The sequence below is a fragment of the Apis cerana genome, linkage group LG7 (assembly GCF_029169275.1).
Source record: "Apis cerana isolate GH-2021 linkage group LG7, AcerK_1.0, whole genome shotgun sequence".
In the NCBI taxonomy this organism is placed as follows: Eukaryota; Metazoa; Arthropoda; class Insecta; order Hymenoptera; family Apidae; genus Apis; species Apis cerana.
The window spans coordinates 1,029,819-1,142,075 of NC_083858.1; the positions used below are offsets into that span (position 1 = coordinate 1,029,819).

The 112,257-nt window shown below is 45.4% G+C and overlaps 1 protein-coding gene across 3 annotated transcripts; it reads right to left on the reverse strand.

Annotated features, from left to right (window-relative positions):
• Window positions 1–16,454: 16,454 nt before the first annotated feature.
• LOC108002492 (optomotor-blind protein) lies at window positions 16,455–108,858 on the reverse strand. Of its 3 annotated transcripts, none has more exons than XM_062077517.1 (7): window positions 105,882–108,858; window positions 92,364–92,688; window positions 71,062–71,175; window positions 67,751–67,904; window positions 28,851–28,997; window positions 27,645–27,721; window positions 16,455–20,439 (listed from the first exon to the last, which is right to left on the reverse strand). In XM_062077517.1, exons 1-7 carry the CDS (start codon window positions 106,600–106,602, stop codon window positions 19,626–19,628), a joined length of 2,352 nt encoding a protein of 783 aa, XP_061933501.1. In that variant the 5' UTR covers window positions 106,603–108,858; the 3' UTR covers window positions 16,455–19,625. The 3 variants fall into 3 exon arrangements, with proteins under 3 accessions (XP_061933501.1, XP_061933499.1, XP_061933500.1); XM_062077515.1 differs by having other exon boundaries at window positions 16,517–20,439; window positions 67,742–67,904; window positions 105,882–108,855; XM_062077516.1 differs by having other exon boundaries at window positions 16,517–20,436; window positions 67,742–67,904; window positions 105,882–108,853.
• Window positions 108,859–112,257: the final 3,399 nt, after the last annotated feature.

Consider the following 112,257-nt stretch of genomic DNA (forward strand, 5'->3'; position numbering starts at 1 on the left):
ACAGTTGGCGAGTTGGATTATTTCGCGCATCGTTTGCGAAATAGCAAGTGTTCCTCGAGCGAAAATCGGCGAAAGCCGAATGGTTCGAGTGCCCCCTCCTCCTCCATCGAACGAGATTGTTTCGAACAGGTCGAATCCTTTAACTGGCCGGCGAGATTTCTCTCGAACGCGGCCCGCTCTCGAGGACGTTTTGTTGGGAATCGGGAATTAAGTGCTTCGAGGAACCTGTTGTTCCGCCCTTCGTGGAACTTTTACGAGTATTCGCGATGAAAGCGCGTTATCGATGTTCGCTGCCGCGGCCAAGGCGTTCGGATATTTGTGTAATACACCGCCCCAAGTGTTCCATGTATAAATTTCGACCACATCTCTCTTTTTTCCCTTTTCTTCCTTTTTCACGTATTTATTTATCGCCCCTCCGGGATCCAGGCTCGATGAATTAAGAGAATATTTTACAGTTCTGTGGGTCAAGTATTCGGAACACATCCTCGAGAAATAAATTTTTCACCGATATTCCATATTTTTGACCGTAGAATTGTACCAAGAAATAGATGGAGGATCGTAAAATGTACGATCGTTTCGTCATCGAATTCATCGGTCGAGTGTAAAAACCGACAGAATATAACTAGTAGCCAGCAGTTAACGTTAAAATCGCCCAATGGACGCGAAATCGCGAAAATAATTCGAGAGGGCGTGTTCGAGTATCCGTGCTAGCGCAAAAGGGACAAAACGTAGAAGCACGGCTCGCGAGGGCCATCGCTCACAAGATCCCCATTCCGAATTTCCCTTTGCCCATGCGTCAGGATCCAAGGCAGCGCTTCCAACCGCGACTCCACGACTCGTTTCACTCGGACTATTTGTCGCGGCGAATCACGCCGACCCGTAAAGAAAAAAGCCGACCCGTGCAGCGAGTCTCACAGTCGAAACTGTTAACTTCCAAGCCTAATCTACTTCCTTTTCCATTCTCCTCTCACTCGCTTACCCTTTCTTCGATTGTCAAACGGCTCTCCCCCAACCATATTTTCCGATACACTTCTCTTTCTTAGTACTTGGACTCTCCTCCCTCCCCATTGTTCTTCCTCCTCAATCGCTCATTCACCGTTCCCCCCTCTCCCCCCACTTTCCTTATTTCCCGCTCCCATCCATTCCTCTCTCTCTCTCTCGAGCAACGCGTCCAAGTACCCTCTCTCTCGCTCCCCCTGTTTCCATGCTGCCTTCGGCCTTCGGCTCTCGACAGCAGGCTCGGCAATAAATTTTCGCGCGCCGACACCGAGCAATATTTCCTTGCCGTTTGTACGCGCCAGTTCCTCTTTTTGCCGGGGGCCCCCGGTACACGCGGATAAACGCGCTGCGTATTACGGTTAAACGGCGAGAAAAAAACCCGCCGCCCCGTTCCATTTCAATTTGCGAAATGGCGCTCGCCGCCGGCCCCCGCCAACCATCCCTTTCGTTTCTCGCTTTCTCCGTCGATCGACAAAATTCGACAACTGCCACGGGGATCGAGGAGCGACGAGCTCTCGGCTCGAGGTCGTTTGGCAGAGCGTTTTAAACGATAGGAAGCGAGAGGAAGATAATATGAGTGTGCGTAGTTTTGTCGTTGCAAAAAGACCAGAGTCTTCTTTGATAAAAGTATGTTACGAGCGTATTCGAAGTGTAAGGCGACGATCGGCGAACTTTCTCCCCTTCTAATTGACGATACATCTCCATTTGAAATCATAAATAATAGAATAATATAGTGAAAATTTGGATTACTACGATTATAATCTGGCAAGTTCGAAATCGTCGTGCAAAATCCGATATCGTATTCCTATCGATACTTTAATCCACAGGAATCGAGGACTTGTTTCCTGTGCGCATCAATGAGGAATTTCCTCCTTTCGTTTCTTCTCTTAATGGGGGACGAGTTTTTGCCAAAGTTGGATTTTAATGGCTCGTTGATGGCGTTTACCAGCTGTTTTGCCACGATGGAAGCTTGATAGCTTCGTAGTGTATAAGGATTAGGATTGCCAGCCATTCTCGTTTTATTCGGTAATTTATCTATCGGGAAGAGTCTCGTCGAGGATAAGTAACGTGTTTTCTTAATCCGTTTCTTTCCTCGTTTCTTCCTTTACGTGCGATATATATATATATTCTTTCGTTATATTCTGGTCAAATACGTCAAATAATTTTAAGTAATATCATACTATAATATTGTTCCTTCATCGACGATCGCCAATGTAACAAGTATTAATTTATTTATCCTTAGAAGGATGATAGCTGAATTACTTCTTATCATTCGTAAATTTTACCGATTTAAATATACAAATCCGTCGATTTCCAAGTAAATTTTTATTCCAAAAAATATCCGGGCAAAATCTTAATGGCGTAACGAGCTCTCGTCTTTTTCCATCCATCCAAAGATGAGAATAATTTCCTATTTCCTATCGTTATAAATTTTATCGATTTAAATATATAAATCCATCGATTTCCAAATAAATTTTTATTCCGAAGAATGGCGTAACGAGCTTTTGTCTTTTTCCATCCATCCAAAGATGAGAATAATTTCCTATCGTAAATTTTATCGATTTAAATATATAAATCCATCGATTTCCAAGTAAATTTTTATTCCGAAGAATGGCGTAACGAGCTTTCGTCTTTTTCCATCCATCCAAAGACGAGAATAATTTCCTATTTTCTATCGTTCGTAAATTTTATCGATTTAAATATATAAATCCATCGATTTCCAAGTAAATTTTTATTCCAAAAATATCCAGGCAAAATCTTAATGGCGTAACGAGCTTTCGTCTTTTTCCATCCATCCAAAGATGAGAATAATTTCCTATCGTTCGTAAATTTTATCGATTTAAATATATAAATCCATCGATTTCCAAGTAAATTTTTATTCCGAAGAATGGCGTAACGAGCTTTCGTCTTTTTCCATCCATCCAAAGATGAGAATAATTTCCTATCGTTCGTAAATTTTATCGATTTAAATATATAAATCCATCGATTTCCAAATAAATTTTTAGAAAATCCGGGCAAAATCTTAATGGCGTAACGAGCTCTCGTCTTTTTCCATCCATCCAAAGATGAGAATAAGGTTTCCTATTGGAATCCGGTATCAGGAAACTCGTGTTTCCCAGTGTACCAAGTCTAATCCAAGGTCCATTGTGAATACGAAGCCATAAATCGCCACGATCGAAAGCTTTTTTTCTCCCGAGTTTTTCCCGATGATTCTCATGATAATTATTATTTACGAGGTCTCGTGGATATGGAACGGTTGGTTGCGTTATCCTCTCGGATTATTTTTTTTTTTTCACCGCGTCTTTCTTTATGCGTCCTCTTTACACGCGCGCCTCTCCTTCTCTCATCCCGGCTTCCTGCTTCGCGCAACACGCTTGTTCCCATTTTCGTTAATACACCCTTTGTTGTTACCTTTCCCATAATTGTCCAACACACGTTTTCTTACCAATAAGCGATGCCTTTTTATCGCTTTTCGCAATCGTCCACGTCATTTCTACCTTTTGCTTCGTCCTCCTTTTATTCCCCCCCTCCTTTTCGCTATTCCAAGTATTATTATTTCTCGATTCCAAGTTTCCAGTAGCCTCATTCCTCCGATTCCTCCGCATTTTTTCCGAATTCTATTCACGGAACAAGGGGGTGCGTGACTATTAACCCCGAAACGCAGGAATCTGAATTGAATACATTCAATTTGTGACAACGAGGCATTAATTTTGAAATAACACCTCAAAAAATTTTATTACACTCTTCTCTCCTTTCCTTCTAAAAACGTTCCAATGTCTGAAGTATCGAGTGATGATCCAGAAAAAAAGAAGTCATAACGTGTACACATCATTACGTATGTATGTCCATTATATATCCCACGTAGATGGGATTCAATAATAATTTTAAAACAAAACTGGATTCTCGATTTACGATCGAATAACTGGCGCGGTTGCGTTATCAATTTGTTGAAATTGGAGACTGTGAAAATTAGAGGAGCGAAACAGCTGGATTACACGAATACGTCCGATTCATTGCGAGCAGGATACACATTCATTCCTTCTTTCCTTATCGTATTTTCAACCGCGGCCTAATTACCGCCTCTTCTTATCTTTTTCTATACCGTTATTAAAATTAATAAAGACAGACCGCGAGAATGTGTGCAGCTGACCTGCGTCGGATCCACGTCCCGAACGTCTGATTTCACGTAAATTATTGCCTTTATGCGTGGCGTGAAACCGCGATAACAGTTCCAACACTGGATACCATTCTATGGCGGAATTAGTTCATCGATTAATTTAAAACGAAAGAGAGAAAAAAAAAAAAATATATCCGCTTACCGCGTATATAATTTGCATTGCTAATTTTCGTTAAAGAAAGAAGAGAAAAAAAGAAAGATATACTCCTCAATCATTATATAATTCATTTAAGAGATTAAAGTAAAGAGAGAAAGTGCAAGCGACAATGAAAAAAAAAAAATTCACTTTTAAATATCTACCTTTAGATCTTGATCGGTCGACGAATGAATCGATATGAATTTATAATCTATACTTGTACGTCCTTTCCAACCATTCCACTTCCAAAAAGCTGCCTAGATATAACAATAAAAAATATCACTTACTATTAAAAAAAGAAAAAGAAGAGTTTCACTCGTCTCGTCTCTGTTCCGTTCGAATAAAATCGAAGTCCGTCCCTAGGATTCACGGGGCGACACTGAGAAAATGAATCGAGGGAAGAGATCGGCGAGACGACGGCACAGAGAAAAAGAGAGAGAGAGAAGAATCGGCGCGACGCGGCGCCCTGCGCCGTAAATCCTGTTACTCGGTGCCGGCGAGGAGAGGTGCGCGCAGGTGTTGGCGAGGTATCCTCGTTATTTATTGATTTACTTAATTCGGCCAAGCGAGGACCGTGGGCCCCTCGAGCCGTTTGAAGAGAGCCGGCTCATTTCGTGATTAAAAGACGTTACGGACGCCTCTCGACGCAGCATGTGTGTGGCGGCAGTCGGCCCCTCCCCCCGTACACACCGTTCCGCACGTCGTTTGCACCCCTCCGTGCCGGTGTCCGTCCATATTTTTCTGCTCAACGGCTCTCGCCTTTCTCGGTTTATTGCGATTAGACGAACCGCGAGGGTCTAACCTCCATCGAACGAATCCCCCGTGGCTGCCATCTTGCAAGGCTCAGGGAAAAGTTGAGCCACTTTTTTCTCTCTCTCCTTTCCGCGAGTTCAAAGGGAAATGGAATAGTTTCCAACGCCCCTTTTGATCAATTATACTCTCGGCAACGAGAAATCTAATAATTGTTCTCACTATCCGTTGGAAGTCGAAAAAGGATAATAATAATAATAACAATAACAATAATAATTAGAATAATAATAGGATAGGAGGAGGATAGGATCAAATTCGAAAATCATCCGTGTCTTTTCTCGTCCAAGGAGGAGGGGAGGCTCCCCTATTAATGCCCATTTCGCGTCTAATCTAGCACTCTGATCTCTCGCGGAGCGCGGTTGGCCGGCGACCGAGCGACGGGCGCAGATAGAGCGCGAAAAGTGATGGGAAGCGTGGCGATAAGGGGCAGCGGAGAAGGGAAGGGAGGGGGCAAGGACGAGGGAAACACGGGCGGTGGTGGGGGCATCGGGCCCCGTAGCGAGCGGGTCCGCGCCGCGGGGGGCCTCACACGCACGAGCCAACACACCGAGTCGAAAAACCAACATCGGCGCCGACAAATAACTACCCATATTATCCGATCTTGTATGCTACCATCTCACCACGAGCCCTTTGTGAGGGGGGCCAGCGTTATGTATAGCGGGCCCCGTGGAACCGAGACGGTGAAATACAACCGTCCGTCCCCCCTCCCCTGTCCTCTTCGTTCCTCGTTTATTTCCACTCTTGAAATTTTGCCGTACCGTGTACGCGGCAGAGCGCGTCCTGTTTCTTCTAATATTAACCCCGAGATTAGCCTTTTTTAGTATCTGTTTTCGTTCCGATAAACAATCCTTCTTAATAAAGCGTCACGTTGATACTTTCCTCAACGTTAGATCGAACCGCTGTAATTGTAACTCTGCGTTCACGTTTCTTCCAAGAGCTTCTTTCGACAGCTTAGCCTCGATTTCAATCCCACCGCGTTCGATCTCTGTTGAACGGAGGCGAGGTTCGATCGGTGGCGAAACGGTTCGGCGAGCAAATAATAAAGTAATTAAAAGAGTGTCGTTGCCGACCCGGACGGCGTGGAGGAACCAGTCTGCCGGCCGCCTTATCTCGCCGTCACCGCTCGGCAAAATTTATATTTCCTGCCATTATTTTTGCCGCGATTCCGGCGGGCCTGGAAACAAATAAAACCCGCGCTAGAACCAGAAACGATACCGTTACACCGCAAAACCCGTCGCCTCTTTCTAATAAAGCCTGCTATCTAGGTGTGAAAAACGAAGCCACGACTAACGAACTATCGCCGATCGATAAAATGATGGGGGGATTGATCGAACGTTGGAAATATTTTAACGAGTTCTCGGTATCTTCATGCCTCGTAATCGAATAATTTCCTTTTCACTTTGATTCAGGTGTCCGATATTTTCCACATCCTCGACTTGGATCCGAGTTATTAAAAATCTTGGGATATATTGTTTTGTAGAACGAGGCGAATGCTATTTAAATGGGGAATGTAGGAGTATCGAGGTATTAATTAACGCGACATCAACGCGATTAACGAATGCGGGAAATTAATTAGTCAAGCGTGGATTTGACGGGACGGTGGTTAATGAAGTGTAGAATTGTCGGAGTTTTATTTAATTACTCTGCCAGGATCGAGTCGAGGACGCTCGTTAAAAAATTATAACGTCGTTAAAATTTTAACGAGACTGGATGTTCAGGATTTTCGAAATGCCCTGTCATCGGCGGCAATCGGGAAACTTTTTAATTAATTAACCATAGATCAAGCGCAGAATTTCGATGAATTTGTTATGACGCCATTAAAACGGTGATCAATTATTTACAAACCTGTCAATAATATAATAGCTCCATCATTTTCAAATCGTGCTATTGTATTTTTCCCCGAGATTTTAATCTGATAATTTCCTCTTTTTTACACATGCACATACCTCGTACCTTAAGCGTAACGAATGCATTTTATCGATAAAAAAAAAAAAGAAAAGGAAAAGAAAGGGAATCGTACTTAGCATTGAAGATAACAACAATTTCCTCGAACACGACGGCAAATCCGTCATATTTTTACGACATCTTGCGATAACCTCTTTTTTCCCTTTTCCAGTGTCCCGAGACGAACAACTAGCGCCATCGGGGCAGGTACTCCCTCCGAAAAAGCGCCACAAAAGCGTTGGACGAGGAAGGCCGCAGGACGTTTACAAGGCGTCCGATTAATTTCTCGTCGGTCGAGATGAATCTTTCGGTCCGCAGGAGGGGCGTAAGGGCCGGTGTTCCGGCCTTTCATGGCCGGAGGACGGCGAAGGCACCGCGGCACCGAGGGCACCGATTGTAAATTAGGGCAAATTGATCGCAAATCAGCCAAGCTGGACGAGAGTCACTCCCACACGATCCGTCCGGGAAAGGGGAAGAGACGCGCAACATGCCCGGCCCAGGACTTTGTACGCCTTTGTGGGGCCTTGAACGACGATGAGAGAGAAAAGTAATGCCCGAACGCTCCTCGCTTTATTGGCCATCCTCCTTTCCTACGCGAATGTAAATCCTCCGAACGGCTAACGTTTCGCTTAGGCTTTGCTCGACTTGTTCCACGAATCGAGTCGCGCATCCTTCTTTTAATTTCATTTCAAGCGTATTTTCTCCACTTGCGCGTAACGATTAAAACTCGAATTAGAACCTGTCTTATTCTTTCTCATCGAGCTATACTCGATTGTAATCGGCACATTAAAATATATCCAAATATGAAAACGCAAACGTCAACGTTTAGAATTCTCTAGGATAAATGCGCATCTCGTTTCCGTCTTCGAGAAATATTTCCATTTCGAAATCAGTTTTCTAGCGAAAGTCACACGGAGAATTCTCGCGTCGGTACCCCATTTGCACCTGGTAGCCCTAAAACGGTTGCCTCGGTTCCACGACCAAGAAAGCGGCATCGGTTTGGGAAAGGGTTGGCGAAACGGAGGCTTTCTACTAGCGGGACAACGTTTGTCGGCGCTGTTTGAGAGCGGCGATGCCGCCGCCTCGAGGTTGCTTAAAGGAACCGAAACGTTACATTGGTACAGTTCTCTCGCCCTCGAAGGATTCTCACTGCCTCTCTTCTGCCGTCCAGGTGGTTGAATTCTGGAGATGTTTCGGGGACAGGGACAAAGAATCGGTTTGAAAAGAATCGTTATCAAGGGAACATACCTTCCTCACTCTCATACAAATCTCTCTTTCCCCAGCGTTTTATCTTCGTTATATTCGAAACGATCTATAAACCTTCGATCGATCTTGATCCCTTGAACTCTCCTCGAAGCAAGCACGCGATGCGCAAACACCGCATCGCACAAAGATCGACGGTGTCGATTACCATCCCCCTGCCGGCCCAATTAATTAACTCCATAAGCAAAGGAAGAAAAAGAAAGCCGGCGACAAGCATCAATCTCGCGCCGGCATAAATCCGCTCACCGGTCCCCATTATTCCTCCCTCTCTCCTCTCTCGAGAGCGGTGTCAAAGCCACGGATATCTATAGCCCACGGGCGAGGAGAGAGGTGGCTCTACACGGCTAGAGAGGATGGCTCCCGGTCTCGGTGGATGGACACGGACAGGTCCGCATTGTATTCTGCGGCCAGTAAATCCTGGTGCTCGTAGTGTAAATGAGAGGGCCGGGGAGGGGAGGGGGACGGTGGCCGTCGCTAGGCTTGGACCAGAAAGGGACTGCTCCGCGACTCCTCCGGCTTCCAACTAACGCGCGCCGATGCGTGGTGGGACAGAGACGGAAAGATTTATCTGCGCGCCGCAGGCCACGCACAAGGCCCTTTGTCGCTGCCCGCGGTGAGAAGTTCGCATTTTTCGCCATTTTTTTCCTTTCCGCGTCTCCGATCCACGCAACCAGCGTCCTTTCGTCCAGCATTTTTTCCTTCCCCGTGCCTCTCCGCGCTCGAAAGGGAGGAGAGAGGCTCCGATCGTGGAACCTGGGCTTGTCGGAGGGACACTTTCGACGTATCGAGGTATTGCCGGATCGATCGAAGACTGGGGTGGTCGGAGAACACCAGCCTGCTTATTAGTTTTAGAATTTAAAGTGAAATTTTATTAAATTTTTGTTATTGGTTTCGTCATTCAATGTGCCAGCAATGCCATCAGTTCATAGTTGGCGCCTCTTTGTTTCGTAAACAGACACGCGTATAATCGAAAATATATTCCTTCGGCAAAACTTTATGCGTTCGTAATTATTTATTGTTTTCACTGTCGAGAAAATATATATATATTTTATTATTTTAGATTTTGCAGTTCGATGGACCTAGACACTTTTATCCATCTGCATATATATATATACAATAGAATCTTTTCCGCTCCGTCTAGTTTTCACATTCACTGTCGAGAAAGTTGGCCGTTGGGATCGCTCAAAAGCACGCTGCCAACATCCTTCATCACTCGGCCGCGTACCTGATACCGGGAAGGGACGCAGAAGTCCGTTTCCCCCAAGAGTGACAGCCCCGGCCAGACGTCGGGGACAGATCGATCGATCAGGCTGGAAACGCGTGCAGCCTTAATTTCTCCTTGGCTTGGACGGACGGAGGGGGCGAAAAGCCGGCCGCCGCCGCCACTTTGCATAGTTTAGCGCTGCGACACCTCCCGGGTGTCAATTAAATCCTCGCCGCTATCGAGCGCTTCGAGTGGGCCCCGAGGCCTCCTTCCAAACGGCTGCCTTCCCTCCTCCCCCCCTTCCTTCCCCGCCTGAACGAGTTTCGATCAAAGGCCACCGAGCATTCCGATTGCTTCCTAATCTTCGACCGAGTGCTTCTTACGTCTCTGGCCTTTATCGGTTATGGCTTTTTGATTGATCTGTGCGCCTCGCCCTTTCTCTTCCACGCGTCCCCTTACATCGATCTTTCGTTCGGCCGCTATTAAGCCTTGATCCGAGTTATAATGGGTCGATAAAATTATGGATAAGTATCGAGGAGCAGGTTCGAAGAGAGCATCTTCGAAATCCGTCCCTCTGCCTCGATAACAACATTGTTCTCCGAACATTTTTCCATTCCTAATTTTAAAAGCTACGTATTTATACGTAATACATCGAAATTCATCTCTTGTTCCGTCACTTTCCATTTCGAGATCCATTTGAAAAGGATCGGTGGTCGATTGGAATCGAAGGAAACGCGAGGTCCTCGCCGAACCAATTTGTATGCTGATGGCTATCTCCGTGGAATAATTTATAAACGATATTAAACCGCGCTCTTTGGCCCGAGCACGCTACACGCTTGGTACCGGCCAACCCCTGAGGCCCACCCTCCGCCAAAGGGGTGGCCTCGAATTTATCGTCGGGAATGCGATCTGTCATCGCGTATCTGCCGCGAATTCTCCGACTATTAAATGTAAATTTCCATCCACGGGAACGAGTCAATTCCGATCCCAGCCAGAACAGCGATTGGCATGGAGAGCGAGCCGAGCAAGTCAAAAATGGAATGTATGACGAAGGAGTGATCTTTCTTTTAAAGAGGAGAAATTCTCGAGCGAAACTACGTCGTAGATAAGGTTTTCGAAATTGAGAAAAACGGAAGACTGGATTTCGCGGGCGCAATTTCCTCATAAACGTTTTTCTACGGACGAACTTTTTATAAGAAACCGCTAATCCGAGCTCGAGGGGTGGCGGCGGCCTATGCTAATATCGATAGCAGGCTCGGGTTCGGGGGACAACGAAAAGACGAGCAGGTTTCGTGATCGAATCGATTACCGCGAAACTGGCTGGCTGCTCGGCAAGCGCGCGGAATAAAATCGAAAAACGAGCCGCATAAAAGTCAACCGATAGGTATCTTGGATCCCTTCCCCCCGACTCTCGTGATGGTTAAGTGATCGCGTTTCACGTGCCTCGATTCGAATCCTCGATTATTGCTTTCGACGAGTTTCAAAGGGCGGGACATTGATTTCTTATCGAGCCCGGGCAAATTACTTCTGTTTATCTTCCTCCTGCGTTGTTCGAATGGGAGGAATGGAAGAAAATTAATCCCCTTTCGCTGCTGCTATTCGAGGGAGAAAAAGGAGAAGATAATCTGCGTGCGATATAAAAATTCCAAATTCGTCTAATTATAGGTATAACTTTTGGACTAACTAGTTAAGATTTCCTATTGTTTCCGATACGATGTCTTTGAATAACATCGAAAAAGAAATCGAAATTTCTTACTATTGAAGAATTAATTGATAGATACGTTCGATTCGGTTCAGATTAACTCGAGGACAATTCATTTTCATGAAGATAAATTAAATCCCACGCTATCCGCGATATTTATCGTGCGTTTCAAAGGCAAGTCTAAACATCGATGGAAATAATCCAGTTAATAGTTAACACTAATGACAGCCTTGCTCCCAGAGTTTCCTGCAATTAGCGCGAAGAACTTTAATCTTGTTGACTGACTGTCGTATTTCACACCTGCAAGCACCCGTTCCCTATCTCGTTACATTGAGATACATCGAGATACACTTTGTGACTCAAACTCGTCTCAACCGCCAATTAGCGACAAGAAGAATTCCATAAAATCGCGAGATTCTAGAGTAAATTACTTATCCATGCGAGCGGCGTGATTAACGTCCAATGAACACCTTTATCGTCAATGCCGATACATCTTTCTTCGACGTTTATCGTTTTTTAAATGATACACTTTGAAAGAGGATAATAAAATTCCAATTTCGCCTCAAAACTGTCGAAATCCGGAACGCTCGTCTTTTATCTTCTTTTCTTCCAAACGATATTTATAATATGAGAATATCGTTTTCAGGATTCGTTGATCGAGAGTACACGTCGCGGATGTGAAGAGAAACGAAAGCGTGAAAGAAGTAAAAATTTGGTTGGAATTATTTCCAAGTCGGAAATAAAGAGGAGGCCGTGACCTAGTCCAACCGCAAAACGCTCAACCTGGCCACATTTCCTGCCAGTTAATATTTCCTTAGACCAGTTCTGAAGGTTCTTTCTTCAATTCCATCTCGTTCCCTCCGAGACTTTTCACGACTTAATAGAGCGCGACTTGCACGCACATCGACCATAATTGTGCGACGTTCGCCGATGTAATTGTTTCTCTCGTGGCCGACGTGGATTTGGTGGAACATTTATCGGCACGAACGGCTTGTTTACCTTTCCACTCTAATACAGACCATCTTGGCTAATAATAACGCTCAACTTGACACGAACGCTCTTTGTTTTCATTTCGACTAATACGACGTATTTGTATTACGTATATATCCTATACGCTCGTTACGTATATATACATGACCTCGACTTTACCATAATGATTTTGATACAATATTTTTGCGATAGTGAAATTTGATGAATATTTGGAGAAAAAAGTATGATCGTTATTGGTAAAAATTGTACTACATTGTAAAATTTTATACACGTTTAAAAAAGAAAAAAAGAACGAGAGGATAATGATTGGATGAAGAAGGAGAAAGAATATTGGAAGAGAGAATATTAAGGAATTTTCGATATGAAAAGAGAAAACGAGGGAAATTTTAAAAAGAGAATGGAAAAAAGTAGACAAAGAAAGAAACAAAGAAGAGAGGATAGAAAAAGAGATAGAAAGGTCAGATGATTTTGAAGATAAAATTAATGGAAGAGACTTCTTTGTAAATCGAAAGGCGCACGGATATATGCAGATTTATCTATATGCATATTCATCTATAAATATATTTTACATAAATTAAAATTCTTTTCCAAACTTTCGCAATTTTTTAATTTGTAATTCGATTATTTTTCTACCAATTTAAAATATACACAGCGAATATGTAAAGTTATTTTTCAACGTATATGTAGAATATTATAACCCAATTCCACTGCTACTTCCAAATAATAAAAGATCGGAATTTAATCAAAAGTTTTAATCGTGGGAACTTTGACTGATCTAGATGTATCGAAATTTAAATTTCCATTAACCTAATGGAATTTTAATTTAACACCTTGTAAGCCGACAGGGATTTGAGTTATATAAAACGCGAAATTATTACCGAAAAATGTAAATGAAACTCTAAACGAAATCTTTCACCTTCTTTAATTGCTGTTCAACTATAAGAATCCATTTTAATACGAAACAAAAGAAAAAGAAACAATAAAAATTGCCTATATAAATAAAAAAAAAAAAACCTAAAACAATTTCATTCGTGACAACGAAAGTATAATAATCGCATAAACGTGATAATATAATTATTTTGAAAAATATTTTTCAACATTATTTATCCCATTACTTCATTATTTGTAAATTTATTTTAAATAAACGAAATAAAAAAATTATTATTATCTGTCCCTTACCTTAATAAATTCATCCCTGAGAAGTTAATTTATAATTTAATTTAATTTAATCGAATTTAATCTAAATCGAGTTCTAACTAATCAAGACCAACGTCTATAATCAACGTCTAAACTACGAGAAATGAAATATTATTTATCGATAGTAGAATAACGTCCAAGTAATCTCATTTTTGCTCCGAACGTTGGTTAATTAATTCTGTTTAGTTGGAAATAGGCACGGCAAACAACTTGGACGAGCAATTAACGCCTGACCGTGGTAAAAAATCAGCGGGAGACACGAGTGAAAGGATCGGTGTCAGCGGCGGCGATGGATCGATTGCGTTGCATTAATTGACCATGAAAATGGAATGTCACGGCTCGTAGATTTTCCAGATTAGGCATTGCCGTGACTACCGCTCGTTTCTGTCCACGAGATTATTCCCATATTCTCACCGACGTGCCCAACAGTCGATGCATTTTTTAATCGTTGCGACACTAACGTGGAAAATCTGTTCGATCGCGCATTACTTTTATCCGATATTTAAATTTCACGCGAACGTGCATTTTATTCTTTTCACCTTCTCCTCCCTTCGATACAACAATTATTTTTCATACCTTTCATCTCTTTCAATTTCGCTCACCTTTTCTTTTTCAAACTCATGACAGTTTTGTCATCGTTGAAGATTTCTGAATTTTTATATTTTATATTTGTATCTTCTACTCTAAAAATTTCCGCGTATTTGTTGCAAAACGAATTTTTGGAATTTTTATTATCCCATATTAAATAATTTTTTTATTTTTTTGTAATGACAATTGAATCCCGAACGCGGCGTAAATTCACGCGCATGAAACATTCATCGCGCTCGAGGATAATCGAAGGAGGTTAAGCATGCGACGAATTCGCCCCGGCAAGCGTTTCAAACATTTATGGATTAACATTTTCATCACGCGACGCGTAGTTCGTGCAAGGAGAGCGGAAAAATTTATTCCATCGAGTCAAGACATGGTTGCTGTAAATTTTTTACAGAGTAATCGTAAAAAACCTTCACCGCTGTGAAATAGATTCCTTTTATTTTTATTCACCGTTATTTTTATTCGAGTCAATAGAATATCTTCGAGGCGAAAGGAAATATTCGTATAGAGAATATTTGCGATATTTCGATACATCTTGAATTATCATGGCCCCGAAGAAAGAACGAGGAAGCCATTAAAAAATTTCAACATCGATTATAGTGGTCGTTCGTTTCGCAAAAATTGCAAAATTAATGGAGAACACCCAGACGGACCAGTCGATGTTCCGGAGATTTCGCGATTACGTTTAACAGTTACATGTTGCCGTTGAAAAAAAAAGTTCGTAATTATAACTCGTGGCGATAAAGCCTCGTTTTTTTCATCTTTCTCACGAATGGAAGTCTGATTCAAGACGATGCACTTCGTGAAAGACGCAAAGAGAGATAATTCATCAATCGTTTCAAAGTTATCGATAACCGGACTGTTGTACGTTCGATCGATTATCAAGAAATTTAAAATATATCCGTACCTCTTTATAAAGATATTAATATTCCTGTAAATTATAGGTTATAACGGGTTGGATGTCTGTATTGGTTAGATCTTTGCTATCGCTATTGTCGAATTCGATATAAATCGAATATAGGTTGTAACCAACTTAACCTAACATTGTTCGTCGGATAATAACGACGATGATTCGCAATAGTTAATCCGCACGTACAAATATCTGTGACGATGCAATATGCAAATGCTCCTAATCGAATTTGCGCAAAATTAGCAAGCAATCCGAAATTTTCACGGAAATGATCCCAATAACAATTTCCCTGTTATTGCATCGTTCACACTCACATCAACGTACTATACACGAAATTCATCGCAGAGCATTTTATTCTTTTTCGCGAATTCGCAAACGGGAATGATTTTGTCTTTCTTTCTCCAGCGAGTTCATACGCGCGCGTGCATGAATTATTTATACTCACGTAGGCAGCTTGTTTACAACGTGGTCGCGATATTTCGTAGGTAGAAAGAAAAGGGGAACCGTGGAGCCGCACGTTTCCGACAAAAATGCCTGCTTACACGATCCCGGCCGGTTCTAATTATACAATCACGCAATTTGTACGTTCACGTGCGATTAAGTCGTTAACTTTTATGGTGGGCAACGGAAAAATTAAGAGACTTACCCTCTTCCCCGAGGTACTGATTTTTAATAGGCCGATTTTCTTTATTTTATCGCCGTATTTTACACAGACCGAACAACCGTATCCACAACGTGACAACGATTACTACGCTATTTATTATATCCAAGATCAGTCACGTGATTGACATTGATTATTAGATTCGACACCAGATGGTTCGACTTTCGCGTTGCGTCATTCGTTTGCGCGCGTACGAATAAAGTGAATCTTCTCTGGTTCTTTAGTGGTTCTTATTTAGGTCAACTTTACCAATGGATTTCCGATACTGTGGATTACCATCTTGTTCCTTTTGCCGAGACATCGATCGCTTGCCTGGAACATAACCCGATGAAAGTAGCCGGTTCATCGACTCTGATGTATCAAGTGATTTCCCGTTACGGAACGAAGCATGGAGCAGCTTCTTCGGTAAGTCAATGCTCTCGATCTTGTCAAATCTCACTTTTCCACGTCTTGATTATCTTGCATTTATATATATATATATATGTGTGTATTCGATCAAAAATTAACAAAAGTTACGAAGAAAAATGAAAATTACGAAACTTGGAAATCGATTAATATCAAAATTTCATAATAATAACGAAACTTTGCGTTGATCTTGCTTGATGTATTACTTTTTAAAATATTTCTCATCTTATCGCATCTATTTAAAATTAATATTTTTCGTGCAAAATAAGATCTGTATTCACGATACGGGGAGAAAAATTACAGAGAAAAAAGTCAATTTTATATTTTTAAATTAATTATATGTATATATATATATATACATATAATTCTTAGTCACGTGGATCATAGAGGGCGTTTCTGGCAGATAGGAGCGAAGGAGGGAGGCAGATTGAATGGGTGTACAATACACAATGCAAGCCACGGAATATCACGGATTCTCGTGTTAGTTTAGATCGTTTCGATTCTCCTCGAGTTACACTTGTTCTTTTTTTTTTTTTTTTTTTTTCATTTATTTTATTGCTTTTCTCTCGACAACGTGTTTTCCTATTTCTCTTCCTCTCTTTCTCTCTCTCTCTCTCTCTCTCATTCTCTCTTTCTCGCATTCTCTCTAAACACACACAGAACCGCGCACACACGCAACGCGCTTCGAGAAATAACCGCAATAAAGATACGGAGAGAAACAAAACGGGATCGATGGTTGAGCAAGATTCTCATGGAACTTCAATGGAAAGATCGCAATTTGTCGCAGGGCCCCGTTACTCGACGATACGGCCCTGACCCGCGCCCCGATTACCGCGCAATTGTATCATTCTCCAACTTTCTCGTCTATCTTCGAATTTTATCGGTTTCGTTTCGCGATTTTCTCATTCAACGAATATTTTCTGGCTCTTCGAGACGAGGAAGCGACATTTTCACTTAAATAAAATTTCCTGTGCGATTTCGTTTTTTCGTTTCGATCGAGAAAAGTGGTCGTTTTCCTCGAATCATCTCTATTTTTTGTACAATTTCGAATTCTTCTTCGCATTTACATCGGGACAATAATACGATTACGAGCATCTTAAGCAACGGAGGAGTTGAGGAAAACGAGTTTCCGTCACGGAAATGAAACTCGATCGGTCGACTCTGGTGGAGTTCAACGCTGTTAACCCTTTGATCTCGATACTTTTTTGTTCCGTACACTTTGAATAAGATACTTTTTAATTTCAAAATTTTTAATATCATTTTTTAACAGGCTTGTAAATTTTCTCGATGATTTTTTTTTTTCTTTCTTATGCGTTTAGGCATCGAGGGGGAGGAACGTTGGAATATTTCCTTTCTTCTTGGAATTTGCGATTCGTACTGTAAAAGAACAGAATAAATGGAATATGAGGAAAGCGATTAAAGAAGAAGAAAAAAAAAAAAGAATGGAAAAACATTTAACTCATTTATTTAAAATTTTAAATAGGAAAAAGAAATATTTTAAAAGTTATCATAGTGACAGTTTGTAACTGGCAAAATAGCATCGATTGATTAAAAAAAAAAAAAAAAAAAAAAAGAAATAGGAACAGATATATAAGTATTCACATTATCATACAATAAACACGACGGAGGTATCACGAGTTTGTTTCAAGATAATAATTAAACGAAAAGAATCCATCGAAGAATAATTATATAGCTTTAGATTCGTCAATCTAACTACGGTTCATCGTCTCGTACAATCGGAACATTACATGGTACACATTTACATTAGAAGTAATATTTCGATTACGATCCACGATCGTTCGCAATTAATTATTCGCGTCAACCGCTAACATTTATCAGCTCGATCGAAACTAATTACAACTTCGCATCTTTACACGGCAACATAAGTAACAAAAAAAATTTCACAATTTATACTACAATCCGTCCCGTTTCTATGTATAAAATAAAATAAAAAAAAAAAAAAAAAAACGAAATATCAAATCAAAGAGGGAGCCCATGAATAGAACTTGCTCTCTTGTTCTCTTCACCGCGAAGAAAGATAATTTTTACATTTTTACGTATTCGTACATTACGAAAAAAACGCAATTGCACTCTCTCACCCCTGATGAAACGCTCAGTGATCCATTCTTCGTTCAATCATCGAATTAGATTTGATCGAGAATCCTCGATCAAAGGGTCAACCGAATCGCGGGATCCATCCTCGGGTTTCGAAAACGGCACAGGTCTCGAGTCACTTTCTCTTCACGATTCTTCACGCCCTCTCTCTCTCTCTCTCTCTCTCTCGAGTTACCGTGAAACTCGATGTTCTACGACGACGATTCCCGCGAGTAATCTACATCGATCGTTTATACAAACAGGAGGGACGCAAGGGGGTGGGAAGGGCGAGCGGTGTTCCATTTTTCGAAGCAACGACGTCGAGAAGAGATGGATGAAAGCCCCGAGAGAGATTTTTCGACGTGTCGTTCCGATTCAATTTTCGAAACGTTCGTGAACGAGGCTGCCCATTGTGGCGCGAATCGAGGAACGACGCTCGATTTTTCCTTTCCTTTCCCTTTTCATTTCGAATCACGCGCGACGAAACGATTCTCGCGACGAAAGTTCTATCAGGATCGAATGTAACTTCGTTCTCGTTCGTTTCACAACCTTTTCCTTCTCTCTCTCTCTCTCTCTCTCTCTCATCGTCTCCATTATTTATCCCCTCTTTTCTTTTCACTAGTTTCCAGGGCATCGACGCGCGATCGGGCAGCGTGCGTTTATGCGTCGTTTACGTCTCTCTAATAATTAATATAATATTATATTTAATAATTAATACAGAGAGTAGTTATTTATATTTATATATATATATATATAATATAATATAATATCACTAGGGTACATATGTACAGGGGCTGCAAATGTATAGGAGCTGCTCTCGTATTGCAATGTCTCCCTCATTAAAACTCTCCGCTTGTATCGTTCGTTCTCAACTCTTTCGCTCCTCGTTTACCACTTTCACGACTTCCTCCCGATTACTTTTCGAATCACTTCGAGCGTGGCGTGGCTCTCCAAAGAAATAATCCCAACGATGATCGAATCGATCGATTATCGGTCGTTAAAGGTCTCGAAATATCCCTCTTCCTCGCTTCGACCGTGCCCACGCGAGCTCTCCCAGCCCCGTCCTCCAGCCACGCTCGCCCCCCCACCCCTTTCCGTGCCCCGCAAACAAAAATGTACACCAGCATCGCGCGCAGTCCACCTCGTGCAGCGTCCACAGGCCGGGCCCCGCGTCCATCCATCCCGGCCATTTTTATGTACACACTCGCAGGGAAGCGATGCCACGACGGCGGCGGCGTGGCCCGAGGGATCGGCCCCCGCGACGACGAAAACGCGACCCCCGGGCTGAAATTGCACTTCGTTATCTCGAGCGTCCCTCGTCCGGTCCCCCCTCGGCGCGGACCCGTCCCGTCCCGACCGATCGGGGCACGGATGGCGGCGGAGCCGCGGACCGACGACCCTCTTCTCCCCCGCTACGACGGCTCGGAGGTTGAGTCCGGCTCCCTCTCGTCGCCGGATAGCTGCTCGGGCTCGCAGGGTTCGATCAGCTGCTCGTTCGCGGGGTCATCGTTCGTGCTGGTCACGGGCTCGTTCTCCTGTCACGGACTCCCCCCTCCAGCGTCCGCGTCCCCCCTGTGCCCGCCGGGTGTCAGGCTCGGGCTGCGCCTCCTCTTCTCCTGCAGCCCGTTCACCATGTTCTCGATCGACTTCAATTCACCCGCGGAGCTGCCCCCCGACGCGAGGCCGGCCGGGGTCGGTGTCGGCGAGCCGGTCGGGGGCCTGGGCGGCGGGGACCTCGGGCTGAGCGTCCTGCTACCAGGCGTCACGGTCTCGAAAGCGGAGCCGTGGGACGGCGCGGGCAGGGTGTACGGGGCGAAGCGGTGGCCCTTGAGCTGGTGGAGGGGGCTGGCGAGGGGGTGAGGGTAGTGGGCGAAGAGGGCCGGGTGCTGGGACGCGGCCAGGGCCAGTTGCGCGTTGAACAGCATGCCAGGGGTCACTCCGCCGTGCATGCCGAGGGGGCTGGGCGGTATCAGGGGGCCCGGGCCCGGGTACAGGCCGGGCACCGGGGGGTAGAGGTACGGTAGCAGGGGCGGATGAAGCGGCGGACCGACCGAGACGTCCGGTCTGGGCCCCTCCGAGCCCGTCGGGCCCGCTCCACCCCCGCTCTCCGACCCCGACGACTCGCTCCCCTCGCCCCTCTCGCTCGTTCGGTCCTCCCGCTCGCGGGAGTGCTCCCGCTCCCGCTGGTGGTGGGCCGGGTGCGGCGTGTCGGGCCCGACCACGTCCAGCAGTTTGTCCTCGTCGTCCAGTAGGTCGTTGACGGAGTTGGACGAGCGACGCTTCTCGGGGGACGCTGGCCCACCTGTCGTCAGACGGGAACCGCCACCTGACACCGTCAACAGCGCCTGCCTTCTGCAACAACGACGCGGAGTTAGCAATCTTTCGAGGCTCCCTTTCCGATGCACACACGCATGGGCTCGGCACATTGCGTACGGGAAATCTGCCCTCGTGCAAAGTATGCTTAAGTCTCGATAGACTTTTTCACGTTTTGAAATTTCCATCGATTATTATTCGCCTCGATTAACTGTAACGAGTGACGCTTGAGAGGAATATACGCATTCTTCTTCGTGCAATGATATTCCACGTTATTGAGTGTTTTTAATTCCTCGAGTAAAAACATTTAAACGAGAGACGTATCTCCGTACGCAATGCGTTCATTGTATTATATTTAACAGGTTTTTGAAAAGTGTAGGGTGATTATATGCGTATGGTTTCGTTTTATTAATTTTGAAAGTTAGTTTTCCGCGCTCCAAAGGGGAAGAATTGTAAGTATTTTGAAAATTGGGTACAGGGTGTTACATTGTCGGGGGATCCTTTGAGATTCAGCTTTTAATCAAATTGTTTCGCACCTCTGACAAATTACAGGCATTTTAATTGCGCGTGAGCACAGGGACACCGCGCATTATCGTTAGTAAATGTGTGTTGGTAAAATAGGGTATTGATTACGCGTGAGAGGATCGATTCTAGCAGAACGAAACAAATGTTGATGTAGAAAATTGTGTGATAAAGTAATGTTTATATAACGTTTCGAGGATTGATTATTTAAAAGTATCCTACGAAAATTAAATAACAAAAGCTTCGACTTTCTTTCTTTCGAATCTCATTTTCAATTTACGTTAAGAAATTTCAAAATGAAAATGAAAAAATTAGCAATTGAAAACTATCGTTACTTTCGACGATGATCAAAATTAAAATAGTCGAATTCGAAGGTATCGATATTTCTCGATTCACCGAACAACTCGAAAACGTAGAGCATTGGACGTTTCAGAATTTTATGAAAGCTTTCCACATCTTGAAATTTTGACCGAATCTTTTTACTTTTTTCTTGTCGACGGATAACAACTTGCTTATTTTTCAATAAAAACCAACTATTTCTAATCGATCGCATTTTAACACGATGGAAAAAAAAAAAGTTCACGACGCTTGAAACTCTTATTTGTTAGATCAAACGAAACCAAACCCTCGTTTGCACAAATATTCGTCCCATTTTAACATCGATCACGAAAATTATTATTTTTCTCCCGTGGCTCGTTCCCAAAAATCCCCACCAATCACAAATGTGACGACGATCGCGAGCTCGTCACGCACGTTGAGCGGAGCAAAATTCAGAAAAACGTGGAAAAATTATGGGGAGGAAGAAGAAAAAAAGAGATTAAAATTGATGACCGAGGCCCAAAAGGAATCCAACTTGTAATTCCAGCTTCGCCACTTAAAATAACTACAACCACGATGATAAAGCCTTCACGAACGATCAGGATGCAAATCAGCGTATTTCAACGAATAATCTAAGCAAAGGTAAGTATCGTGTAAATCTGGACTACAGCCGCTCGAAAGCCGGATGTAACGAGGAGCTTACCGATACCTTAATACCGTATAATGCGATCAATGCACTGACACAAACGCGGCAAAACGACGAGCGGGCGAAACAGAGACCCCGCGCTCGTAGCCAACGATGGGCGGGAGAAGGAGGGACGATTCACGATGACATATATACACATTGTCGGTGTACGGATGAACCCATGAGCTTGGAAAGGGTGTTACTTACGCTCTACGGTTCTCCGGTTTCCGACATGCTTAAATACGTTAAAATCAATAATTTACGTGGACGATATGGGATTCGGTGAGCCAATTCTTTTCCAACTTATGGAGATAACTTTTGCCGGGGCGCAATTTTTATACAACGTTTGGAAAACAGAAGTAACAGCTTTTTTTTATTTCGAAGAAAGTATTCGAAGATTGGACTAATGCTCTTGTTTCTCCATCCATTTCGCTCTTTATTCTACTCGATTTCGACCTTTGCCAGACAATAACGTTTTCGTTGTGTAATTTTATTATTAAAAACAAGATTTTCGCTCGGAGAAATGGAATAACAATACGCGAGTTGCTTGGGAGAAAAAAGAGGGAGAAAAAGAGAAACGCTAAACGGGATATTCGAATAATAATCCCATCCCTTTCGTACCTTTTTCCCGCGATCCCCCTCGTTACGGAAATTTTCATAAATCCGAGGTAAAGTTTAAATTTACTCTATCGAAATTTTTAAATTAAAAATCCGGCGAGAACACGCTCTCCGATTATTTTTCTTTTTTCGTTTCCCGTTCGTTTAAACATCTCGATCACGGAACGAGATACCCGATGCAAACGCAAATCGCATGATTATCCGTGAAACGTATCTCGTCGGCCGATCCCGCTATTTGCACTTACACGCGAGCAGGATGAAGCGGGTAATTGGATTCACTAGGTGTGCTTCTGTCGCGTACGCGACCGTTCCAGTTTTCCAACTGGTTCACGCCACTTGCTCGCGATTTCAACATCCTTATCATTCTAAATGCCCTCCATTATCTCTACAACCGTAATCTCGGCGTGCAGCGTAAAAGAAACAACGATTTAATCCGCGTTTTATCTTACGAAACGACGCGTGCAATATTAATCGTCATCTCGTTCAAAAATTCGCCTTTCTTCCGGACATGCGTCGTTATCAACCGCTTCGTTTTACATTTCAACGTGTGCGCTTGAATCGAGTCGAGAGAAACGAAATCAACATCCATTTCTTTCGTTCGATAATTATTTAAAATTACGAACAATCACGTTATTCTCTTCGATCTAGAAACCAGGTACCAGGTTAGACAAAGCGTTGGACACAGATCGGTGAATCGGTTTCTCTCCGGAATAATCGATTCGACCGACATCTGCCGCCCATTTTGCCGAATTATGCTTGCTTCTCAAGTGTCCATTGATAATTATGCAGGAAATTGATCGCATTGTAAATTGAAAATTGTATGAAATTGTATTTCTTTCTATTTTTATCGTCACAATTTCCAACGTTCGCAGAAAATTTGAGAATTTATAGAATTTTGTGAGGCAACGAGTATTGGCTCTGAAAAAAAAACATTAATAGATAAATTGATATCCCAGAAAATAGCTCTTCGGTTCTTTCAATTGGTCCAATTGATTTTATCGAAAATTGACAAGACGATATCGAGAAATGCCATAATTCTAATCGCTCCTGATTGATTGGAAATCATACTTTATACATTCTGCCCCGTAACTCTCTTATTCCAATTTTACCAATCTGACTATCCAGCCTGCTTAATATATCTGGCTTGTTGGCCAACAACTCCACACGATTTGAATTTCTTAGAAAATTTTTGTATTTTAATATCTCACGTAATTTCTCGAATATTAAAGTCTAAATCGTTGTTTCTTTCTCTCAATCTCTTAACGAAATAAGAAATAATCGTTTAATACCAAAAAAATCAAACTCATCTTCGCTCGAACCTTTGAAAATAATATTTCCATCTCCACGACCGTCGAGCTCCACTTTGAGAAAATAAAGAATATCTAACCACACTTGACATATAAAGAGTTTAGGAATCCATTCGTGGATAAATATCGAATCCAAGTTCCACGAGAGGTGCAAAGGGCTAAAAAAAAAAAAAAAATTCGATCTTAGCCGCCTAAACCACTTCCATCCCATCCCGCACAATTCCCTCGATCAAAATCCCGATCCACCCCACAACATCCATCCATCCACCCTTTCCTCGTCTCCTTAAACAACCCGACGCAGGGGGTTGTGACGTTGACTTCGTTAGAGAAAAAGAGCGGGTCAAAGGTCCCGGCATAATTCCCTCGTAATTACCTAGCTAGGTAGCCAACCACCGATCGAGCCCCCTCCCCCTCCTCCTCCTCTGATGCGTCTGATCGAAACGTTCACACACGTAATAATGAAAAAAACCACCCCAACTCCTCTGCCCCCTTTGACGCGATCGGCGAGGATCCATAATCACCCTCGAATCACCCGGCTCCTCCTCGTCCTGTCCTCCAATCCCCCTCTCATCCTCCTGGCCGCGCTTTTTCGCGCACACCTCGCGATATTCCCCGTCATCAAATATTCCCTGTCAACGATATTCACGGTGAACCGTCTTGATGGATCGTCGACGGTGTCGAACCCGTCTTTCTGACGGTGGTCGGATATGCGTGTGTGTGTGTGTGTGTGTGATCGAATGGGAAGAAGGGGGATGAAAAGGATGCACGATGACTCGTTGGATGGGCGAGGGACGGGGTGATTATTATTTTCTATCTCTCGAAAACGCACGAGCGAGGGATTCGAGTGGTTTTCGACTTGACGATGATCGTTCTGAATGCTAGGTGACGTGTCGCGGAATTTAGCATGGAAAAGGTTTGCGTTGGGGTGGGATATCCATTGGGATTTTCGATTGATCGGGCGAATAATAAGTTTTTAAAAAACTTATGCGTTTGTTCCTTTTGATTTGAATTATGATTGATATATCTTTTGAATAGAGGAACGAATTATCATCGATTTCGAAATGTATCTGTTATTAATCCAAATTTACTGGCTTTACATCGTTCAAGTTGAATCGAGGAGTCGTTCGTTAAATTGTCGAAAGAGACGACGATCGATTCGAGAGATAAAAAGTTTCACGAATATCTCCATCTAACTTTCGATTTATATGCCGATACAGAAGGTCAACTGTTTTTCCTCTCTTCTTTTCTTTTTTCCTTACTTTTCGAAAACTTCGTCAAAGAAACCTTCGACTTCCTCGTGAAAGTAAAAAATTATGATCGATTGGACGAGCCCACTTCGGGATGGAAGAGACGATACGATCGTTATAAAATCGTCCGATAAATGGGGAGCATCAAAAAGAAGTAAAAACTTTTAAATATTTATTCCGATATTTCCAGTTAAACTTTCGAACGTGACGAAATCTTTCTCGCGAAAAGAAGCTCGAGCATATCGATATCCCATATCTACTCGCGTTATTGACGATCGTATCAATTACCCGACCAATTACCGATCAAAATTTCGTATATCCTCGACGATTTATCTTTATTTAAATCGCGGACACGATTTATTGTCGCGTATTAACATACTCGTGATCACTGCCCCCTCCCTCCCTAAATTTGTCCATTTCGAGTCACGAATCCATACCGGAACACGAAGGACTCGATAATGTCGCGTAAACGGAACAAATGGCGAGGCGTGGCGATTAATAACGCGAAACCAGCGTGGAAATCTCGGACAGATTGATTCTTCGCGCGGCACGATACGATCGTTCCGGCGCGCGCCTTGATAAATGACGTGACAACGAGCCGTGCCGGGGCCCAGTTGTACCCTTTTTATCTTCTCCCCTCCCTCCCCATTTTACCCGAGAAAAATATTACTCTTTTTTCCTTTTCTCTCTTTTTCTTCTTTCCTTTTTTCTCTTTTTTTTCTTTAACCACCACGGCATGACGAATCGACTGGCCACGCTCCAACGGCGTTTGCCCGGTTAAAAACTTAATGAAATAAGCCGCGTCGAATCTTTGTTGTTGTCAGGAACTCGTTGACTCATCCTTTCGCGACTCGAGAAGATCGAGTCGAATCGGAACGTGAGAATAATTTAGCGTTACTGTTTTGTATTCGATTCGATTATACGGTAAATTATTAATTACGATGTATCGCTGATTTTTATCTCTATTTTCCACGATTTAATTCCTTCCTTTTCTCGAACGGTGACTCGGAACCATTTCTCTTAATTTTTTGAACGCATCTCTCCATCATTTCGAACGACGATCAATTTTAATCCCATTTCATCCCACCGAGAGAAAGAAAGGTATCGTCTATCGATGCGAGAAAGGTGGCCGTGCGAAGGAGAGAAAAGGGAATAGCGAGAGAGAAGAGGCCTGGCACGCCGGAAGTGGTCCGCCCCACCACGAAAACCAGAGCCTTTATACGCCGGTTACTGGCTGTAACGGCGATATAAAATTCAAAGCCGCCACCGAGTGGCACCCTCCACGCTAACGACAGCGCCGCCCCTGAGCATCAGTATGCTAATCCGATGATTGGCTATGTTCCAACCCCGTTCGCTCTCCTCCTCTCCTTCTCTCTCTCTCTCTCTCTCGCCGCCACGACTCCATCTCCTGGCTCTCTGCGGCTTCCTGATGGGATCCGGCCACCCTTAACCGAAACCATAAGCCAAAACTAACCCTTATTCTAATTAGGCGGCGCCACGACGCGCCCCCTGCTTTGCATATTTTCTCGATTAACCTCGCCCTTTCTTTATCCGGACGGCGTGTCGGGCGTCGCTTCAATTTCCGCGGAATTTCCTCGCCCCCTCCCTCTGCTTTTTCCATCACCGAGCATTTATCCAAGGAACCGCGCCCCTTCTCTCGGACCAGCTTCGAGCAAATTTCACCGCGGTTGGGAAATAAAGAAAGGATTAAACGGTAAGATTCTTTGAAAAGTTTCACAACAAATTTTCCTCGTAATCACCTCCATATATTCATCTCGCCTAATTAGCTCCTCGAATTTCGCGTCATCGCGACTCTTTCACCCCTTTGACGATCGTTGACGAGCAAGGAAGGCGCGGAATTAGCGAGGCTTAACGCAGGCTTTCGCTCGGCGTCGTACACACGGCGAGGTTAACAAAGTCGACACGAGGCTTATACGCGTTACAGGCCGACTTAACGTCATCAGGATGCGCTTGAGGGCGGGGAACCTCCCCCCTTTGCCTGGATGAAATTGAAACGGGGCCCGACCAGCCCTCGCCAGCGTAAGCTCGTAAAGCAGCGATACATTGAATACAAATGGACGGAGCGGGGTGCAAATGAGGCCGGGTGAAAGAGAGCCCCGGCCCTGGGGGCTGACCCCGAGCCCTGAATCCGTTCAACCTAATAGCCGGGATCGAGGGGCGAACATGAAAAGCTCGGCCGATCAATTAGGTCCATCTAGAAGACGGGAATTGCATTTAGAAATCGAATGGGATTCGAGGAAAGGGGTTATCGATGACCTTGCGTTCGATCCAGCTTGCTCTTTTCTTTTTTTTTTTTTTCCGTTTTACTTCGTTTTACTCGATATTTTGGGATGATTTCAGGCTAATTCGTTAAATTTGTGAGCGAAAAAGTTACGGTGTTCTATCGTGCAGGCAGCAGAATACAATATGAATGGAATCGAACAGAATAATTATAATTGAAAAAATTGTCTAAGAAGAAAGATGAATTCTTCTGTGATCGGAAATAAATATAATACGTTTCGATGAAATTTTGAAAGCGATACTCACTTTTTCTCGCGCTTCCCTGCCCCCGTGTCCCGGAATCCCTTCGCAAACGGGTTGTTGTCGATCTTCAATTGGGTGATCTGCAACAAAAGAAGAATAATTTACCAAAATACATCGATTTCCATTTCCAACGGAATATTAATTGTTACAATTGCAATAAAAAAAATGAAGGAGAACAGGTTCCAAAAAGGTGGCCCGATTATATTTCCCCGCAATTCTTTCTTCTTCTCAATCCTCGAATCCCGAAACGATCGCGTCTTACGAGGAATCGGCGATCCCACGAAACAACGAGCCGGACGGGTTTCGAGAAAGGCGGAGGGGCTCGAAAAGATCCACAAAGCCGATATATTTCTTGTTTCAGCAACGCAAGATACCGGGAAGCAGCGGAGATAACGGTAAAGAGAGAAATCGCGTGACGAAAAATCCGGACAAGGGCTCCATTTTGCGCGAGCGCCACCTCGAGAATACCGGGAACCGCCGATACTTCCGCGAATACCATCGCCGTTCGTACCAGAAACGATCCTAATTAATCGGCCAAAGAATCGTTTTTCCCCCTTTTCGCTTTCTCCGATTAATTCTCGATCCAACAGTTTCTTCTCTTTGCTCGGGGATGATTCGGATTCGACTCGCAAAATACCCTTCCATTTTATCTACACGCGTAACGGTATGCAATTCGCAGTATCCGGAATATTCTTTCTGATAACAATATCCCTCCAATTATCTGTTGGCTGCCTTCGAGAGAACAAATCGCATTAACATTTTCCTCGATCAATTCGTGTAATTACACGCATAATCTCTAAAAAGTTGGACAATGAGAGATGAACGGATAAACGCTTCGTCGCGAAACGACAAATTGGATATTAATTAATCCTATGCGTATCGATCCATCGAGAAACAGGAGGAGGGACATTCCTCCCCTCGCGGATTCCAGGGAAAAAATTCTCTATAAAATCCGAGAAAGTCTCCAGACGACGATTTCCACCTCGAAACTTTTCTATCTTCCGCGGGTAAAAAAAAAAAAAAGAACAGGAGTCGATTATTCCCATTCGAGCGAAACTTCCCTCCCGAACGACAAAAGGCCACAGTTCGATCGAGAGTCTCTGGCCAAACTGTCGAGCCAGACTGACGAGTTTCTCTCTCTAACGGATCCACCCTTCCCCCCTCTCCTGCCAGGAAGAGAATCCCGGAAGCAAGATAGCAGAGACTCACCTTCTCGTTCTGATAGGCGGTCACCGCGATGAATTCCGTCTCCTTGAAAACGTAACTCCTAAACGTGGAGTAGGGAAGCTTCAAGATGTCGTTGGCCCGCACCAGGTGAAACCTTGGCTGATACTTGTGCATCGAGTTCAATATCGTCTGGAAAAAAATCATCGGACCGTACATTGGGACAGACTGTTTCAGCGCAGAGCCCGTGCTCGCAATAGTCTCTCGCTCTCGCACACTCTCTCTTTCTCTCTCGAGTTCTCTCGTGTTCGTTTCGAGGAATCGAACTGGCTGCAATTTTTCAGTTGTCATCAAAAAAGATCAATCTTAACGTCTTAACGTTTGCCTGCAGGAGGAAACGATTTGTAAATAAAGTAACATGGAAAGTCGCGGGGATGATCGAATCGAGTCGAAAAGAAATAGACAGTGCTGTTATCGACCGGACGATTCCTTTTCGAATTTCTTTCCCCGCGAAACGAATCAAATTACATCGTTATATATATTCAGAGGGGACGGGAAGGGGAGAAAGGGGAGAAAGAAAGAGAGAGAGAGGCGGTGGATGGAAGAGGTATTTCGCAAAGCGGCATAATCGTTGCTCGAGTTGCGTCATGCAGCGGCAAAACTCGTAAACTCGTTCCAAAGCTCGTCCTTCTTTCATTCGAAGAACCGGCGTCCACGACGACGACCATCATTTCCTACACCGATCATCTCGATTTCTCTATTTTACATCACCGACATTATCTTAGTTAGCCTTCAATTTCCTCCACGATTCAAATTATTCACGTAACCTAACGATCCTTCGTTATCGACTTGTCTCGAATCGACGAGGAGGGGGGAGCGAAGGAAAAAGAGGGATCCATCCTAGAGGCAAGGATAATCCAATCTCTTCCTCGATTCCAACCTTCCTCGATCCCGAATAAGGGGGCCTCGATAAAAATTAAGCTCCATGTATTTCAGCTACGAAACAAACCCAAAATTCGAGGACGCTTTCCGTCGATTCGATGCTTCGAAACGCGGATCGAGCCTGTTTTTAAAAGGAAAAGGGAGAAACGAACGCAATCTACGTTTTTTAAACGGCGGACGGCTTTAAGGCGATTCGAGGGGAGAAATAAAACAACGATCGGCCCCGCTTTTAGTCGCGTCTTGTTGCGCCGACGATGCAAATGGCGCGGTAGCGGGTAACAAGATTGCGCGGGACATTCCATCGTGGAAGAGGTTCGCTCCACGTCTCGATAAATCTACGTTCCATCCTGGAATCGCGGTAATTACGCGGCGGAATTTTCGTAATGGAGAACAGGCCAGTCACTATTTTATAAGCGGTCACTATTTCGCAGGGAGTAAAAAACCTTGATACCAATTTCGATCCTCGGCAATCTCCACTTGTCCGCCACTTTAATCAATCCTGTTTTCTTTCTTATTATCCGCGAGAGAAATGCATTCCAAGATTCCGAGATAGGGAATAGTTTTTTTTAACTTTGAAACGAGAGTTTATTCCTATTCGAAATCTTTTGGCGATAATTGTCAGACACTTTTAATTCCTTTCTTGCTTGATACAGGTAATATAACTATATATTTAAATTCGTTCGTCTAGACGGGTAAAGAAGATGGAATAATCGGTGGTTATAACGAAGCTGTATCTATGACGAGACATAGGATGGAGAGAAATTATGGTAATTTCGAGTGGTATGGTTCGAGTCTTCTTTCTTTCTTTAAATCGAATTTCTTCGATCGATACGCTATTATCTTCGCTCTCGTTCAACCTCGTACGGACGCCGAGCATCAAGCATCGTTTAAATAAATAAAGAAGAATTGTATAAATCCAATTATACAGATAGAAACAATAACTAACAGACCCATCGACATTAGAGGACAGTTCCCAATAATTTTAATATCTCCCTTTCTCGAAAGATTTCCCCTATATTCGGAAACGCAAAACTTTGTGTACTCGTTTCTCGAGTCTTTTCGGAATCACGTACACGGAGGAAAGGAGAGAAACGTCGAACGAAGTTGATCCACAGGGGAGAGCGAGTCGAAGGACGCAACGAATGAAACGTTGGGAAGAGAAGTCCGCCATTATGCGCGGCACGGCCACAAAGGGGGAAATAATTAGCGCTGCACCGTTGATAAGCCGGCCAATCTAGGCGTTTGTCATTAGCCTATCAAACCCGAATACCAAGCTCGCTCAGCGTGCTTTCGCTCGCCTTAACCCAACGTTCTTCCTATATCTGTTCGATCCTCTTCTCCTGCCCCTCCTCCCGTGGAAAATATGCAATTAGTATCTTCCCCGGCTCCTTTCTCTCTCCCTCTCTCTCCAATTGTCCCAGCTTTTGACGAAGAGAATCTCTCGGATTTCTTTCCTTCTTGGAAACGGAACGATACCACCTGTCACTTAATTAAAGAATGAAACTTTTATTTTTATATATATTCGAAATGGAGAATCATCATCCCCAAAATCGAAAGGGAAGGGTGGTCTCGTCTCACCAGCGACCACACCTCCCCAATAACGATACTCCACCGACAGAGCCTCGAGGAGAAGCGAGGAGAAGAGAGGAGAAGGGCGACTGGAGGAACTGGACGAGGGGGGCGGAGGGGGTTGGATGGAGGTGAGGCTCGACGAGACGACTGGGCCGACTTACATACGTACGTATCGTGCCGCGTGAATTGACCGGCGAGATAAAGAGGGGGAGAGGGAGAGGAAAGTGAGAGAATACCCCGGCCGACACAGAAGCCGACGCTGCTAATGACTCTGTCCGCGGTAATCTCCTGGTGTTATCTGTCCTGGCTACCTGGGGGCCCACCTACTTCGAATCACGAACCTGCACACGCTTCCACAGCCTCGTTTCTCGTCTGCCCGCTCCAATCCCCCACCGTTGCTTTTATTCTATTCAATTCGATCGTTCTTCCTTTCCTTCCGTCCAAGCGAACGTCTCGCCGATCGAAAAGACCCTACCGACGAACGGACGTCAAATTAAAAAGAGAAAAGATGGAAAGGTATATAAGAGAATCTTCGAATGCCAGAGGATAGTAAAACGGGAGGGAAAGAAGAGGAGGAGAAAGAGACCCTCCCTCTCCCCCTCAGAAATCCGTGTGCACCGCAAACTAACCGCGCACAGTTGCCTTATGTACGGAGTCTAAGTAATCCTCGAGCCATCAGCCAACTTCTTAACCCTCAAAGCGAAAAGGGCCGCCTCGAGAGGAGGAGGAGGGCTCCCTCTTTGTCTCCCGCGCGAGTTTCCGCGCGGAGAGGAGCCGTGGACGACGTGGAACCAGGCCGGCAAACCCTTTCGTCGCCCGAGAGAGAGACTTGTTTGCCCTTCTGTAAGATCGGTTGACCAAACAACGCGGCCAGGGCCTCAACGCGTGTCCACCGTGGAATCCCTCTTACGGTATCTGTACCCTTTGTTGGCTTAGGAAGTCGAGTAGGAAGCTGGCCGGCTGGCAGGCCTCGCGCGGTCCCCGGAGCGGGAGGATTAAAGCTTGCTCTCGAGTGTTTGATATCGCTTCGGATTTCAAATGTCCTCGATTGTCCGTGGGAAAACGACTTTTCGACTTTTGCCTTCTTTTGTATCTATCGCGCGGATAGATTCGAAGAATTTTCGAAGAAAGAAAGAAGGGATGGATGATAATTACCTTAATCCCATGATACGAGGTTACATTTCGAAAATTCGACGTTCCTTTAAAAAGAAGAGCGAAATAATCGGCGGGCACAGCTCGAGAAATCCCGAAAACAAACAAGATCCGATCCTTGCGTCTAAATCCGGCAATTAAATCTCATTCGGGAAGCCTTTTCTTGCCAATCGAAAGGATTAACGGTGGAAAAAAGAAAGAGGGAAGAGAAAAAAGAGAAAGCCAGGAGGAAGAAAGGCAAATAACAAATCCTTGGGGCGGGAGGGAGGGAGAAAAGACGTTAAGCCGCACGCGTGGGTCGGGTTGGGGGTGTTCGGCGGTGGCGCCACCTCGGCAGGAAGCGGCAGAGAAGCGAGGCGTGTGCGGAGAGGGTGTCCTCCGTGTGTCGGGGGGAGGGCGTAAGAAAGAAAAGGCGAGGCGACGGGGGAGGGAGATGGAACGCGGAAGAGGAGAGAAGGAAGGAGGTGGTCGTCCTGGTATCGACCGGCTGAAAAAGGGGTGGATTTTTCTACCCCTGGGCGGAGGACCAGCAGCGTTAGAGGGACGTGTTCCGGACTCGATTACGACTAAGCCCACCTCTGATCTCCGAAACCGCTCGACCGAGGACCTCCTCTCTTTATTTTTTCCCTCTTTCCTCGGGGGATTCTTCCTCCACTCCCTTTCTTCCTTTTCTTTCCTCTTTCTATCCCCTTCTTTTCGGGGAGCGATTTCGGCAGAGTTTGGGGATGATCGAACACGAAATTCACGGTGGAATCGTTGTTATATTCTCCAAATAACCAAACGATAATTTTCAGCCGCTTGTTATCCCTTTTCGCGGTGGGAATATCGACATTCGATTCCGCGCCGAATTTTTCATACCGAATATCGGTATATCGGTTATTGCCTACTTAATTATTCCGGAATTATTCCGAGGGGAAATCGATGGACGCAATTAATTACGTTGTTGAACCAACTTTTCCCGAAGATTCCAAGATTTTTCTGAACGTTACTCTCGATCGAGTATTCTCCAAAGTCACGACCGATTCGTCGAAATTCGCTCGAATCGAAAATCCAAACGAACGCCTCTTGAAAGAAAGGCCTCTCGGAATAAAGAATCAACAAGCCAACAGCCTCCTTGAGTAACGCAACAGTAATTCCGGTCGGAAAGAGCAATCGGTGAGTTTCTAAAGCGAAAATCACTCGCCCGTTCCGTGTCCCACGCGGCCTTCTGAATAGGAAACGGAGTTAATCGTGGCGGGCAAACTTGGACACTGTCTCGGTTCCCCGGAATCCAATTAATCCCCGGATCGGATCTAAGTTCGGGGAAGCGGCGCGTGGGAGCGCTCGCGTCCCCTTTCTTGGAACAAATTAGAATATAACGCTTACTGCGACTGTCACTTTCAATGGTCCTTGTTCGAAACAAATATAATTTTAACTTCACCTTGTACAGCTTGCACTGTGAGCTCACGTAACGTAATATAAATCAACAGGTTTTCCAATTCGATGGAAAAAATTTTAATGAATTTTGGGGAAAAACCGGCTTACACGTTACATCGTTGTTTCGTTTTACTACCAAATCAATTTTTATTATCATCTCATCCCCAGCTTCGGAACCAAATCAATAAAGTTTTCAAATTTGCTTTCGAAAAGAATAATCTCGCGTTCGAAGAAATAAATCGGCAGGAGAAATGCATCTTCGTGCTAGAAAGGAGGCAAGGAGGGAAAAGAAAGATGGATCCTCCCGGGCTTTCTCCGCCACTTTGCCCGGCCGGAAGCTAATTGGCCCGAATCGAGGGTGGCTTTTCCATCATCCGGTTCACGGCATTATGGCCGACTCGCACGTGAGCCGCCCGGCCAATGGGAACGCGAGTCGATCCACTCGGGGAACGGGTCCCGCCGATGTTCCTCGCTCCTTCTTCCTTCCTCCGCTTCCTTCCTTCGCCCTGATTCCGCCCGATCGGACGCGATAAAACGCGATCCTCCGCTCGATAAACGTGTCCTGTTATCGCGGGAGAGGGTTGCTTTCCCTCCATTTTGTAATAATCCTCTTAGGGGAAGGGACGGTGTTGGTTAATAAGCGGTTAGAGAATCAACGAATTAGGGAATTAGAGGTTGCACGAGAGAGAGAATGCAAGAGTTTGGAGGGAGGGGGATTTTTTCCAACACAAAAATTTCGACCAAACGGAAGTTTGCTTCTCTTGTCAACCGTGTCAATACTCGAATAAAATTTCCAACGAATCGTGCATGTAGAATCCGATATCGAAAAACGTGGGAAATATATATTAAAAGGAAAAATCGCAAAAGTGATCTCATTTACCTTCAATTTCATTTTACTCGTCTGTCCTCCGTCTAAAAAGGAAAAGGAAAAGGAAATAGAGGAATAAACGAACGATAAATAACGAGCAATGGAAAAATCGAACCAACGAGATCTAGAGATCTACTATACGCACAGGATGACACGAGAGACGAATGGAATATTTTCGTAGAACGAGCAGCGTTCTCGTTCTCGAGAGAGTATATCATCTATCGGTCTCCACGGTTAATAATCGTAAATTAGCGGGGGAGAAGAGGGGTGTCGAGTCACGAGCGGGTCACGATAGTCACCTATTTACTTTCATTCAATGATCAAAGAACCGCGTTGGGCCGATAACGCTTATCTGGCTGCGGACAGTGGGCCCCATTCAGTCTTTTCGATTCCTCCTCGCGAGTGATCGCGTGAATTTCCCTCGTTCGGATTCACCCGCTCGCCGAAATCGGGGCCGACAATTAATCCGACTGGGTTTTTAATTGAATCGAAATCGAGGTATCGGGGGGATATCAACGATCGCCGTGATCTCTGTTTTTTGAAATGAAATCTTTCCCATTTTTCTCGTCCTCTTTTTCGGGATGAAAACATGAAATTCGACGTGACTGGATATACATGATGTTGGTTTTAGAGAGAGAGAGGGGGGGAGAAGGTATTAAATATTGTTTACTCTACGAGCACGTCAGCCCCCTACTACGAGTGCCAAGGTGGCTGAATAAGTTGATTAGCGAATCGATTGAGGAAATTGACAATAATGAGGATGTGAAACGAGTGATTCCACTCCTCTGCCTCTCCTTTCCACGTTAAAAATCGATCCTATCTTATCGATATCACCTTAATCTCCTTTATCGATAATTACATCCTCGTCCAACCTCGTCTTATCCTTAAATCGTACGCAACGATAATCCCTCTCCTACGTAGAACTTTTCCTCCAAGCTGATAGTCCTTAAAAAAAAAAAAAGGAGAGGAAAGTGCTCGCGAAATATTTGACATTTCACCCTTCGTCTCTGCTCGACTATTTCCACCGCGAGGGAGGAGCAAGAAACGAAAGAAAAGAGGGAAGGAAGGAGAGGCGAAGAAAAGAAAAGAAAGAAGAGATGGTGGAGGAAAAAAAGAAAAAAGGCAACATTCGAAGGATAATATCGAAGGGAGGGGAGGAGGAAACGCGGAAACGCGGCGATCGAGGATCCTTTTGAGGAAACAACCCCCTCGAGGAGGGAGGGGTGCCTTTGGGAGGGAAAAAAATCCGGCGGTGGAGAACGTTAAACGGAAATCAGCCGTCCGCTCACAAAGAGCCGACGTTTCTGGCCGGGGGTGGCGGAGGGGAAGAAAAACTCTTTGATGGTTGGGGAGGGAAACGCTCGAAAAGATGGAAAACGGCCGCTGGTGCACGGCGGAGGGAGGAGTGTGAAATTGCCACCAAAGGAATTTCTCTCGCCGATGGACGTGGCCGGTTGATGACATCGATGGTGGAGGAATTTTTTCCTCCCAAGTTTTTCAAAATCGTAGCAGAATTTTCAAAGATTTCTCGAGGAATTGCGAGAAGGAGAAGGGATTATTAAACCTGGAAAATGTGAGTGGCTTGGTTAGTTGGGAATCGAATTGCGAGATTCTAAAGAGTAAAGAATTAAAGTGAAATAAAAAATTTTACGCGCTTCTCGAAATAAAACGCGATTTCGATCCTATTATACCTCCAGCTACTTGATTGGAAAATTGTGACACGTAGGAACGAAACGCGTCGCAGAACACAGCAATCCGTTTTTTTCTCGGCGAATATGTTTAGAAAAAAAGGAAAAAAGTGCTCGATTATATGCGTTGGTATTGTGCACGCGATAAAACCTCGTTAAAACGTCGTTGCTCGTTAACCGATCAATTACAAATTTATCCTGTATCGAGGCGAATAATAAACCACGAAACCTCGAAATGTCGCGCAAAAAGTAAAGGAGCTTCGTTATCTGGTGACTCGCGACAAACAAGATAAAACGGTCGCGATCGTTACGAAACCAACTCATACTTTTACCAATTTTGTCCTCGTTAAAGAGGCGATTAAAAGCGAAAGAAACTCCGGTTTTTCTATCCTCCTTTAAATCCTCGTAAAGCGACAAGTGTCGAGAGAAATAATTGATATAAAATTCCGTTCAATTTCGTGAATTAATTATCGCAGGCGAAGAGAAAGATATTCCAATTTCAAAACGATCGATGATTAAATGTTGCAACAATGATTAAAGTCTCGTAAATGGAATAACAATGATACATATATATTTTTTTTTATAACATTCCGTTTAATTTCCGTCTATTGACTCGAATCTTGAGAAATTTTGAAATAAACGAGTAACCATCGACTAATTCTTCGATCAATTTTCAACATCTGTCACAAATATTTAATTGTCGAATATTCTTGAATAGAAATAAAAATTCCAATTTCTAGAAAAACGTATCAACGTTCAATTACTAAAAACAATTGCCCAACGAGAAAACTTACAATTTTCATCCCCAAATTTCACGGGAGAAAATCCGCCCGGTGTGTTCCCTAATCGCGCACCATTTCCATAACGATTTCCCTGGCCAGCCTCTCGTCGAAAACACCGGCGGCCAAGCCTGCTTCCAACCCCATTTTCAATCGAGGATCACGGCGATCGACAATGGTGCTGATTGAAACCAATTATCGGACCTTTCTTCCTCCTACTTTTTAACTTACCGCCGCCGCGGTCACACACCCTTGTCGTTCGCTTCCGCTCGAGATACCGCCAACCCTGTGATTTTTCTACTACTTGGGGTGACGGGGTCAAACGTGGTGAAAAAGTAAAAAAAAAAAAAAAAAAAAAGAGGAAGAAAAGAGAAAGGAGAAGAAAGGGGGAAAGGAACAAGGGAGGAAACGGAGGAGCACGGTGAATACACGGTGCCACCCCCCTTTTCGTTTTCGGCCCGCGTCTTTGACCAACCCCGCTAATCAAGCCTTGCTTTTTTCGAATACAAACGAGCCCTCTGGATGGGGGGAGGGGATATTTTTCTTAAGCTCGACGGAAACCGGCGCTGACCATCGTCGATTCTTCTGGCGCAGCGTGAATTCGAGGGTGTGTAATTTGCGGAGAATGAATGACGTTAAATCCGGGATGGATTTAGGAAAGGGAAAGGGAATATTATTATTTATCGTTATTCCATGATTTTAACGTCTGATTTATCGTTTCTTCTCCCCTCCCCTCCCTTTTTTTTATCAGCTATACTCGTTTTAAAAATAAATTGTCCCGTTTTATTCTCCATTCTCCCGTTCTTCGCGATTTGCGTGGAAAAGAGAAACGGTGGAAAGAGAAATTTTCGAAAAAAATTTCGATCCGATTCGAATATTGAGAAACTTATTCGTTGCCATTCTAAACGGATGCGAGACAGATTCTTTAGAAAAAAAGGGAAAAAAAAAAATACGGCCAATAAAATATATAATTCTAAAAATAAGCGTTGCAAATGTCAACGGGATATTGAAATAAAGATCGAAAACGAAATCCGGGAATCGGATTTTTACTTTCCGAATAATTAAGAAATTATTCACCGCAATAAATTCATTAAAAAGGCAGACAACCGCGTCAGGAGATCAATGACGATTAGGAAAGGAAAGAGAGCCGTTCCAAGAGCCTTTCGCCACTTTTTTTCCCCTCCCCTTCCCAACATCCATCAACTAACTATTTTATTCTTTCTCGTGGCAATAAAACTAGGCGGCGATGTTAAAGAGGCAACGGAACCTAACGATAAACCTAACGATTAACCTTCCCCCCCTCCCCAGAAACCTACTACCGGTCTACTACCGACAAATTTCCATCGAAAGAAGGAGAAGGAAAGGGGAAAAAAAGGAAAAGAATAAGAGAAGACGATTCCGCGTATAAGAGAAAAAGCCCCGTTCGCGATAATTTATGTCGCTCGATCAAACACACTCGTGGCACGTAGTTGGAGACGAGAATCACGAAATGGAGGGAAAAAAGATCGATAATTAAAGCCGTTCCTCTCCAAGATGACGAGTTTCGAGAAGGAAAAAAAATGGGCGATTACTCGTGGAAAGAAGATAAATAGGAGGGTTAAGAAGAGTTTGTACGTACGTGGAAACGCGAACGTGCGTCTCTCTTTTCCCTGATATATTAAACTAGAAAAGAAAGAAAGAAAGAAAGAAAAAAAAAGAGGAAAAAAGACTTCAAAGCTGAACAGTCGGATTTCATGGAGCGGAATTTATCGGAAGAATTATCCGTGACCCCGAAGAGAGGGACGGATAACCTCTCTAGGTTCGGGACTGGGCCTCTCTCTATCGCAATCTCGTCTCAATAACTCGTCGCAGCGAGATGTTGGTATAATTGACGGTTTGTCGGCTTATTTCTCTCTCCCCCTCTCTCTCTCTCTCTGTTCGAATTTTCGGCTGTAGAGGTAAATTAGATAAAAGAGTTATTTATAGTTCGAGGATTTTGAGAATAGATATTGCGAAATTTGATACGCGTTTCGCGAAATATTCAAATATTCGACGAATCGCGCATTTTCCAATCGACCGTACACATATTGGAAAGAATCGACGATAACACACGTCCGGTCATTCGCCCAAACTGGTTATTCGGCCAAAAGGAGTCGCGAGAAACGAGAGAGAGAGAGGACTTCGACGGAGAATCAATCGGGAAACGAACGGTTATCGACGGTGGTGGTGTGTAATTAGACGTATTTGCAGAGTGGCGTCGAGGGAGTGGCGCAAAAGGTGTCCGCGGGCCCCAGGAAGCGCGAGAGAGGGGGGCGGGACGGGGGGAGAGGCCGTGCAAACACGCAGGGTCGTCTCCCACGGAGGCAGTAAGCGAGAGTCGGAGGTCCTAAAACATTCAAACGACAAACAACAAGGAGTCGCCTTTCCGAGCGGCTGTCGTTCGAGCGTCCGCTAATGGAGTTTGCGCGGCGGCCCCTCTGATGTCCGATCGACGAACATCCGTGTCCCCTGGGCCCTCCACCCGGGTAACAGGCGCCGCGAGTTGCCCGCGCAAACACCGCATCTCGAAATCCTCCTCTGGCTTCCGTTCGAGAATTTCAACCGACCTCCTCGCTTCAACAGTTTCCACGATCGTGAATTTTAAATATAAATCGCGCTATTCCTCGTAAAAATTTCCTTCCTCCAAGCGAAGAAAAGAAAATTTCGAAAGTCCCCGAAATACCATCCGGATGACGGCTGCAATGGTTATAGGAGGGGCGTTAATTGAAAAGTGGCGCGGCTTTTAATGAAGGGCAGGACGGAACTTCAAACGGCGGTTCGACGAATCGGCTGCCAGTTCTTCGCGAAATCTAATTATCACCCGAGGTGATAAGATTCTCCAGAGCCTTTTTTACAGGCGCCTCTAATTCGGAACAGCTGCGCCGCCGACCACGATCCACTTTTACCGATCCACCGATTTAATCTGATTCAACTCGCTTTATAGTTTCCTTCCTTCCTTCTTCTTTTTTTCTTCTTCGTCTTTATGCTTCGATTTCGAGTCGAAAAAAGAAGAGATGGAAAGGAAAGAACCGGCGGTCGGCTTTTTCCAAAGCCGAAATCATTTTTCGAGGGCGTTCGATAATCTTTTATCCTCTCCACTATTGAATCTATATATTTATCCAGCAAGATTTATTTCGAATCGCGATCTTTCGTTACTTTCGAAAATTTCCAACCAATTACGAAGTCTGCATTAAATTTCCCAATCGCGTTATTGAAAAAAAAAAACACCGAAGATTTACTCCGAAAGAGTCGGAAACAGGTATTACGGCCTTGATGCGTTTCGAAGAAACGGAGGCGCCGATCGGTCAGAAATTTTCTTCGGGATCCTTCGAATTCCACGCGCGGCCGTCATTCCATTGCTCGCGGTTACCATCCTCGGCCATTAGCCGACACACTATAATGGAGCCAGAATTTTCTTCTCCGCTATCGTGAACAACCGTTTCCACTTGCGTCACCCACCACCGATATAATTTCTCGAAAGCGCGAAAACCAAGAAACGAACTCTCTCCAGAGTTTCGAAATCCGAATCGAAAACAACTTGACGAAACTTGGCGAGAGAAACGTCCCTCTCTGTTCCCTCGAGACGCGATTTCGTCCGAATTTCGGGCCGATCAAGGGGAAGGCAGATGCGCGGAAGGCAGAAGCCGGAAATCCACGAATCGGCGGATTTCCTCGTAGCTGGGTGGCGCCATTCAACATCTCCCCCCCTCTCTCTCTCTCCCGTTGAATCTTTGCCGAGGCCAGACGTCTATATCGCGCGGGAAAAGGGACGGTGGAAGAGGCGCTCATTATGTTTCGGTAATTGGCCGAATCCAGCCATGTTTTCAATTTGCTCAAAGGCGCCGCTTGTGCAACAGCCAAAAACGGGCCGACGTTCTCTTCGAGGGGACCAACAACTGTTCGTGGTTCCACAAAGTTGGAGGTTTTTGCGCGAGAACCGCAACGAGAAATTTATTAAGGGACGATGTCATCGATGATCGCGATAACGTCCATTTCGAAGTCGAGAATTATCCAAATGTCGCGATTTCAACGTTTTTAACACGACGTGGAATACGATCGATATGCGAGAAAGGGACATTTCCGTTCCGATGCGTTGAATAATTGAGCCCAACTTAAATATATCCGAGAGATGAAATAGAAATAGGAATTGTTTCATTTATTCAGGGGGGAGGAAAAAAAGAAAGAAAGGAGAAAAGTTGTTATAACCCTGGGAAACGATGATAGCGGCGGTAAGTTCAATTTCCGGGTGGACATTCGCGAGAAATATATAAAAAGGGGGACTATTTTATCCTTCTTTACGTTCGACACATATTGCCAGTTTCTATAAATAACTGGTATGCTCTATAGACGTTCGTGACGACGAATCTGAACACTCCATTGACCAAACTTTGAATAGTTTTTAGCCTCAAATAGGAGAGACATTTGATATTTTTATTAAACTCTTTCTTTCTTTTTTCTCTTAAATGCATAAATGCTTCCAGGTTTTGGCATTAGTCGGATGAAAACGTTAAACGTTTCTCGATGATAGACGCAAAATATTTTAAACTGGGAATTACGATTGAGAAGGGAAGAAAAAGAGGGAGAGAGAGGAGGTTTTTTCGGCACGATATACTTAAACATCGTAGCGAGGGACTTACTTTTATCGAATGGCGTGTTTCTCTCATCGCGTGTCGAAAAGTTTCGTACGAAGCTCGAGTCTTTATTTGACTTGTTTCCACGCTCGAGTAATATTTACCCTATCTTCTAATACGCCTCTTGTTGGGTTGCTCCTTCACGCATTGGCTCCGGCTGTTTGCGTTAGGAAGTGGCTTCGAATCGTTGTTTTTCCCCTTTTTTTTCTACTGTTTTGCATTGTTAATCTCAAGTGAAAGGAAACCGATGTAAGATCGCGAAAGAGATTCTCAAGAATCGATGTTCTATCAGCGTTCCATCTTTTCTAAAAAAACGCGTTCACCCATTCATGATCGAAAACCTAATCGACACTTTTCCTCATGTACATATATCTTTAAAAAAATCTGGTATTTTCTCAATCCTGTTCCCCTCCTCCACTCCGTGAAAGATGCGAAAACGAAAGAAGAAGAAAGGAAAAATGAGTAAGGCTGGGTGGAAAGAAAAGCGCGCGACGACGGTTCGGTCGGGCGGCCATATTGAAAAATTGAGTTGAAATGATAAAACGCGATCTGGCGGGCAGAGGAGGAAAGGGGAGGGCGTTTAATGGGTCCGCTTCGTCGGGACGGCTTCCTGCTTAACGCCGAGCCACTCGGCCACGTCCGCTCGTTCCCCAATTCGCTCCTTCCCTTTCTCCCTCCTCCCTGTCTCGCTGCCCCGACCATCGGCCCGCCAATCATAATTTCTATCAGAGCCACCTCCGGGTGACGATAGCCGACAATTCACGTGATTGCCCGGACGCCTTTTGTCTCCGCTGCCCCCGTCGCTTCGGCCAATCTTGCCACGCGTTCCGATGCCTCTCCTCTCGCCTCCTCTCTCTCCCTCTTCCTCGCCGGACAGCGATTCTTATTCCGCGCCAGTTTCATTTCATCCGATGAGAATGAGTTTCGGTTCGCTTCTCTTTCAACGTGCGTTTCAAAGAGTAACGAAGGAAAAGGATTAGAGAAGATTAGAGTCTTTATATAAATCTACTTGGAATCGTACTCGAATCTTTCACCCGATTTAAGGAAACTCTAAAGCGAGTAAATGACAAGAACTATGCTTTCCTTTTCCCATAAGAAAGAGAAGGGTATCGAGCTACCCTCCGCGACAATCCCGATCCTCTTCCATCCGCGGAATCGCGGCCAACCAGTTCGCCGCCACCAGTTTCAGAAAAGCGCGCGCTGTAGAGGATCTCGCGGCGTGGAAAAGAAGAGTAGGTGCAGAGAGAGAGAGAGAAAAGGAAGGAAAAAAAAGAAAAACAGGGTTAGAGTCGGAGGGTGGTTTCCGGGAGGCGAGCGCGTCAAAGAAGCGGCGGCTCTGTCGCTCGCACACCTTTTCCCAGCCGCGATTGTGCGAGGAATCCGCGTAATTAAGCGGCTGTTGCTCGACCCGCAGCCACTCCCAGGGACCAGGGCAAGAAACGCGAAGAAGAAGTGGCCCCGGCCTCGGTTTAGACGCGCTCGAGGATTCACTCGAGGGGGAGGCGAGGAGTTGTTCGTGCTTGCTTTCACACTCGAAAACTTCATCATCGTTACCATCGCATATTGAAATTATCGTCCGATCCAACGTTTAAAACTTTGCCACGCGAAATCCGCGGTTTCTTCCCCCTTTCGACTCTCGACTTTCGATCGAAACAAGTCCTCGACCAGGGGACTTTTCTCCTGCGAGGAACGTCAGTTCGGGTCGACGGCGTGCCACGTAGCTCGCTCGTCCTGCAGGCCACGGTTCGCTGCCTGCCGACCTTCTTCTCGCTCTCCTCGTCACCTTCCCCTCTCCTTCTCCCCTCACCGCTGTCTGCGAGCCGAGCCATCCGGGGAAGATGATGGACCCAGCCGGGGGCAGGAGGGGGAGAGGGGGATGAATGGTTACCTTGGTAGGCAGATATAATGCAGCCAGCTGTAGGCAGTCGGTAATCACATGTTTGTTTAACCTCCGAAACCCCTCATCTACGGGGTCCCTGCCCCTCGAGCGCCCCGGCCACCCCGGCTTCGAACAAAGATGTCGTTTCTCCTTGCTCCTTTTTTCTCTCTCCCTCGCCGCCCCCCTTATTCTCCTCCACGATTCTCTCCTCGATCGTGTTTGTCGAGGAGGAGGAGGAGGAGGATCCTCGTGCGGGCGCCACAGTCGATCCTCTCTCCTCTCCTCTCGGTGGCCAAGTGATGGATGACCTCGGTCCACGGCGCGTATTAATGGAGCAGAGATTTCACGCGTCTCGGACCCTCGTAAAGCACGGATTAGCCGCGTTTTTCACGCATCGGCCGGAGCGCGAGCTCGCTCCAGCTTAGACCGATTGATTTATCGCCGTCTGGTTTTACGTGTTTGGGGGATAATTCTTTTTCTTCTTTCAGGTAAGGAGGATACGCAACGATTGATAATCTCGCGATTTATTTCCAGATTGCACCATTATTTTTTTAAATCATCCCTGCGTCTATGTAGTTTCGATTGTGAATCTTTTCAACTCAATCGAGCTCCTATCCCAACATCCACGTTCCCGAACAAATCACCAAGATATCCCGCAACCGACGAACGAAACCGAGCCCAATCCGCTGGAAATATCTCGCGAGAAAAGCCAGTGGCCGGCTCTCCTCTCGCAATTATGCACGATGATAAGGCAACTTCCGTTGGCGAGGATCGGCCCCGATAACCGGTGGTGATTCCTGTTGCAGGCCGATCCGCACGGCATAATGTAGTCATAATGTACCCGCAACGAATCTGCGAGCCGACCTTCGCCTCGTAAATGTTCGGTTAAATCCTCGTCGAGGATTAATCGGTTTCGATTCCTCGAATCTTGAGAGGAGGAGAGGTGAACATGCGCGATCACCAGGGGATCTTGCAAATCGATCCGATCCGGGGTTTAACGGATCTAATTGTCGGCGGATGAAGACCGGCGCAAAATTTTCGTTGCTTGGAAGATGTTCTCAATTCTTCGAAAGAAATCGAAGGAAGAAAATAATCGATAAAAAGTAAAGGATGATCTCCCCTCCCTCCTCTCGCGACGAAAATCCCTGGACCACGCGCTCGAGCTTTCACGAGCCCACTCCATCAAATTCCTATCGACGCAACGGTCGGTGCAACGTAGGCCGAGGTGTATCCTTTGGTGGTCGCACGACGTCGTTCCACGGCGTGCAGAAGGGGGCAGAAGGAAGGCGGAGCACCGTGGCGCCATGTCGCGGGGGGTCCACGGCACCCACACGCAAACACCTCCGTATTCCTCGTATTCGTGGCTCCAAGGAACACGAGGACGCTCTCTCCAACCACCACGTCGAAAGGGAGGCGCACACCGACGCGCCGCCACGGTTATTAAACCGTGCACTCTCTCTCTCTCTCTATCGCTGGAGGTGTGCTGATGGAGGCTGAGATTTGTGATTTAGATGAGCTCACCTCCGGACAACGGCGTGCCTCCCTCCACTCCTCCGCCTCCCTCAACCGCTGCCGCCTCGAGGGCTTTGTTTTAACTGTTCAAAGTTTCAGCTGCGGCAGGCCCTTAACTAGTCGCGGCCAGGTATACAAACCGGGGACCCCCTCCGTGGAAAGGGGGATAGGGGAGGTTGATAGAGGCTCGCGTTGGGGGTTCCAGGATCTTGGAGGGACGACCGACTCGGCTCCGCTCCGGCAATTTGAATATGGGGCCGGGGAGGGAGAGGTTTCCGTTGGTTTTTCTCCCTTTTTCTCCGATTCGTTTCTTTCGGTTTTTCGCCTCTTTCTTTTTTTTTTCTTTCTGCAACGATGGCCTTCGTAACGATGAATCAGCTGGGATTAGGTAATTTCGATAATCTTCGTTGAAATTTGATACATTTGGAAGGGAATGGATGGGACAAATAACAGCGTTTAATGGCGAGAGAGAGCCATTGCATCTCATTTCTGTTTTTCCTTTTCCATTATTTCGTTCCTCGAATAAAAAAAAGTATCGCCTCCCTCCGGTGCTTGTCACCGCGACAAACGTGTGTTTCGCGTTTATTCGCGCCGATCCTGATCGCGAATCGTATAAATTTTCATGATCTGGTGCGTGACGTCAACGCTCGAATGACGAACGATGAATACTGCATCTCGGCCGACCACCTTCCACGTTACGAAACGAATATATTTCTGCGATATCGTTTCCCCCTTCTTTTTCCCTCGTCGCGTGATTTTCAGAACGCGCAACTCTACATTTTCTCGATTAGTTTCGAGCTTGGCCAGCGCACGAGTCGTAACCTAACCTCTTCGTTTAACCATTTACCTCCTCGGCTTCGAGTTATCATTAATGAAATTGAGTAACGAGACGGAATAATAGCAAGGTATCAACTTACTTGAACGATTACAACGATTACACCTACACAGAGCGCAACACAGACGGAGCAATCGTTTTCTCGAGCCAGATAGAGATCACCTCGATCGCGATCAACGACGGAACGGACAGGCGCAGAGTTTCACGGAGTTTAGCGCGCCGGCAGCGCCACCACGTCAAAAATTCATAAAGCAGGCCGTGTCATCGCGTTCGCGAGATTGATGATATCGCGGCCAGGCGCGAAACCGCCTTTTTCTTTTCTTCATTTTTAATGAGGCCGCTATAGCAGGCCGAGGTGACGCGATAATACACTAGCTGTCAGGGAAACGGGTGCCAAGCATTATGAAATAATAATTCCTCTACTACCGGCAACTACCGACCAGTTGAGCGGAGGAAGGAATTTATTCGCAACTGCATAGACTGCTTTTTCTCTGCCCTCCTCTCCCCCTTCCTCCCCGTCTTCCAGCGTCGAGCCGCGCGTTTAAATTGAGACGCGAGTCGTGACGCGAAGAAACGTGACTTTTCACGTTTACGAATAGTTTCGCTCGTTCGCTTTTGTTCGAGCACAGGTGTTCCGGGCACACGGATCCCCCCCGTGATCATCGTGATTCATTTTAACGTGATTTCTTTTCGCGGATATAGGCGAGACCAACATGGAACTCCCTTCCAATAGAGGCATCGATCGACGTCGTAGGCGGTTAGAAAAGAGACTGCGCTCTCTAAATGGTTAAAGAAATTTCCTTGGATGGATCTATGAAAACGTACCGCTAGCACTAGGCACTTGTCTATGTATAATAATTCCTCGGAAATCTCCATTCTCGGCGGATTAGTCAGCATCGGATTCCAATCATGGAAATTCTAGAAATTTCGTGGATACTGTTTAAAAATTCACCACGCGTACGATTGCTCGAAATATTCGATTTCCTCGAAGCGAGGCGCACTCAATTTTCGAAAAATCGCGAAATTATTCGGCAAAAACGAATTTTCTCCCGCTCTCGGTTTTTGCTATCCGTTTCCAGGATTGCAGGGGGGAGGAGGAGGGGTTTCTGCCGTCCTTCCAGGAAGATGGAAACGGGATCCGGGGACGCGCGTCGATTTAATCGGTAGCCGGGAAAGGGGTCGCATAAATAAGATCTATCTCGCGTGGAACACGGGAATCCTTTACCGCGTAGATAAAAGCCATGGACACCCCGTAGATAAGGCGCCGCCTTTCATCGCGCCGACCCGATAAACCGTCCTACCCGTACGAGCCGGTTCACGTTCCTTAAATCCCACCGGGTACACGACGCTGGCTACCGACTCCCTCCCCTCTCTGCTCCTTTCCACGAGCGTTTCTCGCCTCGACCGTTACCTGCAGATCTAATCTCGATACTTTGCTCGCCGAGTGGCGAGCGTGATATTGAATTTTAATGCCGGGACACTTTGTGCCGGCCGACTTCGATTAACTCTTCGAAGCCGCGGGGGTGGCTCCTCCCGTTCTCATACGCGTTCGCGGAAATTCTCAGTGAGTAGATATTAGGATGGTAAATAATCGGAATCGAAAATTAAATCGATCAAATCGTTGTAACGAGAATTACAATCGGACGATCCATACGATCCATACAACGATTCGTCGGGGATAATGGAGCGGTCTGGAGTGGAAGATAGGAAAACGTTGGAGACCCGTCGTTCGCATCGTTACGAAGGTCGGGCAACACCTTCTCCCAAAACGATGCACGCGACCATCCACCGCCAACGTTCCGGTTTCCCACGTTGCTCGCGTGAGATTTATATTTCCAACCCGTGCCATATTGCTCCACGGTTAAATAGAGTTTGCACGATGGCTCGTTATCAGTATGCTCGACGGCGGGCTGCGCGCCGCGTCCAACACGGCGAACCGCCTTTATTGGCAACGGAGCTGCCAATTGAGGCACCGGGCATTAACATTAATGCCAGTCCCCATTGTGCCCGTTGCGTCCTCCGAGCGAAGGTGAAATCGCAGGCCTCTCCTGTCACGCTTCCCCTAAAATCCAAAATAGCGTCTCCCTCTCCCCTCGATTTATCCTTACTTCGAAAATCTATCCCCCCCGATCGCTCGTCCAACGATGTTCGAATAGAAAGTGTCGGATGATCGAGCCACGAACGCTTGGCATTTCTTCCGAACTAGGAACAGCAAGCCTGGAATTTAGCGCGTCCATCCTACGAATGTAATTTTTTAAACGAGTTGGCCGAGATACCAGGGGGCTCGTTCGTTCCCCTTTCCGCCTGGAATTTTCTAGCCGGTAGGTGGCCATCATCCCCATTACACGGGCTCATTATGCTCCGACGTATTTCCATAACAACTCGTTAGCCACGACGAGGGAAGGGAGCAGCGTACCTTCGACCAGCCGCGTACCTACCTGGACGAGCGCCCCGCCGTGGGTGGCGCCCCCCGTGGGAAACCGATCCTCGTTTCTTCTTCCCTCTCTCCTCTTATCCCGTCATTTTCTCTCCCCGTTTATATATTTATTCCGAATAATTTCTTCGAGACGAGTCTCTCTCTCTCTCGGTTTCCGCGAGTTGAATGAATTAATTAGACTGCGCGAGTTTGTGGTTTAATTGGGGGCGGGGGGACGCGTCGATCGTTCACCTCGTTACGGATCTTGTTAACCAAACTCTTGGAAATCCCGTGGAAACGGGTTTTGCTCGACTTTTTGGATCGTTGAGGATAATTTACGCGATAATCGGATGTGGGAAAAGTGGAAGCAAAATCGAAAATCCCCTATCTCGAGACGGGTTCGTCCACCACAACCTGTCCACTCGTTCACGGTCTTCTCTGCCACACCTCCAAAAATGAATCAATCAACGCGAGGCCGGAGAGCTTAGAAACCCGACCCAGTAGCCGTCCCTCCTGCCCCTTTCCAAAAGTTGTGTTCGAGCAACAAAGGATCCCACCATCCTTCTCTGAAAGATATCTGCCGAACGATCTTCGAACCTCTCTCTCCCCCCCTCCCCGCGAACGTAAGAAGGCTCTCTCGGTCCGTCGAGCGCCATAAACGTCGCGAGGAAGCAGAAGAAGAGGCCTCGCGACGAAAAAACGGGCGAGGAAGAGATCTGTCTCCCCGAGGCAGCCTCCGGATGGAAGGAGAGGAAGGAAACCGCGGAGTTTCCCGGCGAATCCTAACATGGGAATAATATGCGGCGCGGACAACTTTTATGGTCGCGATCGGCCGACGCGATCCACCGCGCTCTCGGACGCTCGCGGACAGGTAATTTACAGGGACCTTCCTTGCCGATTGAGACGTCTGGCGGATCGCGTGGAGGCACGCAACCTCCCTTTTTCTCTCTCGCGCCTTCGACGTGTGCTCGGAACAGAGAGAGAGAGAGAGATTCAAGGTTTAACAATTAGATCGTCCAACACAGTTTCCCTTCCCTTTTTCTTCTTTTCTTTCCCCCCCGAATTGACGATAAATTTAAATTCTCCGGTGAGCGTTATTACGAGTCGATGCGAATACTTTCGCGCGAGTACAGCATTAGGAAGCGAATTTCCCCGCGCAGCTGCGGGCCCTGCATCTGCATATGGCCGAGTTGCACGAGCGCATTCGCGATATCGAGCTATATCGGGGGCGACCGGAATGCGTTCGGAGCTGACTACCATTAGATCCCATAGGAGACTTTCCCTTTTAGGTTGCCTCGAGATTGCGGAGCCTCCATCTCGCCTTCTCTCTCTCTCGCGCCAGAGGAGAGGCCTCGAAGTGGTATCTCGACGTGGAAGAAATAACGCCTCGCGTATTAACTCCTCGCCGTTGAAACGCCTCGTTCGTTTACCACGATCATCGTCCAAATTTGTAATTCCAATTGCTCGAGGGGGGATGACAAAATTCGTTTCAAGAACCCATCCGCTTCCACTTGCACAAAGTTTCCAGAAGAAGAAGAAGAAGAAAAGATAGACTTCTGCTGCTCCTCGATCCGAGCGACTGGTTCTGGAGTCCGGTTCGGTCAACTCGAGGCAACGAACACGGGGAGTGTTGATTTATAACGAGGCCCGATTAATACGAACAGAGCCCGGAGAGTTGATTAAAATATCAAGCGGCGCGAAGTTTCTCTCGCCGGCCTCCCCCTCCTCTTAATCTTTCGCGCAATCTGCATTCTGCTAAGTCGCGCCGCTCGACTTGTACCGCGTAACTCAGCTGTATATGCAGATGGGACAGGACGCAGCTGCGCACTCGTTAGCACGGAGGAGAATTCCTCCGGCTGTCCGCTCGCTGCTTTACAAATCACGTGAATGTAACGTTCCAAGCGGCCCGTCGTGCCGATCCTGAACCACGTTAGGGCCGATCGATCCCTCGAGCTGGAATTTTCCCCGCCAAAAATTTCGCGCAACGGCGTGTTAACCTGTCAGCCGTGCGCGCCATGTTCCTGACGGCGGGGACAGCTCGCGGGGACAACGTTCCTCCTCTTCGTGCCTCGAAGGAGGGGAGCAGCTAGTTTCACCTTTCGAACGGATCCGCCGGCTGACGAAAATTGGAGCCAATTTTCGGCAATTCCGGATAATTCATGGTCCGTGGCGGCGTCTCCCAGAGGAGGGGGCAGGGATAAATAATACGGAAAGGGCAGCGTACGCACGAAGGAGAGGACGAGCGACATATGGCTACGCTGCGTACGCGCCGCCGATCGCCGAAGTCGATAAAAAGGGGCGCTCCTTCCTTCTCTCTTACGGTGGCTTTATATAAGGGTTCCGGGATTACGGTCCACCGCAGCAACCTCCGGGGATCATAGATCCTCGACACGATACGTCAACAGGGTATATTAACCGTCCCCTCCCGATCTTCCGATTTCCAACCGTTTGTCTATCGGGGAACAACGAATCGATCTTGCCTGGACTCCTCTCCAAATTTGCGAAACAATTCTCCCATCCAGAGAACACGTGACGAGACTCTTTCAGGCGCCGTATCCTTCCAAGTGGACTCAACACAGAGATGTCATCGGATTCGTGGAGGATGATTAGCGGATCGAAGTCGGTTCTTTCTCTCTTTTGAATGTTTCCAATTGGAAGGGTCTAGAATCCGCGACGTAAACGCAATGATGCGAAGACTCGAGTTTCGCGGGATAAATAAATATTTGACGATAGACAAAGTGAATGTGATGATTCGATAAAATGTCGTCGTTCTTTAATTACGCTGTTCGTTTAGATTCTCTATTTAAAATATTGGCGAAATATATAATTTCTTCTTTTATTTGTGAAAAAAAAGGGAGAGAGGAATTCGATAGTTTTATTTCGGAATAGATGGTAGAATTATCAGAGGGATAGCAACGAAGATTGAATTTTTTTGCAACCGGTTGGTTAGAATCGATCTAAATGAAAACCATCGACGCAATTTTCGCGCTCCAGATATGCATAAAGCTCGAATTTTTCCGTGAAACTGGCTAAATTTTGGACCGTTTAACGGACGGGGTAAAAAAATTCTTTTCTTTTTCTTTGGGAATCCTTCCCCCTCCCCCCTTTTTCCCGCATCGAGTGAATCAAAATGGAACAAATGGAAAGTATGTTTCAAGAATATACTTTTTAATGGAATTTAATTGTTTACAAAGTTAATCGCACGAGAAACGCTTTTTCGTTTCTTTTGCGAAGAATAAAAATGAATAAACAATATCAAATTCAAATTTTTTAAAAATTAAACGAACGTACCTTCGAGATTTGAGTTTTCCTTTGTTTCCTTTGTCGATACGATGAATTAAAATTGTTAACGAAAGATCAGGCACTCATTTTTTACGCAAAAATAAATAGACTCGCGAAATTTGCACGAAATTTAAACGAAATGTCTTGGAGAGAACGTCTTAAATATTTTTAACGAGAAACAAAAAGACTCGAAAGTAGTGTAACTACAAAGAAGTGCAAGAATATCCAGTTAAAACATTGTAAACGGTTATTTTCAATAAGAAAGAGTTTAAAAACCAATTTTTCTTTCTTCCCCCGATTTCAAATAATAAAAATGCAACGAAACTTTTCGCGACAGAGCAAGGAAAACGATTCTACGCTTCTCCAAATTGATCTACGAGTCTGCCTTTCCTCCTAAATACGATCCCTGCCTATAACGAAATGCCTGTAGAATACACCTTCGTTGCAAAAATTTCCAACGTCGAGGCAAAGAAAAAAAAAAAAGAAGAAGAAGAAGAAAGAATCGAAAACAGTGGCAACGTTTCCCCCAATATTTTCAAGAACCAAACTCCCCCTTGAATGTTTCTCCCCCAGCTTCCACAACTCGGCAAGGTGCAAGCGAATCGACGAGATAAAGCAGCGCGATTTTCGATTGAAGTTTCAAAGGGATCCGCGCTGGCTTTGTTGTCCCGCAGACGCAGCTTTTTTCCGCGAGAAGGGGGTAACGATAATCGAAGATTAAAAGTACCTCGTTCCTGAATTTCCTCCGCGCTTTTCCTCCCCCCCTTCCTCCTCTCTGCCCTTTCGAACCTAAGTAATTCGTCGAGAGCACCACGGGGATAACATCGTTTCGCGTCCAACAGAAATTCGTTCGAAATTTTTTTTCCTCTCCGCGAGAGGATCGAAAGTTTGATCCAAGGATTGGACAAAGTTCGAATCGAAAGCCATATAAAAATGGGTGTAAAATTTTATTAGAAAATTCGTTGCTGTTCCTGTACGGGAATTTTATACGCGTTATGCATATTGTTATCGCGAAACATGCATCGTATTTTGCACCGATGCGGGAACCGTATGAAATTCAAGTCCCCGATCGAACTTGGAACCGGATGCGATAGAGGGTTAATTCGTTGAAACGACACGTGCGTTCACAGAAAGATACATTTTGAATAATTTATGAACTCTTCGCCCGCTATATGTTTGGAAAATTGGAAAAAAATTGTTATCGACGATTAAAAATCCTGCGAGGAGCTTTCGTTTAAAAAGTTACCCCGTCTTGTTAATATTATTAATATTATTATTATTATTATTATAATCGAAAGAAACGAAGAGAGGTTCGATCGACTCGAATATCCCCGCGATTCAGAGAAGGGAGAAGGGGGGGAGGAAAAAAAGAGGAACGCTTCCGACGAGAGAGGTTCAAAGTTAAACACACAAATGGGGTGGAATCTTCGGGAGGCCCTTTGTGCCTCGAGCCTTCTCCGCAAGAAAGCCGCTCGAGCGCTCCAAGAGGCCTCATAATTCAGCTGTTTGCGTGAATTTTAAATTCGATCAAGCTTCACCGCCCTCTATAAGCCTCCTTCTCGCACAGCCGGCCCCCTCTCCCCTCCTTCCCTCCCCGTACCGCCAAAAAGCTGTATTATTAATATTTATCGAGACGTTTCGACGACACGTTCCAAGGGTGCTTTCATCTTCGTTCGAATTCGAACGGAAAAGTGGAAGAGGCAGAGCCCTCCCTCTCCCGATTTTAGTTTGGAGAGATATTCGTTACTCGATGAAGATTCCTTGAAACATAACAAATCTACCTAGAAAATATAAAATAAAAATAACAAAATGGAAGGAATGGACGACGTCTATTAGTTATTCGGCTCGAAATCGTTTGAAATAATTTAAAATCCAAGCTCCTCCGGAACTTGATCAAAAACTCGAGCGTTATTCGACGAGTGGCGCAAGGCGAAAGGATTATTTATTTAAACGAGAGACAGAGAGAGAGTGAATGGACGTTGGAGCGAGGTAGGTATCCAATCGTAGTCAGGGAGAATGAAAAGGGAGAATAAGGCGAATTACACGTGACGCGACCCCTTCGGGAAAACAAAGTGCGGTAACGGTTTTCTCTATCCGCAAATGGAAGGAAAAACCCGTGGCGGGGATGAGTCACGCAAATACGTCTCGTACGTTTGCGGGGGGGAAGAAAAGAAAAGGAAAGGGAAGGAAAAAATGACAAAGGAGAAAGTTCAATGGCTTAATAAGGCTCGACTCCAAAGTCCTCGCCTCCTTTCCTTTTCCCTCCCTCCTCCTTCCTTCTTCCCCCTCTCACCACGTTGCATCCACGCTCGCTCGGAATTCGAAATCGTGAAATATTCCTTTTCGAAGAGAAAAATTCCAATTGCTGGGGAAGGAAGGGAGCGTAGCTGGATCCTCGAGGGGAGCAGGTCTTGAGAACGATATTATTAACGAACCGATTGAATCGATCTAATTTCACTTGGGCGATAAATATCGTGCGTATGAATATACGAGATGATAAAACGTGAGCGGAGTAAGTTGGCAGAAACGAACACGCAAGTGTAAGCAAAATGAATTGCATCCCCTTTTGCGTTTTCTCTCGTATCGCTCGGAATATCTCGCGGATCGGATCGATGATCGCGCCATCCGTCGTTAAGAAAATCGTAAGTGATAAATTTACCCGAGATTAAGAAAAACTTGCAATAGCTCGAGATGCCAACCGATAGACCTAGGATCTAAATCGATGTGCCCAGGGGCGCAGCGTAGATTCGTGTTACGGATAAAATTATTCAACGCGATCTCATCATTCCCAGCGTTAAACACGTTCTTCCTCCTCCAAGCCAACCTAATAAAAGTATTTTTATATACCCGGCCACTCGAGTTCACCCGAGTCGCCATCTTCTCTTTTTCCATTCCCGACAACAAATTATCCTATCCTCGCGAGAGAAACACGAGATACCCTTTCCTCGACAAGGATCACGGCGGTATCATCATCATCCTTGGAGCATGATTTCTGCCGCGTCAGAGGAAAAAAAAAAGGAGAGAGAAAGGCGAGCGCTCGTTCGACGGTGGTCCAGGATCGGTCCACGAAGCGTGCCATTAAAGGATAACCACCGGTAATCGGGACTTCCTGGCCGCTGGCTCGTTCCGTGGCCGTGACAAAAACCGGTAAAAGTCTGTTCAAGGGCCTCGTAAAACGAGATGTTAATGGAGGGAAAAGCGCGAGAACGAACGTCGCCCCGAGGTGCGCGCCAACGATTACGGCTTTTCTAGGGATTTTAGATCGGGGGGCTTCTTTTTTACCGACGGAGTTCCATCATTAACTGGTGGAGGAACTTTGAGATTTTCAGCAAGTTATTACGCATATATATATATGACAAAGATTGCGAACTTTGAGAACTGTTTATATGGGTTTGAAAATATATCCCACTCTTAGATGTGCAAGTAATATTTAACGATGGAAATGGATTGAGATTTTACAACAATTTTCGAAAATAACATCGAACAATTCCGAAATTCTTCGGAATTACGCAACGAGGATGGAGAAATGACGACGGTTGTCCATTGGGAGGGCAAGCCACTTGGCAAGCGGGTCAAGCAGAAGGAAATACCCTGATCGAAAACCGAGTCATCTGGTCGAAACTCGTTTTAGCTCTTTTTCTTTTTTTTTTTTTACAGCTTCGTGTTATTTCCCTGCCTGACCGATGGCTACCACCAGCTCGATAGAATGTCCCTTTCCTTCATTTATCTCGGGTAATTATCATCGGCTACCGTCGGGAAAAACAGTTTCTGGCACGATACTAATCGTTCCGACCTATCAGAAACCTTCAAACCATTCGGGGATACTTTATCGCTCCCCTTTTTTCTAATTTTTACCTTACTTTTCCTATCCTCTCCACGAATAACGTACCTCTTCGTTCCTCAAAATACGATTTTACGTTACGGTTTATAGGTCAGAAGTAATTGACAAGGCGAACGAATCGCAAATTACGATGAGCAACGATTTTCTAATATTCCACACGCGAGAGAGATCACTTGTTTAAGAAAAAGGGGCAACTGCGGTATCCAGGTGTGGCACAAGAACGAAAAAACGCCGCATTCCACGCGTCGTACTTGTTATTCCTCCGTTAATTATTATTCTATTTCTTTTCCCGTTCCGTTTCGTTTCGTTGCCGTTGGCCGGAAGCGTTCCAAAAGCCACGTGATTACGCAGTTGGTGCGAAACGCCCTCTACGTTCCTACGGAACAATTTCCTAATTCCCGTCGTTACATTTCCTCTCTCAATTTTTAAACTCCTTCTCCGTTTTTCTATTCTTCTTCCAAACTTCTCTTGCACGATAAACAGCTTGAAACCCCGTCGAAAAATAAAAATGTTCCTCGATCGAGTCTCGAAGATCGATCAGCCTGTACGGGAATGAACTAGAGAAGTAATTGCACGAGAGAGCGGATGGTGGCGCGCGAGCAGCGAAATTCCCTAGGTGGTCGGCGTATTGCGTAACGCGAAACGTTACCAGAGGAGTACCAGAGAACGTGGCAAGACGATGAAAGGCCCAAAGGCCGTGTCGTGGTTTTCGAGATGTCGCGCCGGCTTAGCCGCTACAAACGGGGACGAAGAGCCGTGGACTTGTCCGCCTCACGCTTCGATGGTGAGAGACAGAAAACTGCTTCTCCTCCCGCTCGTCAACCCTCTTTGCTTTTCACCGCTGTTCCCTCCGATTTTTTCCTCTTTTTTTCCCCCCTCCCCCTCTTTACTTCCCTCATCGTCCGTCATCGAGCAGGCCGATATCCTCCGTCCAATCCTTGCTCCTTATTCGCTCGACTCTGTCCTTCTTGATGGAAGGGACCTTTTCTCCCTCTCTCACTCTTTCCACGATAGAAAGAGTTCTTGTTGCATCCTCTTTACGAAATACAGAGATACGCGAGAACCGCGATATTTATTATTATTATTATTGAACAAATTGGAGAATATCCTCGACTTCGAGCCAAAAGAAAAAGGATACCAACTTATTCACTTTTTTCCTCAAGCGGATAGGAGAAGTCGCATTGCGGAAACAACGTGACGGTATAGCTCGTTCTAAACGGTTCGGGCGAATTGCTCGAAATTACCGATAGGCAAAGGGAGATCGATACCGAGCGTGAAATATTTCGACGGGGGAACGGCCTCGAGTACGGAGGAGAGAGAGAGAGAGGGAGAGAGGGCCTCGTTTAATTATTCGGGAAAGCCAAAATCCCGGAAGGTGTGACTGGCGCCGGGCGAAAATGTGTTTATTCGGGTTAACGCCGTTCCGAGGAACGCCGGTGTGTAAACGGGGCCGAAAGCGGCGCACAACGAAATGAACACAGAGGCACGCTAATTAATATTTACCCTCCGACAACATCACGCCGCCATCGCATTACCTTGCCCTCACGAAAACCAACTCTCTCTCTCTCTCTCTCTCTTGGAGAAATAGTACCGAACGAACAAAGCAAAATTTTCCTTGTAATTTTCCTCTTTTTCTCTTTCAGGGGCTCCTCGCCTCTTTCTTTGGTTTCCGTTGCTCTGTGCTTCCGTTCAAATCAGACTGGTTTAAAATGTTACGCGCGATATACGCGTGGAAATTAAGGAGAGGGACGACACGGATGTTACTCGACAATCTTCCTGGCCAAGAACACGTGAGACAGAGGGAAAGAAGAAGTTTAACGACACAACCTCAAAAATGTTCCCTGTTACCCACCCTCCGCGAGTCGTTTCACGAAACGAAAGTGAAACGAGGGGATCGAGGAACAATAAAATTTCGAGGCGGAATATTCGAAAAGGTCCGGGCTCCCCGCCCCCCTCCTCGAAATATATTCGAGTCTATTTCACTTTGGTGGCGCCATGCGTGAGCCAGGCGGAGGGGCGAGCTCGCCGAAAGAATTCCAAGAATTTTCGTCTCCCCGAACCGAGGGGAATTCTTCGCGCGGCCTGGACCACTTTGTGCTACGATCCTTTTATTTTCCTTTCCTCCTCCTCGTTTTTTCTGCGGCCTCGCGCGCCCGACACGCGCGGAATCACCGGCCGGAAACTCGGTCATCTCGTGGAAAATTCTCGAGGGGGTTGAACCGCGAGCCTCGAATTCTAGCGTTATATGAGAACGAGCAGTTTTTCCCTCTTCTTCTCCTTCTTCTTTTTCCCAAGGAACGTCTCTCCTTTCTTATTTGCCGGGCAACGTGCCCCATCCATTGAAACGCACCAATTCTTTTTTTTTGAACTATTCGGTTTTAATTTAACAACTTGGATTCGAATCGACAGGATACAATCGCTCCAAGTTGCATCGATTAGGGTCCTCCAAACACGAAGAAATCTTGGTTACCTAACTAATATATGCCTAATCTTCTCGAAAAACGCGATCCATCCCTTAAAAATTGCCTCGACCCCGTCAGAGAATTCGGCGAAAAAAATATATCCACGTACGCGCGATATCAATGCGAATCAACCCTCCCCCCGAGGATGATGATCTCGCCCCCTCCACCGTTGCAAGAGGGGAAAAGGAGGAAGGAAAGAAAGAAAGAAAGAAAGGAAAAAAGGAGCAAGGGGAGAGACAAGTCTCTCGGTGGAAGGGACCTCGGTTCGCCCTTCTCCAGGATACACACCGCGCGTTTCCTGTCTCGCTCACCCTCCCCCACCCCCGGCAGGCTCTCGGCCACGTGGTGGGGGGTGGCGACCGCCTACAGAAACGCCCTTCTTGCCTCCCCTCACGCATATGCCGCGACGTACGTGCAATATGTGCACGCGCATGCACGTTTACCCGTCGAGGGGGACCGGTTTCTCTGTGTGTGTGTGCGTGCGCGCGAGACAACGAGGAGGTGGGGTGGTTACGCTCTTTGTCGTCCTCTCCGCTCTTTGTTAACGCGCTTTGCAAATCGTTCTCTATCGTCCTTTCCCTCTTATTCTTATTCTCGTTCCTCCTCGTCCTCTATCTCTCGCAATTTTCTTCCATTTCCTTTCCTTGGGAGGGGAGGGTGGACGCCGAACGTTCGAGAAATTTATCGACTGGACGTTTCGTGGATATTCGTCGAAGAGGAATTTTTCTTTCCTTTCTCTCAGGGTTTCTTTATTTTTCTTCGTCCAGAGGGCGAAGAAAATGACGGGAAAGTCGTTTTTTCGGTGGTCCCGTTTCGTAATTTCGAGGACAATAAATATTTATGGACGTGAATTATAATAGATCACGTCGTTGGAAATTTTCGACGGACAGTTTTTTTAACGAAAGCTCGAAAGCTTTGAGTTACGCTGAGTGGCGCACAATTAATTTTCGCGAGAAGGAGTTAACAAGGTTAACGATTATTTAAAGAAATCCTCTGCTCTCAAAGTTTACAAGAAACTTTTCCGCCGTGTTCACCTGGATAAAAGCGGCCGCGGCTTCCTTCACAGAAATCTTTTTTCGACGCTGTTCGCCGCGTTTAGAATTATTCCAGGCGAAGCGGCCGAGACTTTAGCGTCAGTTGTTTGCGAAAACATCGTCAAGGGTGGTAAATTACCTTCTTGCGCGCAGAGAGAGAGAGAACGAGAGAAGCCTCTTTCAAAAAACATCTTCTTACCACCACCCGGCCAGCAACCAGACAAGAATTATTTACCTTCTTAGATACTAGACCTCGTTGGGAACAACCTTAGAAACAATTTATAATTTTCTCACCCTTTGACCAACGAAGCTCCTCGTCCCACCGCCAAACGAACAATCTCTTCTTTGTACGAGGAACGAGAATCTCTCTTGTCCCTGCAATTTTCTCTGCGTTTAAAGTAAAGAGAACTCGCGAAGAAGGATTTTTCACGCAGCAATTTCATCAAGTGTCAAACTTTCGACTTTTTCTCCCGATTATTTATTCTCCGTTACGTGGCATCCAGCGTCGATTCGAGTATAATTTCAGTTTTCCATTTTTTTATCCTTGATTCTCGATCGGAGAAACGACGCAGGGATCGGCTGGAAAACGAAGAATCGGTCGATTTTCCTCTCCGTCGGAAGCCGGGCTCGGGTGAAAAGCGGCGGAGAAAATTTCCGCCTTTGAGCTCCGTCCCTTTTCAATCCACCCCTTTTTCCACGATTTTTTTCTCTCCTCGAACGAAACAAACGGAACCGAATTCGAAAACTCTTCTCTCCCTCGGTCAACCTCGCCAAGGAGCGCGCGTTTCTTTCTCCCTAATTAGCTCCTTTTCTTTGCCCCACCCCTTTCTCCTCCTTCTTTCGAACAAATTCGATTATTCAAGTAAAAAAGTATATATATATATATATATCGTAAAATCAAAATATTGGACCAAGGACTCGGATTATTCGATAAAATTCAAAGAAAAATACACCAGTAACATTTCGCGTCTTTCCTCTGCAACATTTTCCATCCTCTCCAATTATCATTACCCTTAGCCGTTAAAAAGAAGAAAAAGAAGCTACCTCCAATCTCGCCCGACTACTAAATTCCACTTTCCTCCAACCCCAAAACAGGCAACCCCCTTCTTCTCACCCCCTAACACGTGTAACGCGCCAAGGAAGGCGGGCGAAGAGGACGAGGATGAGCGAAACATCGCGACAAGATCCATCAACTCTTGGCTGCGGCCGTTAACAACGCGCCAGGGGTTGTTTGGTTCCGGGGAAGGAGGTCGTGTTTCGATTGGCGGGTCGGTTGTCGTGGTGGTGGAAGGAGGCAGGAAGACAGATCGGCCGGGATCGGCTTACCGCCCGTTCGATTCTATTAAAAACGACTGTCCTATCCGACGGGGGTTGCACGTCCGCCCCTTTATCGGCCACGGATTATTCTCTCTTTCTTTCTTCTTCTTCTTCTTCGAAGAGGAATCGTTCCAAGATCGAGGGATCCGAGGATGGACCTCCTCGCAGTGTGGTGGAGGGGGTGGTTTCTCTGGGGAAGGGTTATCAATGGATCGGATTTTCGAGGTTTGGAAAAGCGTTGGAGGAGGGGGAGGCTTGATCTTTCGAAAGAAGAGAACCGTGATTATTTTGAATATTCAAACTTTCCCTGAGAAATTGCTCCTTCGAACCTACCCTCCACACGTGTCTCCTTGGAAAAAGAGAAACGACAGTCAGCAAGCGTGCGAGTCGCTTCGAAGATTTTAAGAAGCTGACCCAAATTCCTGCCGCGAAATTGCTTCGTGGCTTCTTCCCCAGCCTCTGATTCTTCGACGAATGACCGACGGCTGTCACACACTCCTTTCCGATCCGAATTTTCGAAGCGAACCGAAGCGTTTCGGGGCGGAGACCGCGACAGATGTTCGTCTTCTCCTCCTGGAAGTAAGTTGGACGCGACAGGTGACACGCGCCGCTATAAATCGTGAATCGGAATGTCAGCTGGCGCTATCGACCGATGGACGGGAAGAAGGAAGAAGGAAACGGTCTTTTCGACGAGACGAAGAAAAACGACCCTCGTTACGTACATACTATATGAAAAATCGTCGTATTATTAATTACAGCTGAATCTATTCGAGTCTCCTCGAGCTCTCTCAGAAGCAACACTAGTTTCTCGACCGTAATAATTGGCTGAAATCTTCGATCGAAACGGTGGAACGACGCCTTAAGAATACTCGAGGGAAATGGAAAAAGCGATCCACCCTCCGTGATCGATGATACGGCTCGCTATCTCGGAGCTGCGTGCTGCAACGGCCCTCCGTTAATCAGCGCCCGCATACGCGCGTCCTTCCTCTTTTCCTCTTTCCCTCCGCCATCCCCTCCCTTCGTCCCCCGTGTCGATGGTGAGCGCGGCTGGCTGCAGTTCACGAATAACCGCCTTTCGCCTTGTTCGGCTGTTATTGCAGCGCAGGTGCCACGCATTAGCATTCGACACGTGCGATTCGCCGTGGTGGGTATTCGTTTTTCCAGAAACCGCGCTCCCTACGGAGGCGCATCTCGATCCCTCTCGAGGCGAGCTTCGAAAAATTTCTTGTCTCGTTCCGCGACTCGTGGCTTAAATCGAAAATATCTCTCGGAAGACTGCACCTTTCTTTCTTTCTTTCCGTTTCTCTCCGTCCATTCCAATGCGCCAACTTAAACTCAGACCGTGTTTCATTGTTATCATTGTGAAACAATTTCATTTAGACGAAATATACGACAAATGTGCGAGCAGACGAATGGCAAAGTCAAAGGTGCCGATTGTAATCGCAATTGGTGGTTATCAGCGGCGATAATTGCGCGACATCGGCGTGTTTGACGCCGGCTAATGAAGTACGACACGCGCTATAAAGATTGCGATCGATCATCGCAGGGAAGGGTTATTAGGAGAGGAGTATTAAACGACAGATAACGAAACGGACGAGCCAATTCGATGCGTTCTTTCTTCTCCCCTTTTTCACCGCGATAACGAGCCTCCTTGGTTGTTGGAAAGAAATTTTCGATAAGATATAGAAACGTCGAAGAGTCCTTTTGTCGATTTAAGTGTAATAAAAATTCGAGGATGGAAAAATTCTGAGAGTATCGATCCAAGCATATCGAGCGAGGAAAGAACGTCAGAGGGGAGAGCGATTTCCTGGTGGACGAAGGGAAACGGCGAGAGAACGCGAATAATTATTCCTCGCGTGGCCTGCACCGTTACGTCATTATCCCATTTATTACAACGATCGGCAACCACCACGCCCGCAAATTTCACCGACGACATTCGACCAATTCTTCTCTCGCGAACCGCCTTGGAAGAAATCTATTCCACCCTGATAATTGTTACGCCTCCGTTTAAAAATCCTCTGCAACACGAGAATTAACTTTTCTGTCGGAGAGAAAGCGAGCACGAAAGAAGGGGCGAGGAAGATGGAGGTTTTTTCGAAATTTCATCGATAGCGTCGGAGGGTGGGACGCCCTCTCTCGGTTTCCCGCGGCCACATTCGACACGCACTCCTGCAGATTTCCCTCGGGGACGCCTCCTCTCTCTTCTCGAATTCTGCGCCAGATTCTACCCGGGGGTGGGTTTCAAGCAAGGGCTCGCTCTCCGCCTCCGCTCAATTTTACTCTGATCATTCCGAAACGAACCAATTTTCCCTCGCCTCCTCCCTTTTATCCTCGAGAATCCATTTAGATTAGATCTCGCGGATTAAAATTGTGGGAAAAATCGTGCCGCTGAACGCGTGTGACTGAGATTCAGATTGTTGTTTCGCGAGGAAATGAGAAAAGAGGTCGAGTGATATTATCTATACGGAAATTCAGAGATTGCAATTCGGATAGTTTAAATAGTTTAAATAGTTTCTCCGTTGGCTAGTCTCTACGAGAATTCCATTAGGCCTTTGTAATTAAAAGGATCTCCACGCGATAAACGCGTACGGAGGATAAATATTAGTTATCAAAGAGTTTCGTTGCACGATAGCCTTCTCTGCCATTACCTAATCACCCAAATCCCCGAACGGGATTATTGCCGAAAGAGAGGGAAATTTGCATTCAATGAACTGGCTCGAGTCACACAACGCTTTTAATCCCTTAATAACGAAGAAAAAACAGTTGCTTCTTCGTTTAATCCAAAAGTGTTCGACTCGAGAAAAAGTGACGTCTCGATCCATCGCGGCCTCCTTTCTCGTATTCGAAAAGGAAGGAAACGCGTCGTCATCGAGCCGATATTCGTCTTGGTTGACATGGAAAAACAGCGGAGCGAGAAATCGAGCAACGAAGCGAATCGGTTCGGTCGCACGGCAAAATGGCCCCCGAAGTTCACAAGCAAGCACGCGATATCGTAATGAGGCGCGTGCTTGGCCGCGTGGGTGCGTGCACGCAACGCGTGGGACGAGAAGAGGAAGAGAGAGAGAAAAAATATCAGGTCTCGTTGGACGAAAAGTAATTCCTTGTTCCTTCCCTTTCTTTTTTTCCCTTTTTTAGCTCGTAAACAATGTTCGTATCGGGGATGTTGCGATGGGGGAGTGAAGTTGGATTATCCTCGAGGAAGAATGGGGGGGTTGTTGGCGGGAATTTTTGTTCAATTAATTCGCGTGTGTGCTCTTTTGTCGCGATGAGAGAGAAAAGTTTGAAAGAAAGGGTCGTTGATTCGTGCTTCTTTTTAGCGGGGGAGGAGGAAGAGAGGAGAAGGGAAGCCCTTTTTTCAGTCACGTTTTTCCTCTAACATTCTTTCCCGTTTGTTGAAACGGAGATCATAAACAATTTATGATTCTAAATGTTTTTTAACGAACCTTGATCACTCTTTAATTCGTTCTTCTTTTATTACGGGGAAAATTTAAAAATCCACCCTAATAAACTTTTGCTATCGTACAAAACTCATCCTCCGATATAATCCAAAGACGAGGTTCGAGAGAGAGGGAGGAAAAAATTGTCCAATTTCGAGTCGAGGGATCCAAAAAAAGAAGAAAAATATTCCAAAATGCCCGGAACATCCCATCCAGAAAAATTCGCTCGAAACTCCACGAGCTCCGACAAGCTCCTATCGGCCAATGAAATCGGCCAATTTTCTCCATCCTCCACCGCTCGAAACAATTTCCATATGGAGGGAAAACGGGGCGAGGGTGAGGAGGAGGAGGAAAAATCAAGCGTGGGCGGATGAGGGGGTAATGGAACGCTAAGCGACACGTCCGAGGGGAGGAGGGGGCGCCAGGTGTGCAGGTGCACACTAAGCAAACCACGTTTCCGGGGAGCGTGCAATTTTCCGCGTGCACTTCCTCCTACTCTTCCTCCTGCTGCAGGTTGGACGCGCTGGATAATTAAAGCTGCGAGGCACGTTTGATCCAGTTTCGCTCGATTCGTTTCGTCCAACGGCTGATTGTTTCCCGTTTTAATTTTCAGGATATTGGAAAAAGGATCTCTCGGGAAACATTAAAACTGATTTTCCAGGCCAAACTCCTATTCGGACTTCTTTTATTCTCTATCCGGATGATTTTTGCCCCCCTCTCTTTTTAGAGATTCTCGAAATTTTTCGCCCAACGTATCTGCCAATTTTTATTCTTATTAATTTAATTTAACAATATAGCGTCTGTCTTCATCTCTCCACGAGATTCTTCTCGTAGGATATTTCCGACCAGTTCCCTCCCTTTAATCTTACATTACGAAATTTTGGATTCCTCAGATTCGTCCGATCAGAAAGAAAGATTCGAAAGATCAACGAGGAGGAAAATGGAGAGAGGAGAGATGCGCTTTTGTCGAAGCACTCGAGAAGGAGTCGGTGAGGATCCGGGGGCTGGAAGGACGACGGATGCCTGCTCGTAGCGCGGATTAAACGCGGAGATCAAGTATTCTTGATAAAGGCAGAGGGTCAAGTGGCGCGGAGAACGACTAAATCGAGGGAAAATTCGCGACACCGGCCGAGTTCCCTCCTCTTCCTTCCTCTTTTTCCGCGCTTTATTCCCCGGAGAAAGAGCAAGAAAATCCCTGTTTCTTCATCTCGATCGAGCGTGACACGATCGTAAATGTTGTTGTTAATTCAATTTTAAACGAGAGAAGAGAAAAAGAGAAAAATCTTGCGCTATTACTATTGCTGATTTTCATAAGATAACTTGACTTCGAATAAGATATACACGATTGACTGTATTTAATTATTAATATCGCGAAACTAAAATTAAATGCCGGGACAAATTGCATTAAAGAATTAAAAGATTTTCTTCTTACTTAAACGACATTCCCTTCTTTTCTTTCTCTCTCTCCAACGAGGCAAACAACCCACTACTTCTTCAAAAAACAAACTATTCTATTCGCGAAACATTTTCCACCCTCCCGAAAGAAGGGAAAAAAAGGGGGACACCCTCGACCGACAAAGAGAGATGAGCCGGAATCGGGACGAACTTCATCGCGTTTTCCACGTCGAATTGAGCAAATCCGGAATCCATTAGCCTCCGATGGTTATAAATACCTGGTCGAAAAATCGGACGGAGCGCCATTCCCACGCGTCTCCAACTCGCAGTGCTCGTGAAGAGGAGAAGAGGAAGAAAGGGGAGAAAGAAGAAGAAAACGGGAGCAACGGGAGCCAGCCAGGACGGCCGTTTTTCCCGCTGTTTGCTAACGCTCCGTGGCCCTTTTTTAACGTCGAGCTGTTGTGCGTGCGTGTTTGCTCGTGTGCCAAACGGGGAGGAGGAGGGGGACGCTCTCGAGGAAAGCATCTCGAAGGCCGAGCCGAGTCGAGTGTCTCATTTTTGTTCGCCGCCACGGGATTTTCCCGACAAAGAGGCCGCCGCCGAGCAGGGGATTACCGATTCCACCGTCCCCTGTCCGCGCTAATTTCCCCGCTTTCCACACAGAGGATTCCTCCGCGGCCGAGGGAAATTAGGGAGACGCGACAGGACGGCAGTCAACTCGACAGTTTCGGACTGGGGACACCTGGAATTTCTGTTTTCTTGGGACTTTTGTTTGACCACCTCTTAAGCGGTTTGCGAGGCAGGCAATTCGTCGGAAATTCGCGTTAAAAGGGGTAAAGCTTTTAGCGTTTCGGCCTTAATTAACCTTCCCATTATTCCCTTTTCCTTCGTGTCTCGTACGAACGGATATTCCCCTCGCCGATAACAAAAACGAGATGAAGTTACTTACGAAAAGCTACATTTTCAACGAAGAAGGAAAATTTTCCAATTCTTCTCGTAGAATTCAGTATATAGCAAAAAACAAAATAACAAATACCATATACTTTATAAGAACCGCGTAAGATAAAGATCGTCGCAGCTGACGATCGGGATCGAAAAGCGCATCTTCCGCCCCACATCCCCCGAAAAGAAGCCGAATCTCTGGAAATCTCGCCCGAATCCGGAAAGGGTTGTTGGGAAAGAAGAAATCTCTCCTTCGAAACCCCGTTTTATATTTTTTCTGGGCTCGTGCACAGGGATTCAGAGGACGAGGCAGGTGAACCGTGGCTGAAACGATGCTTGTCCCCCCGTTCAACCCCTTCTTTTGCCCTCTCCCCTGCGAGAGCAACCACGAAGAAGAAGAAGAAGAAGAAGAAGAAGAAAAAGGAGCAAGAAAGACGAAGATAGACAGAGAGAGCATGGTGGCGTACCGCACGATTGGCACGCGGTGTTCCAGCGGGAAGGAAGAGGGCGAAGGAAGGAGGAGAAGACAAGGTGGACGAGGAGGAAGGAAGAGAGAGTGGTGGTCCGTAACAAAGGTCGGGCTGTGCGAGCGCAGCCATTGACATCGCTCTCGGGTCCCCGGGCTGGAGGACTAGATTTCACGAGCCAGCGATGCAGGATCCTTCAAAGGGCGCCGACACGGACTGCCGCAAAAAGGATTCGCAAGAAAAAAAAAGGAGAACGGTGCAGCAGCGTCCAGGGGAGGGCGGAGGGGGGAGGGAAGGAAGAAGGGGACGGGGGAGGAGGTTGTGGCCGCTGAAAGAACCGGGCTTCTTCTCCTCTTTGCCTCGAAGCTGGCTTCCGCAGGACCCCGTTTCGTCGCCCCCCGCCTCTCGTCCTCTTCTCACAGAAAACGACGGCGGGGAGGCCGGTGTATGCGCGAGGACAGAGGGGGGGTGAGGCTAATAGAGAGGAGAGGGCCCACCGCAGGGGCTGCAGGCTGCTGCAGCAGCCTGCTGCAACTACTTGACGCCGAAATCCATCGCGATAACTTAATCCCGTACGGGATTATGGATTCCTCGGGGAGCGGTTGATAGCGATAGTTTTTATTTTCCATTATCTCCAGGGTGGATTATACGGATTTTCTTCTTTTCGAGGGTTGTCGGGGCGATAAATATCTCAATGTTGCAAGTTCGGATGTAATTATTGGAACAATAATCGCGTATGTTTCGTTGCAAGAGTCGGTTCGACTTCATCCGAGTTTTAAGGAGTAAATTTAGACGAAGATTCGAAAACGGCGCGTGGATATACAGGAATTTTAGAAACATCAAATCCATCCATTCACGATTTTCGTTCGTTCTCGAATAAATTCCGGGGAAAAATTCGCGGGACAAGCACACCAAGCGGTCATCGTCGTGCACGCGGCCCTTTAATCGAGGCGATCGTGAGGTCGTCAAAACGTTAGCGAATTAATTGCGAGACTCGGAGCTCCAACTTAGAGGCTAGTAAGTAAGTAATTGTTTGGTTGGCGTTACGTACAGTACTTACAAAGCCGTGCTTGTCGCTGATGTTGTTAGTGAGTTTGAGCTTGTGGAAGCTCACGACCTTCTGCATCCACTGCTCACCGCTGCTCGGCGAATCCGGGTGGATGTACATCCTCTTCGGCATCTCCGGGTCGGCCTTCCCCGCCACCATCCACCTGCTGCTCGACAAACGGATCAACGGATCGATTAGAGAATCTCTTCGTATTCTTGTCTACATAAATTCGTGTCATCGGGATTATCTAAAACCACGCGCATTATTCAATGCACCTCCTCTCGAGTGGACACGCGATACTCCTTGGAGAGACGAAGTAAGTTAAAAGTACTGAAAGGTGCCGATCGTTAAGGGAGAAAAAGCGTTTTCACAAATTTCTTTACAACGGTCGTTTAATTTGTTTTCGCGTGATTTTAATCTACTTAAAATTCACTATTACGCGATATACGTTCGCGGAGCAAAGAGAAACACGTCCGTCCCGTACCGTGGCCGGAAACCGACTCGGTCGAATCGATATTTCGATAACATTCGAGTGTTGTCGTTTCTTGCGCCGCATTTGTTATTACGTTCGTTTCGTATTCGACGAGCGTAACGCAAGGAAAATAAAGATGCGAATGCGGTAATTTTTGGTGAATAACGGTAAAAAGAATTAATCCGTAAAGTTGACCATAAATATTGCCGGATTAAAAAGTTCAAGAGTCGAACACGTTGGTTCGTACGAACGAAAAAAATAGTTGAATATTGAAAGAAATAGATAAATAAAAAATATCGAACAAACTAGCAGGAGAAATGGAAGGAAGAGAGAAAGAAAAAAGCGGTAAAATGCGATTCTCGAGTGACGAGAACACGGCGGATGGGAAGCGGACGGAAAGGTGTCGATCGTTGGAGTTTCTCGGTTGATTTCTCTAAGTACCGGCTACCGCGATTGTTGTCTTTTAAGGGAGGCGTGTCTGCCAGTTCGGATCCGTCGTCGCAGGTGGGTCAAAACGAGCGAGCGAAGAAGAAACTCGTTCGACGGGTTCCAAAGTGGCTGCGGTCGCCAGCGTGATGTAATCGTTCATTGTGGTCTGCCTTTCGATTGGCCGTCCACGTTTCTCGTTCCTTCGTTCCCGTTTCCTTCTCCTCCGGCCAATTGTCCCTCTTGTCTCTACCCGTGCATAAACGGACGACACTTCCAACCCGACTCTCCGGAACGGGAAATTTCAACTTTGAAAATATTCTCGAGAACGAGTTTGTACGAATATTCCCCGCCCGTCTTGAAAGAAAAACAAACGAATCGAACGGAAGATTTAAATAGCATTCTGAAAATTCACGATCAAACGAAGGGAGGAAACGAGTTAAGATTCTTCGAATCGAGAGAAATCGGATTGGAAAAAAAAGAGATGTTTTAGATTCGTGAGAACGGGAGCGCGGGTTCGAGGATCGCCATTCACGCGGCGAGGAATCGCTGGAGAGCGCGCACTTTCGAATTGAATCGAATTTCCCCGATTAACGTTCAACACCGTTTGCGAAAAAGCTTTGGAACGAGGGGGATCTCTCGGCCGTGAGAACGCGTGTCTGCACGTTTCTAGGAAAAAGTTAACGGCCGGCTAATTAAACGGGTGTCTAGTGGAAACGCGACTCCAACGTCATCTCTTTAGGAGATTTAAGTAAAAACTTTATAATCGCGACAAGTTTTCTTACCTCTTTGCGTACCATGAACTTGGCAATTTCTCAATTCGATCAGGGATTCTACAAGCGAAAAACAAAAAGGAAAAATTTCTATGCTTTTAAAACATTCCTATTCCCAAATATTGAACCCAATTCGTGTACAATCTCAATCTCGGATAAAAGACAACAACAACAAGGAGATATAAGATTACGAAAATGATCGTGTAGCGATAATTCGTCCCGATTGGAAATTCGATTGGAAATCGTGGACACGTGGAAGAAAGTTAAGTTATAAATCGATAACGATCGGGCTTCGATTCGATCCCGGGTGGCGATTTTGCGGAAGGCGCCAAACCGCGGAGAGAGGCGGTTGTCCCCGCGCGATCGAGCCGAGTTTGGTACGTGATAATTTCGGGGTTATAAATCTCTTTGGTGGGGAAAGTGCCGGTTCAAATTGCACGTTGTACACTATCGGCGGGTAAACGGGTTATTTTTGGTAACTCGTCATTTCGGGGCATAAACTTCTCTCGTCCAAAGAAAATTAGACGGTGTGCGCGAAACTTTTCGAAAAGAAACAAGAAACAAATAAAGCGACGGGGGAATGTAACGATCCTCGAGGATTAAATTAACGAAACGTAAAGCAATGTGAAATGTAGCTTTTACGATATCAAATCCTTTAAAAATCCCTCGAAACGAAAATAGATAGACAGATAAATAAATAAATAAACGATATAAAAAAATAGAGAATAATTATATCCTTATCAGCAAGTGATGTAAAAAATCCGATATCAAATCGCAAAAATCCTTTAAAAATCCCCCAATGAACCGATAAACGAAAATAGATAGATAGATAAATAAATAAACAATACAGAGATATAAAAAAAAGAAAAGAATAATTATATCGTGATATTATGAGCAAGTGGAAACCTATATAAGTATAGTACAAAAAATGAACAAATCGCAAAAATCCTTTAAAAATCCCCCAATGAACGAAAATAGATAGATAAATAAATAAGTGGAAACATATACTACATTGATAAACGAAAATAAATAAATAAACAATATAGAGATATAAAAAAAGAGGAGAATAATTATAACGTGAGATTATGAGCAAGTGGAAACCTATATAAGTATAGTACAAAAAATGGACAAATCGCAAAAATCCTTCAAAAATCCCCAATGAACGAAAATAGATAGATAGATAGATAAATAAATAAATAAATAAACAATACAGAGATATAAAAAAAAGAGAAGAATAATTATAACGTGAGATTATGAGCAAGTGAGCAAGTGGAAACCTATACAAGTATAGTGCAAAAAATGGACAAATCGCAAAAATCCTTCAAAAATCCCCCAATGAGCCGATAAACGAAAATGGACAGACAGATAGATAGCTAAACGAAAATAAATAAATAAGCAAATAAACAATACAGAGACATAAAAAAAAAGAGGAGAATAATTATATCGTTATCAGCAAGCGGGAACAAGTAGAAATATATACGTATATAGTAATCTGCGATTGCATTAATTTCCGCGTTCGTGTACGTCACGAAAGGTTGGATGCAACAGCTTGTTCGTGATCGCGATTCGTGGAACTATTCGAATCGTTGGAATTGGTCGTACGCGACGATCGCGTTCCTTAGAAGTTTAACAAGGCCCCCCCTCCCCCTTACCTGTTGTGGAACTTGTATCTGTAGTCATCCGCGGCGACGATGTCCAGCAGGAGGATATACTTGGCCTTCGCGTCCAATCCGGAAACTCGGAACTTCATTTGAGGGAACATCTGCCTGGAACCGGTCAACGGATACAGATTCGATTAGATTGGGACGAAATTAATAATGGATAATTTCTCCTTTAACGCCAAGGACTAAAGAAGCTAAAATAAAGTGTCATTTTATTTTACTCGGATCGCGTGACAACGAATAGACAATTTTTTAAAAAGGTATATTTTCGAATTGTTACGAAACGCGCGAATTAAAAGTGGATACTCTTCGTTTCTTCTCCGAGTCATTGTGTAAAAATTCATTGGTTAATCCTCGGTTGTTATGTAATATCGTGAACGTTCTAAGAATCGACGATACTTTCTAAGACGGCCACTTCTGGACTCGATCGAAGCGTCAACCACGGACATCATACCCAATCCCGTACCTACCCCATTCGACCCATGCGCAGAACGACCCATAGGCGTTCACCACCCTTATCAAACACCCCTAACACGCATCGATATACTTGCTACGAGTTACGTGAGCCAATCTTAAAACTTGGAAGCATTCGCCATTCCATTTAAAATAAAATCTCGCTCTTCGGAGAGATTCGATATTTCTTCGAAATTTGGTGGAATTTTTCGGAAAGGAAGAAAAGAAAATAATTCCTTCCTCGCTTTTGCTTTAGCAATGAATATAAATTTCACGAGGGAATAATCGATACGAACGCTTATATTCCTCTCGTATCGCAAATGAAATTACCGTAATCGAGTCTGTCTCGTCTCGCTTTTTCCCTAAACAACGATAAAGTATCGTTCAGAGGTGGAAGAGAGAAAGAGAGAGAAAAACACGAGATCAATATTCTTCGTCTATTTCACTCTCCGTCATTAAATTCTAAAATTTAAAATAGATAGCCACGAATCGATGAATCGCGATAATAAAAGAAGAAAAAGAAAAAGTACCAACATCACCCTTTTCCTATTTTCGACCCTGAACATCCTGAGAACAATCCTGAGAAGATGGAACAGAAACGTTCATTTCAAACTCTCCGCCACTAAATTCTAGTAAATCGTTGATCACAAAAAGAAAAGAAAAATTCTCGTCGCTCCTTTCCTCTTTTCGATCCTGAAAATGGTATCCAAATTCCTGAGAATCCTGAGAAGATGGAATAGAAACGTTCATTTCAAAGGGGTCAAACTCTCCGCCATTAAATTCTAGTAAATCATTGATAACAAAAAAAAAAAAAGAAAAGAAAATTGTGACATCCTGAAATTAATCCTCGTCGCACCTTTCCTCTTTTCGATCCTGAAAATGGTATCCAAATTCCTGAGAATCCTGAAGATTCAGAAGATGGAATAGAAAGCGGAACTGGACATCCTGAAATCAATCCTCCTTTCCTCTTTTCGACCCTGAAAATGGTATCCAAACTCTTCGAAAGGACGGAATAAAACCGCGTACTTGGTTCACGCGCGACGATATCCAAAGCGTTTCTCCGCCATTAAACTCTGGGATTAAAAATAGATGGGAGAACGAATCGATAAGTCGTAATAATAAAAGAAGAAAAAGAAAAAGGAAACTACGAACGCTATAACCTTCGTCACCCCTTTCCTCTTTTCAACCCTGAAAATGGTATCCAAACTCATTGGAGAGTTGGGTGCAATTCTCATAGGAATGCCGAGAGGGCGGAATAGAAACGTGCACGAGTCAATCGTGGCCGCTGTCACGAGTGGCGTGGATAAAAAGCGGCGTGGATCTCGTGGCGAGGGAGAGAGGCCTCCACGAGTCGAAAGAGGAGGCCGTGCTATCATCATCTCACCCGGGGGAAGAAAAGAGGGCGCCCCGGAGACCAGCCTCGGCTCGACCAGGCATTTCGGCGTGTTTTCACTTTTTCGCGGATCCCGGGTCCGTCGTGGAATGCCGCCACTTTGCGAAAATACCGGAGGAGAGAGAGATTGAAATCGTTCCACCTTGACTTTCGAACGCGTTCTTGCCGCCTTCCGCAGCTGGCTTTCGTCAAAGCCAAGGAAACGCGGAGGGGATTCCACTCGCGCGAGATGAGACGATATCGTAAAGTTTGGTTCAACGATATTGATCTAAGGTTAAGGTGACAATTGTCGCTTTTAAAGACTTTACGTTTGGAACGATATCGAGAGCCAGGTGGTTGGAAGCGAGGTTGAATTCGAATTTGAAGCGCTTCGCGAGGATATTTCGTTCGTTTTGAAAGGACAATAGGGATAAGAGAGAGGGGGAAATTAGGCTAACTCGTGGATGGATCTTCGAGTTAAGAGTGCTTCGCGTAGCCAAGAAGAAGATATACTTCCAAGGAAAACGAGATCTTAAAAGAGGAGAGTATATATTCTTGCCATGATAAAAAGAGAAAATATCAAAAACTCAAGTTCAACAACGCTTCGTTATTCGATATTTCGCTTAAAAGTAGGCGTCAAAGTTAGAAATTCCGAAGAAAATTGCAGATCGAACGGTGTCGGAAAGAAAGTAGGTGGCGTCTTCGTCCAGCGTGGAGAAACCTAAGATAAGCCTTGTCGATTAATATAATCCCCCCGATTTCGACGTTGATTTCGAATAATCTTGCTCGACAACTCAGCATTCCCATTCCTTCATCCCCGTTCCGAGGAGCTTCGCTTTATCAGGCGAAACAATCGAGGATCGTTTAAGTAATTTAGTTTTTCCACGCAGTGAAATTATGAAAGAAACGAGATTTCTCTCTTTTTCTTTTAGAAGAGAAAAGAAGAATCGAGCGTCTTTTTCAAGTTTGGACAAATGCGAGTTGAACCCGTTCTTCGAACCAAATTTTTCTACGTGGATACATAAAAGAAGAAAGAGGAAGGCAACGCCAAAAAGTGTTCACCTTCTCTCCTTCTCGGCCGAAAATTCAATAAAGGAGGCGAGGAAGAGGAGGGCAAAATAAAAGGCAGAGTATACTCGAGGGAGGGAGGGGGGAAGGAAATTAAAATTCCACCGCATCGGAGAGCTATAATCGGAACGTTCCAATTTACACTGTTCCCTCGACTCGTCCCCCCCTCGTTCTTTCTTCGCGGCGTGCGTGCCTCTTCCTTCCACAGCCGCGAAAAGATGGCAAAAAAAGAGTAGGTTCGAGAGCGCACGTTCGTACGAGAAACGCTTCGTACGCCATTATGGAAGCTGCGACTGCCTTAAGAGAAATCGCCGCGGCTCGCCCCCTTCGAATTATTGTACTTTTGTATGCTAACGGCGCGAGTATCCTTAAACGTCGTCGTTATAACGGCCGGGCCAATTACGGTAATTAGCCGCCATAAACGAATAGCGTCTGCTGAGAAACCTCTCCCCTCCTTTTCCTCCCGGCACGAACAATACGAGACAGCCTCGCCTCGCCTCTCCCCCCTTCCTCTCGCCTCGCCTCGCCCCCGATAAATATAAGTCAGGATGTCGCGGTGTGGACATCCGCCTCACGGATTTCCATTGTTTCGGGCCCTAGAACGTCTGATAATCAATTAGGGATCGTAACGCGCGAGCAACGAATTCGATTCGATCGGGGAGAATCGTGTTTCTCTTGGGGATAATCGGATTGTACACGTTTTGGAATGCATTTTTGATCGAATTATTTCTTTCTTATTTCTATTTCTTCTTTACCGCTCCTTATCTTTATTCATTTAAGCTTATTTATGAATTGCCTTATCTTGCCATAAATAAACGGTATATGCAAATGACTAGTAGAGAGAAGTGTATTTAGAGGTGAAGGATAAAAATTGGATACGATACATTATTACTATACGCTGTCGAAAAGTTGTGACGAGACGTACGTCGAATGTTGAAAAGACAAATAACAACCTGTCTTTAAAAGATGCGGAAAAGAAAAAAGAAAGAAAGGAATAAAATACGAAACATTCAGATTTTGGACGGTTCACCGTCCAAGATTTACGGAGCGAGCATTTTTCACGACGGGCGAAAGAAGGGGTCGATGGAAAATCGGTCGATCGGGCGACTTTAAAGCCCGTTCGGGGATTTTTGGTAGCATCTGCCTACTGTCCCGAATTTCGTGACGAAGGGAGGATCGATCCTCATTCACGTGGAGCACGCACAAGGACTCTAAGCCGGATTATCCTTGCGACGCGAGGCAAAATATCCATCCCGCGGGTGGATGCTGACGACGAGCAAACCAAGGGCCAGATCCTCGTGAAAAACTTTGAGCACAACCGACCACGATCCTTCTTTTTACGGTTAAACGTTCCCCCTCTCTCTCTCTCTCTCTCTCTCTCGTTTGTTTTCCGAGCAATAATAATAAATCAACACGGGCATGCTTTGCATCTTCTGCTTGGACTTCGTACGAAATAGAGAAGGAAGAAAAATCGTATCAGCACATTCGTTAATTTTTTCCCCTGTTAGAATTGATCGTAATTGAAAATAAATAAATCCCTCGCGAAAAGTTTCTTTTGTTTTTCTAAAGAAAAGTTATCCTCGATTCCGACTAAATTCAAAAACAATTTGAATAAATAGATACCTTCATGAGAGAGAATATTCATCTTCCTTCTTTACCCAATGAAGATACAAGAAAAACTACTTATTCCCCTGCATATTATTTTCAATCCGTCCCATTCTCCGAAAAAACAAAAATAAATAATTCACTTTTGTCGAAAAGATAGTAAGCTGTGAAAATCCGCCTGCACCTCCTCCGTTCACAGCTTTTCACCCTCGAGGAAAACTCGTGAAACAACTATCCTTTAAAATCGTTGGAGAGGGAAGAAGGTTTCGTGGACGGTCGTTAACGAGCACCAAGAAATCGGGGGCCGTTTCGGCCGAGAAACGAGAAAGGGCGTAACCCCGTGACATTCCTTTCGAAGGCGTCCGCCGGTTTAATGGGCCCCCCTCCCCCTCCAGATTACGGGAAAAGAAATTCGGTTGATGCGCCGTTCCTCCTCGGACACGTGTTCGGCCTTATGATTTTATAAGAGGGAGGGAGAGAGAGAGGGAGAGAGGTTCCAGGAACGTTGGGATCGGGGAAGAGTCCGTTCTGCCCGTGTTTTTTTGCCGGAATTGTAGGTTTTCGGGAGAATTCGAAGTGTTAAGGGAGGGACGAGGAGGAGGAGGAGGAGATTTGGATGAGTTTTTTTGTCGGTTCGATCAAGAGAAGAGAGATCGAATCGTTGTTTTTCTCTTGTATGGGATAGGCGTTTCCAACTGTTGCGACTGTTGTTTGACTGTTGTTTCGGGAAAATGCAATCGTTCAAATGGTCAGGAAACTCGAAGGAGAGATTTCTCGTGTTGCGAACAGAATGGTGCGAAGGTATTCATTGTCGTAAGAGGATCGATGTCGCTATACATCGCGATGCAGTGTATCCATTTCAACTATACGATTTCACGTAAATACAATCTTATACAATCAATGATTATATAAGTAAAATATTCCATCTCTCGATTTCAATCCTCCTTCACTCTTCACGGATAACGCTTTGATACGAGCTCCAAAATTGTTGTTGAAAATTTCCAAAATTCCTGGATAAAATTCTTCTTAAACTTTGCTGGATTAAAGTTTCAGGACACCCGGTAGACGGTGCGTTTCCGCGGTGCATGGCGGCAGGTGGAAGCGAGCTCTCGCTTCCAGGAAACCTCGGGAGCCCGCGGTGATGTGCGAGAACGAGGAGAGGACCACGGGGGACGACTACGAGGGGGCACGACTATAAGCACGCGGTGGGCAAGCAAGCCGCGTCCCTAAATTCCTCTCCCCCTTCCCTTTGTCTCCACTCTCCTCGCCCCACTCGTCCTCGAGCCACCGGCCCCCACCCCTCTCCTCTTTATCCGATAGCCTCGGCCGCCGGAACTCCCCCTCCTCCTCCTCCTCCTCCAGTATTTGTTTCTCAGACGGCGCTAATTTTCGGCGTTACGGCTCTATCGGCCGAGGCCGATCTGCTCTCGTCTCCTCGGGCCAATTCCTCCTCCTCCTCCTCCTCCTCCTCCATTCCGTCTCGTTAACGAATCGAAGAAACTAGGCTAGGATAGGCCTAGGTAGGGCCCTGGCAGGGCCTGGGCCGAGGATTCTTCGATCAAAAGGAGTAGAGTTTGTTTAATTATATATAACCGCGCGTGTTGATTGGATTTGGAATCTTTGGATGATGAGAAGTAAGAGATAAAGTAGGGTAAAAAGTGTAAATTGATTATAATATATTCCGATTGGATGAGGAAAGTGTATAACGCGTTGGGGGGGAGCGGATTCCTGTTAGGATGGATGAATAATCGGTCGACAATATCGATCGAGGTATATTTAAATCGAGAGAAGCATAAGGCAAGCATAAGGCGTGCGAGGGTTTATCCTTTTCATCGGCCGTTGGATGAATAATGACGGTAAATGGGGAAGAAAAGAGGAGGCCACACACGCGTGCGTGTCATCGTGCAAATCCTACGATCGCCACTCGATAAAATGCGCCACGGATTTACGACGATCCCTGGATCGTTAGATCATCCGCCGCGATCCACGCCGTGCTCTCCAAGTTATGGACTTGCTCACCCTTGAAATCGCCTAGCGTAACGTAACGATTTTTACTCGTAACTCGTTTTTTCCCTTCCTTTTCGAATATTTGCGTTTAATGTGGGAGGGGGAAAAAAAAAAAGAATTAATAAATTCCCCCTCTTGTCTTTTTAACGCTAAAATGCATAAATGTTGAAAGTACTTGAAAAAATAAACAACGAAAGTTTTATCGCTTTAATGGATTTGATAGTTGTAGCGTTTAACGGCGATTAAATTAAATGAAGAAAAAGCGTCGATCAATTAAAGTACTACAATTTTCCGATCGAAATGAAATGTTTACAAAATATATATATATATATAAATAAACTCGCTTTATCACTCTATTAACGCAAAGATATTATCCAACCACTCTATAAAATTCGATATAAAAGCCACTAAATGTTAATACTAAAAAAAACTATCGAAATGACCATCGAGATTGCGTTGCAATTTTTCGATTATTTTTAACGAAATTAATATCTATCTTTATTAAGATACGCGTATACGCGTGAACGATTTTTAAAATACTCATCCCATATCGAAATGAAATCGAATCGTTCCTAACCTCATTCTTGGTCGAAAATTTAAATTCCTTTGGAAACTATATCCTCTATAACCTCGTTCTAAACTTGGCAAACTCATAAAAAGAGGGAAAAAACAGGACGAGGAAGCATATTTTAAAAGAATCCTCGCGAGAGGCGCGTGGATTAATTAAAAACCAAGCGAACGTCCCAACAAATTCGATTCGTCTCGCGTTTTATCCCCGACGAACGTGAACGGTCGAGCCCGGCTTCACGCGCACTCGTTCCCGCGCATATCCGCCTCGGCCGATAAATCGAACACCGAATCGTTATTTACGAGGCATCATTACCGACGCGACGTTCGCGCCGAAAGGCTGGCCGCAACCCGGTAGCATCCCTGTTAATTTATTTTATCGCTAAGCTTCGCCTACCGATGATTTGCCGGCCAATGGCCTCGCGCACTCTTCCACGCACGCGGATGCCCGTGACAATAAAATTGAAAGCCCCGCTGCGTTTTATGGCGAGATTAAAAAACAAGCGGCGAGGCTTTACTTGTAAATTGCAATCGCGGTGCGAGCAGAGTAGTGCGCTCCAACAGGATTCCGTGAGATAACGCCGTTCCAACGCGAGAAGCGAATCTTGGATCGATCTTTGTTTTAAAAGGATCGCGTGATAGGGATATACATACTCGATACGTTACGATGAGAAGGATTCGATGTAAAATTAAAAATTTTACTTCAATCTCCTCTCCAAGACGAGTCGAGCTACTTTTATAGAATCGTATCGCTCCCTATACCTATACCTACAACTCGAAAACCTATCCATCTATAAATTTCGAATCGATTCTCAAACGAGCATCCCAACGTACGTATACAGACACACACACATACATACTTACAATATTTCCCAAGCCTCTCTATCGTCGAGACAACAATTCACCCGAACGTCGCCCATCAACGGCGCACGGAATTCGAGGGTGGCGCGTCGTCGAGCGACGATGGGCTGAAAGCCGAGCCGAAGCTACCCGCGAAGCGTACCCGCGTAATTACCTCTCTCGCTCCGCTCCCGTAAGACGAAAACCTGTCCCCCGACGCGTGAAAGAGTCCCTTCCGGATCGCGCCCCGTGTCACCGTCGCCGGCTTAACGCAATAGAAACACCGCGAGGGCAAATAATGGGGACGAGAGAGCGCGCGGCTCGTCTCCACGCCGAGCGACCCCGTTGTGTGCGGAAAGCGCATTGTCGCGCGCGACGCGCTCGCCCTCTATGGGATCATCGACGAAAAGGCGAAATCACTCGTCCTGCCAATTTTCGTCCTACCTATCCGCGCGAAATGTAACGTATATATGACGAAGTCTGACGTGTATATATATATATGTATATATGTGTAATCCGATAACGACGAAGGGAAGGGTGAAAGCCCTGTTATACGATTTCAAACCTCGTGCAGAAAATTCCGAGGAGAATTAGAAAATAGCGACTCGCGAAAAAAGGGATCGAAGGGGAGAGAGAGAGGAGGGAGGAGGAGGATAGGGAGTCGAACAAATCGGTACAAACGATCGTCGTAAAGCAGTTAAAGGCGAGTCTTTATATATATATATATATACGCGTTTCTCTGGGCTCTCGTGGAGGCGGTCGAACCGAGATGACCAGCCCCGATAGGGAAACCGATAGTCGGGCTCCTCTCGAGGGCTCCCTTTATCCCTGGGGCCGCGGGACCCCCGCGGCGTCCAAGTTTTTTAACCAAGGGAGCGGAGTCCCTTGTCTCAAAGTTGCATCCTCCTCCCGCTCCCGCTATTTTCCTCCTCGCAATTTACGTTCTCGACGCGGGCGCAGGTACGAAGAGGGGAAGAGAGAGGGAGAGGGAGAGAGTAGAAGGCGGAGACGGACGATTTAATTTCGCTTTCCTCGTCGGGTCTGGAACGAATCGGCTTTGTTTCTTCGTTAGCCGCTTTGTGTGGAAAAAAAAGGAAAAGGGGGAAGAGAAAATTTGTGCAAGCCTGGGTTTCCAGGGCTCCAGTGGGTGGGTTGGATTGATCGTCCGGCTCGCTTGATTTGTGGCGTGTTTGCGGCCGTTTATATCAGTTGGATCGTGCTTCTTGGACGATTTGGCTCTCGAATTGGCGCGAGATGAGCCCTCGCCGTGGAGCAGGTGATTTGAATTAATTCCTTAGAGAGAGAAATTACGCTTGATTGCCGTATACTCTTCCATACTCCTCTCGTGTTACTCGAATGGAAGAAAGAAAAAGGAGAAAATGGAACAGCTTCTTCTCGCGAATCAATATTCCGCAAAGGAAGGTTACAATTCGGCGGTGAACGTGTCCGGACACTAATTCGACTCGCCGATGTCCGATCGAACGGGGTTCCATATCGTTTGGCATACGGGGAGGAGAAGTAGAGGCGAAATAAATTTCCCTCGGCACGCTAGCGTGTCTAAAAAATGATTCACGTCCCTGTCTTCGTGTGTACGCGTCACCTCCACCACAATGAGCCGTATCCACTTGAGCGGTTGAAAGGGGTCCCGAGGTCCACCTTTCACGCCCGAGGACAATAATTACCCGCGTCTCATTTATACCAGCCGGAGAGCGGCTCGAAAAAGAAATGAAAAAATATGTATGCGTGCATATATATATATACATATGCTTCTTTCTACAAAATAGAACTACAGCATCCGCTCTGGAATGATCGACCTCCCCCTCCTCCCTCACGATGATCGACGGAACGCGGCTAATTGCATATTATATATACGGGAATCTATTAAATTGGGTTTCAAGATCGATTTGATCGTGCGAGAAAGTTGGTCGAGTATTTATTTGGATGGTGAATCAACGATCCGATCAATTCGAACGATTCGAATGACATTAAACCCTGAGCACGGTTCAAAAGTATCGAGTCACAATTTGTCTTCGTCCGAGTACACAATTATTACACGTCGTTACGAGGCACGCTCTTCGTTAAAATCCCATTAAAGAATCGGTTCATCCGAAAACGGCTCGCAATCATCCTTGCCGCGGACGGGGATTCGAGGAAAGGAATCCCGGCGCCGCACGAAACGTCGGCGCGGAATGTGTCGGTTAATTTTTCGCGGATTTCTCGAGGTGGTCCTCCCTCCCCCTTCATCGGTGGTTTCGCCAACGCGTCCAAGGCCAGAACCGCTCGAAAATTGTTCCCGCGACCGGCATAATTTCCGACCGTTTATGACTCGCCAAGAACAAATAATAATTTAGTGGGCGTCTCCCCGGCTTCATCCCCTCCCCCTCCCGCCCCCCTCACCGCCAGATACCCTGCTGGCTCCCTGGACGGCCGGCACGCTGTATAAATAACGAGTGGCGCCAGCCCAACTTCTTCCACCGTGTTACATTATCTCTTACGGTTTACACACGCCAACCATTATGCTCTGCCTGGCCACGGTTCACGCACACACACACGCCTCACCAACACCTCTCTCTCTCTCTCTGTCTGTTCTACCTAGCCCTTTCCACATTCCCTCTTCCCTCCCGACCTTATACGATTTCTTATTAGTCCTCGAGCAAACTCGAGGTGTGAGAAACTTGTGAAGATCGTTGATCGGGGAGCATACCGGGTGGTCACTGGGAATCTCGACGTAACGAAAATTTCTCTTTCCCCTTCGAATCGTTTCTCTCTTTTCTTTTCTCATAGATAGATTCTCTATTATTTTGCAATCTTCGTCCTCTCCTCGATTTTGGGGATTGTTTGATAATTTTCCCGGAGGAGGGAATTTTTTAATTCTTGTCTCGGAAACGGGTTCGAGTTTTGAGAAGTTGGAGGACGAAACGGAGGTACAGTAGGAGAAATCGACCGTTTAACCTCTAATTCCACGGCCGAGCTCGAGATTCGAGATTAGCCGGAGGAACAAGCCAGGGAGAGGAGGGTTTATCGATCCTCGTTCCTCGGCCGCCGGTTGTTCGTCGAAGGTGCGAAAAATGCGGAGGCCTCTCTTGAATTATAATGACGCGATCGATATGTATACCGGGTGACTCGAAGCGAGCCTGCAAGCGCGGTATAATAAATCCGACTGCTCGAATTTCCTCCTCCTCCTCCTATCATTAATTGGCTCAAATAAATAATTATATCAAATTGTATACACGGATCGAGAATGGAACAGTTTCACCAATAAAACGAACCTCACCCTGTGCATTCATACATTTGTAAATTCCATCGATGCAAATCGTTGAAAAGCTGTGGCCAAGTCGATCGCAAATTGAACATTAGGAAAGAAGGTGGATACTCGTCGCGAGGAAAAAGAGTCTGTCGAACGGATCCCACGCGGGAAGACGAGTCAATTAATTGCGCTAATCCCCCCTTGTCGATTTAAAATCCATTCGCTGCGCGTATTCCCGACCGATTAGTATCGTAATATCGTTGGCCGCAACGTTGAATCGTTGTTTGCCCAACCCGGCATTATTTCCAACGCTCCGTGTGTTATTAAGATCGGCGATAAAACCGGCGGACACGAAAGCGCCAACGATCGTTGTAACCTAGACAAGGTGGAGCGCGACACGCACACACGTAAGTGTGTATGGAAAGAAGACGAGCCAGCACGTTCCTCGAGCGATCGTGTAACCCGTGGCTACCGTGCAATTATGTCTTTGCCGAGAAATTTCCCGCGTCACGGCCGATGAAACGGGCTTTTCCTCTCATTTTCATCGCGTGTGAAATGCAAAAACCCTTTGATTTCTAATCTCTTGTCGTCGAGTTCTATCGCAGATTTCCTCCACGCGAATCGAAATTATTTCATTTCGGAAGAGACATCTCTTCTCTTGAATGGCTACATAATACGTTCTTGACAGAATATCGATCGAAATTACCCGATGATCCTATCCTGGGCAATCGTTGGAGATGAAAGATCGTTTACTTCTTCGATTGTTACACAGACGTTGCGTAGCGGATAGATGGTTTTTTGAGTTGAAGATAACACAGGTTCCTTTTCGCCGGTTAATACTCGCGAATATTTTATTACTTATTAGACTCGAAAGGATAAGGAAACTTTATACACTTTATCTCCTCTCTCTTCTTTTTTATTATTATTTGTCGTTTTCGCTCGATCCTGTGTACATCGATCAGTCAAAAAAATCAATTTAATTTCCCCGCTCGTCTCATTGTTCGCGAATTAACGAGCGGACGTAAATTAGCAGAAAGTTGTGGTGGCGCGAGCGAGTGATCCTGTACCCTTCCCATTAATACGGCCTGGTAAAAGTATGCTGGCCACATCCCGTGCAGGCTGCAGTGGCAGCTGGCGAATAGCGGGGTACCTATTAAAGTCCTCTAGATAAAGCGCGAGATTAATTGCCCGCATGCAATGGGTAATTGATCAGATCCAGTTCACCACTCGCCTCTGCGATGCACGTGGATCGAGGTAACGCGATACTTGCATGGAAATGTATATATATATGTGTATATTTTCCTCAACTTTTTTTTAATTTATTTATTTATCGCTTCTATCCGTTTTTATTCCCTTCGTTTATTCCCTCCGCGATATATTACTTCGATTTAAAATTTATGCTAAACGAGATATACAATCCTCTCCTCCCTCGATGTTTCCTTCGAGTTTGTGATTTTTAATTTAATATTATCGTACCGCGTATATAAAATTGTTAAGTTGTTTCTAATCTCGTGTCGTCGTATCACGAAGGAGGAGATTTTAAAATTTTCACCGTGAATAATATTCCGGGCTGTGATTAATATAATTATAAACCAGCTCGTTTCCTTCTCTTTTTCTCTTTCCAACCCAGAGAACACACGTTTAACTTTCATTACTCTTCGTTAATTATTCGCTTCTCGTAACGATACTAATTACAATATAATTATACCTCGTTAGACGCACTTATCACACCTCTGCGCTCTATCCCCTCCCCCTCGAATTATAAAAGCAACTTATCACGCAACCAAGTAAAATATACGAATCCGAAAAGTGTCGTTAACTGGCACGATCAATAAACGAAAAAGCAAAAGAGAGAGAGAGAAGAAGAAGAAGGAGAAGAAAGGAGAAAGAAACGCGATTACTCGTTAACCTTCCATTCGAGAATCCCCCTCGTTTCTAAGAAGCATCTTTTCACCCAACATTCAACCCTTTGAAAAATCCAAATTTCTATTGAAAAGAGTCGACCGCGATGAAAGAAAGAGAGGGGGCGAGCCGACGACCATATCAATTAATCCACAGACGAAACCAGACGAATCCACGTTTCCACCACGTGAAAGGGGACAGGGTGTCGCCAAGACACGGATCTCGTCGCGGAAGAATAGAAAGCCGCGAGTTCAATTCACGCGTCTCCTCTCCCCCTCTCTACTCCACGTCCCTTTCCTCCTCCACGGTTTCCATCTATCCGCTTGCACTTCGCATGGAATTCACACGTCTCGCGTGTACTCGGAAAGAGAGAGAGAGAGAGAAAGGGGTGGATAGTGTACATCCGCAGGGGGTGTAGGTCGAAAGAGAAGAAGGCGGTCGTAACAGCTTTCTATTTGCATACCGCCTCTCCCTTTTCATTCGCGAGCTCCCTTTCGACACCGGCGAATATTTGCATTCAGAAATTGGCCGGGCGACCTCCTTCCTTCCTTCCTTCCTTCCTTCCTCGCGTACCCCCCTCTCCTCGTAATCGGAATTTTCCTTCGATTACTCTTCGAATTAAACGAAAGAAAATTTGAAATTTCGTCGAGCAACCTTTGATCATTTGGATTATTATTTTCCCTGTGTATTTCGCCAATTTCCGAGAATAAGATAAGATTGGAGGAAACGAAAGGACAGGAGAATCCGCGAGCGATACTCGTGTAACCGAGTATGCGCTACATATATCGGCGCAGATAGGCCGATAGGCATAACCAGCGCGATACAAAGCGAGGGAAAAAGCGGCGGAGAGGCGGCCACGTCCCTGGTAAACGGTCGTTATCTATTCACACCGCTCGGACACCAATATAAATGGTAAGTGGGATATGCACGAACAAAGTGTACACGTGTTCCCTTACGGCGCCTCAGACCCTCGGTAATTCCTTTTTCTCCTCCTCCTCCTCCTCCTCCCTTTCGCCACCAATTTTCCGCTCTCTCCTTCCTTTTTCCCGAGCGAAGGAAAAGGATATTCTTTTCCAAGAACTCCGTCTCGAGAGTATTTGCAAAGAGGAGAATTTCTTTCATCTCGATACAAATTTCGCGCCAATGCGAAACTCCCAATTCGAGGTAAATTTTTACTCGAAAAAAATCGTATATAGGATTTTCCAAACGAATTTCCAAACGAGATTGAAATGAATGGATTCGAGAGGCATTCGGTGATCGATCGATCGATCATAAAGCGTCCACTCGTGTTACGGATTAATTTACTTGAATCGAGCGTGCATCTAACTAATCATTCCCCCGTATTCGCGCGATTCTTGGCATTTCGGCTATATTTCATATGAATTGTTTAATTTTGCGATTGTGAATACGCTCTTTTCCGAATGAAAATTTACGTGGATCGAGGAGAAAAGGAAGATTCTCCGTCTAACTAACTAACTTTATTATTGGAATTATTAATCAGTCATTTTTTCCAGAACGGAGTGGAAATTTTCCGTTATCGCGTTCACCTTATCCCACGCGAATCCGTTTAATCCCGTCGAATTAACTCGACGAAATAATCGGAGCGAGAGGAAGCCCAACACCTTCCGTTTCCAATCGCGTTCCACTTGTTATTCCGGTAATCACGGTTAACGAGCGTCTGACAATCGGCACCGCCCACACCCGTCAACCGTTTTCTTCGATCGCGTCAACGAGGAGCGAATGGACGACGGCTCATCCTTCAACGCCTCGTGGAACCAGCTCGACTCCTTCCTCCAACAAGTCGTGTCGGCCTCGCGTGCGCTCGACTCCCTATCTCGCAATCGCGTGTACAGGCTTTTGTAGCCTTGGAACACGCTGCAAAGTGTCGTCTCGGATAAGGACATATTCGAATAAAACGAACGGGATCTTATAATCTCTATCATTTCTCGCTCCAAGATTATTGTAACGAATTTTTTCTTTCAAAATTTCGAACAATTCTCAAATGCCTCTGTTGTTGGAGAGTAGGCTCGTATCGAATTTCTATAAATTAAATACTGAAATTCCAAGATTAAGTATTGAATAATTTTGACGAAAATGTTATTGATTCTCGCGTATACGAAATTTGATAAAAATATCCGAGAATTTTCCATTCCTTCTTTCGAAACGACTCTACCTGTTATTCGAAATGGAGCGAGAATAAATTCGTAAAGAATTTCTCGAATGGAACGGGTCGGGATCACAATATCGGGGAAAAAATTTGCACAAGAAGCAGACTCGGAATTGCAATCGGGAGCGTTGCGTTGCGCAGAAAATTAATCGGCTGGCGGGGATATAACGTTTCAACGAACACCGAATAACCTAATATCCAGTGGCTAATGTTGCAATCGAGTTTCCATCGGAAAATCGTATAATCTTGCCGGCTAATGTAACGCGCGCGGATATCATAACCATTCCGGAATAAAAGAGAAACCGGCTTCAAATTAATTTCGATCCAATGTATCCAATAATATTTTAGTTAAAATACCTGCATTCGGCGCCAATTAACCGAGCCCCCTACAAGGAGATTTCGCTCCCATTTTAATCCCATTTTATTCGCGTTATTTACGTTAAGAATCGTCGTGGATGAAAACCGAGCAATTGCAATTTCCTCGCTTTTTCTCTTTTTCTTTTCCCTCTCGAAAACTAGTCGAAATAAAAATACCACGAACGAGATTTCCAACGAAAAAACGGAGGAATCTTTAATCCTATTTCGAAAATAATCCAAGTTTCCCGATCTAATCCACAAAGCAAGAAGCACGTTTAAATATATCGAAGAAATCGAAGAGTTAGAAAATAAAATCCGCGGACGAGGAAGAGGGAAAAACTTAATCACGGGGTTGCATCGAGGCACACGCGCGTACGTACCCTTCGCGCGCTTCACTGTAGCCTCTATTCCACGCTTGGCGGGGTAAGAGGCGTAGTGCGCGCGAATAAAGAAATACTCAGCGACTCGACAGACCTAATTACGAGCCACTAAACCGAAAGCTCGAGCAATCAATCTCGCGCGCGTCGAAAGCGCCCCCGCAACCCTTTTGTCTATCCACCCACCCTCCTCGACTCAGCCTACCCCAACCAACCGTCATCTCATTTCCAGCTCCGTGTTTCGAGCGGAAGGTGAGCGTTTCCTTCTTCCTTTCTCGACCAGACCAAAAAGATACGTGTTGGTCGAGGTGGAAACGGACGTTGAAGGAAATTTCGGGAAAAGGGGGATGAAAATTGCGGGGCGGAGCCGCGCGACAAGGGAAAGGGGGCGAGGAGCGCGCAAGCGTAGGAAAAAAAGACGAGAATTGGACTCGAAATTGAAATATAATCGCGATATATTTTATATACTGCGATTCTTTCGTGCTATTAATTTCTTCCACGGGATACAGGGAGCAGGAACAAGTATTGGAGGGTAGAACTATTATCTGGTAAAAATTGCTGGATCGATTTCGAGAATAAACCGGGAGAGGTTACGGAATAATTTTTCGAGGCGAACCGCTCGTGCGCAATTTCATCACATCGCGCATTCGTCGCGAGTACGTAATGAACGGCGCGTTAAAAACACGTAGGCATGAATCACGCGGCGTAACGTCAACAAACACCGTCTGTTTGCGATTTTCTCCCGAGAGAACCGCGTCCTTTCGAGTCAAAACCGTACATAAATTACGCGTTCCAAATTCCAAATTCTAAAAATTCCCTCTCGAACGAAACCACCTTCGCCTCTAACGAAATTCGTATTTTAACGTACGGGATACGGCTCACCTCGTCCAAAACTGCCATCGAGATCCGCGTCCCGGACGTGCACAGACACCACGTGGGAATTGGCCAGGCCGAAAGGGTGGCGCAAAAACGGCGGTGAAAAACACGAAGGAAACACGGCTGCACTCGTTGCACCCGGCTCACCCGCTAGGGGTGGCATTCAAACGAACCCACCCCCTCCCCTCCCCTCCCTCCCCCCCGCGCCCTCCTCCTTTCCCCCGTTCCGCGCGCTCGTGATGAATACGTCGATGCATACGCGCACACCGCGACACGCGCCACTCTCCGACACTTCCACCACAAAATCGCAGAGCGCATTTTCAGGCGCGCACAGGCCACCACGGCTAATTACCGACCCCAGCTTGGAACGCGGGATGAGCGCCGAGGAGAGAGCGTCCCCTTCGCGGCCGAGAGAGAAACTGAGAAGAGGCCGCACATGCGCCACCCGAGGCCAAGACGAGGACGAACGAACTCGTACGATCGAATGGTGGGGCTTGGGCGCGCGAGAGAGAGAGAGAGAGAGGAGGATCGGTGGTGGGGAGAGGATGAGACGATCGCGGCGGGCCACAGGTAGAGGGCGAGGGAGACGCGAGCGATACGTTGAGGTTTTTTGAGGCGAGGAAGAGGCGTAGGATTTTTCTTTCATTCAGTTGGAATTTTCAACGATCTAAGTTTGTAAATCTGGCTTATCGGTAACTGATTCCACCTATTCTTTTTATATCTCTTAACCGTTAATAACTGCGTTTGAATATTCCAACGCTTTTTCCCCTCCCTCGAAAGTAAATCGACCGGCGATCGTGGCGGCGATACGCACGCGAACGCGTGACGGAAATCGCTTTTGCTTCCTCGGCCTTTCCCTGGGCGAGAGAGCAGCGATAAAGGATCGTTCGAAGGAATCCGTGGCAACGATAATCGTTGCGTATGCTCAACTCGGTTTAAATTTTAACCTCGAGCGGAGCGAAGAGAAATGAAGAGATTCGCTATCCCTATCCCCTCCCCTCGTTCCGTTGGATAACGATCGTGCACGTTCGTGTCCCAAGACCCGTGTTTTTTGACGCAAAAAGTATGGTTTTAATGCAACGATACGCAGAGGTTTAGGTTAATAGAGAGTGATTACGCGGCATTGGTTAGAAAATATACCGCGCATCGAGCCCATTTATCTTTTCTCTTTAATCTATCGCCGACGTTAATTGATACCTGTTACACGTATTACGTTTCACAACGTTTATTCAAATAAACGACAGTTAATCTGCCATTATCATTTTCCGTTCGTTTTTAACGCCTCGCCTTGCAAGCCACTGTAAAAGAACTGCTATCGTGGAAAAGAACGAATTGACCCCTCTTCTCCTATTATTACCCTTATTCGAGTTATTATAATATCCTTGTTTCGAAGAAGAGCGAGATAACAAACTAACTGATCCAACTATCCGTGGAGGCGGAGGAGAGGATTCGTTCGGCGAAGATAACGGTGATGAGCGGCCGGTATCAACGATAAGTACAAGTTCAAACGTCAAAATGGACATGCATATTTCATCGCCGCGATAGCCGGGGCGGCGCGACCGATCGCGGAATAATCGCGATATCTCGTTTTCGTTGCGCAATACCATGAAAATTGCCGCGTCCCGGAGATACGATGCAACGATAACTCGCCTTTAACGCGACACCTGTCCTCGCTGTATCGGGACGACACTTTTTTAAACCTGTTGCGAGAAGAGAGAGTGAACTTTCAAGTAATTTTTTTTCTTTTTTCCTTGGACGAGAAAGAAAATTGACAAAGAAAATTCGCAAGAATCGAAGACTGGATAGAGCGTTATGATAAAATCGGCGGCAGGAAAAGATGTGCAAGGAAGAAAGACGAAGCAGTGAATAGAAAAAGGTGAGAAAATGTGCGACAAGGAAGGAAAAAATACCAAGCCTATACAACTCCTCGTTGGGACGACTCGAGTGATCCCAACGAGGAACCGTGGCCAGCTTTATTGCTCGTTTGTTCGCTCGCGTGCTCCCTTTGACGCTTTATTTCATTTAAAAATCACGGAAATTAAGTTTCATAAAAGAGTGGCTAAACGATCTCAACAGGCTTGGAGCGAGGCGAAGAGAGCGGCTCTTGTAACCGCGTCAAATCGTCGAAAAAAAGTCTCTTTCCCTATACTTTATACAAACGCTGCCGAGACGCTGTTGGCCTAATTGACTCGTTTAACCGGCCTCTCCCCCTTCCCTCCATCGACTGCTTACGAATTTCTACGCGCACTTCCGCTCGCGCGTGTGTACACGCGACCAAAACCGTAATTAAGCGTTTCTTTCAGGATTGGAGTGGGGATCCATCAACCGTTGATTTTCTCGGAACGGTGGCCGATCCGAAACCGTGGCCTGTGTACTTGCTCGTTCGCGTAATTACCGGCTGAATTTCATTATTATCATATGGAGGGGAATGCCACCTCGTGAACGCTCGAGAAATTTTACTACTTTACTCGAATATATATATATATATATAGGACCTTATTTCCTTATCGCGATATTTTAACGCAAGAAAAGAGAATTTAACGCTGCGGTTCCAAGTTTTTCGCAAGAAACGAGTAAACAAGATAAAGATCGAACGTTTCACCAGGATGCACAAAAAGAAGAAACAGGGGATCCATCGTGCAGGAGGAAGCGTATGAATTATTATTAACATTGGACGGATCCGCGTGGAATGTATCAATCTCCTATTCTTGGAACGATCTCGCGCAAGGTGAATAATAATCGGAGGATAAATTTTTAACGGAAAACTTGCTAGATCCTCGATCACAGAATCCTAGAGACTCGAATCATCCTCCCTTAGCGGGAGCATAATCGGATGCAGGCCGCTCTAAATCAATCTCCATAGCTGGATAACAAGCTTAAGGCCACGAAGCCGTGGACGACGATCACGAGGATAATTACACGCGCGGAAATTGCGGCTGGCCCAATCCTGCGTCCGGTGGTCTACGTCTCAATACGTACTCCTCCTCCTCCTCTCCATTCGTTTCGTTCCTGACCTGTACCAGTGGCCGACCGACAGCCACGTTCTCTCTCTCTCTCTCCTCTGACGAGGAGGAAGAAAGAGAGAGATAGACTCGTATAATGCCCGGGGTGATCCAGGCCCCGAAGACCCCTCTCTCTCTACCTCTCTCTCTCTCTCCCCTTCCTTAAGTATAGGGCTCGCTTAACGATGTTTGTTTTATACATTGGCAGCCTGTTCACCGAACCTGTAATCTTTCTAAACGAGATATTACCAGGGCCCGTCCGCGAGAAGCGAGGCCGGCTTCTCCCCTTCTTCGTGGCGGCGTATCTCGGGGATACGAGGGACACGAGGAATACTGCACGCTCGAAATTGGAACCACCGCAGCACCCGCAAAATTGCCGCCCATTCACGGGTTGCAGGCGCGTTGGTAAGTGACTCGTAAGGAGGAATCGGAGAGGGTTGTTCGTTTCTCCTCTTATTTGAGACTTGACGCTTCGGAATATATGTGTACTTCCTCGATGAAAATTCGTGGGATTGAATATTGGAGGAAATCGGGAACGATATTCAACGGAAAACGCGGCGTTTAAAATCGTCGGAAGGGATAAGGAGAGAGAGGAGAGGGAGGGGAGGACAGGGAAGGAATAACGAGTATAGATCGAAGGGTATAAGCACGAGGTATAAGCGTGTTCTCTTTCCCCGACTATTATAGTTCGGCCGCGTGTGTTTTCCAACTGAAACTACCCCTTTCGCGTTTCTTTCTCGTCGTAAACCCCGTTTTGCGTAAAAGTTTGCGCTTGAAAGGATTTCCAATCGTCGAAGGACTGGGGAAAGTGTGCGGCCCGGCCATAGAATCCCTGAATCTTTAAAAACGCGATGAAAGGTGTTTCAGAAATAGGGTGGTATAGGAAGAATAGAATCGATCCCTCGTTTCGATCTCCCTCCCCATCTCCGTTGGGAGATTCGCGCGCATTTCGAATTTCCCGCCGAAATTCCGCCCGAATTCGCGAACGAAAGCCAGGCCAGCAACGATTTCCTGCGGTTTCTCGCGGCTACTTCTCATGTTTCGCTCGGAAACCCGTCATTTTTCTCACGGCTCTTGCCTTACGGCGTTACCTTCCCCCCTCAGCTTCGTCATTTTTTCTTTCTCTTGAAACGAGTGTCATCATCGAAATCGAACCGACCTACCTTACGACTCGCATCTCGCCCCGTTCCTTTTTACATATTTCTCCCAACACCTCGAGAAATTTTATCGAATTTTCTCGATTAACGAACGATTCTCCCCTATTTGGATCCACGATTAACTCCAGTCCCAGCAAAAAGAAAAGGAAAAACAGAGATATAACTTGTATAACCTGGACTCATTATACAAATTATAATAAGGCGAAGATTTGACGGATCATTCGAGATAATTCACGCTTGTCACGCGAGATAACAAGCGAGAGGGGGTAATGTGTAATGCAAAAATTAACACTTACCGGCCGCTCTTTGTGATGACCATTTCCGTGCCGAGTTTGTGGAACTTCTCCCAGAGCTCCTTCCCCTCGAGGGTCACCTTGGGGTCGTCCACGACCCCGTCCTCCTCCGGGTGATGGGGGGGCACGAGAGGGTGGTGGGGGCCTGCGAGGGGGTGGTGCGGCGCCAGAGGGTGTGGCGAGGTGTGCAGCATCCCCGGGGGCAAGGGAGGCCTGAGCGGCCTCATCGCCGGTCCACCAGGACCGCCTTGATGATGATGGTGCAACGCTGCCGCCGCTGCCGCCAGGACGGCTGCTTCCTCGGGCGTGTGCGGACCCAAGCCTAAACCTGCAACGATAAAGGATTTCGTGTACAGAGAGGGATCTTGCGAATCTTGGTCAGATTGGAATTTACCGGAGGGATTGATTCTCCGCGTTTCGATTGATTATCGGGATAAAGGGGAACCGCGGCGGATTGAAACGCACACAATTGGAAATGCCGTGGTTATTATTTATTTTATCGCGGGGACCGTTAAATAACTGAGGAACGATAAACTTTATCTTTCTTGCCGGCCGCCGGTGTAAATCAATAACAATACACGGGGCGAGTGTCGGTTTTGATAATGCGCATTTACGATTCCCTCGGATGTTTAATTAAAATATTATTAACGTTTAATTCGAATCGAATTCGCGGAACCGCAGCAAAAATAACAGTAGCATCACTTTTCCCCCCTGTTTGAGAACGGCGTGTAATTCTTGATTGAAAAATATCCTCCTGTATTTGCGCACCGATGACCTTTTGTTACAAATTAAATACACCGCAACGAACGATGCGGCAATGGCCCGGTTTCAACGCAGAAATTTTAACAAACGCCGATAATTCGATAATAATTACGAAGGTGTAAAAGTTAAAGCGAAACGGACCAATTATTCTTCCTTTCGAACGTTCGAAATTTCGTTATGATATCTTTCCATTTTTCCACCAGCGAAAGGGGCCTCCGAGATCTCGTTTTCGATATTCGCGGCTCGAGTCTCGGATCGTCTCGAGAGGAGGAAGGGCAATTGTCTGGAATACAGAGATTGCTCTATTGACCCTCGAACGCGTCAGCTCTATTTTTAAGGTGCTGTGCACGCTCGAGTGTTGGCGATTTTCTTCTCCAAGTGAGAAGAGAGAGAGGGAGAGGGGGAGAAATCTATCCAGCCTCGGGCAACTTTCGAACTTTTCCCGACAGAGCAACCTTCGGGGCACGAGAGTTGAAGAAAAAAGAAGTAACAAGTAGTTTCAACGGGTGGGGGAGGGTTGCGAACTGTCAGTCGACCCACCCTCGCGAACTTTAAGCGGTTGTCTTTCGCTTTTTATCCCTTGATCTCGTTCAACCTCCATCTCTCCTTCGACTCCTGGACTCTTCGTGTCCGCCAATTGTGTTTCGATTGGAGAACGATTATGGAATCTTTTTCGTACAATCCCTAAGTTCTTGGTAAAGTCGTTAATAAAGAAAGGGGGACGTCTCCTTTCATTTTTTCGTACAATCGAAGCAGAAGATCGATCGATCCATCTTTAACGTATCGTTGATTTTGATAAATAAAGAGAAACGTTTGTATTGAACGAAATATTATTGAATAAATTTTAGAAGGACTCGTATAATAAATATCTTCTTTTTGATGAAGAAACATTGTTTCCAGCGAGATAAATCTTTCACATGGAATAAATAAATTTCGAACAATGTGCAGAAACAAGTAGCGTCAAGTAGCGTACGATTTATCGAATAATTCGAAATCATCGTGCACAGAGTTTGAATAGAGTTGGAATATTTACTAGCGTGCAAACATTGAATAAAATATCAAGCAAATATTATCAACACTTTTGGAATAACAATCGATAAACAAATAAGTTAAAAACCTGTTGCAACACTTAGCTTGTCAAATAAAATTTACCGTTTCCCTGAATGAATCAAATAATTAGTTAAATATTCTCCATTACTTGTAACGTGTAACATCTTATTATGCTAATGCTTTCACAAATAGAAACAATATTTATCGTAGCCGCGATCTTGTTGGGAAATTTTTGTAAATTTCGTCGGCATCCTTTCAAGTATATTGAGAATCAATAAGCGGGCGGACACTTAAGATAACCAAAGAAGACTCGACTTCGAAATTCTTATTAACGGTATCGTGTCGAATTCATGGATCCAAATTTATCGAATTTTTTTCCCTTTCTTTCCAACGATATTGCCGATATTTCATTTAACCGGATCGCCCGTTTAATTTGCAATTATTAATCGCTAGGCAATAAAAAAAAAAAAAACGAAAAAAGCAATTCGACTCTGACTTTATATAATCTACACGAGAAGAAAAAGAGCGAAAAAGAGAGAGAGCCTTCGACGAATTCGGAGCTCGACCACTGCCCGCTTTTTCATGCGAACAATTTCATTATTTACAGCGGCTTATCCTTCGATTTCCAACGTGTTTTCTTTAGTTCCGATCAATCGCGAACTACCTGTTGCATTGGAAAAAAAAAAAAAAAGAAAAAAGAAAAAAAAATAGAAAAAGAAAAATAAAACTCATCACTTTCGTTCGTAAAAATTTCGTTCGATCTCCGATCGGTTACAAAACTTTGGTAGAGAGAAAAAAAAAAAAGAACTTGTTAACTATCGTGCATCCTCCAATTTTTATATTGCACGAGATGCAACATTCACGCGAGATATTCTTCGTTTCGATTCTATTTTAAAAAAAAAGAATTTTCCTTGGGCGATGAAAATTTAAATTTTTGATATGTTTGAAGTGAAAGAAGAAAGAGAGAGAAAAGAAGCTTTGAACGATATATTTTTACAATATTCGCTTAAATTTAATCATAAGTTTTTCGAAGAATAAAATAAAAAAGAAAGATAAATTATTCTAATTAATCACAATATATCCTACAACGATTATTTATATTTAATAACAATTGTTTATGCATTTTTTTTCTAACCAAGAAATACACGGTTGAATAAGCTTGCTCGATTATCGTTCATAACGATGCAAATCACGATTATATTATTTATGAATAATGACACGGTTAATAGTTAACAACACGGACACGGCTCCCGGTATTTTCTTTTCGTTTCAATCAATTACCGACAGCAGACAGGAAAAAGAAAAAAAAAAAAAAAAGAAAAAATACAAAACCTGTTGCCACTGTTAATGACTTCATGATTGTTATCATGCAAAGTCCGTGCGAGCCGATCATTTAAATCGATACTATTTATCTGTTTTGTATATACCGTTCCTTCGTGTATCTCGTGTTTCAAGCGAACACCCTTCATTTTTCACGGATAATGGATCCTGATTTTTACGTTTCGTCTCCTCCTTTCACCACGTTCGATGAAATAAAGAATTGGAAATGATACATTTTTACATTTTAAAATTGGCATCTCTTTCCTAAAATTTTCCAACTTACGTACATAACGATTTGGTAATTTTATTTTTATGAAAGTAAAAATAATCGAAGAATAAAAATAAATCGTTCGAGGCTTCGTTTTTAAATTAAAATTGAAAATTTCTATTTTTCGTTCGACCATGTCATTGCTCTCTCTCTCTCCTTTTTTTTTTTCTTAGGAAATGTTTATATCGTTTCCCAGGTATTTAAACTCGCGCAAGTACCGATATAAAATAAATGATATAAAATAAATAATTAAAATTCCTCTCGAATCATTGCGCGAGCCTCGATTCGATTCTAATTCTTATGCTGCTCTTGGAATAGAATATAATATGGATAAAATATAGACACGTATAAAAAGTATCTTTAAATATATCTACGTATATATATGTATATATATATTTTTTTTTAATCGCGATTCGTTCTCCCTCAAAATTATTTTCGAAACCAGAATCTGTGAAATTGTTAAAATTCGCAATGGTATTGCACGAGAAATGTTGTGCAATTTGCTTGTTGATTTTCTTCAACAAGCTTTGTAACGATGCAATTTCAACAACGGTGTTGATATTCCTACCAGTTAGAAGCGGAAATGTGGTTATTAATAATTTGATAATATTATTTCACCATAAACGATCCACCGCGGTGCAATTAAATTGTATTGTTGTTCCATCATCGCAGCAGCTAACGTGTATATTTCGAGCGAATTTTTGGAAGAGAGCATGGCAATTTTGGAAAACCTGTGCAACCGTTTCGTGCGTTCGACGTAATTATTCGAGCATTACCGCTCCCGGAGATAATTATTACCGGTCGTGTTTTATATATTTTACGCACGTTAATGACGATGATTCATCGAGGTCGAGCCAGCCTCGATTTTCGAACCACTTGTTGGTTCGTCAATTTCCCGAATATGGAATATCCAACTGTTCCGGTTCAAAATTGTTCGAAATCGATTTAATTATATGTGAATATCGATGAAAGAATTTTCTTTCCTTTCAATTTAAATTCCTTCTTTTTATTTATACACTGAATAGATAGTAAAAAATAAAAATTATTTAAAAATATATATATATATATATTATAATACTTTTAAATGTATTATTTATCGAATAATAATCCGATTATTTTGATCAAATATTATCATTCCCGTAGTCTTAAACGTTTAAACTAATTATTCTATAAAATTTTCTTCCTCTTGCAATTATCGCGATTAAAATTCAAAAGATTGGATTTGCAAACGACCAATTATCGAGATATAAAATGGCGATTGAATATCGATCAGAAGGAAAGCAGAAACGATTTTCCGAATGTATCGCGTAGAACGTGAAAAAACGAACAACGAGTTTCGATAAACGATCGCTCCATTTTTTATCCGAGTAAATTTCACCTGGAAACGTGGACTACAATGCCGGCTGCCATTAATTGCGCCGCTTTCTATCGGTCGTCTGTTTTTATTTTTCCCCCCTCCCCACGGCACCGACATACTCGTGTCTCGAAATGTGAACGACTCGATTCAAATCGATTTCTTCGATCAGAAAAAAAAATGGCAAGAAAAATTGGACGAATATCACAAAACGATCTTTATATACCTCGATTTTTCTCTATTAAATCGACCTGTATTAAAAATACAATAATTGTTGTTCGGAAAAAATAACGAAATATATACATATATATATATATCAATTTTTAATATCTTTATACCGTTCACTTTTCGATCACGATACTAGTATTCACTTTTTCTATCGTAGAAAGATCGAACGAATAAATATCGGATTGTTTATAACGAAATCATGTTCACATTTCGATCGAAAGGATTTTATTCGAAATCGACGTGGAGCAACCATGTACGGTAAAGTTGGACGAAAGTAAGGAGAGAAGAAAAATTATGTATTTATGGAGAGCTAATTACCTAATCTTTCGAAACAACAGTTCGTGCATTACTAGCTTCTCACTATTTTCACTGATTCACTAATTAATCAAACGAAAACAAACCGTTAACACCGTTTTATTAAACTTTTGCAAGCACAACACTAACCTGTCTCGCCACTGCTTCGTATACTACGCGTCTAAACATAATTATTACGATATCTGCGCAGATGTCTCTGCGATCGAAATTGTGCGTCCACTGTGTGGCGCTTATATTCAAATCCAAATTTAATGAAACGATTACTCCGTCAAGTTGAAATAACGATCAACTCTTAAATTCTATTGCGTTGTAACTTATATATATTATATTATCAAATTCGTGCAATTTTTTTTATAAATTAATCAAATTTATACAATTTTGTCGATAATATCGATTATTATAATATCGAAATTGTACAAAAAAAATCCAATCCACACATTCCGAATCTAATCTCTCGATTCTCCGTTCCATTGAAAATTAAATTCATTCAATACGATCCTTGTTATTTGTACAAACGATTGATTCACTCCACGGAGAAAGAGAACGACTTTCGGGATAAAATATCTTCAAATCTGTTCGGATTATTCCGTCGAAAAAAGAAAGAAAGAAAGAAAAAAAAGTAAAGAAAAGAAAAATTGATCGAGAAAGAATGGAGGAGAGGACGAGGTATCGCGACACTCAGTCTGTTTTCCCCGTTTTCCTCATTCCGCTCGTTTTCTCCACGGGACCACGGGTTACGCGGCGCGATACGTGGCGGGAATTTCGAATGCGGGGAACGTCGGTCATGCCCTTGGTGAGATTAATCGCCGCTGGACTGCGGTCAAGTTGGCTTGCAGCCCGGATAGAGAAGAGGAAGAGGCCGAGAATTGACGGGACAGACGGCCAATAAGAATGACAGATCGTTTCTTCCCGATGACGTATCTCGGGGAAAAGCGCTACCGTCCAACTTTTCCACTTCGGGCTACTATAAATCGCTTTCTAAATCATGATATCGCGCATCCTTTCGCGAGCAAATATATACAAATAATGGACCGTTATTTCTTTCTCCCTTTTTTCCCCAGTTATAAAGACTCGCATCACGGTCACACGTGGATAAATCACGAGGTGGCTTGCCGCACGAAACACGCGCAGACGAAAGGAAATGCGGATGATGGACAATTATTCGAGCAGAGGCGAGTTACGTAAAAAGATTTCTCTAAAAGGGGGAAAGGAAGGGGAAGGAAGGGTTTTGACCGTGGGGATGGATCGTACGTTATAGATCGGATAGGAGCGGCGAATCGTCGGGCCAGGTTTGCATTTTCTAACACAGTAGCTTAAGTTTAGCGACAACAAACGATCAATAAAGTCTCCGCGCTTTAGGAGCACGGTTCGCGCCTATCGCCTACGAAACGAGCATCGCGCGGCTCTTCGCACGACGGATATTCTTCGCACGTCTCGAGATACTCGGGCCGAGGGCTGCGCCGGGGAATGCAAACTGGCTGCAATTTAAGAGGCGAGGGAAACTCCGAGGCGAAAGCGCACGAAAATTCGTCGTCCAAATTCGTCTGCCAAAATCGATCCGTCTCTGCGTCTATTTTATCTTTCGCTCAAACTTTTTCTCTCGGACGAGAAATATCTGCCGAAAAATAATTTGGAAGGGGATTATCTCCGTAAAACGTGGAAATGTCGTTAACGAAAATTGAAAATACCACGTCATCTCTTCAAAAATTTTCATCGCTTTGCAAACGAAAGATCGATCGATCTTATAGTTTTACGAGGGAAAATTTCTTAAGAATTTTTTTTTTTTTTTTCACGTAAAATATTTACCTCTTAATTAAAAAAAATTTTTAAAAATTTCATATTTTTCAATAACTAATTAACCTTTTATTAATATAGGAAAGAGTAGTCGTGTTTATAGTACAGTATCCACTATAAATTTCATATTTTACGTAGTATAATACCACACATAACGTAATTATTAAAATTTATTGCCTATAAAGAGCTAGAAGTTCTCCGAGTTTAGTACGTGACGTCAGTAGTACAAGAAATATTGACAATAAAGAAATAATTATTCCCTAAGTCCCCCCTTAGTCTCGAATTTTTCTTTATCGTGCCCCTTTATCGTACTACCGTAAGAGCTAAGGGAAACCAAAAATCCACAGACCAAAACCCGGATATACGGATTGACACAATGGACAATGGCCTGTATCCGAATAATCAACTCGTTGTCAATAAAAAAAAAAAAAATTCCTAAACTGAAGACGCAATATCTTTAACCAACGGTTAAAATCGTCGAGCAATTTCTTTTTCCCTTGAAAAAGGGTATCTTCTTTCCAAAAATCATCCACACGACAAAACAAACAAAACACTCTTCTCGCGTCTTTCTACGAAACACGAGAAAACCATCAACCTCGACTATTCGCTCGAAAACTTTCTCGAACGTGTTTCCAGAATTCTCCTCGGATACGAAACAGTTCAACCGCTCCCTTCTTCGACATCGGCAAGAAGAAAGACGAACGCGTGACGACGAGGGCGCGGCCTCGAATTAATTCATCATTCGAGGTAAACGAAGCGAGGGTAGGACTGCAACGCGGAGAAAGCTCGGTGTAATAACGCGAGATGTTAGAATAACGAGTTGAAAATCGCTTCTCTTCGTCTGACGCGCGGCCATCGATGCGAGAGAGAGAGAGATCGGCGGAAATCGGCTATCGTCGCGTTGGACGAGCCTCTTCCCTGCGTTCGTCGCGTTTTGTAATTTCTTCTTTCGAGGGGATCTTTCGCCGATCGGAGAATCGATTGAATAAAGTTTTCTCTTTTTCTTTTTTTTCTTTGCAACTCGTCGTATATTAAATAAAACGTTTCGATCTAAATCTGAGTAAATGGTTTCGTTGAATTGTTATTTTGTTATTGGACTGAAGATTCTTCTTTTTTTTTTCGTTTATGAATTTCATTTGTTTCTTTAAAGGGGAAGAATATATAAATGGTGAGTTTCGTCTGTTGTCTAGTCTAGTCATCGCGGTTTATCACAGTTTTTTTTAAGGTATTTTTAGAATTTTTACGGATAACGAGTGAAAATGACTTCGTAATGAAGTATTGATAATAATAATTGCGTCGCACTCGAAATACACTTATCGTCTAATTGCCGCCATTTGCAAATCACTTAATTAAAAATTACGATTACTATAGTACTTGAAGAATTTAAAAAATTGGCACGTGTTGCCAATCGGACCTTGACCGGAATTTTTCAGATTTCTCTCTAACTTTTCCTTCTTTGCTGTTTAAATCGATTCGCACTTTATTTTTTTATTCGATCCAAGAATTTTAAATTTCTCACACGTCCAATGATTCTTCCGAAACGAATAACCTCGCAATTCTCTCGCAACATTATATCCGACGATCACCGAATACTCGTTTTCCGGCATTTTTCGTTTAAAACGTTTTCACGATTCGTCGAGAAGAGCACGGATCACGAAGATGACAACAATTCCCTTTTCATTTTCACAAACATCCTCGCGTTTCTCCCGCCAAAGTGGGACAAACGTGCACTTCAAAATTTCTCTCTTTGACTCTCTCCACGATTCTCCCTTTCCTTCCTTCTTCCTCTTCGCGATCCCTTTATCGTCGACCCGTTGTTCCACTCGAAATTCCCTTCCATTCGCCACCAGGTGGCCGATATCCACGAGAGGAAAACACGCTATGTTCGTTTCTCCGCGACGATATTTCCCTTCGAAAGCATTTCTCCAATCGACCCGTCCGCTTCCAATTCTAGGTTTTATTCTTAGGCCGGTTTCCAAGTTGCAGGAGGAGCTGTTAATCATCCCGTTGAACCAGAACCACGGGCATAACGCCGCGTGACCCGCGATGCCTATCAGCTATCCGGATTAATTCACAGTTTCTCCAACCGAGAATTTATGGAGATGCTCGATGCTTAATTCCTCGCGGCACGGTTCCGTTGACAGCTATTTTTTCTTTTTCTTTTTTTTATCTACGCCCTGCTAATGGATCTTCAACAGTCGAGTCTCCCTTTTTTTTTCTCTTCCTTCGATCTCAGCCGACGATTCGCGGCGGAACGATTTCTTTCGACGATTCTTTTATCGACGATGACTTTCCATTGCAATTTTTGTTAATTTTCAATTCTATCTCAAACCGATTATTGAAACTTCTTTCCAATTAAACATTTGATTAACTACGACGAGGAGGAGATTTTGATGCTTCTTTTCTTTTTCTTCCAATTTTCTTAAATATCCCACGATGTTAATCCTGTTGTTAAATTGGTTCTTCGTTAAATTATTTTCGATCGTTATTATTTCAATTGCGTTGGTCAAAGAAAGTTGGGAAAATTGGGAGATTTCTTTCTTCTTCGTCTTTTTTTAAGAAATTACGAATGTAGAGTGTATTTCTTTGATAGGGAGCAGTACAATGCGGTACAGTCGGTTAACAACATGGCCGACATTACGGCAAAGAAACGCGCCAAGAATTCTTTCCACTCCTCGCTTCTGTCCCTGCCTCGTTCGACAACGGAGGAACAGAGAAAAAAATCATGGAACGACAACGAGTAGCTTTCTAAACTGTCTCTCGTACAACGCACACTTGATATCACAATTATAATCAATAATCTTAGACCCACCATAGAACTATCACGAGCGCACTTTTAAAAAAAATGAAAAACACGCGTTATGAAGAATTTTCGTTTCTTCTTGTTTCGTTATTAATTATATTAATTCTAAAAATTAATCTGAAAATTAATCTCGTAGAACAGAATTAGAATTTCCACCACCAAATCGTCAAAGAATCTTGAGCGAAATCTTTATCTCGTCGTTTCGACAGTCTTTTTTTCTTACATCCTCCTACGAAATTATATTACGAATCGTTATTGCGCAAAATTAATCTCGTTAAAAAAAAAAGGGAGAAAGATTGGCATCGATTTCGAGAAAATGTTATCACCATCAAGAATAAGTTTTCGAATCGAACAAGGATAAGTTTAAAAGAAAGAACCTGACTAAAAAAAAAAAAAGAATGAAACTTTCATTGAAAAAGATTTCTTTCTTTTTTTTTTTTTTTTTTTTCACGTTATTATAATCTTTCACGATAATCAAAAGGATTTGAACGCGAGGGAATAATTACGCGGCGTTAATTAGCCACGTTTTATCGCGTCGGACAACGTCCAGCCGGGCATTTTCGAACAAAAGCGCCACTTTTCCAGACTTTTCCCGTCGGCCGCGTTGCGTAAGAGACGCGCGAGACGCGGAAACCGAGCGCGCTTCCGGTTTCAGGATGGCACCGCGCCAGGACACTACCGGTGGTCAGACACGAGATCTTTGTCTCGGAGGTTGCGGAGTATTAAATTAGATTTGCTTTTTTTGGACGATTCAAGATCGTTGATCAAGACACGAGCTTCCATTTTCCGATTATGCATCGAACGAGTAAGATATTTTTCACAAGAAAATTCGAAAATTCGGTTGGACAGTTCGCAAGTAGTGAGACGGTAGTGGGGAGGGTTCGTTTCGTGCAAGAGAGAAGAGCAGTAAGGTTTTGAGTAATTTTTTCTAAAATTTAAAAAAGGGAAAAATCGGGAGCTACGTCGACTACGCTGTAAATTTCGATAATTTGTTCAAACGACACACAGGGCAGCTTGAGCTTCCATTTTATATTCAGCTGACACCTGATACCGCGAATACCGTGTCCTCAAGATCGAAAAAGAAAAAAAGAAAAGAAAGAAAAAGAATGGAAAAGTCGAGGTTGGGTTAATTTTTATCGTACCTCGACTACTTGTTGCGCTATAAAATAATAACGTCGTTCCGAATACTGTGATTTCTAACCAAAATTTAGAGCGAGGAAAGAAATTGTACATTTTTCCTTCGTTCGACAAATTTTCCCCGCGACTTTAACTCGCCTCGTCGAGTTTTAATTTCGTTTCAATTTCCTTCGATCCTTTGTTTCCTGGATCGATTCAAGAAAATAAAATTGCCGAGACATTTCTCGAGACGATTCTTCCAGGATCAACCAGGATGCTAACAACAATTCACCTCGCTCCTAATTTAATTAATTTCACGAATACTTTTTCCATTTACTGATATCACGTACACGAAAAAGGAAGAAGCTTCCTCTTGTCTCCAACTTACTTGTCCAAGAAAGCGAGAAATTACACGAAGCTCCGAAATTGGAATCGCGCTCCAAAATTTAAATCCTCCAAGTCCCCCCAAGAAGAACACTTAACTCAACGAGAACTTTATATTTCCATTGTACACACTTTCATCATCGCACACCCCATAAATTATTCCTGTACTACACAACAGTAAGAATATATACTCGCGTATATTTCTCTATCTCTATCCATAAATTATTCCACCGTTTCACCGAGTAGAAACATAACCGTCAACCGTTTATACCCATCTCGAGCCGCTTCTTCTCGCTCATTTTAATTCATCCTTCATCGATTCGAAACGCAAACCGCTTACAAACCAATTTTCGTCCGCCAAACAAATCATCTTTCCCTCCCGTTTCACTCGAAACCGCAAACTCCCGGCTATCGAAAACTCCGTCCTCCTCGACAACGCCCGTCTCGACTCATTCCGAGCCAAGTTTTAACGAACCGATCGAACCGTTTCAAACGTGATTATACCCGCGGATGAAAACGCGTTTGCTTCGATCCCGAGATCGTACGCGGAACCATTTCTGGTAGAGTCGAACGATGGATAAACCTCCCGCGAGCGAAAAAGTGGGACAAAGTGAGGGGGCGAATTCCGCGCCGAAATCGCGGCGGCGGTTTGCGCGCAACAAGTCGATCGTGGAGCAAACTGGATCCACCAGGTAATTAAATGCCGGCCGATTTTTCCACGGCGAATATCGGTGTTTCGACGAAACGTGACGTAAGCGCGTCGCTTTTCTCCGATGGAATTTTCTCCGTTGGATTTTTAGAGCACGTGTTGCGATTCTCGAGGATTCGCAGGGTTTGGAACAAGACGAGGTTTAAAATATTCGAGAAATTTTTTTCGTAGCGTTGTAAGAAGTATCGAAGAGTTTGAGATGGTTCGAGGAGAAGAAACGATTCTTCAAAGTTGCAGATCTCCTCTTGGAGAATTTCCAATCGTTCTTCGTAGCAAATTTCGAGTTTGAATGGAAAGTTTTTCTCTAATGGCTGACGCTTCTCACTGATGGCTGATGGATCTTTACGAATCAATAGAAAATTTTCCGAAAGTTGGGTCCAACGAAGATTAACCAGTGGAGTAGGAGAACAATTCCTTTTCTCACTGACTGAGACCGACTCTTCACGCAGGAACCGTTGGCCAAAAATTAATCCACTTCTCTCGCTTCCCAACTGGAGTAACACGTTCGCGAACGATCGAAGAAATTCCCCGGCCATAGTTGGATCCAATTTCAAGTTCGGCCAAATTTGTTTACCGAATTCTACGGAGAGAAGTATCCGAAGCTATTCCTATTCGAGAATCTACCATTTTTCTCCGCTATCAAATGATCCACAGTCTCGCGTCTCGATCCAGATTCTCGAACAGATTAGATCCATTGTGACTCTATTCGCGACAACGACGTTTATCAGATTCGCTCATCAACGCACGAACAAGTTGTGACGAGTGGAAAGATCCAACGGGATCTTGGACGTCAAAGTTCGTCTCCGTTTCGAACATTTGAGTAAATACTTTTTGCTTTGGAAAACAGAGGAACAGCGTCCCGCCAATTCTCACGGATTAATTAAAAGCTTCTGCGAGAAATTACAGATCTCTAGATTAAGATAAAACTGCTTTACTCGAGCGATTCGCGTTCGCGGATTTTGTACGATTTCAATCAAGATTTTTATCTAGCTTCCATTCTCTCCATTCCGGAATGCAACATGCTACACCTCACTATTTAACGCCATTTCTCCTTCCACATTTTCTCAACCGGATAAAAACAAGTTTTCTAAATACTCGAATATATATACATATACATACATACATACTCTACAACGGAGAGCGATAGGAAGAAACGCAAGGATGGAAAAATAAAAACGATCCCATGGTCGACCTACATCGACCATTTAACCTCCTCCTCCTTTCCCCCTCCCCTCCAGCGAACACGAAACCGAAAAAGCGTCCTTCCAAAAAAGAAAGGAATCACGAGAGATAGGAATCCTCCCCCTCCCTTCCTCTCTCCATGCCGAAACCAGCAGCGTTTCCCGAAGGAAAACACTTCTCTCGGGCGGGAGTAATCGGAGGGGCGAGGAGAAGGAGAGAGAAACGTTATCGCTCACCTGGCGGCGTGATACCGTGGGGGTTAAGATGCGGATGATGATGGGTGCCGCTGAGGATCCCTTTCCCCTGGAGGTGGTGGGCCGTCGGGCCGGGCGAGCTGGTCGCCGGCAGATGGGCCGCCGGATTGTAAAATCCGGCCGCCGCCAGGGCGGCAGCGCTGAAGTAGCTCGCCGCGGCGACCGCCGAGGACGGATGGGACAATTCCCTCTGGCTCGGCAACGGGGGCGGCGTTTCCGGCGCGGCGGCCGGGCTACCCGGGCCGCCGGGCGGCGGCGACGCGCTCCCCTGCGAGGACGAGCCGCCTAATATCGGGGGGTGAGTGGTCGCGGCGGTGAGCAAGGAGGAGACGCTGAAGTCCGTCGGGCGCGGGGCGGCAGGCGCGGGCAGGTGGCCGCCGGTTATGTGGCCGTTGGGGTTGGCCGGCGGCGTGCCAGCGATCGAGGTGGCTGCGAAGGCCGAGTGTTGGTTGAGAGCCGTCGCTGACGCGGGGTACGCCATCCCAGGCCCCCCCGCCTCGGCCCTCGGCCCCGTGTTCGCACCCTCGACCACGTTAGCCTCCAATTCTCGTCTACGCCGTTGGCCTACGTCTATGTCCTTCAAGGAGGAGTCCACCTCCTCCTCGACCACCTCCTCGATCCGTGATCGCTGCTGCAGCGCGGAGGGTTGCGGAGTGCTGGCGCAGTGGGTACCCCTGCACGCTGTGTCTTGTTCGAATCTCATCGAGACGGGCGGGTGTGCCGAGTCGCGCGAGATTCTCCTCTTCGAGTGACTCAAAAAACCGAGAGGGGCTTTTTCCTTTCCTCCTCCTTTCCTTCTTCCCTCTTTTCCTTCCTCTTTTCTCTTTCTCTCTCCTCCTCTCCGCCCTCTTCTTCTCTTCTACTCTCCTCGGTCCTCTTCTTCTTCTTCTTCTTCTTCTTCTTCTTTTCTCTTTGCCCCTCTTTCTCTCTTCACGTTCGAGCTACACCCGAACAACTTGGATTTCACACGCACGACAACAACACAATACACATTACGGGGGGGATCGAATTTTAGACGTTGCGGTTCGTTTTTTCCCTTTCTTTTTTCCTTCCTTTTCTTTCCTCCTCCTCCTCCTCTTCCTCCTCTTCTTCTTCTTTCTTTTTCGATACACGAGGGATGTTTTGTTTCTTCGTAGGATTCGATTACCGTTGTATCTCAGTGATCCGTGCCGCGTCGAGTAACAACGGCGGTGTTACCAGGTGCAGCGCGATTTCGAGCGATTCAGTTTCGACCGTCGCTCGCATACTCGCGAGTTTCTCCACGAATTTTCACGAACGCGCCACGTTCAGGAGCGTGGGCCTCGATCCGCGCCGCGTTCTCGTCGCTCCCCCTGCGATCTCCCCTCGAAGTCCGTCGCGAGCCGTCCGCTCGACATCGTACGTCCTTCCTCCTCCCGAACCTCGAGGACACCTCTCGTAGCCTCACCTTGGAACCCTCCTTCGCTTGGAAACGATATCTTCTATGGTGTAGGATATCACGAATTTATTTTTCTTTTCTTTTTTCTTTCTTTTTTTTTTTTGCAAGAAACACCGAGGGAGGAGAGTTCTTTACGAAGCACCGACGAGCGTGGACGAGCACTGTTCCCCTATCCACGAGGAAAGAGCGAGTGAACTCGCAGAGAGACGGCGGTGGCGCTTGGACAGAGTCACACCGTGGCCGAAAACACCGATCGATCGAACAAAACCACCACCTCGAGGATTATATATATTCTTCTTGCTTTTCACTGTTCACTTTTCATCATTCACTTCCTCGTTTCGAACACCGACCAAAGTTCCGTCCCGTCCCGACTTAACCCGTGTGGTCAAGCAAGCGAGCAAGCAGTTCGACGCGACACGCGCGCACACCTCACCACTGTATATTTCGTGTATTTCGAACGCGTGTACTTACTCGAGGGACGCGAGGCGAATCCAAACGTTCACGCGACACCGACACGCGACCGAGGCAATGGCGGAAAAAAAGAAAAAATCTCTCTTCCTTTTTCGCCCTCCTCGGATATACGTATCATGTGTACATTCGCGCCTGTTGTCCCTCGACCGTTACGAAGCGGAGAGGAAAGCGAGAGAGAAGCGAGAAATTGCGCGCGGAACCGGCAATCCGTCCGACGGCCGGACGATACACACGGGCCGAGGACGAGGACAGTTTGGACCGGTCGTTGGTTTGGATCGTAGCGCGAAACGCGAAAGGCGAGAGGAATCGAAAAGACCGAGAGAGAGGAGGCGCTCTCTGGACGACACTGTAACGCTGTGTGCTGTGCGCGCTAGCCGCCTCGGCCGGGGCTGGAGAGCGGACGAAAGGTGTTACTTGGGTGGCGCCGCGATGGTCACTGAGCAGCGCTAGGATTGACACCTCCTCTGGGGGCTCACCCCCACACCTCCCGCGGAGGTGTTGGTGTGCTAAAGTCCTCGTCCGGATTCAGGGCGTGTGTACGCGCGCGTCTACGTGTAGACGGGACGGAGCAGGAGCGACGGCGGCGGAGGGGGGAGAGAGGTGGACGGAGAGGGGCCGAGGGGGAGGGGGCGCGGCGCGGGAGGGGGAGGGGGAGGCCGCGTGTATGTGCGTGTACGTACAGACCGGACCGGAGTGTGCCTGCGCCGCTGCGAACGGACGCGGGAGGCGTGAATGCTGGAGGGCAGCGACGCGAAGACTGAGACGGTGCAGGGGCTCCTCCTCCCTTCCCCTTCGACCGTTCGGCCGTGGAGGCCTGGTGGGGGAAACCTGCCTCGACAACCTAGCAGGCGACCGCGGTGCACCACCGCGTCGAACAAGAACGAGACTAGCCGAGCGGCCGAGAGAAGGACGAGGAGGGGTAATGCTGTCTACTCCGATTCCCCACCACAACGAGCAGCGGGCGATAATGAGCGCTCGTAGTTCGGATTGGCGTTCCGGCGCCAATCCGAGCGGCGTTGCTCTCGACGCCTTTTCCGACGTTCTCCGTCCTTCTCTCTCCCTCTCTCTTTCTCATTCTCTTTCTCTCTCTCTCTCTCACTCTCTCCCTCTCTCTCTTGGCTGAATTCCGTGTCTCCGTCCTCGTTACCCCCTCTCCGACGACGAGAGTTCTGCACGACGCTCCGGATGTTCTTCCCTCGTCTCTCTTTCTCTCTCTCTCTCTCTCTCTCTCTCTCTCTCTCTCTCTCTCTCTCTCTCTCTCCCGGCCGTCTGTCCCCTCCCCACTCCAGCGCGAATTTAAGGGTGTTAACCGCGAATACGCCCATTAACACCACCCTCCCCGCGGCATCGGGTTGTTCGCGAGGTTGTTGGGAAGGGTAGGAGGAGAGAGAGGGGAGGTGATCGACGTTGCTCGAAACTTCGCTGTCGACAACGCAGCCGATTGACACGTTGCTTGGATTTTCACGGGCTCTGCCGCGGATCGGGCGATAAAATCATGCAGCTTTTCAGGAACAGGGGAAGCGCGCTCCGTGACGAGATGTTTTTCATAGAAGAGAGCATTTGCAAGGTGTCGAGTATTTTTTCCTTTTTTTTTTTTCTTTTTCTTCCTTTTCGGGAGAAGCCTTCCCTTTCGCCGATTTCTCCATGAAATTCTTGACCCGTAGAAATCGATCGACGTGTTTACTCGTCCTTCGATACTGGCCCTCTCTGCGAAAGCAAAAGATTAGATCGAACGAAAATTATATTCCTACCATCGGGTGTTCTTTGTTCGAAGTTATTCGAACGAGTTAACAACTCGAACGCGTCCAACCGATCGACCATCACCCTCGGTAAAATTAGTACGCGTACGTCTGAATCTATTCGTAAATCAACGATGCCGTCCAACGTCTCCAATTTTAGTCCCTGTCGTCCCGAGCCAGGTCAAGAGGGATTCACGTAGGTAGCGAATATGATCCATACTTAACACCGGCTAGCCTCGACGGTCGGTTTCCTCCATTAGCCCGCGAAACGGCACTTCATCAGTCATAATTCAAGCCGATTGGCCGTGTCAAGAGCCGTCCGAGTTTTCCGCGGAAAGTCGAGTGAGAAATTTTCGCGAGCTGTGCCAAAATTCGCGCTAGCCAGCGTCACGAGCATCACCCCGTGCCCATCCGCTCCCCCTCCTCCCTCTCACCCCATCGTCCCTCGTGCGGATCGTTCGAATCGACCTGCGCCCTGAGTCCCGAGAATCGTCGACGGAGGAGAAACCATTGGCCCCGCCCACCGAATCCCCACTCCGCCTGCGCGATCCCCACCACCCGCGGTCACGTGACTCGTCCCCCCACCACCCGGTCAGTCTCACGCGTCCCTTCGGCACCTTCCTCTACCGCGGCTCGGTTCCGCCCCCCACCTCCGCCGCGTAAAACCACTCTCGGTTTTTCGCCCCGGTCTCCGTGTGGCCCCCTCGTCCTTCGCGCCGTCGAGTGTTAGCGAGACGCCCAGCACGTCACAGTGTTGCCAAATCCGCGAGAGCTTTTCCACCGACACACCGTGATTTCCAGAAACACTTGGTGCCGTAGAACACACACGCTCGGAAATCGGGAACCCCGCGAAACGAGATCTCGCGTTGCGCGAACGGCATTGCGTTCGTCGTCGCGTTTTGCGGAGCAACATTCGGGTTTACCGATAAAGTTGTTGGAATATTGGTCTGATCGGTCGATAAGGAAGATAGAATTTTTTTTCCTTTTTTTTCTTTCTATTTTTTTTTTTTTTTTTGGATCGTGACATTTTGAGAATCGAGGGAATTTCTCATTGGAAAATTTCATTTGGATATCCTCTCGGAGATTAAACTTTAGGTTTCTCGAGTTTTTCGATCGTTTGACGAGGGAATCGACCGAGGAACGTTTTTCGGGAGGGGGGAAGGATGATGCTCCGGTGACTCGATTTTCCGCCTCGGGGTTCCTTCTCTCTGTGAAGTAGTTGGATCGATAACGGAAATTGAATTTTTTCCCCCAAACTGTATACCATATTTTAATTGAATATCTTCTAAGATCTTTTTTAACAAGATTGTTTCCATCGATCTCTTCGTTTTCGAAAAATCATTTTGCAACAAGTTTCGCTCATCTATCATCAATCCATATCGATGGACGAATAGTTGAATTCGAATCAACGTAACAATACGTTAGAATAGGAATCTAGAGTCTTTGCTTATTTCGATGTTATGTAAAATAATTTAACCGATTTCACGTTGTTTTCGAAGTGATTTCACACATTGAAAACCGTTCACGCGCGTTCGTGAGTTGCAAGGCTAGTGTAAATAGAGTCCACATACCGCGATCGATTTCGTTGGTTTTCGCGTTTTCGAACCTCGAAGGCGTTACTATTTGCCATTCCGATCCCTCCCCTTCCCTCTCTCTCTCTCTCAGATTTCCAAAATTTTACCGTTGCGAAACGACTCGGGGAATGGAACACGATACTCGAACTCGAAAGGGATTTTTACCTCGCGAAAAATTTTGTTTGGAAATTAGAGAAAGAAAAAAATTATCAATTCCTCCTTCATTTTCCGTAATCCCGTAATCAATTTTACACCCCTGTTGAAACGCGGGAAAAAACAGATGTACAGAAACGTTCCCCCGATGTCCCCCTATTATCACAAATTGCCGCGAATCGTTCTTCCCGGCCGAGCGTATGTATGTTAACGCGCATTGTCAGCTGTCGAGCGATCTCGAGGCATAGAATCGCTTCTGAGTTAGCCGAGAAAGCTATTCAACCTGCTCGTAACGTAAAAATAGTCCATCTAACCATTTCACCCGCATTGTCGACGTCTAAACATTTTTTTAATAAAACGACTTTTTGCCATCGAGATCCGCCTTTAACAGAGTCGATCCTTTCACCAGAAACTATACATGTGTATATGTACATATATATATATATATATAACCTATTTTAATATATGCCATTTCACGGGCAGAAACGATCGGGTGAAACGGCGGGCGACGAGAAACGTTTCACTCCGGATAATTGGTTTCTTGCTTGGATCGGATTGTAAGGAAAGTGATTCCGAAAGGAAAAGTAACGGGAAAAGAAGTTTACCCAGCTTCTTTTCCGGGGCAAAGAAGCGCGCGGGTTACGCGCGATACACAAAGCCCTCTTCCCTCTTCGTCGGAGAGCGTCGATCGATACTGCTTAACATCGGTTTCGACGGTTTCAAGACGCGCGACCACCCGTTCGAACAGTTGCAAAGTTCGCCGCGGGAGCAGCAACAAGCTGCACAGAGCCAAGCTGCGCTCCCCAAGTCTTAAGCCCGGTACACACTTGCGCGTGATTTTCTCTCGTTGCTCTACCGAGAATATCGTCGAGGCTCGAGATAATCGCGTGCTGCAACGATCAACGTCCTGACTAACCGTTTATACGCGCGAAAGAGAAGCGTATATTCGAGAGGAATTACGTTATTCACAAGCGTGATCGCGGCTTAATCCTCGTTCCATCGAG

Excerpts from the sequence above, each read along its gene's own strand:
- LOC108002492 (XM_062077515.1), bottom strand. The coding sequence starts at position 106,602 with ATGAGATTCGAACAAGACACAGCGTGCAGGGGTACCCACTGCGCCAGC. Across the intron at positions 71,176-92,363 it reads GTCATCACAAAGAGCGGCCG|GCAGATGTTCCCTCAAATGA; the intron begins GTAAGTGTTAAT and ends GACCGGTTCCAG. Across the intron at positions 20,440-27,644 it reads GCAGGGAAGCGCGAGAAAAA|AAGGCAGGCGCTGTTGACGG; the intron begins GTGAGTATCGCT and ends TCGTTGTTGCAG.